This window comes from Magnolia sinica, chromosome 12 (genome assembly GCF_029962835.1).
Source record: "Magnolia sinica isolate HGM2019 chromosome 12, MsV1, whole genome shotgun sequence".
In the NCBI taxonomy this organism is placed as follows: Eukaryota; Viridiplantae; Streptophyta; class Magnoliopsida; order Magnoliales; family Magnoliaceae; genus Magnolia; species Magnolia sinica.
In genome coordinates, this window is record NC_080584.1 from 48,208,924 (window position 1) to 48,353,102 (window position 144,179).

Consider the following 144,179-nt stretch of genomic DNA (forward strand, 5'->3'; position numbering starts at 1 on the left):
TTTGCTGACGTAGTTTACCGTCTGCCGACCCTTTAATTGCTTAAAAAAGGGGAGGCAATTATTCGTGGCTCAGGACATAAAGCGATTGAGCGCAGCAACTCTTCTAGTCAACCTCTAAATGTCTTTGATTGTCTTCGACCAGTCCATGTCGAGCAAGGCGTGGATCTTTTCAAGGTTTACCGCGATCCCATGCTGGTTGACCAGGAAACTGAGAAACTTGCCCGAGTTCACGCCGAATACGCACTTGCTCGGGTTCAGTTTTATTTGATATTTTCGAAGGATGAGGAACATTTCCTCAAGGTTGGCCACGTGATCTGTAGCTTCGACGCTCTTAACGAGCATATCATCGATGTACAATTCCATTGTTCGCCCTATTTGGCGAGCGAACATTTTATTGACCAACTTTTGATAAGTCACCCTTGCATTCTTTAAACCAAATGGCATCACTCGGTAACAATAAAAACCTTTGTTGGTGACAAGTGTAGTTTTTGATTTATCAAACAGGTGCATTACAATCTGGTTATACCCTGAGTAAGCATCCATAAAACTAAGTAATTCATGCCCGGCGGTGCTGTCGACCAACTAGTCGATCTTAGGGAGAGAAAAACTATCCTTGGGGTAGGCTTTATTAAGGTCAGTATAGTCTACACAGACCCGTCACTTCCCATTAGCTTTTTTTACCAATACGATGTTGGTCACCCAATCAAGATAGTGTACTTCTTCGATGAACTTTGCCTTAAGGAGCTTGTTAACCTCTTCCTTAATTATGACGTACCTTTCCGAGCCGAGAGCCCGTTGCTTATAAGGCCCACATCCTAGTCCGTACCATTCCGTAGACTCTCGCGATCCTCCCCGTCGAATTCCGGTGACCCACGACGCATAAATAATATTTGCGCGCAACCCTGAGTTGCATCCCGTATATCTGAGTTGACTCGACCCAAGACTTGTATCCTAGCGATTGTGTCATCATCGCGGTTCCAACGCTATGTCTCTCGCGCCGATGTGATACCCAGGCCAGGAGTTGTGGGCCTGCGTATATTCCAAAAAAATACCGCATGTTGTGAATTTCGAGAGAATCTCTACCACCTTTCACATCAATCAATCAAGTACACATCCCATCACAAGTCAAGTATCAACCCATCCCTCTGTTACCAACAAGGTATGACAACCCATACCTCTTTCATCCAAAGTCAACCCTCTCTCTCCACCCATCCTTCCTTACACCCATCACCATCCCTCTCTCCCATCCATCACTCCTCTCTCTCTCATTTCTCATTCCATCCCAAGCAATCCAAGAGAGAGGAGCGTCCAAGCATTTCAAGGGAGAAGAAGAAGCTAGGTGTGGCCCACTTCCTAACCCCCTCAATCCTCACCATCCAACCCTTCAATTCTCATCATCCTCCATCAAAGAGGAAGCTTAGGAGCTCGGGAGATCAAGGAGCCTAGAAGATCCAACGGTGGGTGTTTATAGTACTAAATGGTGATTTTGATTTAGAGCCGACATGACTTGGGACCCGTATTGATGTATGTATTGATGCATGTGTTTGAGGGGCCCATAGTGGCGGGACCCCTCCATCGCTCGTCTCTCTCTCTCTTTTTGATGTGTGGCCCACCTAATGATACATGTATGATGATCCAGACCGTCTGATTGTATGACCCACCTTGCTGCCCATTCTGGTAGACCCCGTTTGAAGGAAAAACCATAAATATCAGTTGATCTTTTAGTGGGGTGGCCCACATGCATGGACCCCACCTATCCACGTTGTCCATCCCCGGATAGACTTAGATGGAGGGATATTATAAATACCAGCTTTCTACAGCTGGTGGGCCACATGCGTGGACCCACCAGACGTTAATCCAGACCATCCGCCAACAATCGTCCAGGGTCTGGACAATTCATGTGTGTGTGTAATATATATGCAATATAGCATATCTATATAGCTGGTGGGCCCCATGTGGAACCCACCAGATGTATTGTTTCATCCCTCCCACCCACCATGATGTATGTGTTTTTACATCCACACCGTCCACTGTTTGGATGGTGGAAACCCACTGCTAGCGTGTCTGATCCAGACCATCCAGATGAGGTGGGGACCACCCTAATGTATGTATTGTATACCAGTCATCCATCTGGACGTGCTGGAGGGGGGCAACCGTGATGTATCTGTTACCCCGATCGTCTGCCTGTGTGGCTGGATGTGGGGCCCACCCACACATGCTACACATGTGGGGTGGGACCACATCGTGATGTGTGAATTTTGTATCCACCCCGTCCACTGGTACAGATGGTGGGTCCCAGCAGCTATGCTGCTGTGTGGACGTCAGTAAGATCAGTGGATCTGATCCGTGGTATGTGTTATTTCCACACCATCCGTCCATTCAGCAACGTGTGGGGCCCACCCCACACATGCTACACGTGTGGGATGGGACCCACCTTGATGTCTATGTTTTGTATCCACACCATCCAGAGGTCTCTGGATGGTGCTATGGGGACCCATAATGATATATGTGGATTCCATCCATGCCTACCATCCACTGGATGGAGCCTACCGTAATATATGTATTTTACATCCATACCGTCCATCTCGTTGGGGACCAACCAGCCAGATGGCTGATGGATTGACGTCAGCAGTTCTCTAGGTTTGATCATGAGATGTATTAAATCCAAACCGTCCATCCGTGCACTCTACGAGCAGCATAACTACTGTATTGACGTCACTAGTTCTGTGGGCCCCACCGTTAGGTATGTGTTTCATCCCAACCGTCCATCTGGACGGTGGGGGTCAACCTAGCAGCGATGATACTGCATTAACACCAGCAAGTTCTGTGGGTTCGACCCTAGTGTATGGGTCTTACCACACCATCCAAATGGCTAGACGGTGGGACCCACCGCTGATGTATATGTTCTATGTCCACACTGTCTATCAGGTGGACCACACTACAAATTAGTGGAGGTTTGAACGCCTACCATTGAAACCCGTTTAGGGTTCCTGAAGCTTTGGATCAATATGAAATTTGTTTTCCTCTTAATCAAGGTCTTCATGACCTTATGATCAGATTGGATGGAAACTAAACATTATGGCAGGCCCGATGAATTGTTAACTGTTAAAATCATTATCTCCACTGCTATTTGTGGTATGGTCCGATGATCTTTCGATATGATTCATTTTTGGGCAATGCTCTATAAGAATCTATAAGAATAGATGTATGGTGTAGATATAATAAAATGAAAATATAGTGTGTGTGGGTCCTACCTTGATGTGATATATATTGAGCCCGAATGAGAGACCCTTTATGATATGTTGGAGGCCCATGGGTTATGGCCCATTGTGATGTATTCAAGGCTCATGGGCTGTGGCCCATTGTGATCTATTCGAGGCCCATGGGCTGTGGCCTACTTGATGTATATTAAGCCCGTGAGAGAGGCCCATTGTGATGTATTTATTGCCCATGGACGAGGCCTGATGCAACGTATTTGAGGTCCATGTGATGTGACCCACTTGATGTATGAGACCCTTGTGTAAGGCCCATTGAGATTGTATATGAGGCCCATGTGATGCGGCCCATTGTGATATATGAGGCCTATGTGATGAGGCCCATTGTGATTACATGAGACCCATTGTGATTGTATGTGGCCCATTGTGATTGTCCCATTATGACGTGTATTAGGCCCATGTGATGCGGCCCATTGTGATATGTATTAGGCACATGTGATGTGGCTCATTATGATATATTTAAGACCCAAGTATGAGGCCCAATGTGATCTATATGAGGCTCATGAGTGAGGCCCAATGCGATGTATATAAAGCCCTTGTGTAAGGCCCAAGGTGATGTATATAAGGCCCATTGTGATGTGTGATTCCAGCAGGATGTATGTAATGATGTTTATAATGCCCATCCATGTTCCTAGTTGATATTAAATGGGTCATGCTTTGGGAGCAATGATGGTTTAATGTCCACATTGTATGAGCAATGATGATTAGATGTCCACATTGTAACTTTCCTTAGGGCCCATTCTCATCTCCCCTTAATGGGCTAACCTAAACCGTTGGGCCCCCCATTGATGATTATATTACCCATCTTTTCCTTAATTAGGCTATCTAATCCGTTGGGCCCCCATTTGATAATGATGCTTTCCACCATACCCTATAGGACCACCCAAGCCTTGGAGCCCATCTTGTGTCGTACCGAGCCTTTCATAGGGAATGCGGCCCACCTTATTCTTATTAGGCCCTTAGGAAGCCCAGATTGCTACGTGATGGAACAGGCAAGGAAGCCCATCCTTGTTCTTAGGCCCATCCTTGATATGAGTAGATCATCTAGGCCCATCGTTGATATGAGGAGAGTACATCGTCACCGCAGGTGGAAATATCGGTGGTATCAGGTTTGGTATATCCACTGTTGAGGACCAATCCTCATGTTATAGATTAGATCTGCTGTTCTTCTATGAACCTCGTTATATATATATATATATATATATAGGCTGATTATCGATTACGACTATGATTGGTATATGCACTAAGTACGTATTAGCATAACATTGTGATTGTATGAGGCCCATTGCGATTATATGAGGCTCATAGTGATTATATGAGGCCCATTGTAATTGTACGAGGCCCATTGTGATTATATGAGGCCCATTGTGATTGTGTGGAACCGCTTGTATATGTGAGGCTCAATTATGATGTGTGACACCCACCATGTGTTTGTGATTGTGTGTACGCCACTCATTCATTGTTAAGGGCCTTGAGCCGCCTTATACAGGTCCACCATAATGTATGTGATTATAATCATGCTTAGTATACTTCATGATACATACTCATACGCATCATTCGCATGCTTGTTATGAGGAGTGATTGAGCATAGCCTATGTCGTTGAGCTGATTGTTTATGGGACTCCTTAAGAGACCGAGTTACCCCACATGAGTGCGCGGTACGCGCAGGTTTGGTGCATGACTGGATGGTATGGCTCATGCGTCTCGTATTTTGTAACATGATCATTTGGTGCCATAGCAACATTAAGGCTACGGCCTCCATAGGCATATCGTGGATGGCCAGATGGGACACCGAAAATGGTTGGTTTGAGCATATGGGCACTTTGGATGTCCGTGGGTGAAAGTCTCTAAACTCCCGTGGCCAAGGGATACTCCAACGTCTAGGCCGAGTGGAAGACATGAGCACCGAGTAGCAAATACTTGGAGGCCGCACTTCCCACTGTGTCATGGTTGGTTGGGAGGGGGTGTGGCCTGTAATGTTAGGCTAAGTCTGACCAGCTTGAGGAATGGGTCCGCTATCGACGAGTCGGGCCGATATTGGTAGGCAGATGATGAGGTCTCTTCCACTTACCCAATTGTGCGCTTGATGGGGCCGCAGGTGGCGTATAGTATATTAAACCCAGGTGATGATCCCAGAGAAGTACGATACCGATATGTGCACTTATTGAGTAAGAGTGACATACTTAGCATTTTACTCATTCATTCATTCATTTATTAACCACTCGGACTGGTGGTGCACAACTAATTTGATATGTGTACTTTCGCAATAGCCAGGATTTCGGTTGGGCGCACGACTAACCTGAGATCAAGAGTTTACCACATTGAGTTTAGTGATCCAAATTTATGTATGAGACTGGTTTGGATAGAAGTCCCTTATGATAGACCCTACAGCTTGCGATACTACATATTATCATCCAGACTTCACACTCCGGTTTGGTCATTTCTTTCGCACCACATATTACATTGCATCCTCAATACTTGGCATTTGGTTTACTATGCTTATGTATTGCATAGCTTGAATACGGCTGACGGTATTTGTGGACTCGTTAAGATTTGCATATTGCATTGCATCCTCGGCATCTGATACTTAGCTTGCTATGTCTCCACATTGCATACATGATCTATATTGCTTCCTTAGTATATGATATTGGCTTATTATGCTTTTGCATCACATAGCTTGGATAAGGCTGATGATATTTATGAACTTACCAGCATGTTTCTGTATTGTTCTGATATTTCATACTTAGCACTTAACTTGCGCAAACACTTACCCCACCCTCTAAGCTTTCTATAAGCTTATGCACGACAGATGCGTGCAAGTGACGTTGGGTCACAGCAACAATGAGCTTGAAGCGTGCAGCTATCTTATGAAGCTTTGATTATTGATATATGTATTTCCCTTTTAACATTGTACTTGCATGTTCATATTAGTGGATATGTAGTGTTGATGTTATCGCTTATGACTTGGTTATGCTCCATTACAAAACAAAAAAAAAATCACACTAAAAATCTTCATTCTAGGATCTGAGGATCGGAATCTGGCGTATGAGCACTAGAAGCTGAGAATGGGGTACAATGGGCGTCAGAATTGACGATCGAAAATTTTGTGAGCCTGGTTTCCGAGTTTGGGGCGTGACATCGCTTTTGTCGAATTGGCTTGTAGGTCGGGTCAATGTTGAGACGGTGGGTCATGACCGAAGGTTAATCCCTGGCATGTCTTCATAAGACCATGCAAAAATGTCAGCATATCGTCACAGGAGAGCTACTATCTTGTCTTTCAACGATTGCGTTAAGGATGAGCCGACCTGAATGGACTTAGAAACGTCGGATTCGTCTAGTGGTATCTGGACAAGGTCTTCTGCAGGCTGGCCTCTTTCAAGAGATTCGTCGCAAAGATCCATGGACTCGATCGTCGTTACTTCATATGGAACTTTTAGCACTTTAGCGTAGCATCGTCGAGCGTCGTGCTAATCTCCTTTGATGATTCCGACCATCGAGTCAGTCGGGAATTTCATGGACAGATGATATGTTGAAACTATAGCTCGGAGAAGGCACAACGGAGGCCGACCAAGAATAGCATTGTAGTGTGAAGATTGGTCGACTACTAAAAAGTTGACCATCACTGTCACTTGGTTCGGCGCGTCCCCGGTAGTAAGGGGGAGTTGAATGATTCCTTCAGGGAGGATCTGTCTGCCTAAAAATTCGTTCAGAGGAGTTCGTATGGGCTACAATGTTGATCGTCCGATGCTCATTTTGTTGAATGCCTGAGTGAACAGGACATCTGCGGACGATCCTGTGTCAACAAGGACTCTAAAAACCTTGCGATTTACTACGGTGACGGAGATGATTAAGGCATCATCATGTGGATGATGGATGCCTCGTGTATCTTCTTCTGTGAACGTCACATTGTACTTTTCTAATTTCGTTTGCTTTGAAGGTCGAGACAAGATCATAATCTCGGATTCGGGGCAACTAATGCTCCTTGCATGAGTTTTCTGAGCATTGTTCGAGTCGCCTCTGCCCTTGTGACCACCGACGATGGTTCGAATTTCTTCTGTCAGTCATTTATCAATCGGGTGCTCTTCCGTATTCATGGTTTTGTCAGTCCCTTGGTCCACATGCTCGCCGAGGTGACCTTCGCGAATGAGTCTTTCAATTTCCTGCTTCAAATTATAGTACTCACTTGTATTGTGCCCGTGATTTCGATGGAAGTGACAATACTTGTTTTTGTTCTGTTGGTCAGGATTGGTTTGTATTTTATTGGGCTATTGGACGAAGCGTTCACCTTTGATCTCCATCAGGACCTGTTCCTGAGGTTTATTGAGCGGGGTGTAAGTGGTGAACTTACTGTCTGGTCGCTTTCCACACCTACGTTCGTCCCTCGGTTGGTCGATATCCTTCCACTTCCTACTGGTGCTAGCCGAGTCGGCTTCCTTCTTCGCCGGTTCCTTTGCCGAGGCATTCTTGTTTTGGGCTGCTTCTCGCAAGATCCTGGATTCCACAGCATTAGCATACTTCTGCGATCAGTTCATGAACTCAGTCAATGTGGATGGAGGGTTTTTGTCCAGGGAAAAGAGAAATAGCTTATCTTTTAACTCGGACATAATAGCTTTCAGTGCTGTCTCGCCCGAGTGTTTCCGAACCTGTAGGGCTTCAAGGTTGAAGCGTTTGATGTAATCCTTGAGGAGTTCCTCGTCCTTCTGAATTATGTTGTTCATATGAGCCAATGCTTTAAGCCTCTTCTTTCCCCAAATGAAGTTTGTGACGAATGTCTCACTGAGTTCGGCAAACAAACTGATGGACCTCGGCTTCAGTTGCTTGAACCAAAGCCGGGTAGCGTCGGGTAGGGTAAGAGAGCAAGCTCGGCACATTACTGCGTCTGAGGCATTGTGTAATTCCATGTAGGTCCGAAAGGACTCCACATGTTCTATTGGGTCGGCCTTCCCAGTATAAAGCTTGATCTAAGGCAGGCAAAACATGTCCGGCAATCGAGCCTGCATTATATCAGTCACAAATGGAGACTCTATCTCCTCCATTCCAGAAGGGTTGACTGTATGATTTTATTTTATATCCGCAATCTATCTCTACAGGTTCTGGATTTTTGTCTTCCACGGCTCCTCGCTATCTACAGTTCCTTCGGCCTGAGGCCGGCTACATCTCCTTTGATCTATCTCATGTTGCAGGTCGAATACAGGCAATGAGATAGTCCCTGAAACATGAGTCGGAGCCGGCTCGACTGGGTCCTGATCCTGGCTCGGCTGATGAGCAGCTCATGGAGCAAGAGGCTGAGGGTTGGTGAACTGTCGAGCGTCATTTGACCATCCTTCCCTCTGGTCAGGCTCATGCACTTGCTGAGGCTGCATTTGCTCCAGCATATGCCTCATATAATTTAAGTCAGTCATAATGTCTCTAACCTCTCTTTCCAAAGTATTTCGTTGCCCATTTCCCCCATGGTTCAGTTGAGTACGCCTGGTCGAGCCAGAGGTTGCATGGCAGGCTGGGGAGCCCTGGCAGCTCTCCTGTCGCTCCAGTCGATCCATGGGTCGTGGGGCACGATCTGCCTCTGGTAGGGTTGTGTCCACGACCACCTCTGGAAGAGTTTGGGCTTTCTTTTTCCCCCTCGCCATGGCAGGTTATGTAACATTTGGGATAGAGCGAAAAACGACTTGCAATGTCGCATCTCACAGACAGCGTCAAACTGTTGATGCAGTTTTTGGCTCACCCCCTTCTACTACTCTCGAACCTGCACAGGAAGAGGACAAAGGAGACCCTGGCTAATGCAGGGGACCCTTCGATGCCAAAGTCAAGCCTAGAATTTGGGTCTAATAGTTTTGTAAAAGTTTTAGTGGTGAGAATGTGCATACCTTTCACCTTTAAGTGTCTCTTATTTATAAAAGAGATATGATCTCATGGTCTCGAGATCTTTCCCTGGTGTGTAGGAGATTCATTGTTATCCAAGATGATCCCGAGATCCTAGATCTCCTACCTCTTTGGGATTGGGCGTTATCTTCTGGAGATCTCGGAAGGCAGATCTTCGAGATTTAGCCGAGTCCTTGACTTGGCTCTGAGTCGGATATGGCGGTGAGTACTGGCATTGCTCAATTCGACATATCCAGATTCACCTCTCCCGATTGTCGACTGATTTTGAAAGGCTCATGCTAGCCAGTTCGTGCGCTGACCACATTATGGTCGACTGATGGTGGCCGACCGTCGATCAGCTATCGGATGAAGTACTGCCGTTCTGTAATCAACCTATCGCGGACTGATGGCTGACCTATAGCAGATCTAGAGAGTGGGTCAGACTCGGGTCGGGCCAAGGTATGATCGGTTTGTATCCGACCTATAACTAACGTATGGGTTAGGTCGGTATTATGTGACCATTGAAGGTGCATTGGCCTCATTAGAGGTCTCGTCTTTTGGCTATCTGGACACGTAAGGCTAGGTTAGGCTTAGTGTCTAAAAGATCCAGGACATGTAAGTAGAGTTAGCCCATTCCACAAGCGGAATCATGGACTTGTAAAATTTTTCCACAACATGGTTAACGTCGGAAAATGGGTCAGAAAAACAGATAGACTGCGTGTCATGGCGCGGTCCGTGTAACACCGACGAATAAGCGCCGTCCGTACTGGCAGGGTCGGTATGCAATCCGCGTCCTTTTCTCTCGTCTTCAAAGTGCAGCGGCCGGCTAAAGAAACAGTAAACATGCATCTCGATGGACGGCAAAGATATCGTACTTAAGTTGAATGCAGCCAACAGGCCAATTCGGCGTGACATTTGTTGACCCGTATGAGTGGAAACGGATTGGCCATTCCCCTGCCACCCGCCAATGGCCGGTGGTCGGTGCTATGTGGGCCCACCATGATGTATGTGTTTCATCCATGCCGTCCATCTATTTTTCTAGATCATTTTAGTGTATGGGGACAAAAATGAGGTGTATCTCACTCTCAAGTGGACCACATTACAGGAAACAATTTTGAATGAACATAGACCATTAAAATCTTTTTGCGGCCTATAAAAGTTTTAGATGAAGATGATCTTTGTTTTTCCCTTCATCTAAGGTGTGCATGACCTAATCAACAGATTGGATGTCAAATAAACAGTACAGTGGGGCTTAGGAGGATTTTAATGGTGGATATCCGGTCACTATTGTTTTCCTGTGGTGTGGTCCACCTGAGATTTATATCCTCTCATTTTTTGGATGAAGCCCTAAAATAATCTGTAAAAATGGATGAACGGAATGGATGAAACACATATATCATGATGAAGCCCACAGAGCACCGACCACCAGCCACTAGGCTAGTGGTTGGGGGGAGTAGCCAATCCGTTTCTCGTATCAGCGGTGGGAGCGGATTACGTGCCACCAAAGACGGAAAGGGCTTGCTACTCCCCTGCCGCCCCCAATGGCTGGTGTTCGGTGCTCTATGAGCCCCACCATGATTCATGTGCTTCATCCATGCCGTCCATCTATTTTTATAGATTATTTTATGGTATTACACAAAAAATGAGGTATATCCAAATCTCAATTGGATCACATCACAGGAAACAGTGTTGAATGAACGTCGACCATTAAAAACTTTTTGGGAGCCATAAAAGTATTGGATCAAGCTGATATTTGTTTTTTCTCTTCATCTGGGTATTTATAACCTAATCAACAGATTGGATATTTGATAAACGGGACTTAGGAGGATTTAAATGATGGATATCCAATTATTATTGTTTTCCTATGGTGCGGTCCACCTAAGATTTATATCCCTCTTATTTTCATGATAAAACCCTAAAATAATCTTTAAAAATAGATAAACGGGGGGCTGGTGTCAAGGGGAGTAGCCAATCCGTTTCCCCAAAGGGGGTCCGGTCCTTGGCCTGGGTCGCACCTTGATGAATGTATTCAAAATCCGCACTGTATTTAAAATCTACACCATCCATCTATTTTCTATATCATTTTTAAGGTATGAACAAAAAAAATGAAGAAGATTCATATCTCAGGTGGACCATATGATAGGAACAGTGGTGATTGACCGTTAAAAAGTTTATTATGGACCACAAAAGTTTTGTATCAAGTTGATATTTGTTTTCACTTTCATCGAGGTTTTGTCACCTTATCAAAGGGTTGGATGGCAATTAAATATCACTGAAACATTACGGTGGGCCTTAGGATTAAAGTGTTAGGCGTTCAATCACCACTGTATCAAATAGTGTGGTCCACCTGAGATTTAGATTTGTTTCATTTTTGGGTTCATACCCTAAAATGATATGGAAAAACGGAAGGACGGTGTGGATGAAGAATAAATAATCAAGGTGGACCCCACAGTAAAGGCTGCACGTAATCCACTCTCATTGGCCGCAAAAATCATGCTGATCCCATTAAGTGGGTCACCTGATGATTTTGATAAGTCGAATGATTGAAACTCAATGGACGGTCTTGGTTGTACATCTGTTTGCCTTACTAGATATTAAATGGCTCAAAATGCACGTTGCTGAGGTTATCCTAACCATCAATGACAAAAGGCAAATGCTTTTAAAGGCTGAGATTTATTGTGCTAGAGTGAAACTAAGGATTGTCTCTTATGGGTAATTTTGAAACAAGTGTCATCCATCTTAATGTGCCACAAGATGAACGGCCTTGATTGAAAAGTCACCCAATCAGGAGATGTGGCTCTACAGTATGGTTGTCTTGTTACTTGTGAGATGTAAATTCAACGCCAGGTTGGTAATTGGAAAAACGCTCACATGGTAAGAGGGAGTCGAGCTGTTGTGGGCCCCATGGAGCGTGAATGGCATCCAGCCTATACCAAAGGCACGACCCACCACAGGAACAATGCCATTAGCTGCGATCCCACCAGAACGAAATCGGATTGCGTACTAAGCTCAGTACGCTCTCATCGTACTGAGTAAACTCTGTTGGACCCACCGTAAATGTATCTGGTCCATCCACGCCGTCCATCCGTTTTTCCATCTTATTGTAGGGGTTGAGACCAAAATTTAAGCATACCCAAAGATCAAGTGGACCATACCAGACGAAACAGTTGGAATAATGATTTCCACCGTTGAAACCTTTTAGGGCCCATAGTGATGTTTATTTCTCATCCAACCTGTTCATAAGATCATACAGACATGGATGAAGGTAAAACACAAATAAAAGCTTGATCCAAAACTTCTGTGGCCTTCAACGGTAGATGTTCAATTTATACTCTTTCCTATGGTGTGGTCCAGTTGAGATTTTTATATACTTAATTTTTAGGATCAAGCCCTAAAATTATCTGATAAAATGAATGGACGGAGTGGATAAAATACATAAATCATGGTGGACCCCACCGAGTTTACTCGGTACGCAATCGGAATCCCACCGGAACAGTTATGTCCGTGGGACCTGACCGTGGGCCTAACTTCAATGTATGTATTGATATCCACACCGTCCATCTGTTTTTTCAGCTTATTTTAGACTATGGTCCTGAAAAAATGAAGAAAATGAAATAAGTACAAATCTCAGCTGGACTTCACCACAAGAAATAGTGGCCATTGAACATTAAAACTTTTTGTGAGCGACAAAATTTTCGGATAAGATGATATTTGTATTTTTCCTTCATTAAGGTCCGTGTAACATTATCGACAAGTGGGATGGCAAACAAATGTTAAATTGGGCATCCGAAATTTTTAATGGTGGGTATTTAATTACCATTATTTCGAGTATTGCGGTCATCCTAAGATTTAGATCTGCCTCATTTTTATGCTCATGCCTAAAATGAGCTGGCGAAATGGATGGACTAGGCGGATGTACAATGCATATATAGAGGTGGGCCCCACGGTGCAGATCCCACCCACATAGGATGGATGGTGTGGAAATACAATGCATGCATTGAGGTGATCCCAACGGTACCCAGAAAGGGGGTTGGGTGCTATGGGTCCCACCTTGATGTTTGTGTTATCCACACCGTCCATCCATTTTGTCCGATCATTTTGAGGCATGAGCCCAAAAATGAAGCAGATTTAAGCTCAATGTACACACAATATTTATTTGCCATCCACCCTGTTGGTAAGATCACAATGACCTGAATTAAGAGAAAACACAAATATTAGTTTGATCTAAAACTTTTATGGCCCTCGAGAATATTTTATTGGTGGGCATTCAATCACCACTTTTTCCTTTGGTGTAGTCTAGTAAAGCTTTTGATCTCCCTCATTTTTGGGCTCCTGTCTTAAAATGAGCTGCCAAAACAGATGAAAGGTGCGGATATATCACATACATCATGGTGAGCCCCACAGGGTCCAAAACCACCTAGATGAGTGGTGTTGGGGTCACCACCCAATCCGCTTCCTCACATATAGCATGCACCCAATAAAAAACCATGCCAGTCAAATCATGAGGTGGCCACACCATTTAAAAAACAATGCAGATCCGCCAAAAAATTCAATTTCAAGTAGAGGGGCAATGTCACATGTTTATTACATCCAACCCATCTAAAAAGTATCTTGCCCTACCGGTGGGCCCACTACTTAGGATTTAGAGATTTTGGAGAGTATTGGATGAGGCCAGGTCTCACCCAACATGGTGAAGCCCTGACATGAACGTCCACATGTCATAACACGTGTAAATATGAAGCACGTGTGAGCTATGAGCTTTCCATAAGGTTGATTTAAGGCTCAAAGTATCTTCTTCTTAAAAATTAGACAATTTCACTATGTAGGTGGGCCCTACAAGGTGATTTTTTATTATTTTTTTTCTTTCTAGCAATTCATTTGTTCTAACATGTTATGAAATAACTTGATTTTTATGCCAGAATATCTAAACAGTGTACCTCATTTGATGGAAACCTCATATCTCACACATGTGTCACATTATAACATGTGCCTCGGCGAGGATGTGTATGGTCCCCACCTCCTGGATTACCACCATAATTTTAATTCAAATTTATAAAATGTCTTAGTAAAATGTAGAAAAATTGACCTGCAATGCTGAAATTTGCCACTAGGGTGGCCCACCTGAAGAAAAAACAATCCGAAATTTTTTATTTTATTATTATTATTATTATTATTTTATTTTAGTAGGTTTACCCAATGACATTAGGGGTGCCAATGGGTCCGTTCGGCCCATGGGTCAAATGGCCTCACCGACTTTTGAGGCTAGTTTAGGTCAAGCTAAATGGGTGGTGGATAGAGCTTGGATTATCAATGTGGCCCCTTATAAGTAAAGTGGTCAAGATCAGGTTGAAACCTTTGTAACCCATCTGGCTATATATATCTTCTAAGTGGGTTGAGCCGGATGACTTAACCTAACCTGGCTGGAAACATGAAATGAATTAATACATGTTGGATGTATGTATGTATGTTTGTATTTATTTACTAATCACAAAGGGCTAAACATAGCTTTAGCCCTAATTCAATGGATTGGTTGGGTTGGCCCACAGGGTAACTGATTGTGGGTCAGGTTTGGGCTATAATTCTTGAACTGATTCTTAAATAGACTGATCCTCCTCCTGCCCAAAATTCTCTTTTTTATTTAAAAGAGAAAGAAAGAAAGGAGGTAGTGGGTATCATGCAAAGATGAAGTCTTTTGGTCAAACGAGTAATCTCTCTTTAACATGGACTATTCGATGGGTCCTAGTTATGCTTTGGAAATGGATGCCTACGTTTCAATTAATAGAACACCTCTTAGATTTTAAAAATAATAATAATAATAAAATAAAATAAAATAAAATAAAAAATTCCACCCAAGTCCTAAAATTATATGTAAGTTGCGTAAACCTTTGAAAATGGAGATATTAGCATGAACCTCAGCTGTTGATATTATTTTATTTTATCCATCCATTGGATGTCCATTTATTTACACCTGATTTAAACATGATAGATCTGATGGCTAGTAAATCAACATGTAAAGCCATGAGAGGAGAGTTGTGATATGCATGATTAGATAAAGCGATGATCAATAGAGACACATGATGTGATGTAATTAGCCAAGCTTATCCGTGATTATCGCAAATTTTGGAAAATTTTCTAACGGATGGGAACAAGATTTGCTATGTTTACTTGACTACCTAATTTGAAGAAAATTTTACAAATTTATTATAAATTAAAAGTGTAATCAACCACATATATGAAGTAGCTAATTAATCAAGAGAAAATCTCACTGCCTGAGATTTGGATCTGCCTCACTTTTGAATTCATACCCTAAAATAAGCTTAAAAAATTAATGGATGGACCGTGTGGTTAAAACACACATCCGGTGGGGTCCACAGAACACCGACCAGTTGCTAGGTCGGTCCTTTTCTCTCCTCTTCAGAGTCCAGCGGCCGTCGATGGATGAAAAAGATATCCTTGAGTTGAATACATCCAACGTGACGTTTGAGATGTATAAAACGTGGGCCCCACCTTGACCATATTGGCCACAAAAATCATGTAATAAAATTTTATTTTAGAAAACAAACGCTGGTCAGTGGATTGACTCATTTACACGTGGCCCACTTGATGATTTTGATAAGTTTGACATGTCAGCCCATATCAAACTCAATGGACGGTTACTCTACGTCCATGGATCTTGGCCGTTCATCTGGTTACCTTACTAGATGTCAAATGGTTCAAATACATGTTGCTGGTGTTATCCTAACCATCAACTACAGAAGTCAAATGTGTTTAAAGGCTGAGATTTTTGCCTATAGTATAGTGAAATTCATGTCGAGAATTGTCTCATATGAGTGATTTTTTAAACGAGTGCCTTCCATCAAGGTCCCACTAGATGGACTGCCGTGATTGAAAGTTACCCAATCACCAGATATGGCTCTGCAGTGTCGTTTGTCTAGTCATTTCTTACTAGCTAATGGCTAGTGGTCGGTGCTCTGTGGACCCCACCATGATGTATTTGTTTCATCCATGCCGTCCACCCATTCTTTCAGATCATTTTATGGTATGAGACCAAAAATGAGGTTGATCCAAATCTCAAGTGGACCGCACAGTGTTGATTGAATTCGCACCATTAAAAACTTGTTGAGGGCTACAAAAGTTTTGGATCAAGCTGATATATATTTTTTCTCTTCATCCAAGTCTGTATGATCTAATCAACAGGTTAGATGTCAAATAACCATTACAACGGGCCTTAGGAGGTTTTTAATGGTGGACATTCAACCACTACTATTTTCCCATGGTGTGGTCGACCTGAGATTTAGATCTACCTCATTTTTAGAATCAAGTTATAAAATTATCTTTCAAAATGTATGGACGGCATGGATATAGCACATGCATCATGATGGGGTCCACAGAGCACCGACTACTAGTGTCGCTAGCCAAACCGCGTCCCTCGTGGGGAGCACTAGACGACATCTGCTCAACGTAGGCCCAACCCTTGCTGGGTTCGAGCGGGCCAAAATGGTCCAGCCCGTGTTTAACCAGGTTTGTTGGGCCCGGCCCGAGTTAAGCCCAAGCCCGTGGCTGAATGGAAGAGAGGGTTTATTGCAAGGAGAGAGATAGAGGCATGGGTTGTATATTACAAAATTAGCCTCTAAACCCTAATAGGCAGTTCTGAGCCAGGCTGATGGGTTGTTACACTCTACTCGATTTAAAAACGAGCTTGAAATTTAAGCCCGAGCCCGGCCCTCGGCTTAATACTCTAGGCCTAATTCAGCAAAAGGCAGGTCAGTCCCAAAAGCCCAACGGGCCAGCCAAGCCCATTGACAGCTGTATTTGTGAGAAATAAATTCAACATGAGGCTGTAGGTGCCGGGCTGTTGAAGGGCCCAATGGAGCGTGCATGACATGCACCTTATCTTACCGGTACGACTCACCATGGGAAGCGGATTGGGTGGTCACCCCAGAACCACCTAGCTAGGGGGTGTTGAGCTCTGTGGGGCCCATCTTGATGTATGTGTTTTATATCCATGCCGTTCATCTATTTTTTCAGCTTATTTTCGGGCACGAGCCTGAAAATGAAGTAGATCCAAAGATCAAGTGGACCACACCATAGGAAACAGTAGAGATAATAACACCCACCATTGAAACCTTCTTAGGGCCTACAGTAATATTTATTTGCCATCCAACCTGTTGATGAGATCACAGAAACCGATGAAGGGAAAACACAAATATCAGCTTAAGCCAGATTTAAAAAATAATAATAAATAAATAAAATAAAATTGGCCTTGGGAAGTTTGGTGGGCGTCCAATCACCACTTTTCATGTGTATGGTTCAGCTTTTGATCTGCTTCATTTTTTGTATCATGACCTAAAATGAGCTGCAAAATGGATGGACAGCATGGATAAATACATCACGGTGAGCCCCACAAGGCCCAACACCCCATAGTTGGATGATGTTGGGGTCCCCACCCCCCCATGGTGTGCCGGCCACTCTGATCATTAGTTATCCACACTATTTAAAAAACAATGCACTACTATCCAAATTTTTGATTTCAATTTGAGGGTCAAGATGGTACTTTATTGCATCCAACCCATTCAAAAGGTGTGCCACACTCTAATGATATGACACCCTAAAAACAAAATAAATCTAGTCAGCAATTGGGCTCACCATTTAAATTTGAAGACTTTATGGGTATTTTCTTTTCTTTTCTTTTTTTTTTTAAATTTATATTAATGTTTACACATGACCTGTCGCAACTAGCACTTACAAGCAGGATATGACCACATATTAGTACATTCAGTACAAAAATAATAAAAGTATTTCACGCAGAGGGCGAAAGGGAGATCGTGAGGATTTTGAACCTTTCATTTGGAGAAGCATATGTCGCAGCAGGAAGACTAAAATGCTAGAGACATATGCATGATCGAAAACCTAGAGACAGTTATTCTCATAGTGACATATGGTAACTAAGCACAAGACAACCGTACTCACCATATTTTGGAGGCATATTTAATGTTGCGATTACATCCAGTAATACATGGCCAGATATGATTAACCATACATACCAGAAGATCATGGAGTGTTAAGTGAAGAAAATTATCTAGAATTAGAAATATATCTATGTACAGAAAAATGTTATGTAGTTGAACACATCTTATAAAATAAACATATCAAACCAAGGCTGTTTAACTTATCGAACACCGATTTCAAAAAGCCCATGAAACATATACAAGGCCACCTACCTTCTCAAGTCTATAAAAATAGCATAAAATGAAGAGTTCAAGGCCCTCGCCAATGTAAATCAAAAAACTCTTTTCAACTTAACATTGCCTATTTTTCATTTTTTATAAACACTGTCTTATCATAACTTAGTTTGGTGGACGTCCAATCACCACTTTTCCTGTGTATGGTTCAGCTTTTGATTTGCTTCATTTTTTGGCTGGTGACCTAAAATGAGCTGCAAAATGGATGGACGGCATGGATAAATACATCACGATGTGTGCCGGCCAATCTGATCATTAGTTGTCCATACTATATAAAAAACAATGCATTACTACCCAAATTTTCAATTTCAATTTTAGGGTCAATATAGTACTTTATTGCATCCAACCCATTTAAAAGGTGTGCCAAACCCTGATGATGTGACACCCTAAAAACAAAATAAATCTAGTAAGCATTTAGGCCCACCACTTAAATTTGAAGACTTTACGGGTATTTTCTTTTCTTTTTTTTTTTTATATATTAATATTTACACATGAGCTGTCGCAACTAGCACTTACAAGCAGGATATGACCACGTATTAGTACACTCAATACAAAAATAATAAAAGTACTCACATGGAGGGCAAAAGGGAGATCGTGAGGATTTTGAACCTTTCATTTGGAGAAGCATATGTTGCAGCAAGAATACTAAAATGCGAGAGACATATGCATGATCGAAAACCTAGAGGCAGTTATTCTCATAGTGACATATGGCAACTAAGCACAAGACGACCATACTCACCGTATTTTGGGGGCATATTTGATGTTGCGGTTATATCCAGTAATACATGGCCAGATATGATTAGCCATACATACTAGAAGATCATGGAGTGTTAAGTGAAGAAAATTATCTAGAATTAGAGATATATCTATGTATGGAGAAATGTTATGTAGTTGAATACATCTTAGAAAATAAACATATCAAGCCAAGGCTGTTTAACTTATCGAACATTGATTTCAAAAAGCCCATGAACCATATACAAGGTCACCTACCTTCTCAAGTCTATAAAAATAGCACAAAATGAAGAGTTCAAGGTCCTCGCCAATGTAAATCAAATAACTCTTTTCAACTCAACATTGTCTATCTTTCATTTTCTATAGACACTGTCTTATCATAACTTAGTTTGGTGGGCGTCCAATCACCACTTTTCCTGTGTATGGTTCAGCTTTTGATCTGCTTCATTTTTTGGATCATGACCTAAAATGAGCTGCAAAATGGATGGACGGCATGGATAAATACATCACGGTGAGCCCCACAAGGCCCAACACCCCATAGTTGAGTGATGTTGGGGTCCCCACCCCCCCATGGGGTGCCGGCCAGTCTGATCATTAGTTGTCCACACTATTTAAAAAATAATACACTACTACCCAAATTTCTAATTTCAATTTGAGAGTCAATATGGTACTTTATTGCATCCAACCCATTCAAAAGGTGTGCCACACCCTGATGATGTGACACCCTAAAAACAAAATAAATCTAGTAAGCATTTGGGCCCACCACTTAAATTTGAAGACTTTACGGGTATTTTCTTTTCTTTTTATTTTTATTTTTATATTAATGTTTACACATGACCTGTCGCAACTAGCACTTACAAGCAAGATATGACCACGTATTAGTACACTCAGTACAAAAATAATAAAAGTACTCACATGGAGGGCAAAAGGGAGATTGTGAGGATTTTGAACCTTTCATTTGGAGAAGCATATGTTGCAGCAGGAAGACTAAAATGCGAGAGACATATGCATGATCGAAAACCTAGAGGTAGTTATTCTCCTAGCGACATATGGCAACTAAGCACAAGACGACCGTACTCACCATATTTTGGAGGCATATTTGATGTTGCGGTTACATCCAGTAATACATGGCCAGATATGATTAGCCATACATACTAGAAAATCACGGAGTGTTAAGTGAAGAAAATTATCTAGAATTAGAGATATATCTATATATGGAGAAATGTTATGTAGTTGAACACATCTTAGAAAATAAACATATCAAGCCAATGTTGTTTAACTTATCGAACACCGATTTCAAAATGCCCATGAACCATATACAAGGCCACCTACCTTCTCAAAAAATAACACAAAATGAAGAGTTCAAGGCTTTCGCCAATGTAAATCAAATAACTCTTTTCAACTCAACATTGTCTATCTTTCATTTTTTATAGACACTGTCTTATCATAACTTAGTTTGGTGGACGTCCAATCACCACTTTTCCTGTGTATGGTTCAGCTTTTGATCTGCTTCATTTTTTGGCTCATGACCTAAAATGAGCTGCAAAATGGATGGACGGCATGGATAAATACATCACGATGAGCCCCACAAGCCCCCCCCCCTCCCATGGTGTGCCGGCCAATCTGATCATTAGTTGTCCACACTATTTAAAAACAATGCACTACTACCCAAATTTCCATTTTCAAGTAGAGGGTCAATATGGTATTTTATCGCATCCAACCCATTCAAAAGGTGTGCCACGCCCTGATGATGTGACACCCCAAAAACAAAATAAATCTAGTCAACATTTGGGCCCACCACTTAAATTTGAAGACTTTAGGGGTATTTTCATTTTTTTTCTATATTAATGTTTACACATGACTTGCCACAACTAGCACTTATAAGCAGGATGTGACCACATATTAGTAGACTCGTAAAAAAATAAGAAAGTAGTCATAGAGGATGAAAGGGAGATCGTGAGGATTTTGAACCTTTCATTGAGAGAAGCATGTCGCACGAGGAAGACTGAAATGTGAGAGACATATGCATGATCGAAAACCTAGATGCAGTTATTCTCTTGGTAACATATGGCAACTAAGCACAAGACAACTGTACTCACCATATTTTGGAGGCATATTTGATATTGCAGTTACATCTAGTAATACATGGCCAGATATGATTGGCCATACATACCAGAAGATCACGAAGTAGAGTGTTAAGTAAAGAAAATTATCTAGAATTAGAAATATATCCATGCATGAAGAAATGTTATGTAGTTGAACACATGTTAGAAAATAAACATATCAAGCCAAGACTGTTTAACTTATCAAACACCGATTTCAAAAAGCCCATGAACTATACACAAGGCCACCTGCCTTCTCAAGTGTATAAAAATAGCACAAAATGAAGAGTTCAAGGCCCTCGCCAATGTAAATCAAATAACTCTTTTCAACTCAACATTACCTATCTTTCATCTTTTATGGACATTGTCTTATCATAGCCTAGTTTTACCATTTTCACTTTTGTCCAACACCATGTTACAACAAGTTCGGATCGATTAACTTAATTTAATTTAGTTCCCACTTCTGTCCAATGCATCATTGCTGCAAGTCAATTTAGTGTTGGTAAATATCTACGACCCCATTATCGAATACTCTCCAAATTCCAAAGTCTTAAGTGATTTCTCAATCATATCCTCCTTACCAAAACCACAACCGTAGTAAGACTGTCTAGGTTCAAAAGATTGTTTAGTCCACAGCCGTCTCACCCGCTTGAACCGTCGTCAGTAACATTTTTTGCTTTATTTATTTTAATATGCCAATTGTATTGAATCTTCATCCGTATTAATAAAATCAGCATTCTGCCTTTAAATTCCATCTTACTTTCTTATGTTACTTTTTGTGGACAAACCTAGCTAAACAATCACCATTGTGATAAAAAGTCATTGTCTTCAAGGGAAAAGTATTTATCAGAAGGACTATCCCTCCCCCTCATAAATCACCCAATCTCCTTGTCAATCAACGGTTAAGTAATCACGCCAATCTTCACAAATTAGGTTCTTATCCAACTATTTCGGTGCTTGAGTCGGAAGGCATTTTGTTCGGTTCGAGTGAATATGACTTTGGCATGCCCAACATATATAGACTAGCACACACATAAGCAAAATAGGGCCATTTGTTGCACCATGTGGCCATGTGCCCGAATTGAATTGTAATAGTTGTCCCACCAAATGTTTGGATTGGATTAGATGTCAAACACCACCACCAATAATGGAGGTACCAATACTATGCGAACGCACTTACAGTGATAGGCCTTGTAGGCAAAGAGGGACCACCAGACAACATGTCGCTCCTTTATACCACAAGCTTGTGGACAATTAGTAAACCTCTAGGGTCCTTACTCATGCCTCAATGATAGACTCACTATAGTTTCAACACGAGGTCATGGGTTCAATCACCATTGTGGTGTGAGTGTGTGGGTCTATGCAGGGTGTGAGTGCATGTGTAAAAAAATCAGCAAATCTTTGTAGGACAAAATGTAACAAATAATAATAATAATAATAATAATAATAATAATAATAATAATAATAATAAATAAAATTGACAAACACAAACATATCTATCCTAATTCTCATATTCATGCGAAAGGAGGCCTATAAGCACCTTTACATCAACCATTGCGCATCTTTTTTTTCTTTTTTTTAAGCTTCTTAGTACACCCACTGTCAGTTCACACTATAAGTGGGAACCAACCAACAAAAAAAAAAAAAAAAAAAACCTACAATTATTGGGCCACACATCTCTACTAAAAGGATGCTAACGTGCTCTTGGACATCTCTAAGGTATGGCACTTTTGGTTGCTTCCATTCACTTGTATAGTTCATTCGATCCATCAACACTATCTATCAATATCAGAATACATTTTGAGTACTATCATACATAAATTAAATTAATTAGATAATTCGATTCATCCTTGATTTAGCCTTATTTTCTCTAATCATCCCTTTTCCAAGCCATGGATGGATGGGAGGTATGATTACTAAGTAAATAGATTTTTCAAAATTATAAGTAAGCCATGATAAGTCCTAACAAATAGATGGATTAAATTGTCAATTGGCCATTTGTGAAAGAAAAAAAAAATGAAAAAGTTAGTACTCATCACATTGACAAGATTTTTGTATTAGTCTATGGAAATGTGTGTTAGATCTCTAGAATAATGTATTTTAAGAGCATTATAACTTATAAGTGCGCATACTCCTAAAGCACCAGTGCATTTCTGTTATAGAGAGAGATGCTGACATCTAATTAGTTGGACGCAAAGTTACATCCAATTAGTGGACAACTTTCAACATATCATGTATGTAATGTTACCATATACAATTTTAGGAGTTTATACAATTTAGGACTCTATTAATATTTGTTATACAGATTATCTTACCATGTATAGATGCTAAATATTAAGAATCAGTTAGACTCCGTATATAGCATATACTTTCGTGTATAGATGGAATTTGAATATATAATGAAAGTGGCTGAACTGACAGAGGTAGGTTTTTTTCCAAAATTTCTCTATATATTCTCTATTTTGACATGGTATCAGAGATGGAGGTCTCGTGTTCGAGACTCTTCACCGAGGGTGATTAATGCAGGGGCACACTTGGGATGGGTGATCCATGTGATTTGGGGCCCATGAGAGAGGTCACGTGTTCGAGACTCCTCACCAGGGGTAATTAATGCGCATTTCACACCGGGCTCAAGTAGGGTAGCCCGTGGGATGCGGGGACACACTCGGGGTGGGCGGCCCATGTGATTTGGGGCCCACGAAGGGAGTTTAGCCAAGGTCTTAAACCCATGAGATGTGGAGCCTGGGCTATGAGATAAAAGGATTAATTCGCCATACTCTAACAGTTTAAGCTTTTAGAGCAAGTGGTTAATTGTCCAGTGTGGTATCAAGAGTAAGATTTGAAATTCTTGCCTGTTTTTGATTTTTTTTTTTCTTTCTCGGGGTGGTTCCGATGTTGATTTCGGAGCTACTATTGATATTTTTTATTTCTTGGGTTTCTGTCGACATCAAAAGTGGGTGTTTTTGGTTCGATTTTTGCTGTTGGCACCATCGGTTGCATTTTCCAGTTCTGGGCTCTTGTTTTCAGTTGGTTGTGGCTTTCGGAGATCTCTAGTACCATGTGTTTCTTTTCGGTGCAATATATTTTCTGGTGTGTGTTTGTTTGTATATTTTTTTTCACGATGCAAGTTACAATTTTCTGGTGGGATATTCTCTCTGTCTCTTGGTTGCATCATGTCATTGGATAAATTGGAATCGTTCCATATTAAGTTTACTGGCAAAAATTATTCTGCTTGGGAGTTTCAATTTAAATTATTTGTTAAAGGAAAAGAATTGTGGGGTCAAATTGATGGGAGTGCTCCCGCAACTCAAGGTATCGAGGCTTTGTCTAAGTGGAAAATTAAGGATGCTCGGGTTATAACTTGGATCCTTAGCTTGATTGAGCCTTATCTTGTTCTCAATTTGAAGCCTTATAAAACTGCTGCTGTTACGTGGAATTATCTCAACACAATTTACAATCAAGACAACTCCGCTAGGCGATTTCAATTGAAGTATGAGATAGCTAATTTCACACAAGGCAATCTCTCAACTGAGGAATATTTTTTGGATTTTCAAACCTTTTGAGCTGATTATTCTGACATAGTTTATGCTAATGTTCCCGCTGCAGCTCTCTCTGCTATCCAAGAAATGCATGCAACCAGCAAGCGTGATCAATTCTTGATGAAGCTATAACCTAACTTTGAAATTGCACTGTCTAATCTGATGAATCGTCATCCTGTTCCATCTCTGGATGCTTGTTTGAGTGAACTTCTTCGTGAGGAGCAGCATATCGTAACTCAGGCTGTTATGGATCATCGGGCTAATGTTAATGCACCTGTTTCTTAGCTTATGCAGTACAGAGGAGGAATAAGGGTAGAGATATGCGTGTTGTCCAGTGCTTTAGTTGTAAAGCTTTTGGTCATATTGCTCGGGATTGTCTCACAAAGTTCTGTAACTACTGCAAGAAATATGGTCCCACGAAGTTCTGTAACTATTGCAAGAAATATGGTCATATTATCTCTGCTTGTCCCATTCGACCTGAAAGGAAATAGGGTATTGCTTATCATGCCTCCACTGGTGCCTCCAGTTCTACTGCATTGCCTGCTGCCTCACTGGTTATTCCTATTCCTGATCCTACAGCCTTAGCAAACCCGAACACACTCACTCCTAAAATGGTACAACAGATGATCGTTTCTGCTTTTTCTGCCTTTGGGCTCTCAGGTAATCATAAAGTTTCTTCTAAGCCTTGGTATTTTGACTCCGACGCCTCTAACCATATGACCAATACTATTGTTCCTATTTCCAATGTCAGAAATTATGATGAAAATCTGAAAATTAACACCGATGATGGCAGTTCTCTGCCTATAGTGTTGTTGGTGATCTTTTCTCTTCCTTAACTGATGTTTTTGTGTCTCCTGACCTCTCCACAAATCTTATTTTTGTTAGTCAATTAGTTGATAATAATTGTAATGTTCATTTTTTCCATTCTGGTTGTGTTGTGCAGGATCTAGTGTCAGGAAAGATGATCGTGAAGGGGCCTAAAGTGGGACGCCTCTTTCCTCTTCACGTTTCTCCTTTTGCTATTATTCCTAGTTTTTCTTTCATTTCCTTTGCATGTAATGTTGTTGGTTCTGAAAATAAGATGTGGCATAGACGTCTAGGCCACCCAAACTCTGATATACTTCCTACTTTGTTTAATTCTGGATTATTGGGAAATAAAACATGTTCTTCTCTTGATCTTTCTTTTGATTATACATCATGCAAACTTGGCAAAAGTAAAGTTCTACCTTTTCCTCATCTTGCATCTTGTGCCTCACAATGTTTCGATATTATTCATAGTGATGTTTGGGGGATTGCACCTGTTGTTTCTCATGCGCATTACAAGTACTTTGTTACTTTCATTGATGACTTTAGTTGCTTTACTTGGGTTTACTTCCTACGAGCTAAGGCCGAAGTTTTTTTAGTCTTTTAGCGCTTTTTTGCACTTCTTGAGACTTAATTCTCTGCTGGCATCAAGTCTTGCGCTTTGATTCTGGCGGCGAATACATGTCTAATGAGTTTTAGGACTTTCTTCAAAGCAAAGGGATCATCTCTTAGCATTCTTGTCCTTCAACACCACAGCAAAATGGTGTTGCTGAGAGGAAAAATAGATACCTTCTTGATGTGGTAGGAACTTTTTTACTTGAATCATCTGTTCCTCCTCGCTTTTGGTGTGAAGCCCTTTCTACTGTAGTTCATTTGATTAATCGCTCACCCTCTCCTATGTTAAATCTTATTTCTCCTTTCTTTAAGTTGTTTGGTCATTCTCCTTTATATTCTGATCTTCGTACATTTGGTTGTGTTTGTTTTGTGCATCTCCCTACTCATGAACGACATAAACTTACTGTTCAGTCTGTTAAGTATACTTTTCTTGGTTATGTTATCCCTCAAAAAGGTTATGTTTGTTATGATCCACATGCTCATCGTATACGGGTTTCGAGGAATGTGATTTTCTTTGAAAATCAATATTTCTTTTCATCTCATGTTGATCTTTATCTCTTCTGCTTAGTTTTTCTGATTTTCCAACAATTGTGGAAAGGTTCAAACCTGGTTTTGTGTCTGAAAGACATAGTCGACATGAGTCTGGTTCCACTTCCTCTGTGCCCCTTCCGATCTTGACCCAGCACCTGATCCTGCTCCTGCTTCCACCACTCTTCGTCGATCTTTTCGTCCTTCTCGACCCACTAATTGTATGGTTTCTTCTCTCCTGTCTCTCTTGTCGCTACTTTATCTACTATTTTCATTTCCTCTTGCTACAAACAGGCCATGGAACATGAGTGTTGGCAAAATGCAATGCAAGCAGAACTTCAAGCACTTGAGGAGAATCACACTTGGGATATTGTTCCTTGTCCTCCTACAATTAAACCTATTGGGAGTAAATGGGTTTTCTCTGTAAAACTTCGTTCTGATGGCTCTTTGGACCGATATAAAGTTCGCCTCGTAACTCTGGGTAACAAGCAGGAATATGGGATTGATTATAATGAGACATTTGCTCCTGTTGCCAAAATGACCATGATTCGAACCATCTTAGTTATTGCTGCTTCACAGTCGTGACACCTACATCAGATGGATGTGAAGAATGCCTTTCTTCACACTGATCTCCATGAAGATATTTACATGAAGCTTCCCTCTGGTATGACTACTTCTTCTCCTCATGATGTCTGTAAGTTAAGGCGTTCTCTATATGGGCTCAAGCAGGCGTCCCGGGCTTAGTTTGAGAAGTTTCGCAATACACTTATTTCCTTCAGTTTTACATAAAGTTAGTATGATTCTTTTCTCTTCTTCTACACGTCTGCGTCGGGTATAGTTCTTCTCTTGGTTTATGTGGATGATATTATCCTTACTTGCACTGACTGTGGTTTGATTACTAAGCTTCAGCAGCTGTTACATGTAACTTTTCATATGAAAGATCTTGGTCAGCTCACATACTTCTTAGGATTGGAAGTTCATCATCGAGCCCATGGTATTTTCGTGAACCAACATAAGTATATTCAAAATCTTATCACTTTGATTGGTTTAGAAGACACTTCTTTTGTTGATACTCCTATGGACGTAAATGTCAAATATAGGAAAGATGAAGGGGACCTTCTGGATGATCCTACTCTCTATCGACGCCTGGTTGGGAGTCTTATCTACTTGACCACTACTCGACCCGATATCTCCGATGTTGTTCATCAGGTCAGTCAGTTTATGTCTTCTCCTCAGCATCTCCATCTTACTACAGTTCGCTGCATCATCCGCTATCTTCGAGGTTCACCTACTCGTGGGTTGTTCTTTCCTACTGACTCCTCTCTTCAACTTGTTGCTTATAGTGATGCTAATTGGGCTGGGTGTCCGGATACACGTCGATCTACTACAGGTTGGTGTATATTTTTAGGTGATACCTTAATTTCTTGGAAATGTAAGAAACAAAATCATGTTTCTAAATCCTCTACTGAGGTCGAGTGTCGGGCCATGTCTACTACTTGTTCTGAAATTGTATGGCTACGCGGTCTTCTTGAGGAGCTTGGGTTTCCTCAGAGTACTTCTACTCCTCTTCATACTGATAACACTAGTGCTATTCAAATTGCCACCAATCCCGTTTTTCATAAACGCACCAAGCACATTGAGATTGATTGTCATTCTATTCGAGACACCTTGGAAAGTCGAGTGATATCTCTTCCTCACATCTCTTCTGATCTCTAAGTGGCTGATGTCTTCACCAAAGCTATGACTCAACAGCAGCATCAATTTCTTACTGGAAAATTGTTTCTAGTTAACTTCCTAGCATCAATTTGGAGGGGGATGTTATCGTATACAATTTTAGGATGTTACCGTATACAATTTTAGGAGTTTATACAATTTAGGACTCTATTAATATTTACTGTACAGATTATCTTACCATGTATAGATGCTGAATATTAGGAATCAGTTAGAATCCGTCTATAGCATATACTTCCGTGTATAGATGGAATTTGAATATATAATGAAAGTGGATGAACTGAGAAAGGCAGTTTTTTTCCAAAATTTCTCTATGTATTCTCTATTTTGACATGTAAAACGTCTAACCCATTCCATAGGTTAGTCAAAATAGTTGCCAAAGGATTTTAATGAGCAGAGGCATTGGTCTTAAGAAAACCTCCCCTTCGGTATCAAGTATTGTGCTTTTTACAAACAGACAATAGGCTTCACTTGCACATATTAGATATTTTATCATTTGAAATTGATTAGATATATAGACACAAATCTTGTGGACTGCCTTAATAGTAAAATGTTCATCTCTGTTTATGTTTTTATAATGGAATTATATTATAAAAAGCGTGAAATGGTATGCTTTATCTATAATGAAAGTGAAATGCGTTGCCTCTTTTAAATCTACGCATAAAGTGATATAGCTTCAAGTTTTACTCAAAATAAAATTGTTTAGTATCCATAGAACTCATTTATGCAAAGTAGATGATATTAGATTTACTCCCTAAAGGTCGTTTTGTCACACTACTTATGAGGTATATTTCTTCTATAAGAGTTTAACAGAAAGAAGTATTGGATTAGCGAGAGCTTTAGTTTAATTCGATTTATGTACAAACATTTGGATATCTCATTTATTTTAAAATTTCTAGTATACAATTTATTACTCTACTTCTCTTTCAATGTTCACATTTGGTTTTAAGTAAGTAGAATTTTGGTTTGTGTCTCATTGAAGACATGTACCTTATGACCACTTGAAGATAGGCATGTATGATCACTTTATACCTATAATCTTCATATTACACACCATATCCTTGATCCATGTCGTTAAGATTATTGACATTTGTGATCATGATTTATCTCATTTATAAAAAAATTAAATTAAATTAAATGTTGTGATGATTATTATAATCCAATATCAATGGTTGTGATGGATCAAATCTAAGAAATTTTACTCATATTATCTAACAGTGATGTTTTTAAAATCTAATGGGATCCCATAAATAACTTCCGAATAAATATGTTTTACAAAAGGTTTTTGTAGACAAAATAAAATAAGATATATATATATATATATATATATAGCTTAAGTGGGAGAATATAAATTTTCTATTAGGTGAACCATACGTAATCAACTATTTTTATTTGACCGTTGAATTATTTAGATTAAGCGATCCAAGGAACCTCACTCTAGTTCTGATTAATATAGACAATTTTAGGATAGAGCGCTTGGAACATTGTCCCTATACACAATTATTTAAACAGATACCGAAACCTACTTTATGGAGACTTCATAGGGAATAAGTATAATGGGTAAGCTACACCCTGATCCATAGCTCAAGGGGTAGACTGACTGAAAGATACCTCATTTCAACACTGAGGTCTTGGTATCGATCCGTAGTGGGGGTGACTAACAGTGAAGTGTGAACTGACAGTAGAAAAAAGTCTAATGGGTAAGCTTTTTCGACCATCTTATTTCATAGAAAACAGGTTCTGCTTGTCTCACCTACCAAAAAAAAAAAAAAAAATCTTTAATTTTATCAAAAGATTTTCCTAAGAAGTATAAAATGGAGAAGATCAAGTTCATCTCGGCAGCAACAAAGGCAAGTCGACATCAACAAGATTGCTCACGTCCAAGTTTGATCTCATCCATCTATATATATTTACATGCTTTAAAAATCTTATGTTATTGCCTATGGATATTCCTGTAATTGGATCCTTCATTATTTTGTATTGTACGCAACTCCGCTGTATGTGGAGCCAAACAATCCTATAAACAAATGAAAATCACAATTATTTTCAAAATGATAGTGACTCTTCAAGTAAGCATATGCCTTTGGATGTACCATTATTTTTAAAATGATGGTGACTCTTCAAGTACACAAATGGCGTGGTTGTACCATTATTTTTTAAATGACGGCAGACTCTTCAATCATACAGATGGCGTGGTTGGACGGCAATGCACAGTCCATCCAAATCATTGACTAAATTGTATATGTTTCATGAACGAAAATAGCTAAGAAGAAGATTGTAATTGTCTAATTTTTTACTTACATATTTGAAACACTCATTACTTATAATAATACAATTGATAGCCATCAATCAGATTTTTAATATTTCTTGATCAGTGCAATTTTCAATCCATGCAAATGTGACCCACCATTTGGATGGTCCTAATAGACATACAAGAGTGTCAGAGGTGGGGTGAATTTTCATTGCAGTCTAGCCTCGTTACAATCAGGGAAACGGATTGGCTACTCCCCTACCACTAGCCCGTGGCTGGTGGTTGGTGCTCTGTAGGCCCCACCGTGATGTATGAGTTTCATCCATGCTGTTCATCCATTTTTACAGATCATTTTAGGGCTTGATTCTAAAAATGAGAAGGATATAAATCTCAGTGGACGACACCACAGGATAATAATAATGATTGGATATCCACCATTAAAATCCTAATAAGGCCCAGTGTACTGTTTATTTGACATCCAATCTATTGATTAGGTCATAAAGACCTAGATGAAGGGAAAAAACAAATATCGGCTTGATCCAAAACTTTTATGGGCCCCAAAATGTTTTTAATGGTTGATGTTCATTCAACACTTTTTCCTGTAATGTGGTCCACTTGAGATTGGGATATAACTCATTTTTGGTCTCATATCCTAAAATGATATAGAAAAATAGATGTACGGCATGGATGAAACACACACATCATGGTGGGGCCCACAGAGCACCGACCACCAGCCATTGGCTGTTGGCAGGGGGAGTAGCCAATCCGTTTCCATCAATCAGGGCCTTATAGAATGCTCCACATGATTACATTAACCTAATTACCGAAATCTATGCTACAACTAAAAATTTTGTTTCCAACTGTCACGATTAGGTGAGACACGGGATTCACCCAAGACGGTGTGGTCCTCACCGTAGGGCCCACCTTGATGAATGTAATCTGTATCCACTCCGTTCATCCGTTTTTTAAGATCATTTTAGGGTATTATTCCAAAAATGAAGCAGATCCAATTATCAGGTGGACCATACCATAGGAAACAGTGGTGATTGAAGGCTCTACGGTTAAAAACTTCTTAGGGCGCACCTTAATGTTTTTTAGTGTTTATTTTTCATCCAGTCTGTTGATAAGGTCACATAAGCCTCCATGAAGGGAAAAAAATCAGCTTGATCCAAAATTTTTGTTTGCCCATTAATTGTCAATCACCACTCTTTCGAATGGTATGGTCCACCTGATAATTAGATCTACTTCATTTTTGAGATAATGCCCTAAAATGATCTGGAAAAACGGATGGACTACATGGATGCAGAATAAATACATCAAGGTGGGCCCCACAGTAAGGGCCGCACCGTGTTGGGTGAGTCCGGGGTCTCATCTAATCCGCCCCCGTTTCTAGTCATCTATAGTTTGGACTCGGATTGGGTAGTGACCCCTCCAACACCAATCTCAGTACTGATCAGTGCTCTGTGGGCTCCGCCATAATGTATCTATTTCATCCACACTATCCATCCATTTTTCCAGAGCATTTTAGGGCATGAACCAAAAAATGAGGCAGATTCAAATTCAGGTGGACCACACCACAAGAAACAATGGTGAATGAATGCCGACAATTAAAAACTTCATGGGGCCACAAAAGTTCTGGATTAAGCTGATATCTGTGTTTTCCCTTCATCCAGGTTTGTCTGTCCTAATCAACAGATTGGATGGAAAATAAACATTACAGCAAACCTAGGAAGTTTTTAACTGTAGGCGTTAAATCACCACTGTTTCCTGTGGTGTGGTCCGCCTGACATTTGGATCTACCTCATTTTTGGGCTCCTGCCATAAAATTAGCTGGAAATGTGGATGGACGGTATAGATAAAAACAAATACAACGTGGTGGGGCCCACATCTTTTCCAGCACCGAACTAGTACTGGAGGGGTCACGACGGAAACCCAGCCCTAAATACTACCTCCAGGAGAAATGCTACTAGAAAGCTTGCTATACTGCCAGTACAGAAAACACCAGCACCCAAAGCATTGCAACTTGGAACCCGGACAAGATCCAGCCCGTTCATCAAGCAGGAGCAATAGTAAGTGCGGCCTGGCCCAAAAATCAGATCAACCCTCTTCACGCGGATCACACGTAGACTGGAATATATAAATTTGAAGGGATAACCATCAGTCTACATTCAATGAGCGTGTAGCCTAAATTACGAGTGGAGTAGCCTGCTATAGCTCAACTTATGAAGGGCTCTGATCTCGCACAAATGTCATTCCTATTCATGCACAGATCACTTGTTTGAGACTCAAGGAAAAACCATAAAAGAAAAGAGAGAGAGAGAGAGAGAGAGAGAGAGAGAGAGAGAGATTGCTTAGCGTTTGGCTGAATCAAATATCATGAAATATCTTGATCTTTTGCACAAAATTAGATTAATCAATCATGAAATTTCATGATATTTAACAAAACTTTAGCCACCCTGATTGAAATAAAAAGCTCAGGCAAAAGTGAGAATTCATGGTTTCTCACCTTAAAGAATGGGATACAAAGCCAACCTACCCTTCAAAAGCTTTTGAAGAAAAAATAAATAAATAAATAAATCATCCATAAACATAACACCGGCCATCACAAACTGATCTAGTTGAAAATCTCTCTTCTGCGAACATGCCAAGATCGCCCGTATATACTACAACATTCGATAAAAGCAGCAAGACAAGAAGCGTAGATAAATAATCAGACGTCACACAACCTTTCATGCTGCTGCTCTTGCCAGATTTGACTATGAAAATTCCAGCAAACCACAAACTGTTGTTGTGTTTGAAATAAAAGGGGTCGCCGAGGATTCGGCTGCTTCTAATGGATCGGGTGGTACTGGGCTGATACTCTTTTAGGTGGGAGCTTTCGCAGGATGTAAAGGACAAATGCCGAAGGCATGATCTCAGCTAGCTGATTTTTTAATAAATTTTGTAAAAAAGAAGAAGAAGAAGAAGAAAAAAGTATTTTAGCGCACAAATAAAATGAGCTTGGAAAAGATACTAGTAATGGATAAGTTACCATGTAATAGATGAGATTGAGAATGGGATGGTCCATAACGTCAAGAGATGCATCAGTGTCGAATGCAGATACTCCAACCTGCAATGAGAGAACTTGGTTAAGCAATGCACCCTTTAATGCAGTGAACATTTAGATTAGAGGGTTTTGACAGAACATGGACCCCAGACGACAGCTCCCACGCGCTGCCTGGTTCATACATTAGATGGCACATGTCAGAGATCTGGCACATTCATTAGGTATTGCTCATTGTGAATATTCCATGTACCAAAAATCAAGGTAGGACATCACTTAATGTTGTTAGACAGGCCACATGCCTTGTATACCCGATTCTATAGATAGACGATGTATAAGTAGAGGATTTTGTATTTATCATTTTACCTTGTATAGTCGTTGTAAAGCTCTATATATTCAACCCTTTAGGGTTATCTCAAATACACAGAAAACCAAAAGGAGAATCATTTTCCTAAAAGCCTTCATCATTTTCTCCTTTTTTACATGGTATCAGAGCGATACCGATCCTAATCCGGCATCTCCTTCATCACCGGCCCTGCCCTGTTAGATCCGGCTCCTCTGTCAGATCTAGCCCAGCCCTGTCAGATCCGGATCCTCCCCTATCAGATCCGGCCCTACCCTGCTATCCTGCTCTGTCAACAACCCTCGTCCAGCCATGCCCAGGCCTGTCCACACACCCCTGCGAGCCACACGTGTATGTTGAATTTGAACTGCTGGACATTTCTGTAACTACCCTTTTCTCAGACAAGATTGAACTGAATTATCAGCGAACCAACATTATTTTTGGTTGAATGGCCAGGATATATCTGATAGTGGGAACCAGGCCTCTCCCTCCCTCCCTCCCTCCCTCATGTGTGGGGGTGGAATAAACAAATTCACAACCTATGGTGTGCTGGTTATAGGGGTTTGCCTCAGTGAAGATCATCATTTTCAAACTTAACTGGCTCCTTTCTATTATTATTCAGAAAAGAGCAGTTGACCAAGATACTCAGTTCAGGTCACCAAAAGTCCAATTCAGTACTAGTCAATGAGCCGATGAAATGAGTATTGCCAATACGATACAAGGTCACGCTAATGAACAATTCCTAGTGACTCAACTTAAAATGTTGTCAAATTGAACTAACTCGATTGAGTTTCAAGTCAGTTAACCGAGTTTAAGAACTATGACACCCGCATCCATGTCTGACATCGACAAACATAAGATATTTCTATATTACATTTAAGCATTTATGAACAAAATCCTTCTTTTTTCCAGAAAGCTAAGGGAAGAGTTTTGTGTTAGGCAGCACGTTTGAAGGTCTTAACTTGGTTTAATAGGGTGGTCCAGATCATGGATTCTTGGGATTGAAGCATTCCATGTAACAGACACAATGACCTCTCATCACCAATTCCTTGTGCCTTTATGACATGTATCCCTTTTTGGCTTTTAACAAAACTACAGTTACTTTCAGGGAAGGAAAATATATATATATATACTCTAATACTTATGGTAATACAATATCACAAAGTTGTACTATTGTCTTACCTAAGTAGAAAGGAAGGTGTACAATGTACTAAAAAAATGTCTATATCAATTACCTCATACAAAGACTCGTTTGCAAATATAATCATCTACACTTGGAGAAATTCAGCACGGCAGATTTTCCAAGGTCCACCAGGCCTACACCTATGTCCAAAATCGGCATGCGCATCCATGTTGAGCTTACATCAGATGCATCAATAGGAATGTCTCATAATCAAAGGTACGTACCCATCACAGAGAACTGTAACGAATGATTAGGTCAAATGTAATTTTGAGGGCAACACTATTGTTTCATACAGGGGATGGTGAACCAGGTTTCTTTTTTCACCCAGAATCATCAAAGATAGTGGTTAAAAAACTGGTAGCAAGATAAACGGATCTGAAATTTCTTTGATTTCAATGTTTTTTTACCAATCTCGTATGTCATACATGTTCTCCTATGCTACTAAGTCATTCAATACTACACTCATTATATGGTTAGGCAAATTCATCATCATCATCTAAGCCTTATCCCAGCTAATTGAGGTCGACCACACCAATCTTATTCTGCCATTGCACTCTATCGAGGCCATATCCTCAGTTAAACCATCTAAATCTACTTTCCCTCACCTTATTACCTATTGGTGTTACTCCTAAGCTTTCCCTCACCTTATTACCTATTGGTGTTACTCCTAAGTTTCTTGTACGTATTCATTTCTAATTCCACTTTCCTCATTGTGCCACTCATTCAGTTCAACATCCTCATACAAGCTACACTCATCCTATGAACATGTTGTTCCTCAATTGCACAACATTCAGTCCCATAAAGCATGGCTAATCCATGATCAGGCAAATTGGAGCAGGTGGTTCATAGAATTGATTAGAACGTGGTTAGTTGGGTCTGAGCAGATCTGAAGGTTGGGGTCAATGTTGTCAAATGGTATCGGAAATTCCAGGTATTAGCAACGTATAGCTAAGTATCACTAACGTATCAATATCACTAATGTAATCGCCAATATTTTCAACTATGTAAATTCTAGGTGTCACTTGTATTGCCAATGCATCAATATCGCCAATATTTTCGACTATGTAAATTCTAGATAATGCTTGTATCATTAGTGTATCGACGATAATATCCTCAGCGGATTGATATCATCAAAATTTTGTTTATTAGAAAATAATTTATTTTAATTTTTTTCATGGGCACATGGTTGCATGTAGTGTTCAATTTGTCATTGATAATATCTTGATATTATCGATATCACAACATACGCAATATTAAGACCACAATCTTTCATTTCCTTTCCAATTGTTGATGATTTCTTGGTGAAATATCATGTGTTGTTGATATTTTGCAATACCGATGGATGTTTGGATGGAAGGTTGGATGGTTAAATAGACCGGATGGGATGGTTGGACTGATTTCTTACAACAGTACATGCTTTTTAAGGCCCCATTAAATGGAAACTTGTTATGTAGGCATTCTTTTTGCAATTTTTTTTTCATAAATATGCAAATATGTACATTTTAACATCTTCTGAAGTTTCGCTGAAAATTCCACCGTTTTTCCCATGTTTCCCCGTATTTCCGATTATCAGCGGTATTATCGGCGATATCGATATTGTTTCCGTATCCCTGGCCAACGAAACTTGTAGCAATACCGATACTTAACACTGATTGGGAGTAGTCAAGGCCAATTTCGACAAATGCTCTTTCAATAATCTTGGGCCTTTGGGAATTGGTGGCTTGGTGCAGGAATCATGGGGGGAGGATTCTGCTCTCTTTTCCTGTGCCTATGGACCTGTCCGACTCCAATCGCTGCCCTGCTCGAGTCGGCTAAGCAGGCAATCCATTTCAACAGGTCCCTTGTTGCCATCGAGTGTGATTCTTGTTATGAGACATCCCGAGCCAGAGGTGGCTTTTACCCTCGGAGGCTTTTTGATCTCGTTGAAGAAGCCTTGAATCTACCTAGGGTATTCCCAGTCTCTTTTACCCCCTTTCTCAGATCGACAAAAGAGAATGCAGACTCTTTAGCTAAGCAAGGTGCCTCCAGAACGGCTCTTTATATTTCCAGGGATTAGTAGTAGTACTGTGACTTGTGGGCAAGCTTGTTTTCAAGGCTGGTTTTCCCCTATGGTTCTGATGCTTTGGGGTTGTGGTGGCCTTGCATATGCCAGCCTTCTATTGTATTATCTGTTTTGTGGTTTTCTCCTTGATAAAATTTTGATTGCCCATAAACAAATACAGAATATATACAAATCATGGTATATATAAAATCAGCTACGTAACGGCCATTACGTAACCATAACGGCCATAACCGTTAGCCGTTATAGAAAGAACTGGCTCTAACAGCCCCATAATGGTCTCAAAACAGGTTTTTCCTATATATATATATATATATATATATATAGAGAGAGAGAGAGAGAGAGAGAGAGAGAGAGAGAGAGAGAGAGAGAGAGAGAGAGAGAGAGAGAGAGAGAGAGAGAGAGAGAGAGAGAGAGAGAGAGAGAGAGAGAGAGAGAGAGAGAGAGAGAGAGAGAGAGAGAGAGAGAGAGAGAGAGAGAGAAGAGAGAGAGAGAGAGAGAGAGAGAGAGAGAGAGAGAGAAAAGAGAGAGAGAGAGAGAGAGAGAGAGAGAGAGAGAGAGAGAGAGAGAGAGAGAGAGAGAGAGAGAGAGAGAGAGAGAGAGAGAGAGAGAGAGAGAGAGAGAGAGAGAGAGAGACACCGTAACGGCCCATATCGTAACAGTACTGGTGGTGGCCGTTACAGCTGCTGTTACTGTTATGGAACACCTTGATACAAATGGTAGAGCCCACTCTCACTTTCATATGAACATACTTGTGTATAATGATAATAGCATATGAAGATTGTAATCTAATGCTTGTAACAGTATTACATGATCAGAATGACTAGAGACAATTAGGCTAAAAGTGCCATTTGGACCTCTCAATTTGAACGATGGACCTCAAAGACAAGCTTCTTGTGCCTCAAAAACAGTTATCCCATGGAAACCAAATCATGTAGTAGCATTGTCACAAGAAGCTCATGTATAAAAGGATATTGAGTATCGCCGTGAACAAATATGGATACACTGGCCTCCAATGTGAAACAATAATTTTCATACGAATGCAAAAGGTCAAGTGATGACCAAAACAAGCTAATAGCAATATCTATGAAAATTTTCTCCAATTTAAAACATTATGCCCTTAATTCAAAAGAAAAGAGGTCATAATGCTAAAAACAAGTATCAACGTTAAAATCAAGGCCTTGGAAAAATAAGGTCTCCATATATAAATCTTAAAGCCATTCCTTTTGCCTGAAGAATCTAAAATGCCTAGAGAATAAAAATAAATGTCACTCTTTTTGCCCTTTTTTTAAATTGCATTTTCTGCAATTTTTAATTTCCAATGCATCCACCAAGACGATAGACAATCACAGACATTGAGTGTGCTTTATGAAACTTTTAAGCTCCAATATTTCTTCTCTGGCTAGATAATTATAGGAGAATAGTAACCGCCACAAACTGATCTATTGGAAATGTTGGGTAATTATGTTATTGGATAATTACAAGAGAATAGTAACCACCACAAATTGATCAATTGAAAAAGCTGGGTAATGATGCCTATATTGAAGGAACCAGCAATACCATGCATTAACAAAAAGTTCATATAAGAATTACACTAACATCAATTTCAAATATCATAACAAGTTAACAACATTTCTTGAGACCTGAGGTATTTTATCGTTATCTAATTTTTTTTATTTTTTATTTTTTTTTGAATGTTTGGGTCTTTCCTGTTCACTTGCCAAAGAAAGCTGATGAGGGTATCACATCACGTACACCTTAGCGTACGTATCAGAGGAGGAGGGGCCCGGTTTCTCCGTGGCTAGGCGAGTATCCATGTTGAAGACCCCATAGTACATGTACGAGCATCTGGAAGGCCCCATACTAGGAAGATGCATGCGGGTTGCTTTAAAAAGTGATTTGCACCGTTGGATCGCATGGATTACATGATCGGACCATTGATCGTGGACCATTCTTGTCATCATAGGATATATATGTTTTAGGATCTAGTATTATGTGTGATTTATGCTTTGGACACTTTATGAGTGTTTTTATATGTTTTTTCTTATAATAGGATTATTTTAGTTAAAAAGACAAAACAGGGACTAGTTTGTAATTTTCTAAAGTTCATGAGAAATAAAGAGGGGGCTTTCCTCTCTAATGGTATTTTTGCTCATTTAAAAAAAAAATAATAATAATAATAAGAAAAATTCTTTCTTTTCTCTAGTTTTCATGAGATGTGAAGAAGTCTTCCATGTGATTTGGAAGAGAGATTGGTGCGAGGCCAATCTTCCATCAACAAGAGCGCGAGGTTCTCATCTATCCGTTTTGAGTTTCTCCTTTACAAGGTATTTGTTACAAGTTTCGATTTCTCCCATTTATAGTCCTCATAACTCCTTCCAAACTCTTCCAATCTTTCTCCTTCATCGTTCCCATATCAAACCCAACCTTAGGACCCAAAACCATACCCTACCAAACCCACACGTGTGAGCCCATAGGGCTGGACGTATGGTCACCCTTCATCCTTTTTGTTTCCTTCTCTTTTTCCATCAAAACTCTCTCCATTCTCCCATCCAAACCCAAACCCTAATACCCGATTCAAAAACCCCCCCAATTTCAACAATTTTTCCAAACCCTAATTCCCAAATTCTAGGGTTGAAAGTCGGGCGGGTACAACCCAACAAACTCATGACCAACCTGACATTGGATTGGGCTCAGCCAGGATGTATTAGGTTCGGTCTCGGGCTTTGGCTATATAAACACCAACCCGATAAAACTTGGGTCGAACTCGGGTTGAGGTTTCGGGTTGCCCGGCCCAACCCAACCCGAACCCGATCAATATGTTAGTTACTTATAAATTATAATTGAGTGTGGATTGTCTGTGTTGAAGGCACAGGAAATTCCAGTGTTGTTGGGTCTCATTGGTTCATGTCATTTTTGATGATTCCAGCTAACAAGATACGCCAGATTTCTCTCTCACAAATCGATTGCGTGCTACACAACACGACTTTTAAAGTAGTTGTCCTATATTTTAGCTTGTTTGTTTAGAAAAAATGAAGTTCTTTACAATAAATAACTACATATATAATTAATAAAATCATAGATACAAAAAACTAACACGTGTATTGAAATATAATAACTAATGTAATAATGAAAATATTAGCATGTATCCACCCGACCAAGCCCGCTTGGGTTGGGCTTGGGTTGAGAATTCCCAACTCGAGGTTGGGTTGGGTTGGATCAAGGTTGAGGTATAGGAACCTTGGGTTGGGCTAGGGTTGAGCACCAACCCGCCCAACTTTCAGCCCTACCAAATTCCCTTCATTCATCTCAAATCCCTAGCCACCAACCATCCAAAACTCTAACTCCCCTCTAGTTAAAACCTAAATAACCAATCCATTTACCTAATTAAATCCTAGATTCAAGTTTTCCCCAATTTTCCTAAACCCTAGCCTCACCCACACGCAAATCTAGATAGCCCTAGGTAGTTTTAGATTTTCCCTTTTAAGTTAGGATAATCCCTATGCTATTTGGATGTTCCTACATCCATTAGATCCTAGTTTCATGAATTTAATGTCATGCAAGACGTATGCTTGTTAATTTAAGTTTGAACTTTTCATAACTTTTTCTTGGAATCATGGAATGTGAGATGGTAGTTAGCAGGCTTGTGATTTTTAATTATTTAAATTAATATGCTGATTGATTTCTCACATTTTTGAGTTCATGCATTGGTCCTGCATCAAAAGGCCCTCACATAGGAATTATTGGTGAAGCAGGACTCAAAAAGCCAACTATAAATAGCGGGACAAGGGTAAGAAGAAGATAATTATGATGACTTTATACATCCTGATTCTTCTGGGGTTTAGCTTTTCTTTATCCAATAAATGAGATTTTACAAATTCTTGAGGCTCACTAAACAAATCTAACATCTAAGGTTTTCCTATTTCTCATTCTTGTATTTATCTTAGATATTTTACAGACCTTCAGCTCTGACAATTATTATGTTCATTTGATAAATGAGTTTGTGCAAACTCTTAACATTCATTTCATATCAAATGAGTTTGTGCAAGCTGTTAACATTCATTTCACCAAATTATCGTTTAAGATTTCCCATTTTCTCATTCTTGTGATTGGTAGATGTGTTACAACAATTTAGCGCTCCATGCTCTTCTTGCCAGTAATTCAATACTTTGTATACTTCAACAGATTCATGATCGTTAAAAGTAATAGCATTTCTCCAACATACATAGATGACTGTATGTCCTAAGTCAGGATACTCACCACAATGCATCTTATGAGAAAGCATGTGAAACATATCGCCGTCACAGACCCAACCTGCAACAGACTCATAAGCATTAGAAATTACATCAGGTCTGAAACAAATTGAAACATTCATGAGTTCTAGAGAGAAGAAGATAATATTAGTTTATTACATATGAAGACACCATCTGGAGCAGTCTGCAGTTTCAAACATATGATATAAGATCCATTTCAACTGATTAAGTAGGTCCTAGACTCCTAATTCAAAGTAGTATGTTTCAATCATTAAGAAGTCTAATTTTAGTAGTTCATTAAACAATACGAAAAAGTTTATAGCAGCAGTGGAAACACAAGGAAAAATGTTCTGCCTCCCTCCCTCGTATACTGCATGATGTATCAATGAGTAAGAGGTCATTACAAGAGTGTTGTTAGACTGATTTGTTCCTAATAGCTATGTATAGATGAATTAACCGCTAGTGTACAGGAACAGGTCCCTGGTGCATGTTGTTTAGGGGGCATTTGGATCGTAAGCTACTTAAGCTACTAATGCCTCAGGTAGCTTATCTTGGTTTCTACTAATTAAGCTGAAGTGATTAAGTAAAAAAGTTACTTATAATTGATCTTAAACCAAACTTATCTCAAATAAGTTACTTATCTACTGCTGTAAGTAGAAAAGGTAACTTATTTGGTGGTATCCAAACAGGCCCTTAGAGATAACATGTTGTGGGTCAACAACACTAGAGAGGGATCAAATGATAAATTGGACTGAAGTGCAAGACTGGAGGAAGTCTGTAGAATCTACAGATTTAAATGATAAGCAAAACCAAGACATCATATCTGGAAAGCAACTTTAGTATGAATAGTTATAAAGGGGAGGTTTTAATTAAAATGATATCATCTTTCAAAAAAAAAAAAATTTAATCAATGTGCAGTTGATTCATCAAAGCAATTCATTTTGTTACCTTGGCTCTAGATGGGGGAGATTGGTAAAGATGTTTCCACTAGAATTATAGCTAGATGATGACCAGGAGAAGTGCCTCAGGGGTGTTGTGCAATCGCCGCATGCACATGAAGCTTACAGAATTTTTTTACACGAGAGCTATTTGACACCTATGCTATATAAAGGCAGCGTTACGTGGTTAGAGGCAGTGTGAGCAGAAATTAAGTGTTGCAGAGATGCGGACATTGAGATGGATGTGTGGGGGAGAATAGGAGGGATAGAATTAAGAATGTGGTCATCTAATGCAACCCAGCAGTAGTACCAACAAGGAAAATGATGGAGAGCAGATTGAGATGGTCTAGAAATGTGCAGAAAGACCAGCAACCACTCCGATGGGAGGTTAGATATTTCTAGACTGTGGGCTTTCTTTTTGCCCTGTGGGCCTTCTCTCTCTAGACCATGATCTGTCTCTTACTCTCTTATTCTCTCTTATTTCTCTTACTATTTTGCATTCTTCTGTTTTTCCTCATTTGCCCATGGGCCTTCTCTCTCTAGACCATGAACCGTCTATTGTTTTTAAATATAAAAGAAACACATGATTATAATCATCTGCATGGCACATCAGATTGAAGCATTGAAATAGTAAATCAAAAAGAAAAATGGGAATAAATACCTATTTTCGATTTTTTCCGAAAAGTGGCCCACGGAGCTTCTCGCCCAAATCGCTTCGATTTAATGTTTTGATCCTAAAAATTATGCTAAGAGTGGTTGAAATCAACAGTTGAGTGATTTTAGGAATTATTTTAATAGCTGAAAAGTGGGAAATGTGGAGAAATTGCATCTTAAATTGGGGAAAATAGCCTCTCTTTTTACCGTTACACCTCTCAAATGTTACGGGGGGTAACAGCCATTGCGGTCCACCATTTCCAAACCAACCCATTTCAGACCCAAATCGAGTAACAGCTACAACCATTACTATTACATATTGGGCATAACGGCCAATACATAACCATTTTGATACACCTTGGCCAAAAGAGAGAATAATCATGATGCAACAAAATTTGGAAGAGTCGAAAGGGTAACGAGTTGCCGTGCAAAAGAGAAGGCGTGAAGTTCTCAAAGCGACTTGACAGGAGGTGTTTGGTCCTGGTTATATGGTTGTTGGTGATGTGGAGAATGTTGAATATGGTGAAGATTCGGATAGGAATGTGACTATGACTAGGAGAGAGCATTCACACCGCTCGTGAAGATGAAGAATGTCGGCACATTTTTGAGAGGGGGGGCGTACATGAAGCAGGGAGGCAATGGAGTGGGTCGGGCTATGACTGGGAGTATGAATTTAAGCAGGGGTAGGTTTAGTGGATTACGGTGTGTATTTGGTAGCCGACGGTAGACATCTCCACGTGATGCCCCCATGGATATGGATGTGAATGTGGAGCCTAAGAGACACCCATGTGATCCGATTTTGTTTAGAAAGGATTTAACTAAACAAAAGAAGATTAAAAAAAAAAAAAAATTAAAATTAAAATAAATAAATAAATAAAAGTGGAGTAGAACTACCGTTGAAAAGCTAGGTAAGGTAGCAGCTAAGTGATTCATACACGCCAACAGACCCCCAAATGTGGCCAATTCCCTATACCAACAAGTGGTAATCAACGCAGCAATGGAAGTAGACAAACCAATTAAAGGAACCATAACTGCGAGGATTAGGGTAAAATGGATAGATAGAGAGTGTGGATCAATGGATGTGAAGGCATACATACATGGCTATCTTTAGACCCATATGGCAAGGCAATCCAGAGGATGCACAATTATGTGTGATGGCTGGACTGGCCCAACCAAACATAGCATGATCAACTTCATGGAATACTGCCACTTGTGAAATGGTTGATCGATGCATTGGATAAAACAAAAAACGTTGATTATATTCTCCCTAATGAATCAAATGGTGGATGAGATTGGAGAGGGGAATGTGGTGCAGGTTGTGACCGATAATGAAAAAATATATAAGGTGGCAGAAAAGATGTTGATGCCGAAGAGACCATATATATTCTAGGCACCATGCGCTACACATTGTATCGATCTCATATTGGAAGGTATTGGAAAAAAGAAGAGTATTGTGACATTGGCAGAAAGTGCAAGAGAAGTGACAACATTCATTTACAACTATAATCAAGTAGTCACCATAATGAGGAGTTTCACGAGCTAGAGAGAGCTACTTATGCCTGAGGCGAATAGATTTGCAATGAACTTTATAGCCCTTAAGAGTTTGTAGCAGCACTGGGGAGAATTAAGCAAGATGTTTGCTTCCCTAGAGTAGCTCAACACAAAATATGGGAAGAAGACATTAAGGACACTGATTGATGTTGTCAAGACCATAAAGGACAAAAAATATTGGAAGAAGCTCGCAAATATCCTTAAGGTGATAGAGCCAATAATGAGAGTACTCCGTCTTGTTGAAACCCACGAAGCACCTACCATAAGCTTCCTCTATGATGCCATGGATAAAGCCAAGTTGACCATTCGTCATGGTTGTAAAAATCACATTGAATACTGGAAGATGATCGACAACAGTTGAACGAAACATCTCCACAACGATCTTCATGCAACAGGTTAATATCTAAACATGAGGTACAAATATGCCCCATCATATGCTGAGGATGATGAGTATTAAGCTAAAGAATGTGATAAATAGATTAGAGCCTGACTTAGATGTGCAAATAAGGACATTAAATGAATTGGATATATTTGAAAATCACCAGGGTAGCTTCAGAGATGCTCTTGCATAACATGTAGTACTTAGGCCTCATTTGACACCCTGGATTCAAAATACATAAATTGGCAATCCCCTAGATTTGAAATACTCTGGTTGTTTACCATTCAGAAAAAAAAATAAAAATAAAAAAAAAATACTCTAGTTGTGTTACACACTTTGGATTTGGATTCCCCTATAATCCAAAAAGAGTTATGCATTTAAATTATGCAGTATATTTACAAGAATTTGAATTTAATTACTAAATCAACTTTAATATCCCTAATTGACACAATGATTGTAACACAACTTGGCCAATGTTTGGACTATACTTCAGTCAAAAATGATAAATTTCAAGCCTCAGATGGGTCACAAGCATAGGATCACAACCAAGCAACTAACCAATTTTTTTTAACCATTGATTTACATGGCTAATGTTTCCATATCATTCTATTGATGTAATTTTATTGTAGTTGATAATCTAATTGTTTTGGGATGTCATCAACGGGCCACATGTACAATGGATTAGTAGCCTAGTAACACATGTTACACATGCGACTCTCCTGACTTTAAAAATGAGAAAAAAATTGAGAGGATTGGTAATCCAAGCACAGGGAAGGGATTGTAAAACTCACAAAAAGTGAGGTTCTGAAATCCCCTAGATTTGGAATACCCTCCAATCGATGCTGCCAAACGACTGATGGATTTGGAATACCCTCTGAATCCGCCAAATCCACAGTGCCAAACGACCCCTTAGGTTACAACCGGCCCAATGTGGATGAATTTTGGAGAGAGTATGAAGGGCCTCCAAAATATTACAGTCAAAGTTTTGAGCCCGACTTCTTCCTCTAGTTGCAAGATGAACTAAAGTTGTTTTGCACTCATCCATTTGAAGAATGGGAATAGATTACAAAGTAGAACGTTGGACCGACTTGTCTACATGCACCATAACACGAAGCTAAGAGTGCAACAACAAAAGAAGGTGGCCAATATAACCGACTAAGTCACCGACTACTATCTAATAAACTTGGACAACATTTATGATGAAGAAACCCGCTTCTACCTTAATTGGAGGAAAGGAAAAAACAAATAGAATATTGAAGAACTGGAGGTGGATGACCCAATGTTACACAAGGCATAGCAACAAAGTCGTGCAATTGTCTTAGACCCAGAGAGGGGGGCATATTCCATCTAGAGCCCAGTCCAGCAGAGAGTACAAGCAACAGTGATACTAAGACGGATGATCATGGCGGTGATGATGATGATGCACTTGATGCCGGTCCCACTTCTAGTGTTGCTTAGCACACCATATAGCCATTTACAAATCGTGAGGTCGACTGGGTATATGGAATCAGACTTATGAATCTACTGAGTCACGATATATCCAACCAAGGGGGATGAGCATCATAGCGAAGCTGCCACTAGTGGCACCCATGGAGCACTAGGACATCAACAGGCTTATGAACAATATGGATATCATTACTGATACAACCAATGGCAATATATGGAGCCTATTGCGACACATTCGGCATGAAATAGTCCTCCTAATCAACAAGTTCCATATGGATACAGATATCCTAATCCAAATCCGAGTTATTTATCATCACAGTCTCAAGCTCAGCGGTATAAGAACGAGCAACGGTATGGCTATTCATCTAGCGTTGGTGGATATCCTTACTTGGAATCTTGGTCGATGCTGTCAGATTTGCTCAATGACCCTCGATCGAGTGGTCCTTTTCTCATATAGAAACAATTTTCCCTAATTACAATATATCCCTTAATTACAATATCCTCTAATTACAGCAAAATATCTCCTAATTACAATATATCCCTTAATTACAATATCCCCTAATTACAGCATAATATCTCCTAATTACAGCATCTCCTAACATTAAGCATTGACCCTTAATTCAGGAAAGATATTTACAGATCTATTTCCTAAATAACTATACAACAATATACGGTAGGTTTGACAGATTTGTTTCCTAAATAAATGTAGAACAATTTATGATAAGTTTGTTGTCTATCCTACTAACATTCCCCCCTCAAATTGATGTTGGTCGATCAAGAAGCATCAATTTGCCAACAAGAAACTGATGACGTAGTCATGTCATAGCTTTAGTGAAGATGTCCGCTATCTGAAGGTCGCCTGAGAAATGTGGAAGAGAGATAACCCGAGTATCAGCAGCTTCCCGAATAGAATGACAGTCCACCTCGATATGTTTGGTACGCTCGTGATAGACGGGATTGGTAGCGATCTGAATAACACTCGTATTATCAGCATGAAGAGGAGTGGGAGTAGACTGAGGAAAACCTATTTCAGCAAGTAAGCCACGGAGCCACATAATCTTTGAGCAGGCTGTCGACATGGCACAGTACTCGGACTCGGTCGAAGATTTGGAAACACGGTCCTGTTTCTTACTCTTCCAAGAGATAAGTGAATCACCAAGAAATATACACCACCCGGTGACAGACCGGCGAGTATCAAGACATCCTGCCCAGTCTGCATCACTAAAAGCCACAAGGCGAAGAGGAGTACTGGTAGAGGAGAAAAAGCCACGGTGAGAGGAACCCCGGAGATATCAAATAATTCGGCGGACTGCGGCAAGATAAAGGTGGCGAGGAGACTGCATAAATTGACTGACTTGCTGAACAGCAAAGGAGATGTCAGGCCGTGTAATAGTGAGATAATTGAGATTACCAAGTAACTGTCGAAACACCATGGGATCAGGAAGGAGATCCACCTCCTCACGTCGATACTTGACATTCACTTCCAAAGGGATATCCACTGAAGAGGAGTCTTGCAAACCAGACAAGGAAATCAAGTCCTCCATGTATTCATGCTGATGCAAGAAAACCCCAGAGGAATCAGACTGAACTTCCAAACCGAGGAAATACCGGAGAGGACAAAGATCCTTCATATGGAATGAATCATGAAGATGCTGCTTGAGTTGATCAATGAGGGCAGAATCAGTCCTAGTGATGATAATGTCGTCGACATAAACCAGAAGAAGAACAATACCAACGGAAGTCGTACGAAGAAACAACAAAGAATCATACTGGCTTTGGATGAAAGAAAATCGACGTAAGGTAGCCCGGAACTTATCAAACCAGGCACGGGGAGCTTGTTTCAAACCATACAAAGAGCGCTTTAGCTTACACACATTCGACGTCGACAACGTGCAGAGGCCAGGAGGAGGTGTCATGTAAACATCTTCCTGTAAATCATCATGAAGAAATGCGTTATTCACATCCATCTGGCAAAGGGACTATCCCTGAGAGGCTACAATGGCAATAATAGTACGCACAATGGTCATTTTAGCGACAGGAGCAAAGGTCTCCTCATAGTCAACCCCATACTCCTGGCAGTTACCAAGGGCAACCAAACGAGCCTTATAACGGTCCACAGACCCATCAGGCCGAAGTTTCATAGAAAAAACCCACTTACACCCAATTAGCTTGACATGAGAAGGACAAGAGACCATGTCCCAAGTTTGATTTTCTTGAAGAGCTTGAAGTTCTTCCTGCATAGCCTTTCTCCAACACTCATGTTTATCAGCTTGTGAGTAGGAATTAGGAATCGACACAATTGATAAGGTAGCTGTAAAGGAGGTATGAGGGAAACCATACCTATCCGATTAATAAGAAGTACGGCCAGATTGTCGAGGAGGATGCAAAACGGGATCAGGTGGCAGATCAGACTCAGGAAGGGGTAGAGTTGGTCGACGGCGTTCATACACAAAACCAGGCTTGAAGCGTTCAAGAGGGCACAGCAAATCATCAAAGTGAGGAAGAACAGAAACTGCAGGAGATGATGTAATAGAACCAGGAAACTAATATTGATGCTCAAAGAAAACGACATTACGAGATATATGAAATTTATTGGAAGAAGCATCATAACAGACAAATCCTTTTTGAGATAAGTTATATCCCATAAAGACACATTTCATATATTGCGCAAAGAGTTTGTGACGTTGATGCGGATGTAGATGCACAAAACAAACACAGCTAAAAGTGTGTCAGTCAAGAAAGCTAGGGTGATGTTTATGCAGATGATAGTATGGAGAGTCGAAATTTATCACTTTAGAAGGCAACCTATTAATCAAATATACTGTTGTAGCTAAAGCTTCAACCCAAATTTTAGGAGAAACAAAAAATGCAAGTAACAAGGTCCTAGCAACATCTAACAAATGTCGATTTTTGCGCTCAGCCACGCCATTCTGTTGAGGCTTATAAGGACACGAGCGGTGAGAAACAATTCCTTTGTGACGAAGAAACTCAAGAAATTCATGAGACATATTCTCCACCAGAATCAGATCGTAAAGTCTTAATGCTAGTGGTAAATTGATACTCAACATATGCTAAAAACAATTTGAAAACAGCAAAGACTTCGGACTTATAGCGCAGAAAATATACCCAAGTATGCCGACTATGGTCATCTATGAATGTCACAAACTATTTATAATGTGCATGAGAAATGATAGGAGTAATGCCCCATACATCACTATGATCAAGGTCAAAGCAATTTTTTGCCCTACTCCCGGAAGAAGGGAAGGGAAGAATCTTACTTTTTCCGATTTTACATGTAGAACAATCAAAAGATAAAGCATGAGGCAAAGAAGAATCTTTTTTTCCCAACGAACCAGAATTCAACAAATGAGATAAAACAACATTGTTTGGATGGCCTAAACGTTTGTGCCATACTTCATAATTATTGGAGACAGTAGTACAAGCCAAAGAAATGATGCTAGGAATGGAAAAGTATAATGGAAACAATCTCCCAACTTTAGGCCCCTTCGCTATCGTCCTCCCTGACACCGGATCCTATACATGACAACCATCACAAGAAAACTGAACATTATAATTATCATCCACTAATTATCCAACCGAGATAAAACTCATAGAAAGCCTAGGTGATACAAAAATATTAGTAAGTGATGGTGCGATATCACCAACCCCAGTAATCAGTAAACGATGGCCATTAGCAACTTGAATATTAGAAGAGCCAATGTACTTGAGAACATTGCTAAGCATATCAGGAGAACTGGTCATGTGATTGGATGCAGCGAAGTCAACAAGCCAAGATTGAGAGGGTATAGTACCCTTACCTTGATGAAGACATCGTGCACACGCACACCCGCACACCACCACCCCTACGCACGTACGTACGCAGAAGGAGGACCCCACCATCGATCTGGCTCGATGACGACGTCCAGGGAGGGCCTCCTAGCTAGAAGACAAGTTTTGGTTCAGAAAAGTGGCCCGATAGTCAAGAAAAGCCCACCATGAGATCTCATGATCGTGGCCCACTCGTCGGATTGGTTTTATATTTTAAGTTTTGCTTATTGTTATTATTTAGAACATCGTGAACGCTTTAGATTTTCTTGTTTGGTTTTTATTTTAGTTTACTTCATCGCCAAGTAATAGGTGTCGCACATGGTGCGAGTTCTTGGGTATAGGGTTCTCCCTATAAATAGGCACCCTTTATAGTTCTTTTCATTCATTGAAGTTAATAAAAAAATTCCTGCTTTATTTTTTTGCTCTCTTCGTGAGTTGCGGAAGAATTCAAAAGTGGGTGTGAAGCCCTCCCTTTTCGAAGGGCTAACTACCGTGGTGCGAAGCCACATCGATCCCAATTCACCCCCATCTTCCATCATCTTTTTTTTCCATCTTCCCCCACCATCCATATGTCAAATTTGTCCTTTTATTACATTAGATTTCTTCATTGAAGCAGGTTTTCAGATTTCAGCCCGCAGGCGAGCTGAAACTTCGGCGGAGCACTACGCACAAACCGTACATCGGATCGAGCTGAAATTTGGAGGTTTTGGAGTCAATCCCTGGCCGACCAGGGCCAAAGTGGCCTTTTTCTGAATAGTGGGCCCCACACACGTGCGGCCGGGATCACACACACGTCCATTTGGACCATTGTTGCTGTCCACACGCGGGATCATCTTTTGGTTCAGGTTTTTATCTTCTTTTATCCTCTCATAGCCGTTTTTTTCATGAATCCTAACCCTATATTACATGATCCCTAATTGATTTGCCCCTTTTTATCACCTTAGGGTTCCTTGAATTGAAATTAGGGAATCCCTTGGATTAGGGACTGATTTTTATGCATGAGTAGTTGATTTTATTTCCCTTTGACATTGTTTGGTTTATAATTTTATTGGTCCAGTCCTAGCCTGTGTCGGCTTGGACCCGCATAGATTCCCCTTTAATTGAATGTTTGGATTTTCATGTGGGATAAGGAATTTGTGTGATTGTTTCTGAATTGGTGTGATCTAAGCCTGCAATCTTGCATATCATATTTAATTTTCCATGTCCTGCATCAAATTTGGTATCAAAGCCTAGGGTTCTTATAGGGGAATTCACAACATATTTAGGGTTTAGTTTGAGTCCTTCATGCATTCAGTCCATCATATATAGCTGAATTTTAGTAACAGTGTGTAGTCCCTTTCATATAGAGTCTCGTAGGGTCATTTAGTTTTTAGACGCATATAGTTGTCATAGCAGGTCCTTAGGTTGAGCAAGTCAGTGTATGCCCACACGTACGGGTCGCGGCTTCGGTTTGCACCCCACACTAAACATGGAGCAACTACAAGAAACAGTGGCCAAGTTAGCCCAGCAAGTTGAGTCCTTGAATAAGCATTTGGAACAACACATAGATAAACGTCTCGAAGAAATAGAGGCCTCCTTCAGGGCAAACCCCACCACTGGGGAGGATGCCCAATCTCAGGCAATTGGTCGGGAGGTTAGACCAAGGAATGAAGGCGGCCAAGGAGCTGGTCATGGGCGCGTACCTGTGCACCCACCCCGTGAGGGACATCATGATCAATATGACCCAGATGCACAACTCCTCAAGGAAGTTAGGGTAGATGCTCCTACTTTTGATGGTCACTTGGACCCTAAAGCTTTTTTAGATTGGTTGGCGGATATGGACCACTATTTTGAGTGGTATGATATGTCGGATGCTCGACGAGTCCGATTCGCCAAGATGAAGCTTGTGGGTCAAGCAAAGAGGTTTTGGGCGACGGTTGAGCGAAAAAAAGAAAGAGCGAGGGAACTTCCAATAGTCCATTGGGGAGAAATGAAAGAAACGGTGAAAGAGAAGTACCTCCCTTTCTCTTATCGCATGCGGTTGATTGAGGAGTGGCAGTCTCTTCGATAGGGTTCCATGAGTGTTGCTGACTATATTGAGAAATTCAAAGAGTACTCGACCCGCTGTGAGGTTGATGAGGACCCCGTACTCACCCTTGCTCGTTTTAAAATGGGCCTCCGTCCTGACATTAGGAGAGAATTGCTCGCCAAAGACATAGACACTATCGAACAGTTGTACCAACTAGTGTTAGATGTCGAGCAATACCTTAAAGCATCTGTGGGAAGGCGGTTTGACTTTCGCGAATCTAGTACTAAGGCCAACCCCTCTGGGGCTAGACCTAACACGGGATTCCAAAACAAACCTTCCCCTAATGTTCAGCCCAACCTAAGGATGATAAGGGTAAAGAGATTGTCGGGTCTAGTTCACGTGGAAGTGGGGCCACTAGGTGTTTTAGGTGTCAGGGGTTTGGTCACTTTGCTCACCAGTGCGGCACGAGAGAGGGCACCAAAGTACTCCTTATTGATGGGCAAGTAGAAGTAGTGCCCCCAGAGAGTGATAGTGAGGAGGAGGAATATGAGCCAGTCGGAACCCCTAGTGATGAGGAAGAGAGAGCACAAGAGTCTTTGACCCTCGCAATTGTGCGTTGCGCCCTAGCTCAAGCCAAGAACACTGATGACTGGCGCCGCAACACGATCTTCTACACTTATGCAAAATGTGGGGAAAAGAGCTGTAAGATGATCGTGGATAGTGGTAGTTGTGCCAACGTGGCATCCACTAGCACTGTGAGTCGTTTGGGCTTGAAGCTGGAAGCCCATCCTCAGCCCTATAGAGTCTCATGGGTTGATGAAACATCCATTCCAGTCTCGCACCGCTGTCTTGTCCCTATTCAGTTCGGATCTTATAAAGACACAATTTGGTGTGATGTTGTTCCTATGGATGTGGGTCATGTCATTCTGGGTAGGCCGTGGCTCTATGACAGGGATGTTACCATATTTGGTCGTTCAAATGTGTGTACATTCTGGTTTGAGGGCAAGAAGGTCAAGCTAAATCCTCTACCACCCAAGAATACAACTGGAAAAGAGTTCACCACACAGAGTGGTGTGAGCGGCCCAAAAGAAGTGAAGGAGTTGAAGTCCAAGTCCAAACCACTCCATATTTTGAATGCCAAAGACTTTGAGCGAGAGACGGAGGTGGACTCGATGATATACGCCCTCGTGGCTAGGGAGAGTGTACCAGATACTAGCGTAGAGTTACCCACTGAGGCCATTCAGGTAGTACATGAGTTTCGTGATGTTTTTCCTGATGATTTACTGAATGAGCTTCCCCCTATGAGGGATATACAGCATGCCATTGATTTAATCCCTGGGGCAACTCTACCAAACCTCCCACATTACAGAATGAACCCGAAGGAGCACGCTGAGTTGAAGAGGCAGATTGATGAACTCCTAGAGAAGGGTTTCATTCGAGAGAGCATGAGTCCGTGTGCCGTGCCTGCCCTTCTTACACCTAAGAAGGATGGCACATGGAGGATGTGTGTTGATAGTAGGGCCATCAACAAAATTACAATCAAGTATCGATTTCCCATACCGCGTCTTGATGACATGCTAGATATGATGGCTAATGCTACTATCTTCTCAAAAATCGACCTCAAAAGTGGGTATCACCAAATCCGTATACGCCCTGGTGATGAGTGGAAGACGGCCTTCAAGACGAAGGATGGGCTATATGAGTGGCTAGTTATGCCTTTTGGGTTAACTAATGCCCCAAGCACTTTCATGCGTGTGATGACCCAAGTGTTGAGACCCTTCATGGGGAAGTTCCTGGTCGTATACTTTGATGATATCTTGATTTATAGCATGACTAAGGAGCAACACCTCAACCATTTGAGGCAGGTTTGTGGGATCCTTAGGGCCGAGAAGTTGTACGCCAACCTAAAGAAGTGCGCGTTCTTGTCTAGTAGTGTGATCTTCTTAGGTTTTATTGTGTCAGCTGAGGGCGTATCGGCGGATCCCGAGAAGGTCAAGGCCATCGTTAATTGGCCTGAACCTCGCAATATTCATGAGGTGCGCAGCTTTCATGGCTTAGCCACTTTTTATAGGCGGTTCATTCGAGGCTTCAGTTCCATTGTGGCTCTCATCACGGACTGCATAAAAAAAGGAGAGTTTCAATGGACAAAGGCCGCCTCGAAGGCCTTCAAGGAGATAAAGGTCAAGATGACCGAAGCTCCAGTTACGCGACTTCCGGATTTTTCAAAAGCTTTTGAAGTCGCATGTGACGCGTCATGAGTCGGCATAGGGGGAGTACTTAGCCAGGAAGGGCACCCTGTCGCCTTTTTTAGTGAGAAACTGAATGAGGCGAAGCAAAGATATTCCACCTATGACAAGGAATTCTACGCGGTAGTGCAATCACTACGCCATTGGCGACATTACCTATTACCGCAAGAATTCGTCTTGTTCTCAGATCACGAGGCCTTAAAATACTTAAACTCTCAAAAGAAATTAAGCCCCAGGCACGCTAAGTGGGTTCAATTCCTTCAAGAGTACACTTTTGTGCTTAAGCACAAGGCCAGTGTAGAGAATAAACCTGCCGACGCGTTGAGTCGTCGAGTCGCATTACTCAACTCCATGAACGTTGAAGTTACGGGCCTTGAATGCATCAAAGAAGAATATTCTGAGTGTCCAGATTTTGGAGTTGTGTATACGTCTTTATTAGAGAGTCCATCAGGAGCTAACAGTGAGTATTTGATTTTGGACGGATATTTGTTTAGGAGTGACCGCTTGTGCATACCACGCACCTCCCTTCGCGATTTTCTTGTCTGGGAGTTATATGGGGGTTACAGGTCATTTTGGTCGTGACAAGACCATTGCCCTAGTGGAGGATAGATTTCATTGGCCAAGCCTCAAGCGGGACGTGGCCAAAATTATAGGGCAATGCCGTACTTGTCAACTGGCAAAGCAAAGGAAACAGAATACAGGATTATATACACCTTTGCCAGTCCCATTCATCCCTTGGCAGGACATCAGTATGGACTTCATGCTTGGACTTCCAAAGACTATTCGAAAGCATGACTCCATATTCGTTGTCGTGGACCGTTTCTCTAAAATGGCCCACTTCATTCCTTGTTCTAAGACCTCCGACGCCTCTCATGTTGCCAAGCTATTCTTTAGTGAGGTTGTCAAACTGCATGGGTTACCAAAAACCATAGTGTCTGACCGTGACGTGAGATTTATGAGTTACTTTTGGAAGACACTATGGCACATGATGAATACTAGGCTCCAGTTTTCTTCTGCTTACCACCCTCAGACCGATAGCCAGACCGAGGTGGTTAATAGGAGCCTAGGGAGTTTACTTCGATGTTTAGTGGGAGAGCATATCAGGAAATAGGACACCGTACTACCCATAGCCGAGTTTGCATTCAATAGTTCTGTCAATAGGTCCACAGGTCTAAGTCCTTTTGAAGTCGTTACTGGTTATAAGCCTAGGAAACCTATTGATCTTATCCCCATGTCATTGTCTCATAGGCCATCAGAGTCTGCAGAGTCTTTTGCGCATCACATACATTCATTGCATCAAGAAATCAAGCGAAAGATCACTACTAGTAATGAGCATTACAAACTTTCTGCAGACCTACATAGACGTTTCAAAGAGTTCAATATTGGGGACTCTATGATGGTCCGTATCAGGCCCAAGCGGTACCCTCCAGGGGCCATTCGTAAGTTACACGCGCGTAGCGCTGGGCCCTTCAAAATTATAAAGCGAAACGGTCTCAATGCGTATGAGGTAGATCTTCCACCTTCCATGGGAATTAGTTCCACATTCAACGTGGAGGATCTAGTTGCTTTTCAGGGACCCACTGATACTTTGTCCAGCTCTTCGCCCACCCATCCTGATGTCCCAACCTTACCCTTTGATCCATGGCCTCTTCCCGACCTTTCATCTCAGCCTCTGCCTTCCATACCTAGCCTTCACACATCCAGAGAGGAAATAAAGGATATCTTGGACCATGAGATAATTTCCACGTCGGATGGCGGGTTTCAGAAATACCTAGTTAAATGGAAGTCACGCCCAACTTTGGACAGCACGTGGCTCACTGAGGAGGAGCTTCAAAGACTTGATCCAAACATCCTAGAGCGGTTCAAGAGTTTTATTTCGCCAGTGGCGAAATCTTCGCAGCCGGGGAGAGTTGATGAGGACATCGTGCACACGCACGCCGGCACACCACCACCCCTACGCACGTACGTACGCAGAAGGAGGACCCCACCATCGATCTGGCTCGATGACGACGTCCAGGGAGGGCCTCCTAGCTAGAAGACAAGTTTTGGTTCAGAAAAGTGGCCCGATAGTCAAGAAAAGCCCACCATGAGATCTCATGATCGTGGCCCACTCGTCGGATTGGTTTTATATTTTAAGTTTTGCTTATTGTTATTATTTAGAACATCGTGAACGCTTTAGATTTTCTTGTTTGGTTTTTATTTTAGTTTACTTCATCGCCAAGTAATAGGTGTCGCACATGGTGCGAGTTCTTGGGTATAGGGTTCTCCCTATAAATAGGCACCCTTTGTAGTTCTTTTCATTCATCGAAGTTTATAAAAAAATTCCTGCTTTATTTTTCTGCTCTCTTCGTGAGTTGTGGAAGAATTCAAAAGTGGGTATGAAGCCTTCCCTTTTCGAAGGGCTAACTACCGTGGTGCGAAGCCACATCGATCCCAATTCACCCCCATCTTCCATCATCTTTTTTTTCCATCTTCCCCCACCATCCATATGTCAAATTTGTCCTTTTGTTGCATCAGATTTCTTCATTGAAGCAGGTTTTCAGATTTCAGCCCGCAGGCGAGCTGAAACTTTGGCGGAACACTACGTACAAACCGTACATCAGATCGAGCTGAAATTTGGAGGTTTTGGAGTCCATCCCTGGCCGACCAGGGCCAAAGTAGCCTTTTTCTGAATAGTGGGCCCCACACACGTGCGGCCGGGATCACACATACGTCCATCTGGACCATTGTTGCTGTCCACACGCGGGATCATCTTTTGGTTCAGGTTTTTATCTTCTTTTATCCTCTCATAGCCGTTTTTTTCATGAATCCTAACCCTATATTACATGATCCCTAATTGATTTGCCCCTTTTTATCACCTTAGGGTTCCTTGAATTGAAATTAGGGAATCCCTTGGATTAGGGACTGATTTTTATACATGAGTAGTTGATTTTATTTCCCTTTGACATTGTTTGGTTTATAATTTTATTGGTCCAGTCCTAGCCTGTGTCGGCTTGGACCCGCATAGATTCCCCTTTAATTGAATGTTTGGATTTTCATTTGGGATGTGGAATTTGTGTGATTGTTTCTGAATTGGTGTGATCTAAGCCTGCAATCTTGCATATCATATTTAATTTTCCATGTCCTGCATCATACCTTGCAACCCTAAAGCGGAAAATGCCGATACAATCATTTGTTGCACCATTTCTGGTGTAAGGGCAGGTATAGCAGTAGTGGAAGATGACACTGGAGCGAGATTTTGAGTGCTGGTTACCCCATCCGAAGTGTGGCCAGTAGCAGTAGCATGATAAGCATTCACAGGTCGGTTTTGAGGACGTGTTGGGCATTCTTTGATGATGTGCCCCTTCTGTTTACAGTAGCTGCAGAACTTTTTAGCACAATGGGCAGTAATGTGCCCATAATCTTTGCAACTGTAACACTGAACTATACGCATGTCTCGAACCCTCCCTTTGCCTTGAGCAGCATATGCGACAGCATTCTCTTGCGGAAGCAAAGATTGAGTAAGAAGACGTTGTTCCTCTCGAAGAAGTGCTCCAAAACACATGTCAAGAGACGGTGAAGGATCTCTGTGCATTAGGTTGGAGCGAATAGACTCAAATTCTGGCCTTAATTTTATTAAAAACTGGTCTCTTTTGCTAGCTTCATGGATTGCTTGAATAGCAGAGAGGGACTCGGCCGACACGTCGACATACACAATGTCAGAAAACTCAGCCCAAAGATTCTAAAAACCACAGAAATATTCCTGAACAGAGAGTGTACCTTAGGAATAGGCAGCAAGATCAGTTTCCAACTGAAATCGCTGAGCGGAATGATCGTGATGATAGACCTTTTTCAAGTACTCCCACATCGATTTAGCCGTCTTGTGCAGCCTTAAATTGAGTATAAGCAGTGGATCAGCAGACCCAAGAATCCAAGTCATCACGCGAGCATCTTTCACCTTCCATTGAACCAACGTCGTAGGATCGGTAGGTGCTGGATCACTCCCATCAACATGACCCCACAACTCCTTTCCCATGACAAAAAGTTGAAACCGAAACTCCCAAGCAGCATAATTCTTCCCTGTAAACCGAGTTTGAAAGACTTCTGAGTTGGAGTTGTTAGCCATAACTAGAATCTCTCGAAATGCACCAAAAACCGGAGCTTAGAACCACGAAAATTGGACCAAAGACAAGGTTGATTCAGAGAGTGGCTCTGATACCATGTCAGATTTGCTCAATGACCCTCAATCGAGTGGTCCTTTTCTTATATAGAAATCATTTCCCTAATTACAATATCCCCTAATTACAGCATAATATCTCCTAATTACAATATCCCCTAATTACAGCATAATATCTCCTAATTACAACATCTCTTAACATTAAGCATTGACCCCTAATTCAGGAAAGATATTTACAGATCTGTTTCCTAAATAACTATACAACAATATATGGCAGGTTTGACAGATTTGTTTCCTAAATAAATGTAGAACAATTTATGGTAAGTTTGTTGTCTATCCTACTAACAGATGCCTAGTCAAGATCAGTCATTCTCGGATTTCATTGACCCGGTCTTTTCCTCCGACTTTGAATATTATAAATATGTAACACATATTCCACAGCTGCAACCAAATGATGATGAAAACGTAAAGGTCAAGAAACCACAACAAAGCAATTCTTCATTTTAATGGTGACTTGTGATTTTTTATTAAGGTAAGTATTTATGCATCCATAAATTCACCAAGCACAAACTTAACACTGTTGAACTTGTAATTAAAATAACTCTCTTGAATAACCATCAAGATATCCATGATCAAATTGCAGGGAAGTTAATCAAACATTACTATTTTTTTTCTTAAGGATGACAGGACAATAAACACATTCACAGGATAGGACACAAAACTCGCAGGTATCTTGAAAACTTGAAATAGAATGTACATTGTACACGAGACCTCAGGTATGTAACACTACTACTGCAAATAATAGCAATCACCTACAAATGTGAAATATTTTGGTATTACATTCATTCTAGTATATTTATCATTGATATTAGAAAATTAAACATAGGAGTTTTTGCAATCAATTTCGGATTATTACGTTCATAAATTCATTAGACAGCCCAATACAGCACTCTCAGTAAAGAGTGGACCATTACGCTACCATAAACATGTGAAAAACAAAAAAAAAAAAAAAAAATGAATACATATTTGGATTATTTATATTTTTCTGAATTTTTTGGATACTTTTTTTTCAGAATTTTCTAGGGGGGAAAAAATCAAATGACACGAGGGCATAACAACTGTCACAACCCCGCATTGGTAACAATGGTGACCATTATGGCCACCGTCACCGTCATTGTTACCGATGCAGAATACCTTGATTTTGTCTTCATAGATTTGTAAGTTAGAAGAAGAAATAAAAGAATAAAGAAGAGAGAATTTTGAAAGCAAAGGAAAAGAGGATTGTCGAGATAGACATACACTATCCTCCTATTTATATTAATAATAAGCAAGTGAAAAAGACAGAAACACCCTTGAGTAACAAAAGGTTCCCCTTAAGTCCTAACCAAGAGTCATGATCAAATTTAAGTAAATAATAGACAAGAGAAGGTACTAAGTGGGCCATACATATATTCAACACGCATCCATATCCATTAGTTGGGCCATGTCTCATGCATTAACACTCCCTCTCAAGTTGGAGTATACATGTTGGCGATGCTAAGCTTGAAGCATATGCATGTACACTGACTACAAGTCAATCCTAACATCAGACATAATAAGTAGAGATTTCACTACTGGAGGACTTCTCACATATAAAGTGACGGCTCACTTCAATATGTTTGGTACTTTCATAATAGGCTGGATTGTTTGCAATATGGGATGCGGCCTAATTATCACAAAACAACTACATAGGTAGATTCACCATAAATCCCATTTCCTACAAAAATTTCTTGATCCACATTAGCTCACAAGTAGTGTGAGCCATTGCTCTATATTCTGCTTTAGCTCTTGACCATGCCGTGCGGGCATGCATAGTCGATGCAAAGCACCTTCCTTGTGGAGATCTGAACCCAAGTTTGCCAAGGCAAAAACCCTTCTTACCACTTTCCCATTTGAATACCTTTTACAAAGGTTTCCATAAATTATATTATTTTTGAATTTATATTTCTTAAAAATACAAACTCCTCACATTGCCAGCATTGCTTTTCCAAATCCATAGTGGGAGGTTGGTACACATTCCTTTAAGTTTTGAATAATATTCACCCAAGGATTAATCTTAGCGTTGAAATCCAAATCTCTTCAAATAATTGGTACATATGAGAGATGTTTTGGTTAGATGAATACATCTCTCGTAATGCATCCCACACTTCCTTTGCACTTTTGCAGTATCCAAAAAATTGTTATGTTAGCACTGATGGATGATTCCATAATATTCCACAGCCATGTCATAATTTGAGCATTATCCTGTATCTATTGTTTATATGTAATAGATCACTCATTAGGTTTCTCCACGGTCAAGTACTTCAGTTTTCCCTTTCACATTAAAATACTTGAATGAACTTAAGACTATTGGAGATAGTTTGTTCCATTTAATTTAATCAGATGGATATCCAGTTCTCAAACCACTTCTTACTTCCATCTAGGACAAGGGACTAGAATAATATACCGCATGTTTATACGAACAGAGGCCGACCATTCACAACCAACGAACACTCAACTTGTACCCTTCCCACGGTATGATACCATACCTGAAGAGAATAACCAGTGCACACATCCACATGTTCCAACCAATCCCGAGGTTTGATGAACATAAACACAACATCTTACGAAGGCAATTAGCCCACACGTTCACACATTCGATGATCACAAAGACTTCATACCCTTCTCATGCATGGACCATTACAAAGGCCCGACACAATAAAAAGAAAATAAGGTTTCTTAAAATATTTTCAACATAAAAGGGATGGAAGAGCCCAAAAGTAAATGAAGGAAACAAAGATAGGGTACATGGGAGAAAGATGAATAGATCAAAAATAAGATTGCTCTGATACATGCAGATTTGTAAACTAGAAGTGGAAGAAAGAAGAAGAAATAAGTTGTGTAGAGAAAGGAAAACAGGATTGTCGAGTTGGACATCCCCTCGCCCCCAATTTATTTTAATAATAAGCAAGTGAAAAATACAGAAACACCCTTGGGTAACAAAAGTAAAAATTCCTCTTAAGTCCTAACCAAGTGTCCTAATCTAATTTAACTAAAGAATAGACAAGAGGACCTAGGTGAGCAGTACAGATATACGGCCCACATGCATATCCATTAGGTGGTCATACTGCTATACAGCCCTTGTTTCGCATGCGTTAACAGTCTCTTTTATTGATAATACCTCTCGTATTACATGAATCTATTTGATGAAAAATAGAAATGAGGTTAGCTCCATTTTCAAAGTGTTTCATAGTTGGGTTAAAAATCAATTTAATATGAATATTAGTACTCTTCATATGGACAATACAAAGAATTGTCAACATGAAGGAACACGCTGACTATGGTATAAGGGTAGGCCAGGAAATGGATGGCCCTAGTGTTGGTTCATGCTCAGATTTTAACTGATTGCACAGGGCCTATTGGGCCAGTCCTGTTTAAAATTTTCATTTGGTCTGGCCGTTCACAGACTTATTTGGTTGGCTTAAAAGGAACTGGATTGAGATGAGGGGCATATGGAGGCTTTTCACTTACCAAGGATAGGACATAGGAATGATTAGAAAAACATAATTCGTAAAGCCAACTACTAATAGTTCCAAGTTCCAACAAGGTTATGATGATATGATGACATGATGATAAGTTTCCCGTCAAACCAGCAGATACGTCCAACCAATCATGTTTGTGTGGCATCCAACCCCATTCAATTGGTTGGCCCCACCATGAGGATCACCTTGTGCAATAATCAGCCCATCCAATCATCAGTTGGCCACTGTAGAAAACAGGGGAAGAAATAACACCAAAATCGCACAATAGTCCACCTAACAATGACAAATCCTTCTGGCTTTTGTAGCATCCCATTGTCATGAGGGCAGGTCATGGACAGGCCACCATGACCTGCCTCATTTTTAGGTGACCCACCATCAAGGCAGGTCATGGACACACCACCACATGACAGGGTGGCTGACATGTGCAGTATCCAAGCAATCCATTAGGTAGGTCTGATCTTGCAGATGCTCCTGCCCAAATATAAATCTGCTCCATTCAGTAGGAGGGCCATAACATCAACTGCCTCACGAGACTTAGATGACGGAGATTATCACAGAAGAGGATGACGGAGAGATGTGGAAGGTCGTCTTGCAACATTGTTCGTCAGGAACGTCCCCGAAGGGTGGGCTCCAATAAATTTTGCTAGGGCTTTTGGGAGAGCGGGGTCGGTAATGGATGTGGTATTGCTGAGGAACAAATCCTCAAGCACGTCTAGGGGGCTTTGTGTCTATAAGGATGAAATCGGAAGCAAAGCTTCTCAGGGCGATCAAGCTACTGGTGGAGGTTTCGGAGGTATCAAGCTACAGGTCCAAAAAGCTAAATACAACCCTGAGTTTATACATTCCAATAGAGTTGGTTTCCCACAGAAACAGAAGCGGTCGACCTTCATCCTTTCAGATGGCCGAGGGCAACAAAGTTCATCTTTTAACACCAGCCGTTCTACCTTCAAGGAAGCCCTGCTAAGCTCAATAGAACCCAATTCGGTATTTCCATCCCGAGAAGATAGAGAAGTTTCAAGCCCTTCCTCTAGAGGGAGGCCAGCAAAGGAAGGAGCAAAAAGGGGGAAAGACAAGTGCGTCAACATATCGAAAGAGCTTCTGGACTGCTCCAAACAAGCCTTACAGGAATCGGTGGTGGCAACCACCATTCCAGGAGCGTCGATTCCTCGAGTCAGGTCCTGGCTTGACGACTGCTATAGATTTCCTCCGGAAACTTACAATATCAACCCAATAGGCTACAATGACTTATGGATAGAACTGTCTCCAGGGACAAACCTAGATGCTCTGATAATGGAGGCAGCTCTCCACCGAGGTGGTCTGATATCAACAATCAAGAGATGGGAGGAGTTCCCACTGTTCGGGATGGAAGATGTGTGGATTTTGATTTGGTCGGTTCCGTTAGAACTGTGGAACGACGACTTCTTTCAAGTCGTAGCCTCTCGAGTGGGTCAGTTGATCGAAGTAGATCGTAAAACAAAAACAGGGGAGGAGGTGGGAGTTATCAGAGCCATGGTCAGAAGGCATAAGGGCGACGCTCTGCCTCCTTATATTTAGGTCTGGGTTGAAGATAGAAAGATTTTCTTATCAGTCCAAAGAGAATCAAAAAACGATCCTGCTCCTCGATGGGGAGACCTTTGGAGGGCAAAGATTCTCCCTTCTCCTCCTCCTCTGGCACCGGTTCAGTCAGTCAGGGAGCAGATTGCGGGAGCACCGATTGCGTTCTCCTCTGGAGCACTTTCCCTTTCTTCAGAGACGTGTCAAACGCCAATGGGAGAGGGAAGTGCGGGCGTCAGCAGATTTTCAGATCGTGGGACATGTGTCAACATCCCTCCACACACTGTCGTGATCACTGCGCCGAACGATCACTTCTCTTTGAAGCATCATCTAGTCACTTCAAGTCAGGCTCAGGGCGAGGGAGTCGGGGAGGTCTTCACAACTGGCAGCATGGGAGGGTTCGGCAGGTCTGTTAGGGAAGGTCGGGAGTTTTTTCGTGGCTCGAACACTCCTATTAGTAGGATAGACAACAAACCTACCATATATTGTTGTACCATATATTGCTGTAATTAAGGGCTGTAATTAGGGGATATAGAAGCTGCCGTTATGTTGTAATTAAGGGCCGTAATTAGGGGATATAGATGCGGTAATTAGGGGATATAGATGCTACTGTAATTAGGAGATATTATGTTGTAATTAGGGGATATAGATGCTGCTGTTATGCTGTAATTAAGGGTTGTAATTAGGGGATATAGATGCTGCTGTTATGCTGTAATTAAGGGCTGTAATTAGGGGATATAGATGCTGTTGTTATGCTGTAATTAAGGGTTGTAATTAGGGGATATAGATGTTGTTGTTATGCTGTAATTAAGGGATATATTGTAAGTAGGGAAAACGATTTCTATATAAGAAAATGACCACTCAATTGAGGGTTATTGAGCAAATTTGATATGGTATCAGAGCCACTCTTTACAACCTTGTCTTTGGTCTAATTTTCGTGGTTCTAGGCTTTGGTTTTCTGGGTTCTTGGGTGTGGGTTCTGGTTTGCAGTTTTTTTTTTTTTTTTTTTTTTTTTTTTTTTTGTGCATTTCGAGAGATTCTAGTTATGGCTAACAACTCCAACTCAGAAATCTTTCAAACTCGGTTTACTGGGAAGAATTATGCTGCCTAGGAGTTTCAGTTTCAACTTTTTGTCATGGGAAAGGAGTTGTGGGGACATGTTGATGGGAGTGATCCAACACCTACCGATCCTACGACGTTGGTTCAATGGAAGGTGAAAGACACTCGCGTGATGACTTGGATTCTTAGGTCTATTGATCCACTGCTTATACTCAATTTAAGGCCGCACAAGACGACTAAATCGATGTGGGAGTACTTGAAAAAGGTCTATCATCACGATCATTCCGCCCGACGATTTCAATTGGAAACTGATCTTGTTGCCTATTCCCAAGGTACACTCTGTTTGGGAATATTTCTGTGGTTTTCAGAATCTTTGGGCTGAGTTTTCTGACATTGTGTATGCCAACGTGTTGGCCAAGTCCCTCTCTGCTATTCAAGCAGTCCATGAAGTTAGCAAAAGAGACTATTTTTTAATGAAACTAAGGCCAGAATTCAAGACTATTCGCTCCAACCTGATGCACAGGGATCCTTCACCATCTCTTGACGTGTGTTTTGGAGCACTTCTTCGAGAGGAACAACGCCTTCTTACTCAATCTTCGCTTCCGCAAGAAAATGTTGTCGCATACACTGCTCAAGGCAAAGGGAGGGTTCGAGACATGCGTACAGTTCAGTGCTACAGTTGCAAAGATTATAGGCATATTGCTGCCCATTGTGCTAAAAAGTTCTACAGCTACTGTAAACAGAAGGGGCACATCATCAAAGAATGCCCAACACGTCCTCAAAACCGACCCGTGAATGCTTATCATGCTATTGCTACAGGCCACAGTTCGGATGGGGTAACCAGCACTCAAAATCTCGCTCTAGTGTCATCTTCCACTGCTGCTACACCTGCCCTTACACAAGAAATGGTGCAGCAAATGATTGTATCGGCATTTTCCGCTTTGGGGCTGCAAGGTAAGGGTACTATACGTACTATACCCTCTCGATCTTAGCTTGTTGACTCTGCTGCATCCAATCACATGACCAGTTCTCCTAATATGCTTAGCAATGTTCGTAAGTACATAGGTTCTTCTAATATTCAAGTTGCTAATGGCCATCGTTTACTGATTACTGGGGTTGGTGATATCACACCATCACTTACTAATATTTTTGTATCACCTGGGCTTTCTACGAGTCTTATCTCGGTTGGACAATTAGTGGATGATAATTATAATGTTCAATTTTCTCGTGATGGTTGTCATGTGCAGGATCCAGTGTCGGAGAGGACAATAGCAAAGGGGCCTAAAGTTGGGAGACTGTTTCCCTTATACTTTTCCATTCCTAGTATCATTTCTTTGGCTTGTACTACTGTCTCCAATAATTGTGAAGTATGGCACAAACATTTAGGTCATCCAAACAATGTTATTTTATCTCATTTGTTGAATTCTGGTTCGTTGGGAAAAAAAGATTCTTCTTTGCCTCATGCTTTATCTTTTGATTGTTCTACGTGTAAAATCGGAAAAAGTAAGATTCTTCCCTTCCCTTCTTCCGGGAGTAGGGCAAAGAATTGCTTTGACCTTGTTCATAGTGATGTATGGGGCATTACTCCTGTCATTTTTCATGCTCATTATAAATATTTTGTGACATTCATAGATGACCATAGTCGGCATACTTGGGTATATTTTCTGCGCTATAAGTCTGAAGTCTTTGCTGTTTTCAAATCGTTTCTAGCATATGTTGAGAATCAATTTACCACTAGCATTAAGACTTTACGAACAAATTCTAGTGGAGAATATATGTCTCATGAATTTTTTGAGTTTCTTCATCACAAAGGAATTGTTTCTCACCGCTCGTGTCCTTATACGCCTCAACAGGATGGCGTGGCTGAGCGCAAAAATCGACATTTGTTAGATGTTGCTAGGACCTTGTTACTTGCATCTTCTGTTCCTCCTAAATTTTGAGTTGAAGCTTTAGCTACAGCAGTATATTTGATTAATAGGTTGCCTTCTAAAGTGCTAAATTTCGACTCTCCATACTATCATCTGCATAAACAGCACCCTAGCTTTCTTGACTTACACACTTTTGGCTGTGTCTGTTTTGTGCATCTACCTCCGCATCAACGTTACAAACTCTCTGTGCAATCTGTACAATGTATCTTTTTGGGATATAACTTATCTCAAAAAGGATTTGTGCTATGATGCTTCTTCCAATAAATTTCATGTCTCGTAATGTCGTTTGCTTTGAGCATCAATATTTCTTTCCTAGTTCTATTACATCATCTCCTGCAGTTTCTGTTCTTCCTCACTTTGATGATTTGATGTGCCCTCCTAATCTCTTCAAGCCTGGTTTTGTGTATGAACGCCGTCGACCAACTCTACCCCTTCCTGAGTCTGATCTGCCACCTGATCCCGTTTTGCATTCTCCTCGACGATCTGGCCGTACTTCTTATCAACCAGAGAGGTATGGTTTCCCTCATACCTCCTTCACGGCTACCTTATCAACTGTGTCGATTCCTAATTCCTACTCACAAGCTGATAAACATGAGTGTTGGAGAAAGGCTATGTAGGAAGAACTTCAAGCTCTTCAAGAAAATCAGACTTGGGACATGGTCCCTTGTCCTTCTCATGTCAAGCTAATTGGGTGTAAGTGGGTTTTTTCTGTGAAATTTCGGCCTGATGGGTCTGTGGACCGTTATAAGGCTCATTTGGTTGCCCTTGGTAACCGCCAGGAGTATGGGGTTGACTATGAGGAGACCTTTGCTCCTGTCGCTAAAATGACCACTGTGCGTAGTATTATTGCCATCGCAGCCTCTCAGGGATGGTCCCTTTGCCAGATGGATGTGAAGAACGCATTTCTTCACGGTGATTTACAGGAATTACATGACACCTCCTGGCCTCTGCTCGTCATCAACGTTGAATGTGTGTAAGCTGAAGCGCTCTCTGTATGGTTTGAAACAGGCTCCCCAGGCTTGGTTTGATAAGTTCCAGGTTACCTTACTTTGATTTTCTTTCATCCAAAGCCAGTATGATTCTTCATTGTTTCTTTGTACGACTTCTATATTTATTGTTCTTCTTCTAGTTTATGTCGACGACATTGATATCACTGGGACTGATTCTGCCCTCATTGATCAACTCAAGCAACATTTTCATGATTCATTCCATATGAAGGATCTTAGTCCTGTCCAGTATTTCCTCGGTTTGGAGGTTCAGTCCGATTCATCTAGGGTTTTCCTGCATCAGCATAAATACTCGAAGGACTTGATTTCCTTGTCTGGTTGGCAGGACTCATCTTCAGTGGATACCCTTTTGGAAGTGAATGTCAAGTATCGACGTGAGGAGGGGGATCTCCTTCCTGATCCCATGGTGTTTCGACAGTTAGTTGGTAGTCTCAATTATCTCACTATTACACGGCCTGACATCTCCTTTGCTATCCAGCAAGTCAGTTAATTTCTGCAGTCTCCGCGCCACCTTCATCTTGCCGCAATCCACCAAATTATTCGATATCTCCGAGGTTCCTCTCACCGTGGCTTGTTCTTCTCTACTGGTACTCCTCTTCGCGTTGTGGCTTTAAGTGATGTTGATTGGGCAGGATGTCCTGATACTCGCCGGTCTGTCACCGGGTGGTGTATGTTTCTTAGTGATTCACTTATCTCTTGGAAGAGTAAGAAACAGGATCGTGTTTCCAAATCTTCGACCAAGTCCCGTGCCATGTCGGCAGCCTGCTCAGAGATTATGTGGCTCCGTGACTTACTTGCTAAAATAGGTTTTCCTCAGTCTACTCCCACTCCTCTTCATGTTGATAATACGAGTGCTATTCAGATCGTTACCAATCCCGTCTATCACGAGCATACCAAACATATCGAGGTGGACTGCCATTCTATTCGGGAAGCTGTTGATACTCGGGTTATCTCTCTTCCACATGTCTCAAGCGACCTTCAGATAGCGACGTCTTCACCAAAGCTATGACATGACTACGTCATCAATTTCTTGTTGGCAAATTGATGCTTCTTGATCGACCAACATCAATTTGAGGGAGAATGTTAGTAGGATAGACAACAAGCCTACCATATATTGTTGTACCATATATTGTTGTAATTAAGGGCTGTAATTAGGGGATATAGATGTTGCTGTTATGCTGTAATTAAGGGCCGTAATTAGGGGATATAGATGCTGTAATTAGGGGATATAGATGCTGCTGTAATTAGGAGATTATGCTATAATTAGGGGATATATATGCTGCTGTTATGCTGTAATTAAGGGTTGTAATTAGGGGATATAGATGCTACTGTTATGCTGCAATTAAGGGTTGTAATTAGGGGATATAGATGTTGTTGTTATGCTGTAATTAAGGGATATATTGTAAGTAGGGAAAATGATTTCTATATAAGAAAAGGACCACTCAATTGAGGGTTATTGAGCAAATCTGACAGCTCCTACCCTAGCTGGGTCGGTGGGTGCGAAGCTACCAATCCTGCCAGATCAATCGACACGTGTCAAGTCGACTCCCGATCCTATTTTCATCGCTCTAACCATATTAGGTCGGGATTTCGATGCAGCCCTCACTACTAGCACGTCAAAATCATCGAATCCTCACCGTTCTTTCGACCCGGGGCTGGTTTCAGGATTTTCCACACGTTTGCCAGGTATGTCCTCACATGCAAATGCTATTCAAAAGTCTACCAACTGGATATCTCCTTTCCTGTGTTCGCTCCCAACTCTCTATCGCTATTACTTGAGGACAAATATGGTAGCGAGGACGCTATCGACTCTCGTTCCTAGTTATCAGACGTGGCCGTCTCGCCTAATCCCTAACATCTCCCTCAGCGTCACATGCAGACTCGATGTCCGATCATATGTTAGCAGTCCTCTTCCAGGAAGGCATGGACAAAGAAATCATTGAAGCGGAACCTCTTCAGATCAAGGCGGGGTCGTCATCAATAGAGGAGGGAGGCGACTCCGGAGGGCAATTGGAGGGACCAAATCACAGGGCCAAGCTGATTGAAACGATACAGAAGAAGAAATGGATCAGAGATGCAATGGGCCATGTTGGCAGAGTGATTGGAGTCTCTTTCAGCGACCACCTAGAAGATTTCATGACTCTGTTTCATTGCATAGAAGATCGCGGAAGACCGATATCGAAGATCAATACACCCAGGAAACGGCCCTATAAATCCAACAGTAATAGGGAACTCCAAAGTCTCACTCTAAGTCCCTCTTCCAGTGCTCGATTTGATTTCATAGGCAAGACTAAAGTCCTACAGGGAGGCTCAGTTCAATGACAGAAGCAAAGCAGATGTGATCTGCTTGTAGGAAACGAAGGTGCAAAACTGTAATGACAAGCTTATGGGAACTCTCTGGGGGGCTAAAGATGTGAAGTGGGTGGCCCTAGATGCAATAGGCAAATCTGAAGGCATTCTAGGGGCTTGGAAATCGTCCAGATGAGTCCTCATGGATAGTTGGACAGATGCTTTCTCAGTTTCGGTGATTCTAAAAGACTCTTCCAATGATTTTTCCTGCCTCATCACGTCAGTCTATGGTCCCAATCAGGATGTTTTCAGATCTGAGTTCTGGAAGAATTTGAATGTGTCTAGGCAGAGATTCAGTGGCCCATGGTGTGTAGGAGGAGACTTTAATATTACGCGTAATGTGGAAGAAAGATCCCAAGGAGGTAGGGATTCTGCTGCAATGCGTCGTTTTTCAAAGTGGATTGAAGACCAAGCTCTGGTTGATCTTCCTTTGTCCGGTGACAGATTCACCTGGTCTAATGATAGGGATAATCCTATTATGTCAAGACTAAACAGATTCCTCGTCTCTCCTGATTGGTTGGACAGTTTCCCGCGAGTCGCGCAATCCGTTCTTCCCAACCCTGCATTGGATCATTAGCCCTATTCTCCTTGCTGTGGATGAACGGAATTGGGGCCCTAAACCTTTCAGGTTTGAAATATCATGGCTGCAAATTGATGGCTTTCGTAAGAAGATTACAAATTGGTGGGCAGAGTTCAGTGTGGAAGGCTTTGCAGGATTCAAACTCAGTTCCAAACTCAGAAAGCTAAAACAAAAGTTAAAGACTTGGAAAAATCAAGAACTTTGGAAAAAAGACGAGAAAACGAACTCCATCTTGGGAGAACTTCAATCATTAGATCGAGAGATGCAGGATGGTTCGAAAACTGCTGTCTCCACATCCAGGAGAATTGACCTAATCCAAACTTATTCCGCTATAATTATGGAAGACGAAGTTCAGTGGAGATAGAGATCTCGTACAAAATGGATCCAAGAAGGAGATAAAAATACCAAATTCTTCCATTCTATAGCAAGTGCTAGAGCAAGAGTCAATAAAATCAGCAGCATTTTGGTAGATGGAGTTCGCCTAGAAGAGCAAGACGCAATTTCAGAAGAGAGAGTTCATCATTTCAGTAACTAGTTTCGGGGTGAAAATTGGGAGACGCCAAAACTGGATCAGCTTCCCATAGCATCTCTTTCCGAAGAAGACGCAGGTGTATTAGAATCCCCTTTCATGATGGACGTGGTGAAAAGGGCATTGATGGATATGGGAGGGGATAAGGTGATGGGGACATCATGTGCAACCCCCCCCCCCCCCCCCCCCCACACATATTCAAGGAGGAGGAGGGCCCCACTATCGATTTGGATCGATGACGAAATCTTTCAAGGGCCTCACAATTAGGGGTTGTGCTATAGAGCATTGGAGTGGATCCGATCATCATATGGATTCTACTATCGGATCTCATGATCATGGCCCACTATCCTCTATGATCTAGGATTTTGAGTTTTGACTATTCTCGTTATTAGAAACATCATGAACGGCTTTGATTGCGTAGATTAGTTATTATTTTATTTACTTTAGCTTTAAGTATTAGTGTGCGCACATGGCGCAAGGGTAAAATTGTCTTTTGGGGTTTAAGGTTTTCTTATAAATAAGCAACCCCATGTAGGTATTTTTCAATGAAGTTTATGAATAAAAATTCTGCGTTTTTTTTCTTCTCCATCTCTTTAGGTTGAAGAATCGAATTGGGTGTGAAACCCTCCCTTCCTCGAAGGGCTAACTGCCGTGGTGCAAAGCCACAACCATCCCATATCATCCCCACTTCTTTACACCCCACATTCATCATCTTCTACATCCCTCCCATCTTCAGATTCACCCTTTCTTGTACCTAAGTTCTCTTCTACAACAGATTTTCAGATTTTGGCCCATAAGAGGGGCTAAAACTTCGACGGAGCACCACGCACAAAGCGTGCATCAGATCAACACAAAATTTGGTATGGAAGCAGTCCTACCCTGGCCGATCCTAGCCTAGGAGTCGCTTTCCGACTTTATGGGCCCCACACACGTGCGGACGAGTGGTCACGGACGTGCGCCCAGGGCCAGTTGTTGTCCACACACGTGGCTCATCTCAGGTTCCATCTTTCCTCTATTTCCCTCCTCTTTAGCCTTAAATCCAAGCCCTTAACCCTAGAGAATCCCAAATCCCAATTATTCCCAAATTTGCAAACCCTAGATTTTCCCCCGAATTGAAACATGGTGAATCTCTTGAATTGGGGAACAATCCTTTACAAGAATGGATGAATCTTACACTCCTTTGGGCTTGTTTGGTTTATAATTTTATTTGATTCAGCCCTAAACTTGTGTAGGCTTGGACCCCCATAGATTCCCCATTTTGAATATTTGATCGTATGTAAGATGTGGAATTTTGTGATTGTTTAAAATTGGTATGATCTAAAGCTTGAACTTTTGCATGTCATATTTAATTTCATGTCCTACATCAAATTTGGTATCAGAGCTTAGGTTTATTTTTATAGGGGAATGCATTGCATGCTTAGGGTTCAGTTTATTTGTCCATTATGCATCAAGTCTCCTCATATAGGGCTGTTTAGGACTCATAATTCACAATATGGGTTGCTGAATTTTCTGTTGTCAGAAAATCCACAAATTTCATAGCTAAATTTTCTATTAACAAATTATTTGGGCAGTTATATTGCTAGAATTTTAGTAGCGTTGTGTAGTTTCCTTCATATAGAGTCCTATATGATCATTTAGTCCCATTTAGATGCATATAGTTGCATTAGAGGGTCTTTGAGTTGAGTTAGTGGTTGTATGCTCACACATACTGGTCGTCGTTTTGGTTTGCACCCTACGCTAAACATGGAGCAACTGCAAGAGTCCATGAACAACATAACCCGGCAGTTTGAGTCTTTGGATAGGCGCTTGAAACAACGAATTGACCAACGTTTGGATCAGCTTAATGTGCACGTTACCCAACTAGAGACCTCCACCCAGGCAAACCCCGCCATTAGGAAAGATGTCCAACCTCAAGCAGGTGGTCAGGAGGATAGACAAGGGAATGGGGGAGGCCAAAGAAATAGTCATGGGCGCGCACCCGTGCATCCACCCAGCGAGGGGCATCATGATCATTATGACTAAGATGCGCAACTCCTCAAGGAAGAGGCCCCTACATTTAATGGCCACTTGGACCCTAAAACTTTTCTAGATTGGTTTGCAAACATGGACCAACATTTTAAGTGGTACGACATATCGGATGCTCGTCGAGTCCGATTTACCAAGATGAAGCTTGTGGGCCAAGAAAAGAGGTTTTGGGCTACTGTGGAGCGAAAAAAAGGTTGAGAGATCCCCCAATAGTCCATTGGGGAGAAATGAAAGAAATTCTAAAGGAGAAGTACTTCCTTTTCTCTTATCACTTAAGGTTGGTTGAAGATTAACAGTCTCTTCGACAAGGCACCATGGGTGTGACTGAATACATTGAGAAGTTCGAAAAGTACTTGACCCGGTGTGAAGTTAAAGAGGATCCCATACTCACTCTTGCTCGATTTAAGACGGGCTTCCGTTCTGACATTAGGAGAGAGTTGCTCGCCAAGGACATAAACACTCTTGAACAAATATATCAAGTAGTGTTAGAGGTCAAGCAATACCTCAAAGCATCTGTGGGAAAGCAGTTTGTCTCGTGATTCTGGCGCGAAGGCTAACCCTTCTGGGGCTAAGCCTGACACTGGATATCAATACAAGCCTTCTAGAAGTTCTCAGTCTAGGCCCAAGGATGATAAGGGTAAAGGAATTGTCAAGTCTAGCTCGCGCAAAAGCAATGCGACTAGGTGTTTTATATGTCAGGGATTTGGTCACTTTGCCAACTAGTATGGCACGAAAGAGGGCACCAAGGTGTTCCTTATTGATAGGCAAGTAGAAGTAGTGCCCCCAGAAAGTGACGGTGAGGAGGAAGAATATGAGCCAACAGAGATCCTTAGTGATGAGGAAGAGGGAGCGCAAGAGTCTGCGACCCTTGCAGTTGTGCATTGCGCCTTTGCCCAAGCAAAGAATACCGATGATTGGCGCCACAACACGATCTTCTATACCTACGCAAAATGTGGTGATAAGAGTTGCAAGATGATCGTGGATAGTGGTAGTTGTGTCAATGTAGCATCAACTGGTACTGTGAGCCGTTTGGGCTTGAAACTTAAAGCCCATCCTCAACCCTATAGAGTGTCTTGGGTTGATGAGACTTCCATTCCAGTCTCGCACCGTTGCCTTGTTCCTATTCAGTTTGGATCATATAAAGACACTCTAGTGTGATGTTGTTCCCATGGATGTTGGCCATATCATTTTGGGTAGGCCCTGGCTCTATAAAAGGGATGCCACCATATTTAGTCGTTCGAATGTGTATACATTCTGCTTTGAGGGCAAGAAAGTCAAGGTAAATCCTCTCCCACCTAAGAACACAACTGGAAAGGAGTCCACCACAAAGAGTGGTATGAGCGGCTCAAAGGAATTGAAGGAATAGAAGTCCAAGTCTAAGCCTCTCCATATTCTAAATGCAAAGATTTTGAGCGAGAGACTGAGTCGGACTCGGTGTACGCCCTTGTGGCTAGGGAGAGTGCACCAGAGGCTAGTGTAGAGTTATCCACTGAGGTCATTCTAGTAGTGGATGAGTTTCGTGATGTCTTTCCTGATGATCTACCAGATGAGCTTCCCCCTATGAGGGATATACAACACGCCATTGATTTAGTCCCTGTGGTAACTCTACCAAACCTCCCTCATTACAAAATGAACCCAAAGGAGCATGCAGAGTTGAAGAGGCAGGTTGATAAGCTCCTAGAAAAGGGTTTCATTCAAGAGAGCATGAGCCCATGTGTCGTGCCCGCCCTTCTTACACCTAAGAAGGATGGGACATGGAGGATGTGTATTGATAGTAGGGCCATCAACAAAATCACAATCAAGTATTAGTTTCCCATACCGCATCTTAATGACATGTTGGATATGATGGCCAATGCTACTATCTTCTCGAAAATTGACCTCAAAAGTAGTTATCACCAAATCCGTGTACCCCCTGGCGACAAGTGGAAGACGGCCTTCAACATGAAGGATGGGTTATACGAGTGGCTAGTCATGCCTTTTGGGATGACTAAGGCCCCAAGTACCTTCATGCGTATACTGACCCAAGTGTTGAGGCCCTTCATGGGGAAGTTCCCGGTCGTCTATTATGATGATATCCCGATTTATGGCATGACTAAGGAATAACACCTCAATCATTTAAGGCAGGTTTATGGGATCCTTAGAGTCGAAAAAATGTATGCCAACCTAAAGAAGTATGCGTTTATGTCTAGCAGTGTTGTCTTCTTAGGTTTTGTTATGTCAGTTGAGGGTGTGTCGGCGAATCCCGAGAAGGTCAAGGCCATCATCAATTGGCCTGAACCGCGCAGTATTCACGAGGTGTGCAGCTTTCACGGCTTGGCCACCTTCTACAGATGGTTGGTTCATTCGAGGCTTCAGTTTCATTATGACTCCCATCACGGATTGCATAAAAAAATAAGAGTTTCAATGGACGAATGCAGCCTCGAAGGCCTTCAAGGAGATAAAGGTCAAGATGACCGAAGCTCCAGTTACACAACTTCCGGATTTTTTGAAAGTTTTTGAAGTCGCATGCGACACGTTAGGAGTCGGCATAGGAGTACTTAGTCAGAAAGGGCACCTTGTCGCCTTCTTTAGTGAGAAACTGAATTAGGCGCAGCAAAAATACTCCACCTGTGACAAAGAATTCTATGCGGTAGTGTAATCGTTGCGCACTGGCATCATTATCTATTGCCGTAAGAATTCGTCTTGTTCTCAGATCACGAAGTCTTGAGATATCTGAACTCTCAGAAGAAATTAAACCCTAGGCATGCCAAGTGGGTCCAGTTCCTTCAAGAGTATACTTTGTGCTTAAGCACAAGGCCAGTGTAGAGAATAAACCTGCCGACCCGTTGAGTTGTTGAGTCACGTTACTCAATTTCATGAGTGTCAAAATCACAGGGCAAGAGTGTGTCAGAGAAGATTATTCTGAGTGCCTAGATTTTGAAGTTGTGTACGCATCGTTGTTAAAGAGTCCGTTAGGAGCTGGCAATGAATATTTGATATTGGACGGATATTTGTTTAGGAGTGACCGTTTATGCATACCTCGCACCTCCCTCTGCAATTTTCTTATCTAGGAGTTACATTCAGGACGGGTCGCGGGTCATTTTGGTTGAAACAAGACCATTGCCCTAGTGGAGGATAGATTCTATTGGCCAAGTCTCAAGCGAGACGTGACCAAAATTATAGGACAGTGTCGTACTTGTCAACTAGCAAAGCAAAAAAGGCAGAATATGGGGCTATACACACCTTTGCTAGTTCCATTCGCCCCTTGGTAGGACATCAGTATGGACTTTGTGCTTGGGCTCCCCAAGACTATTCGGAAACACGATTCCATATTTGTTGTCGTGGACCGTTTTTCTAAAATGGCCCACTTCATCCCTTGTTCGAAGACCTCTGACGCATCTCATGTTGCCAAGTTGTTCTTTAGTGAGGTGGTCAAGCTTCATGTGTTACGCAAAACCATAATGTCTGACTGTGACATGCAATTCATGAGTTATTTTTGGAAGACACTGGCATATGATGAGTACTAGGCTCCAATTTTCTTCTGCCTACCACCCGCAAACCGATGATCAGACTAAGGTAGTCAATAGGAGCCAAAGAAATTTGCTCAAATGTTTAATGGGGGAGCACATTAGGACGTAGGACACTGCACTACCTATCACCGAGTTTGCATTTAATAGTTCTGTCAATAGATCCACAAGTTTAAGTCCTTTTGAAGTCATCACTGGTTATAAACCGAAACCTATTGATCTTGTCCCTATGTCCCTGTCCCATAGGCCATCAGAGTCTGCAGAATCCTTTGCACATTATATTCATTCATTGCACCAAGAAATCAGGCGAAAGTTCAATATTAGTAATGAACATTACAAAATTTCTACAGACCAACATAAACGATTCAAGGAATTCAATGTAGGGGACTATGATGGTTCGTATCAGGCTAGAGCAGTACCCTCAGGGAACCGTTCATAAATTACACACGCGTAGCACTGGACCATTCAAAATTATAAAACGAAATGGTCTCAATGCGTATGCGGTAGATCTTCCACCTTCCATGGAAATTATTTTCACATTCAATGTGGATGATCTAGTTGCATTTCAGAGGACCACTGATACATTGTCCAGCCTTTCGCCTAACCATCCTGATTCCCCAGACCTTTCCCTTGATCCATGACCCCTTCCCGACCCATCTTCCCAGCCTCTACCACTCATACCTACCCTTCCCACACCCAGAGAGGAGATAGAGAATATTCTAAACATCAGATAGTATCGACGTTGGATGGTGGCTTTCAAAAGTTCTTTGTCAAGTGGAAGTCACGCCCAGCTTTAGACAGTATATGGCTCACTGAGGAGGAACTTCAGAGACTTAATCATGACATCTTGGAGCGGTTCAGGAGTTTTGTTTTGCCAATGGAGAAACCTTCACAGCCGGGGAGAGTTGATGGGGACATCATGCGCACGCCCCCCCACCCTACGCACATATTCAAGGAGGGTCCCACTATCGATTTGGATCGACGACAACATCTTTGGAAGGCCTCATAGTTAGGAGTTGTGCTATGGAGCATTGGAGTGGACCCGATCATCATATGGATTTTACCATCGAATCTCATGATCGTGGCCCACTACCCTATATGATCTAGGATTTTAAGTTTTGACTATTCTCGTTATCAGAAACATCATGAACAGCTTTGATTGCGTAGATTAGTTATTATTTTATTTACTTCAGCTTTAAGTATTAGTGTGCGCACATGGCGCAAGGGTAAAATTGTCTTTTGGGGTTTAGGGTTTTCTTATAAATAAGCAACCCCATGTAGGTGTTTTTCAATGAAGTTTATGAATAAAAATTCTGCGTTTTTCTTCTTCTTTATCTCTTTAGGTTGAAGAATCGAATTGGGTGCGAAACCCTCCCTTCCTCGAAGGGCTAACTACCGTGGTGTGAAGCCATAACCATCCCAAATCATCCCAACTTCTTTACACCCGACATCCATCATCTTTTACATCCCTCCCATCTTCAGATTCACCCTTTCTTGTACCCAAGTTCTCTTCTACAACAGATTATCAGATTTTAGCCCATCAGAGGGGCTGAAACTTTGGCGGAGCACCACGCACAAACCGTGTATCGGATCGACACAAAATTTGGTATGGAAGCAGTTCTACCCTAGTCGATCCTAGCCTAGGAGTCGCTTTCCGACTTTATGGACCCCACACAAGTGTGGACGAATGGTCACACACGTGGCTCATCTCAGGTTTCATCTTTCCTCTTTAGCCTTAAATCCAAGCCCTTAACCCTAAAGAATCCCAAATCCTAATTATTCCCAAATTTACAAACCCTAGATTTTCCCCCGAATTGAAACATGGTGAATCTCTTGAATTGGGGAACAATCCTTTGCAAGAATGGATGAATCTTACACTCCTTTGGGCTAGTTTGGTTTATAATTTTATTTGATCCAGCCTTAAACTTGTGTAGGCTTGGACCCCCATAAATTCCCCATTTTGAATATTTGATCGTATGTAGGATGTGGAATTTTGTGATTGTTTAAAATTAGTATGATCTAAAGCTTGAACTCTTGCATGTCATATTTAATTTCATGTCTTGCATCATAAGGCCCCTAGCCCAGATGGTTTCCCCATCCTCTTCTTTCAAAGCTTTTGGGAAATGTTAGAAGGGGATTTGATAGACTTTGTTAATGAATTCCATGATAGAGGCCGTATCTCTAAAGACATAGGGTCTTCCTTCATTGCGCTAATTCCCAAGATCCCAGGGGCAACTCCTCGCTAAGGTCCTGTCTTCCCAGTTAAAAGGAGTCATTGGAGCTCCAATATCGGATAATCAAAATGCCTTTATCCTGGGACGTCAGATTGTGGACAGTGCTCTCATAGCTCTCGAATGTCTGGACTCCACTCGTAGATCCAAATCCAAAGGTATTATTTGCAAGTTGGATATTGAGAAGGCATATGACCATGTCGATTGGGGATTCCTTTAATATATGCTCAAGCGGATGGGGTTTGGTGATAGATGGAGAAGTTGGATAGGTGAATGTGTGAGATCGGCCTTTTTCTCGGTTCTTATCAATGGTTCCCCAAAAGGCTTCTTCAATAGTTCTAGGGGGCTTCGTCAAGGAGATCCCATCCCCTTTTTTATTCCTAATAGTTGGAGAAGCTCTCTCTAGAATGTTCAGGGTCAAACTGAAGGTGTGTTCAATGGCTTGAGAGTGGAAGGTATGTTGGCCTCAGATTTCTCATGTTCAGTTTGCAGATGAGACACTCTTATTTTGTGAAGCTGACCAGTCCAAAGTAAGCAACTTGCGGACGATCATTAGATGTTTCGAGGCAGTGTCAGGCTTGAAAGTAAACATGGCCAAATCCAAGTTGTTTGGAGTTAATATAAAGGAAGAAGAAACAAAGCACTTTGCTGAATTTTTCCGTTGCTCGGCAGGTTCTCTCCCATCCACCTTTGTCGGCCTCCCTGTATGCATTGGAAAGCCCCCAAAGTTCTTATGGGACAAGGTCATAAACAGATTTGAGTCATATCTTTCGAGATGGAAATGCAGATCTCTCTCTTTGGGCGGGCAGATAACACTCATAAAGGCAGCTTTGTCGAATCTTCCCCTCTACTTTATGTCCCTGTTCAAATGTCCGACATCGGTTTTGGGTACTCTTGAAAGGCTCAAAAGGGACTTCTTGTGGTATGGAAAGGAAGACAAGAAAAAATTTCACTTGGTCAAGTGGAAGGAGGTTTGTAGTCATATTAATCAAGGAGGGGCAGGTATAAAAGATCTTAAAACCATGAATAGGGCACTTTTAGGCAAATGGACATGGCGTCTTGGTTCTGAAAGCGATTCTCTTTGGAATAAAATTGTTAAAAGTATGGTCATTCGGAAGGGGGATGGTGGACAAAGGATTCCTCTTCTTACAAAGCATCAGCCCTTTGGAAAGGAATTCTTTCTATGAAAAAGGAGATTCTAAAATAATCCCGCATCGCTATCAGCAGCGGAAAACGTACTAGGTTTTGGAATGATATTTGGGTTGGGGACGTCGCTCTTAGAGATGCTTTTCCTAGAATTTACAGCCTTGCCTCTAACAAGGATATCATGGTGGAGGGTTGTTACTCAGTTATAGGGGGAGAAGTGGTGTGGAATCCGGAGTGTAGATGAAACCTTTATGATTGGGAGATCGAAGAGTTCATAGCTCTCATAAACAGCATTCAAAACAGCAACCTGGATTGTAGTTCCTCTGACAGTCTCTTTTGGCGCACCGACAAAGCTGGTCAGTTTTCAGTAAAATCCTTATACAATATCATTTCCAGTCAGCCCTTGTCAGTGCAAGAAGACATTTTCCCTAAAGTTTGGAAACTTCACACTCCTCCAAAGATTGCAGCCTTTGGATGGTTGGTGGGTAACAAAAAGGTCCTCACGGTGGACAACTTGAGGAAAAGGGTTATGTGTATCACAAATATTTGTGTGTTGTATGGCTGATGCTGAATCGGTAGACCATCTCTTCATTCACTGTCCTTTCTTCCAACTGATTTGGATTTACATTCTATCTCGCTGGTTTTTCCGGCTGATGTCCGTAGCCTCTTTCTAGCTTGGTGTGGTGCTTGGTGTGGCAAGAGGCAATCCAAAATCTGGAGAATCTCCCTTCTGGCAGTTTGGTGGTCTATGTGGGAAGAAAGGAATGATAGATGCTTCAATGGGAACTCTTAAGTCCATAGAATGTGTAGTTCAAAGGGTGATTTATTTCATAGCAGAATGGTCTGCTTCTGTTGAAAAGTTTCAATCTTGTAATCTTTCTTTTTTGGCCTCCTAGTTGTTCCGCCTTCTCAGCGGATCAGCGGCCTTTTCTTTGTTTCAGTTCCTTTTTCTTTCCATGGAATTTATGTTACCTTTCAAATAAAAAAAGAAAAGTAGGAGGGCCATGATATTAGATATGGAAAGACAGTTATGAGAACTTCAGCCAGGTTTTTTTAGCAGTACATTTGTTTTGTAAACTGTGGCCCACCTGAAAAGTGGACTGACCTGATTCTTGGGCAAGATCATCTACATAGTGGTATCCCTCTGATGGATTGGATCTTGTGCCAATGCACAATGCTGCCATGTGTGGCATGTACATGACCAGCCTTGTACATGCATGTAGGCTTAGTAAAGTTCCACATATAAATACAAACATATAGGCAAATATATAATTGCATTGGTGTGTACACGCACACTACATATTTGAATTTTGTGGTGGCTTTTTTGCACTAGAAGTTGAGAATTTTCAATGTTAGTCAACCCTACCAACTAGAAGTTTTAACCATGTTAGATGCTAGCAGTTGCTTCTCAAATGGGGTGAAATAATTGACAAAAGAGAAGAACACACCTCCTGAAGTTTCTTCGTTCGCCCTCTTGATTCTATTGGGAAACGTTTCAGCATGAAGAACAATCTGTTACAGGTCATTGACATAATTGCATATGAAGCAAAAGCATAAATAGAGCTATGATGCCATAAACGGCATAAGTAGAATCATAACAGATTCTTGCATTAAAAATTACATCAGAAGCTTCTGTGTGAATCCTTCCAAAGGAAGATAGACACAAAATCTCACCTTCCACCATATAGCAGGAAACCCAGTGCTGCAATAAATGATACAACTGGGAAAAAAAAAAAGAGGTGCACTTCAGAAAAAAATTTTAAAAAAAAAAAAAAAAAAGAAAAAAGAAAAAAAAAGAAGCATGCCAGCATGGTGCATGCATACATTCTAACAGACTTTACAAAACACAGTTGACAAAAATGAGCAATCTCAAAATAAAAAAATAAATAAAAACCAAAAAGAAACTAACCTGCAATAAATATATTTCCAATGGTCTCCACAACATTGTTGTCATTTATCCACAGAACAATCCAAATACAGACCTGATGCCAAGAGCTGTCTGCATAAGCATTCACAGAAGAAATAGAAAATAGTTGCATTGCCATCATATTGAAAGGGTCCATTTGGATGACCCCAGATCAAAGCGGAATGGTTATTGAAACTGGAAAGGTTATTGACCAATTTCAAAAGGTGGTTTGGGGCAGCAAGCGAAACTGAAACTGCAGTGCATGGTATTGGTTTTTCCACCTTTCCCCTCCAAAGTGATATATTCCCCTTTCAGGTGGCACTTGAAAGGAAATGGATGAGGATTTCCTCGGAGAAGAAACCTACCTTCCCAGCTACACAAGGTAAATCCAAACGTACCCTAAATTGGTAGAATGAAGAGTGCACGGGTGCTAGGGTCACTACTACTCTGTTGACTTTTACAAATTTGTTTAAATTTACCTTCTAGCTACTTGAAACTCTCTGTAACCCCAAATATAACAGGAAAAAAAAATGATGTCAAGGGATGGAAATGAAATGGAAGTCAAAGGCTCACATGAAAAGGAGAACTCTCCACATTAACCCTGATAAAAATGGAAAAATGAAGTATAAGAGAACGTGGATACTCTGTAGTTTTTGTATCCATAGAGGGATAATCTGACAAAAACATGCACTTCCATTAGTTTGGTCATTTACAAACATGGTTCTAAGAATTGTACGACACGTCGCAGTTTCGTCTTTTGTTGTAACAGTTCAAGTCCCAAACAGGGACACACCACATACCTAAAACCGAAGCACCCACCCGAAACTTCAGACGAGTCATATCCGGTTTCTTGGATAGGAAACCAGGTAATGCAAGGGCATTTTCACACTGGGCTCGAGTGGGGTGACCTGTGGGATGCGGGGGCACACTCGGGGTGGGCAGCCCATGTGAGGCAGGTGGCTCGTGTGAGGCAGAACCCATGTGACGTGGGGCTCAAAAGGGGGTTTGGTAGAGGACTTAACCCATGGTACATGGGGCCTGGGCTATGAGATAAATGGATTGATTCGCCACGCTCTATCAATCAAAGCTTTTAGAGCAAGTGATTAGTTGTCCTGCATTAAAGCAGTACCAGAGCAGGAGGCCTCGTGTTTGAGACTCCTCACCGAAGGTGATTAATGCAAGAGCATTTTCACACCGGGCTCGAATGGGGTGGCCTATGGGATGAAGGCCCCCACTTGGGGTGGGCAGCCCGTGTGAGGCGGGTGGCTCATGTGAACAGCTCATAAATGAAATAATGCATTTCTATTGAAAATTCCAGAGTAGCATGGAAGCATTTGGCAACCAGCTCCAGTTTCACAATAGTGAATAAAATCTAGTGCACATGTTCAAGCAGATTCATGCAGATTCCTTTGTTCAAGCAACTGAATTGACGAAAGCTCACCTGTACAAAATATATTCCACCATTAACCGAAAAATATACCATTCTGAGCTTATCTGTTGGAAGACTTCTTGCCTAACACCAATAAGGAAACAAAAAATAAGCAATACCCAATTGTTGCAAGCTGGTTGCACATCATCATAAAAGCACCACTAGGCAAAAGAGAACCAAGAACCAAATTTCATACTTGCCTGATTATAAATCTCTACCCAAAATAGGATAAGCAGCGTGTATGTAGAGAAGAACAAAATGCCAGGAAGATTCAACAAAACCAACATAAATACCTGATTCAGGTGAACATCAGTTTCCATACTAAGGGAAGAGATTCCAGCATTGGAAATTGAGACAGATTATGAAACAACATGATCAACAGGAGCCAACTAAAAAAAAAAAAAAAAAGGAGACCTTTTCACAGTGAAATTCACAGCATTTGGAAATCAGTGAATACAACTAATGGATTTATATGTATTTTAGCTGCAAAGGTTGAGAAAAGTATTGTCACAACCACTAGAATGGTAGACCATCAAGAATCACCAAGGAGCTTTGAAGCTGGGGAAAAGCCAACTGAACGGTTTGGCCTTGGGCTGCTCCAGCTGTGCCGGGAACTAGAGGTAATCAGTACAACTACCACCCTTGTAAGTTGACATAGAGTAACTTTTTACAACTACAGGTGGATATTTATCAACCCGCCTAACAACATTTTTTCCCTTCTACATATCAAGATTGTGTCAATTCTAGTTCTACTAATTTAGTTGTTGTAAGATTCTATTATATTCGAGTAGTCTTTCCGTTATATTAGACAAAACAGGTTTTGTTTTAATCCAATCCATGTTTGGATTCCTCAGGAAGATTGAAATACTCACGAACTTGAAAATATACAACTATACATTATGTACTGTTGGCGAACCATGATAGACGGTGATGATCTCATGTGTGGGCCCACTTCAAATGGAGATCATGGTTTCTATTGTTTCATAATAGTCCTTAAAGGTGATGTGTGAGAATAGAGTTAAAGTTTTGTACTTCCATGTGAATTATGAAAGCCTTAATGATAAGGGCGAGGCTAGGGGTGGAACTACATCTTGAGCCTTCTCTCTCTTCCTTGTTTCTCCTCATCAAGGCGTCCCGTTGCAGTAACGGTAGGCGTAACGGTGCCCACCCTTACCTATACGGTGTAACGGTGTAACGGCCGATACGAGAGAGAGTAACGGCTGTTACGCCCCCTGTATCGGTCAGAAATTTATTTTTTTTATCAAAAAAATCTTTAAAAATATCTATTAGAAAAATCTAAATATTCCAAAAAAGCATTCATTTATGATTTTGAACATGTTTATGGTAGTATAATGGTCCACTCTTTGGCAAGGTGTTCCGTAACGAAAATGTTGGCCGTAGCGGCTACCACCGTTACCTTTAGGATACGGGGCATAATGGTCGTTACGGTCTCTCTTATTTTTTTATTAAAAAAAACCCCTGAAAAACCTATATCTGCCCAGTAATGTTGATTAAAAAGTATGAAAAACCTATATATGTCCCGTAATAGACCATTACAGGGCTATTATGGCCTTTATAGGGGACGTAACGTGCCATTAACGGCAATTACAGGTCATTTTTTTCCATAATGATTGTTACGGCCGTTACAACCCCGTAACGTGTAACGGTTGCCACCATTACCTTTACGTAACGGCCTTTACGGCCTTTACGGCACACCATGCTCTTTGCTGAGAAAATTGTGTCAAAAAGAGCATATGTAACTAACATCTCAATACAATCTCAGATAGACGAATAGTGGGTGAGGCCCTGAACATGGAGCCCACCTTGATGTATGTGTTGTATATCCATGCCGTCGATCTATTTTGCTAACTCATTTTAAGGCATGGTCTAAAAAATGAGGCAAATTCAAATCTTAGGTGTACCACACAATAAGAAATAGTTGTGATTGAATGTCCACTATTAAAAACTTCCTATAGTCCACTATAATATTTATCGGCCATCCAACCTGTTGATTACGTTATAGACCTGGATGAAGGGAAAACACAAATCTCAACTTGATCCAAAACTTTTGTGGACCCCAAGAAGTTTTTAATGGTTAGCGTTCAATCACCATTGTTTCCTGTGATGTGGTCCACCAGCCTCCTTTTTTAGCTCATGCCAAAGTGATTTGGCAAAATGGATGGACGGCGTGGATAAAACCCATACATCATGATGGGGCCCAGATAGCACCGTAGAGTAGCGATTGTGTCTAGGCAATTTGTGTGGGTGAGGTTGTGAGCATAGGGCCCACCTCAATGAATGTGTTGTATATCCATGTTGTACATCCGTTTTTCCATCTCATTTTATGGAATGGTCCCAAAAATGAAGCAGGTGCACATCTCAGGTGGACTGCACCACATGAAAAGGTGGTCGTAGAACACCCACCATTAAAACTTGCCAAGGTCCAATGTAATGCTTATTTGCCATCCAACATGTTGATAAAGTCCAATGGACCTGGATGAAAGGGAAAACACAAATAGCAGCTTGATGCAAACCTGTGGCCCCCAAGAAGTTTTTAACGGTGGAAATTCAATCCATGTGGTCACTTGAGATTAGGATCTGCTTCATTTTAGGGATTATGCCCTAAAACTAGCTGGAAAAACTGATGAACAAAATGGATATACAACACATACATCAAGGCGGGTCCCACAAAACAATGCGTGCATTTAGCATGAAATACCACCGGAGTATTTTTGTTTTTAATTTTTTTTTTTTAAAAAAAACATGGCTATGAAACAGCCACATAGCCTCCTCTCGTTTAAAGAGGAAGCGGATTGGTTGGTGTACCACACACCATCGATGTGGCTGGTGTGTTGACGTCACCAAGTTATGTGGGTCCCATCATGAGGTATGAGTTATATCCAAACCGCCCGTCCACTTGGTGAGCTCGTCGTAAGGCATGTGCCTAAAAATAAGACAAATCCAATAATCAAGTGAATCACACTGTAAAAAGTAGGGGAGGATTAAATGCCTGCCATGGAAACCCTTTTTGGGGTCATAGAAATTTTGGATCAATATGATGTTTTTTTTTTCTCTTCATCCAGGTCTGTGTGACCTTATGAATAGATTGGATGGAAAGTAAACGTTACAGTGGGCCCTACGAATGTTTTAACAGGGAAAATCATTGTCCCTACTGCTATTTGTGGTGTGGTCCACTTGAGCCTTGGAAATTGCTCATTTTTTGGATCAAGATCTAAAATGATCTCGCCAAATGGATAAATGGTGTAGATATGATAAAATATATCATTGTGGGGCCAATATAACTTTGATCTCCTTTGAACCACACATCAGCGCATCTTCGCATGACACGTACCCACACCAACCAATCCACTTCTGTTTGAAGAGGAGAGAGAGTGTGAGGGAAATTGAAAAAAAGAGGGGGGAAAAGAGGAGAGAGAGAGAGGGAAAATTGAGAAAAAGAGGGGGGGAAAAGAGGAGAGCAAGAGAGGGAGAGAGTGAGGGCATCGCAGCCAGAAGAAGAAGAAGCGGAAGCAGATGAGGATCCATAGCCATGGTCGTAGCAGTAGCATGGGCAGCCACAGCAACTACAGCCATAGAAGCAGCATCCGCAGCCGCAGTAAAAGAAGAAGAAGAAGTAACGAAGTAGGTAAGTTGTTTTTTTCTTTTTGGAATTTTTTTCATTTACTTTTCAGTTTTGTTTTCTTTTTCTGAAAACACTGATACGGGGTAATGGCCATTATGGTCTGTATCAGCTGCTATGGTCTGTATCGGCCGTTACGGCTCCATAACGGCCGTTACGGTTTGCTTTTTCAAGGCCAACTCGTTTCAACCCCGTAATACGTAACAGTATATGCTATTATCGTTACATATTGGCCGTTACGGCCGATACGTAACCGATTTGGCACACCTTGCTCCTCATATTCTCTCTCCTTCTCAATCTCACTCAAGGAACATGGTATCAGAGGCCGTAAAAGATATGGTAACTTGTTCCTTCCCCTTTCTTTCAATTTCTTCCTCTTTTCTTTTTTTTTTTTTTAAACTATTGAAAATAAGCTTTTTAGTAATATTGTGTTTGTTATTTTGTTGTAAATATAGATATTTGTATTTATAAAAATTATCTAGAGAAAAATATTGAAAAAAGAAATACTACAATGTGTGCGTGCATGTGTGTGTGTGTGTGATGATTCCTATCGATCTGAATAAGAAAAGATAACAAAAAAGGAATCATTCAACGCATATCTAAAGAAATTCGCTGTGAAACGAGTACTACTACAATGTGTGTGTGTGTGTGTGTGTGTGTGTGAGAGAGAGAGAGAGAGATGGTTCCTGTTGATCTGAAAAAGAAAAAAAAAAGGAAAAGAGCGAGAGAGATTATTTCGTGCAGTATACATCAATCGCATTGATTCAATGCATATCCTAGTTGTCCATTATTTTATTATTTTTTTAAGGTAACTAATTTGATTAGAATGTGCACAAAATGTGAAAAAGAATACAAAAAAGGAAAAAAAAAGAAAAGAAAATTACAATCCCATGAGTGCTATTAGGACACAAGCATCCAAGTCCTTAAACCCAAAAGCCCACTGTACTACCCAATGCATTGCCTTGCGAAAAATCCGATCTTTTGGTTCCACTCTATTCTCAAAACAACACCTATTTCTCTCTCCCCAAATGGCCCAAAGGGTGGCCCTCCCCACCAATCTCCAAAGGACGCAGATTTCCTGGGAAAGGCTTTCGCAAGAAGTTCGTGCGCTAGAAACTTAGTGGGGCCCACCGTGATGTTTGTGAGAAATCCACCCCGTCCATCCGTTTTTTGAGCTCATTTTAGGACATGGGGCCAAAAATGAACCGGATCCAAGACTCAAGTGGGCCAAAAATGTGAGGATTGAACGTCCACAGTTGAAATATTTGTGGGGCCACGGAAGTTTTGAATCATTCTAATATTTGTGTTTTCAATTCATCCCAGTAGTAATGAAGTTATGAACAGTATGGATGGAATGTAAACATCACTGTCGACCCCAAGGAGGTTTCAACAGTAGGAATTTCGCCACCCACCTTTTCCTTTAGTGCAGCCCACTTGAGTCGTAGATCCTGCTCAATTTTGGTCTCAAGTCTTAAAATAAGCTCACAAAACAGATGGACGGGGTAGATTTCTCACAAACATCACAGTGTGCCCCACCTAGGTTTCCAACGCAGGAAATTCCTGCGAAAGGCATTCGCAGGAAATCTGAGTCCTCTCCAAACTACCTTGCTGTCTTTACCGATACTGCCATCATGCCACAATGCTAGAAAAGAAGGGAGAGAACATGGCATCACCCCAGTGACATTAACGGTGAGAAGAAAGCTATAACAAATCTTCTTCGCAAAAGGACAATGCAAAAACAGATGGTCCACCGACTCGACATCTCTCAAGCACATAATGCATATGTTCAGAAGTGCCAAGCCTCTCTTGCAAAGATTATTCACATTTAGCACCCTATTCCTGCCTGCCAACCAAATGAAAGACATGACCTTTGGGGGAACTCCGTACTTCCAAAACTGATAATTGTGGCCTGATGTGGATGAAGAGGAAGTGAGGAGCCTGTAACTGTGCCCAATCCAAGTCACTGAATCATCCTCAGACTCTCCTACTGAAGCAGATTTTAACCTATCCAATACACTTAAAAGCGCCCCCACTTCCTCATCTGAGAAGCCTCTTCGGCAAGGAGACGCCCAAATAGCCTCTTCTACCACCTTACCAAAACAGGCGGTGACTGGAATATTAATATCCGAGCAAGGACTAGGGTGCAGACCTATCCCAGTCTATATCACCAATAATAATACATTATTTCTGGACGACTGTAGCACCCTAAAATATCATCCAGATAGGGTAGAAAGATGATATGCATCATCTGCTGCTTATATTTCGGACGATACAGAACCATAAAACTGAAACTACTTGCATTAAAAATGTACACATAACGTTTTTCCTTGATTCTGGCATTGGGCTCCATCCCAGAGTGTGGTCATAGGTACTAACAGAGCATCTGACCATGTTTGTTGCAGAATTGGAGAGCAGCACCCATAATAATTATGAAACGTAAATCTAACAAACATGCATAATTTTGACCGTATGAAGTTGAAACTTCTTTAGATACCAGTATCTTAATGATCCAAGAACACATTATAAATTACAGGAAGCTCGTCCCAGCTTGTAGGAACTCGCAAAGTTCCACAAAATGAGAAGGAATCAATTGATCAGGTAGTGCCACCAGCAGAAAGAAGCACAAATCATTAGTACAAGATGTGAGAAATAGCAATCAATTATAATAGATATCATGCATAACATTTTATGTACAGTAGGCAGACATATGATGAAGCCTTTTCAATTTTTCACACTATGCTTCCGGTGAAGTACTCAGGTAATAGAGAAAGAGATTGAATAAGCCTCTGACAGTCTGGAAAAATAACCCCCTCACCATGGACAAGTCCATGGTTATTTGCAGCTGTCTTTTGACTCCAAACAAATTGCCGATCATGAAAATATGTGCTAATGGATTGTACCTACTAGAGGAGGCAGGAACAGCGACCATAACTATACCTATAACAGATCACATGCTGTTAAGAACTGTTTCTGCCTTTTCAACCCAAGTGAGATGAAATTGACATCTAGATTTTAAATCCAAGTGGAAACTTGATATTATTTTCTCTGACAAGGCATCTACTGCTACCTTACACAATTTCTTTACAAATGCTTGAACAGACCAAATCCACAAGCTGCAGTTTTCAAACAATGCAACGATCATAAGTTAGCCTTTTACTTCAACATTTAATTGCTATGGCCATATGAGTATTTGCATGCTATTTATGTTTTCCTTTTCGTTTCTAATTCTCCTGGAAAAATGACCTGAAAATCTTTTTTCACCCAGAACATGATCCAAAATCTCCTACATTGTATCTTGAAGGCATAACCCATTAATATATAGGAAAGTTGATAGCTTTAACTTTCGTTGGGTCAGTTTGCTCCCTTGTTTGCATTTGTACTTGCTTTTACATTTGAAGGACCTGATTATTATCTATCAACTAGGTTGGAGCACAAGCCAAAAAATAATGCATTTTTCCTGTTGCTCTAGTTTCAGGATTAAAATGTAGAGCATGTGAGGACGAGCCAACTATTTTCACATTCAGTGCATATTTCGAAAGACATCAAGGGTAATAAATATTGCAAATACTAACAACTGCAACAAGATCATATCAAGCTACAATAACTGAATAGATGGGTATCTGCAGCCTGCTTGGATGGTAGAGAAGCCCGATTTTTTTTTGAATTTTCATTGAATCCCTAAACGTCAAACATTTGATTTCTCAGGAATGTACTGGGCTGAAGCAGACACATGTCAGAAAAGGACCTGTTTCCTACTCTTTTCTTTTACCCTCCCAAGTCCCAACTGAAATGAAATGGATACGGCTATCTTGTCAAATTGACAGAAGCTACCCTGAGTGCAAACAGCCCTAAAACAGCATTTGCATTTACACTGCAGAAATTTTTTTTAACTGTGAAGAACTTACCCTTGGCTTCAAAAAGAAGACTTGTTTGTGAAATCCAAATACAATGGCACGTACTGCAATACAGGTTCACAATTAGAAAAAAGATAAACAGAGACAGCCAATGAAACACCAATAAAAATATCCAAAAACTCACCTCCGTTTACAATGAAGTTCATAAGATGGAAAATCTTTTGTGTTGTCCAACCAAAATCAGGCACTCGCAATTGAATTCGTATTAGTTGAATCTGCACATCATGAATGAAATGCATGACTAAGGAATTGTCTCAAAAACTTTCACATGAGAAATCCATTTTCTTCGCTGACTATGGATGCGCTTCATGGCACACAAGCATAAAAGAGACAAGGGCTTACAAAAATATTTGATTCAAAATTATACATAAGTAAAACAAAATGATTAAATTTCGACTTCATGTTATGCCAGGCAGGTATCCAAAATTCCAAATTAATCAGTTGATGATGCAGTAACCACTCAGCTAGCCGTAAACCCTAAAAGTTTTCAAGTTTGAATGAGGAAAGATACTACATTACTAATCTATTAGAAAACTGAGAAATTTTCACTGGAACTTTCACCTGATAGTACACACCATGGATTAGCAATAATTCGAAAGTTCCTAGGGAATGATCATACCCATTCAATTTGAAAGCTTTTTTGTGATGAATGGGGACCATTTCTCTTTCTTTTCTCCTTAAACGTGCATTTCAGGCAACTCTTTGGATGATTAGATCATGCAACCAGTGTGATTTTGGACTGTATGTAATCCAGGGGAGGGCCCACTATTTGAAGGGTCTAAATTATCAGCCAGCATGTGCCAATCAGTCACAATCTCATTTTCTGTAGCCAACTCTCAATCAAAGTGTGAAACAGATTCACAGCTCTGGGTGTACCTGCAGACTACTGCACCACATTTTTGAAATGTACACTTGCACTGTTTTCCTCTTATGGATTTAACAGTTTTATACATTTACTTATCCCATCTCCAAAAGGAATCTTGAAGGCCAACTCTGTAACTTTCCACATTCCTGGGAGTTAACAAAAAAAAAAAAAAAAAAAACATGTGCTCTTGCAACGGAACACATGCTCCTTGCAATCTGCATCTTCAATTTTCTTCTTATTAACCGAGGTTCCCTCTGCAACCCTAGAGGTAATATAGTATCAAAGCAGAGCTTGATAATCAACTCAAAAGTTCCACCATCATCCAAATATTTACGTGTGTTTTTTGAAGGCAAATATCATATTCTTCAATACTGTGTTTGTAGTAATTTCTGCAGTTGTGTTTCTCCAGATTCAGTTTATTAACAGAACCCTGCACATTTACTTATCCCATCTCCTAAGGGAATCTTGAGGACCAATCTGTAATTTTCCACATTCCTGGAATTTACAAAAAACATGTGCTCTCACAATGGAAAACATGCTCCTTGCAATCTGCATTTTCAGTTTTCTTCTTCTTATTAACCAAGGTTCCCTCTGCAACCCTAGAGGTAATATTTATGGTGTTTTCTGAAGACAAATATCATATTCTTCAATGCTCTGTGTTTGGAGTCATTTCTGCAGTTGTCTTTCTCTGGATTCAGTTTACTAACAGAACCCTTGTAGCCTTTGTTCTTAAGCATGGCTGATCCTAGGATTCAGATTCAAATTCAGCAGCTGTTCATAGCATCTAATTGCTTCTATCATAGTCTCAGGACTATCTTCTATAAGTCATCGCTTTTTTTTTTTTGAAAGATCATGATAATTGTATTAAACCAAAAAGAAAAACAAGGAAGAGAATAGTTTAGTTTGCTGATAATGCAGACAACACTAAAGAAGGTCATGTTGCGCAGCACACCAACAACGCAGTGAGCCTAGATCCAATCTCAGGCCTCACCCACAAACGATAAACAGGAAGAAATATAAACTAGAAACAGATCAAAGCAATCCAAACAAACCACAAGACAAGATATACATGGAAAAATCCCAAACTAGGGTAAAAAACCACGGATGCAAACTTCCACTATGAAGAACAAAGATTACAAGGTAATATACTAACCTCTCCCTTGGAAGAACATAGAAAATCCCTTGCCCACACCTTAGAAATATTTCTCAATATTCACCTTAACGCTAGAATAGCCCTAGGAACACCTATTTATAGTTTAGGCAACTTCCCTTTCGCACCCTTGCGAAAGGCGATACCAAAATCCGCAGTCCGCATCGGATTCGGAAACGAATCTGCGTAACTACGGCAGCTTCGAGCGAACCCTACGACCGGTCGTGAATGGGCCATGACCGGTCGAGCACCTCGGACCAAAAACTAATGCTCGCTGGACTTTGAGTCGAGCCAGTCCACGACTGGTCGAGCAAGGGGCCACGACCGGTCGAGCAGGTCCCACAACCGGTCGTGCGCGGCCCTAGATGTGGCTCCAATTCTCAACAATCTCCCGAGACACATCGCCATAAACCTCGTCTTCTTCATCCGGAGTGCACCACCTCCCTATCTTCAAGCCTGAAGACCAATCAAAGCTAAACAGAGCTTCAGCTTCTCCCGTGTGACCACCTTGGTTAGCATATCCGCAGGATTCTCACTTGTATGAATCTTCTCCAGAGCAATCGATCCATCTTCCAGTAACGAACGTATGAAGTGATATCTGATGGCAATATGCTTGGTCCTTGAATGAAAGGCTGAATTCTTAGCCAAGTGTATTGCACTCTGACTGTCACTGTACAGCTTGCAATCTGCTTGCTTCTTACCCAACTCTTCCATGAAACCTTGCATACACACCATCTCCTTGCATGCTTCTGTAGCCGCAATATATTCTGCTTCCGTCGTACTAATAGATACTATCTTCTGTAACTGAGAGACCCAACTGACTGCAGCACTACCCAGAGTAAAGGCATAACCTGTAGTACTTCTTCTGCTGTCGATATCTCCTGCCAAATCTGAATCCACGTATCCTTGTAGCTTGACTTTCGATCCACCATAGCACAGCCCTAAATCCTTAGTACCTAAAAGGTATCTAAGAATCCACTTCACAGCTTCCCAATGTTCCTTCTCGGGGTTATTCATGAACCTGCTAACAACTCCCACTGCTTGAGCAATGTCTGGCCTCGTGCTCATCATAGCATACATGAGACTCCCAATAGCTAACGCATATGGGATTTTAGCCATGTAGTCCCGTTCCTCATGCGTCTTTGCCCCTTGCTCCTTAGATAGCTTGAAGTGGTTGGCTAATGGAGTGCTAACCGGCTTAGCACCTCCCATATTGAATCGATCAAGTACCTTGGTTATGTACTCTGCCTGTGACAGAACTAATTTCTTGTTTTCTCTGTCACGCTTTATCCTCATGCCTAGGATTTGTTTTGCAGCTCCTAAATCCTTCATGGCAAATTCTCTAGACAGTTGTCTTTTGAGATCTGAGATGTCCTTCATGCTTGAACCGGCCACAAGCATATCATCAATGTACAGAAGAAGGATGATGTACGACGTATCAAACTTCTTCAAGTAACAACAGTGGTCTACATGACATCTCTTGAAACCGTTTCCCGACATGAAACTGTCGAACTTCTTGTACCACTGCCTCGGGGCCTGCTTCAGGCCATATAAACTCTTCTTCAGTCTGCATACCTTGTTCTCCTTTCCTAGTGCCACGTATCCTGTCGGCTGATGCATATATCTCTTCTTCAAGGTTCCCATGAAGAAAGGCTGTCTTAACATCTAGCTGCTCTAGATGTAAGTCCTCTGTAGCCACTATACTCAAGACCATACGAATCGTAGACATTTTCACCACAGGTGAAAATATTTCAGTGAAATCAATACCTGTCTTTTGTTGAAAACCTTTTACAACCAATCTAGCCTTGTACCGTTTCGAACCATCGTGCTCCTCCTTCAGTCTGTAAACCCACTTGTTATGAAGAGCTTTCTTACCCTTGGGTAGAGTAACTAGCTCCCATGTAAGATTAGACTCAAGAGAGTCCATCTCATCATCCATGGCCTGCTCCCACTTAACCCGTGTATCCGACTGTAATGCCTCTTTAAAACACTCTGGGTCACCATTATCTATCAGCAGTAGATAATGTAGGGAATGTGAGTATCGGACCATCGGTCTCCTCTCTCGAGTAGACCTCTTCACAACCGGTGTATGCGGCTCTGCCTCATAATTCTCCTGTGCATGATCATCCTGTGGCGCTGTAACACCCATGTCCAGTAACTCTTTCGTCCCTACGAATTCCTTTTTCTCGGCCTTATTTTTCTACACACTGTCCTTATGCATCACTTTTTCATTGAAGACTACATCCTTGCTTCTGATGATTTTCCTGTTTTCTGCATCCCAAAACCTGTAGCCAAAATCATGCTGCCCGTAGCCTATAAACGTGCACCTCTTGAATTTCACATCCAGCTTGTTTTTGTGCTCTACATCAATGTGAACATATGAAGTGCAACCGAACACTCTGAGATGTGAAAGGTACACTTCTTTTCCAGTCCACGTTTCTTCTGGTAGCCCACCATCCAATGGTGCTGAGGGATTTCTATTGATGAGATATGCGGCGGTATTCACAGCATCTGCCCACAAGGTCTTAGGCAACCCTGCATGTAACCTCATGCTCCTGGTGCGCTCAAGGATAGTCCTATTAATGCGCTCAGCCACACCATTCTGTTACGGTGTCCCTGGAATCGTTTTCTGATGTTTGATTTCATTTGTTGTACAATACTCATCAAACCTCTTATCACAGTACTCTCTTCTATTATCAGATTTGAGACATTTTACTGTTTTACCTGTCTCGTTTTCTACCATAACTTTCCACTTCTTAAATACATCAAATACATCAGATTTATGCTTTAAGAAATAAACCCACAGTTTTCTACTAGCATCATCAATAAAAGAAACAAAATAACGTGAGCCACAAGAGATAATACTTGTGCCAGTCCCCACACATCAGTGTGTACAAGCTCCAACAGATGCATCTTTGGAGCACGTCCCGTCTTCTTGAAACTTACCCTTTTCTGATTGCCATACACGCAGTCCTCGCAGTATTCCAAGCCAATAGACTTCAGCCCTGGTAGCTTCCCTTTTGACAATAGCACTTTCATCCCTTTCTCACTCATATGTCCCAACCTTTGATGCCATAACTGCCCATTCACTCCAGTTGATGCGACTGCGAGTGAACTATACGATCCTAAAGTCACGTACAAAGTACCTTCCTTTTTGCCTCGAGATATCACCAAGGCACCTTTTGTGATCTTTCAGGAATCACTGGTGAATGTCGTCACATAACCGGTATCGGTCAACTACCCCCATTGAGATCAAATTCCTTCTCAAACTCGGTACATGTCTGACATCCTTTAATTTCAACGTCGTTCCGTCTTTCTGATTCATATGAACGTCTCCCTTTCCAACAATATTGCATGGCTCATCATTACCCAGGTACACTCTCCCAAAGTCACCTGACACATAATCACGCAGAATTTCCTTACATGAGGTGGCATGAAACGAAGCACCCGAGTCTATAACCCAAGACTCATTCCTCGCATCAAGAGACAAGATCAACGCCTCTGTGTCACTCTCCTCAAATAGATTCACTGAATCCTTCCCGCCTTGAGAGCTTCCTTCTTATTTCTTGAGCGCCCTGCAATCACGTTTCATATACCCCTTCTTGCCGCAATGCCAACATCCGTCTTTGTCTTTCGGTCCCTTGGACTTCTTCCTTGACTTAGAACGCCCGTGTTTATTGTCTTCTTTGTTCAGCGATCTTTCTCTTCCTTCAACGTTTAGAGCATTCCCTGAATCCCCTGAAACTCCTGATGCCTTTTTTCTAGATTCTTCGCTGAGAATTAGACCGGCCACATCATCAAATTTCAGCTTTGCCGACCCTGAAGAATTGCTCATAGCAATTACCAAACCATCCCAACTATCTGGCAAACTGGATAAGATCAATAACGCCCTGACCTCATCCTCAAAAACAATGCCAACGAATTCCAACTGGCTCGTGACTGTATTGAACTTGTTTAGATGTTCAGCCACGCTCCGACCATCTGACATCTTCATGTTGAATAGCTGTTTCATAAGATGAACCTTGTTGGATGCAAAGGGTTTTTCATACATGGTGGCTAGGGCTTCCATTAATTCTTTTGTAGTTTTCACCTTTGATATATTAAAGGTAACGCTCTTAGACAAAGAGAGTCAGATCGTTCCTAAAGCCTTTCTATCCAGTAAAAACCATTAATCATCTGTTATCTTTTCCGATTTCTTCTCTTTTCCTCCTAGAGGAATATAGAGGTCCTTCTGATACAGATAATCCTCCATCTGCATCTTCTAGAGGGCAAAGTTTGAACCATTAAACTTCTCAATTCTAGTTTTCCCTTCTTCTGTCATCGCTCCTAATAGAACTAAAACCAATAGCTTTGATACCAGTTGTTGCGCAGCACACCAACAACACAGTGAGCCTAGATCCAATCTCAGGCCTCACCCACAAACAATAAACAAGAAGAAATATAAACTAGAAACAGATCAAAGCAATCCAAACAAACCACAAGACAAGATATACGTGGAAAAATCCCAAACTAGGGTAAAAAACCACGGATGCAAACTTCCACTATAAAGACCAAAGATTACAAGGTAATATACTAACCTCTCCCTTGGAAGAACATAGAAAATCCTTTGCCTACACCTTAAAAATATTTCCCAATATTCACCTTAACGCTAGAATAGCCCTAGGAACACCTATTTATAGTTTAGGCAACTTCCCTTTCGCACCCTTGCGAAAGGCGACACCAAAATCCGCAGTCCGCATTAGATTCGGAAACGAATCTGCGTAACTACGACTGGTCGTGCAGCCTGCATGACCGGTAGAGCGAAGCCTACGACCAGTTGTGAATGGGCCACGACCGGTTGAGCACCTCGGAACCAAAAACTAATGCTCACTGGACTTTGAGTCGAGCCAATCCACGACTGGTCGAGCAGGGGGCCACGACCGGTCGGGCAGGTCCCACGACCGGTCGGGCGCGGCCCTAGATGTGGCTCCACTTCTCAACAGGTCATAACCCCTCAGAAAATCTACATGAACAGCCCACTCTAAAATTAAACGCTTAGCCTTAAGAGGCAACAGCGTGAACAGAATTAGAGATATCCCTGAAGCATCTCCTGTTTCTTTCTTCCCAAACTGACCACCAAACTGCGAGATTGCCATTCTCCACAAACGGAACATATGCTTGCCTATGCTGACCCCATGCCAAGCCTTGAAAAGATTACCCGCTGAATCAGGAAGGCACCAACTGATGTTGAAACGAGTGCAAAATTCAAACCAAATCGATGCAATGAAAGGACAATGAACCAGAAGATGATCGACCGATTCTTCATTCTTCATGCAGCAAAGACATATGTTAATTAAGAACATCCTCCTTTTCCTCAAGTTGTCCACCGTCAGAATCTTCTTCTTACCAATCAACCAACCAAAAGCAACTATCTTGGGACGGGCCGAATACTTCTAGATATGTTTTAACATGAAATCTTCACAAGGGACCAAACTATCTAACTGATTGTAGAATGATTTAATCGAAAATTTGCTGGATTTGTCCATCATCCAAATCAAACTGTCTTCAGATAAGTGGTTTGGCGAAGATTTATAGATGTAATCAAGACGATCAACATACTCCTAAATCTCCCAGTCTTGAAGATTTCTCCTACACTCCACATTCCATTCTATTTTCTCCACTGAAACAGTATAACAATCAGCAACAAAACGGTTTGATTTGGGGCGAGAAGAAATATGTTCGGAAATTTATCTTTCAAAGGCACATCACCCACTGATCTATCTTCCCCAAAAACGGATATTGTCGCCCTTACCTAACTCAAAGCCGATACCTTTGAGAACCTCCTTTTTCATTTTAAGAATTCCCTTCCAGAGGGCCGAGGCCCTATAGCGGGATGAGTCTTTTATCCACCAACCACCCTCTGATCTTCCATATTTGCTTTTGATGATCTAATTCCAAAGACTCCTGTCTTTTGTGCCTAGCCTCCAGATCCACTTGCCTAGAAGAGCCCGATTCATAAGCTTTAGATCTTTTACTCCTACTCCGCCTTGATGGAATTGCTTGCAAACCATTTTCCAATCAACAAGATGAATTTTCTTTTTCTCCTCCTTACCGTGCCATAGAAAGTCCCGTTTCATCTTTTCGAGAGTAGCCAAAACTGAAGACGGACATTTGAATAAGGACATGAAGTACAAAGTAAGATTAGAGAGAGCCACCTTGATGAGAGTGAGGCGACCTCCTAGCGATAAAAAACGACATTTCCATTTAATCAGATACTTCTCAAACCTATTTATCCCATGAAGCCTTTAGAGGCAAGTCGATACACAGCGGGAGGCCAACAAAGGAAGAAGGAAGAGACATCGCCGAACAATCAAGAGAATTCGCCCAACTGCTAATCTCCCCTTTGTCCATATTCACCCCAAACAACTTAGACTTCGCCAGATTTACTATCAGCCCTGAAACTGCCTCAAAACACCGGATCGCAATACGCAAATTGTCAACCTTCTCCTAGCTTGCTTCGCTAAAGACCAAAGTATCATCTGCGAACTGAGTATGCGATATTGGGGAAGACATACCTTTAATTCTGATTCCGCTTCAGATACCTGATTCTTGCCCTTTATGCAACATTCTGGATAGGGCCTCCCCAACAATGAGAAAAAGGAACGGGAATAATGGGTCCCCTTGGCGCAAACCTCTCGAGCTTATGAAGAAGCATTTCGGGGATCCGTTAAGGAGACTAGAGAAGTGAGCCGATCTGATACACTCAACTATCCATCCTCTCCATTTATCACCAAAGCCCATTCGCTTCAACATGTATTGCAAAAACCCCCAATCCACATGATCGTAGGCTTTCTCAATATCTACCTTACATAAGATATATTTCGAACCGAGCCTATGGCTGGAATCCAGGCATTCATTAGCTATGAGAGCACAGTCGGTAATCTGCCTACCCAGGATGAATGTGATTGGTTGCCTGAAATTATCTTCCCTATAACCTTTGTCAATCGAGAAGTCAATATTTTAGCCAATATTTTGTAGGGACCCCCAAGTAAGCTAATTGGTCTGTAGTCCTTGAAAGTTGCCACACCCGGAAATTTAGAAATTAGAGCTATAAAGGAGGCCCCAAGCCCTTTGGAGAGTCTACCTCTCTTGTGAAATTCATTAAGAAGGCCATAAGATCGTCTTGGATCACATCCCAGAAGAATTGAAAAAACGGAATAGGAAAACCGTCAGGCCCGGGGGCTTCGTCTCCCCCTAAAGAGTCGACCGCCATTCTCACTTCTTCCACACTAAAAGGAGATTCAAGAGCAAAGGCATCTTCACCCGTAGCTGTATCCATCTGAAGGTTGTCCAACCGAGGCCTGTCCCAAATGTCACTCTTGAGAAGGGTGCTGAAGTGCGCTATTGCCACTTCCACTATAAGATCTTTATCTTCAATACGGACCTCGTTTACAACTATGTTGCTAATTTTGTTATTTCTAGCGTGCATAGTGGCAATACTGTGAAAGAATTTTGTGTTTTTGTCACCCTTCTTGATCCATTTCGCATGGGATTTTTGTTCCCAGGAAATTTCGTTTTCAAGGGGCCCTAGCTGACAAAGATTGAATCAACTGAATTCTATTGGATAAAATTTTCGAAGACATCAAACCATCTTAAATACCAACATCTATCTTTTACAGCTCAAACAGGATCAAGTCCGTTTCCATTTGTCTTTTAAATAGTTCCTCTTGTTTCCACTGTTTGATTTTATCCTTCAAAAGTCTGAGTTTTGAGCATAACCTGTATCCAACAAAACCTTCCACTTTAAAGCCACCCCACCAATCAGCTATCAACTAACGAAAACCATGACAGATCAATTTTGTTAAAATATCATGATTCTCTTCTGTAGAAATCTTCATTTTTGGAATCAGAGTTTTTCAGATCTGGCATCAGCGTTTTTTTCTCTCCTTTTTCTACTCTTGGGCAAGACTGTGCATTGGGTGGGGCAACTAAGACACTATATGTTTGGCATTTTTGAAAATTTACTCAAAAGAAGTCTTGTTTTATTAGATGATTCCTGATCATCTTTATGCATTTGTTCAACAAAAAATAGTTCAGAAAAATTGAATCCTTGTTGTTTCATTTCAAAAAATCATTTTATGTAGAAGATGATTTCAACCATTTGTAATAACACAAGACAACTAACCACTTGCTCTAAAAGCTCAAAATGATAGAGCGTGGCGAATCAATCCCTATATCTCATAGCCTAGGCCCCATATCCCATGGGTTAGGTCCTCGGCTGAACCCCTGTCGTAGGCCCCAACATCACATGGGTGAGTGTGCCCCTGCATCCCGCAGGCCACCCCACTCGAGACCGGTGTGAAAATGCCCCTGCATTAATCACCACCGATGAGGAGTCTCAAACACGAGACCTCCTGCTCTAATACCACTTTGATGCATGACAACTAACCACTTGCTGTAAAAGCTCAAACTGATAGGGCATATCAAATCAATCCCTTTATCTCATAGCCCAAGCCCCACATCCCATGGGTTTGGTCCTTGGCCGACCCCCCCTGGCCCCACATCACTGGGTTCCACCTCACACGGGTGAGGCCCGAGCCGCCCACCCCGAGTGTGCTACCACATCCCACAAGCCACCCCATTCGAGCCTAGTGTAAAAATGCCCCTGCTTAGGTAAAAGATTATTCTCTATTTTCAACAATAAGGATATGTTAAGATTCTCCCCAATTAGTTGGGATAGGGCTTAGATAATGATGAAAATGATGATGGTGATCTGTTAAGATTCTAATACTGAAACCCCATAAACTCTGCCTTTTGGTCCTTCATATGTCAACAAGGTCGGATCTAACATGCTCTCCCTTGAGGATTGTTTCTTCTGTGTTTTTTATGCCTGGGTCTATTCTGTTTAACCTATTTTGTTGAATCAGATGATAATCTGAGTCCTTTTTTGGGATGTTTATAGTCTAAAGGTCCACTTTTCTTTGGAGTGATTCTGAGGCGTCTACATTATCCAATGTCTACACCAATCCTAGTCTAATTTCTTATAATAATAAATATGTATCGGTATTAGACCTAGTATCGAACGCTTCAGATACATAAACATTAGGTAAACATCAAGAAATATCACATGTATCACGGTCTGAAGAAAACACTAGGGAAACTTTAGGATTTGGGAAAATTGTGGAATTTTTCAATGAAACTTTAGGAGATGCTAAAAGACACATTATACACATTAGAACTCAAAACACTTACAAATAAAATGAAATAATAACCATTATTCATTGTCATATAGAAGTGATGCAATTATACCCAAAATGGTTTCAAATCATTCAAAACTCATACAAATACAAGAATTGCACTGATGGTTTTGTTTTAAGAACATGTTACCTTACCCTTCTATTGAGCCATGTCTGGGTGGAATTAACAAGATTGAACCAGGGCCCAACCGGCCATTGCTAGGGGGACAACCAGACCAACCCAACCTATAGGATTTCTTTCTGAAGTTTCCTCCCAGGACCCTTGATCATTGAATCAATAGGGGCATCCCAGGAAGTGGTCCAATGAAAGAAAGGAGGGCGGGCGGATTATTCATCGTGGTCGAGCAAATTCATTCTATAAAACTCAAGCAATACAACCACGAACTAAGACCTAACCCGCATCAAGTTACGAGGCAGCTCAAGGTTATCATCCCCATCCCTATTAGCTTTACAATAATATAGTTCCTCCACAACTTCAGTATTATGCCCAACTCGTGCACTGATGATACTAGATCGTGTATTGCTTAACATCTCCCTGGTGCTCATCATCACCAAACTGCACTAGTATGCCCATCAATGGATATTGAGAAAACAATGTAACTCCACACTTAAATTGCAAAAGGTTGAAAATGGAAGAAATTTGAATTTCTCTAATTTCCATCATTTTCCACAATCAAAATCAAAATTTGTTGCTTCAAATCCATGTCAATGTGTGAAAATCATGCTTAGATTTGGATTTATACTTGTTTTCTTCCTAATCTATTGAAAAAGACGACATTAGACCAGCAAAATCAAAATTTTCTCCCCTTTGGGTTGCGGCTCAAATCCACTCTTGAAACATAATTTCTCCACCAAAATCTAGTTTTGATGCAAAACAACTCAAAGTTGTGCTCCCGAAAACATAGGTACAAACAATTTCTCCCGGAAAATCTTGTCCAAAAAAAGGCTGATTCGATTTCTCCTCCAAAATCTTGTTTTGATGCAAAACAACTCAAATTGTGTTCCCAAAAACATAGGTACAAACAATTTCTCCCAAAAATCTTGCCCAAAAAAGGCCTTTTTTTTTCCCTCAAATTCTAGCAATATACTTTGTTGTCACTCGATACTTGCAAAATACTGCAAGTATCCATCGATACAATGCGACTTTATAAAGATCACAAGTATCAATCCATACACGTGATATTGATACATCACGTTATCAATAATATCGTGATAATATCATTGATGTGAGGGAATAGTTAGTATACATCCCATGTTTCATATCGATACCATGCGATATCAATGATATTGGCCATAATCGTCAATACATTGAACAATGGTAATAATAGCTTCACTCAATAGTTATAAGTCTCCATATCAGATTGGATGGAAGAACCTACTTCCTTTGGGAATTCCACTTTGGAATTTTTGTACAAGGAAAAACCATATGGGGAAATTGTTGATGGCTCTAAGAAGGAATGTAATTCGAAGGGCATGAAAACCCTAAAAAACTTAAAACCCTGATGATGCCCACATTATTAGTTGGATCCTCAGTTCAGTGGCTTCTCACATTCCCTTAATCCTTTGTCCTCATCAAACTGCACATGCAATGTGGGAATACGTGCTCCGACTCTATATCAGAATGACGATGCATGATGTTTCCAACTTGAATAGAAGATAAGGGAGGAATGTAGTCAGAGTGATTCTTCGAATCAGGATTGCTACTCAAGATTTATTACCCTTTAGTTAGAATAAGGCTCCTTGGATATACCACTATACAAACACCTATGTGTAGAAACATTGGAATCCCAGTTGGCTTCATCTCTCTGCTTCTTACTCCACATATGCAATGCCGGTCAACATTTTTAAGGCAGAGTGAAAAATAAATAAATAAATGTTCCCCACTATAGGGTTGAGTGGGATACATAGGAACAGGTGGAAAACCCAAGAGGGGGTCGCCCACCCCTACACGTGTGGAGAACGGAAGGAGTAGAGGGAAAGAGGCAGTGGCCTCTCCCTTTATATATACCCCCTTTGTCGCTCATCCATATGTCTCTCCTTCACTCTCACCCTCTCCACTCTCCTTAGCGCTTACTGCTCACCAGACCTTACTAAGGGTTCTCCACTTCGGGCTGCAAACCCACCCCCCCCCCCCCCCCTGCGGCAGCATCTGCACTTCCTATATCACTAGAAGGAAAAGGAGGTGAGAGAAAGAAGAGATGAGACAAATAGAGTGGGGTCCATCCACTTGTATAGGACCGGACTGTCAACAGCTCCACTTGTATTTGACCGGACTGTGAAGTCAGCCGACCATCTCTGCCATCGGATTAGGGAGGTGAATTGCCTTGTCTTCCTGAATGTAATTGATTTAAGTGTGGACCATCAAGTTCCATATTTCTCACCCCGATTCGCTCGTGTAATTGTGTCACTCAATCCGTAACGATAACAATCAAAATGTAATATGCCACATATCAGCACCCATAAGTGTAACAATAAATTATTACTCAAGTCCAAAATAGAAACTTCCTGATTAGACCTTAACTTGAAAATCAATTTTGGTTTGGATGACTGTAAAAGTTCTGTAATTGGGAAGTGACTTTCAGGTAGTGTTTGGGGAGGAAATTCAAATGTAAGTCACTTGACAGAGGAGTGACTTCTCACCTCCAGCCCCGTGAAGCTTCCTGGTAGTTTTGCATGTAAGTGACTTACAGCCGAAAGTCACAGAAACAGCAAAAAGAAAAAGAAAGGAAATTCAAGCCGGAGAACAAACATCAAAACCCTAAATTCAATCAAACCAATTACAAGAAGCAGGAAAGAAAATCCAAATACAAAATTAGATTGAGAGAGAGAGAGAGAGGAGACGAACCAGAGCGACGGACGAGACGAGGGCGTAGGCGGCGCAGAGGAAGAAGAAGATCCCGTCCTGCCACTTAGTCGATTCGTTGATCTCGTGCCACCAGTCGAAGGTGGCAGTCGGCTCTACTGCTGAGACGTTGAAGGGTAGTGTCGTCATTTCCTCCAAGCTTCTCTCTTTAACTGAAAGCGAAGGAGAGAGAGATTCTACCAGACTCTCTTTCTCTCTACCTAAGCTTCCAAGCTTTTTCTAGAGCAGCTGGCGCTGAGAGAGAGAGAGAGAGGGGGAGAGAGCTGATTCCGCTGTTGCATCAATTCCTATCGGGAGTCGGCTTGAGAGATGCAGGTTTAGTTCACGCCATCCGCTCTCTATGAAGCTACTGGATTGCCACTGAGGGCGGCGTACTGCGCGTGACCCGAGCACGGAGATATCTCCGTGCCAGCGGCAGTGTGGGGCCCATATAGATGTCCGTGACAAATCCACTCCGTCCATCTGTTTTGAAAGACCAAAATAGGACAAAATTATAATAATCAGTTATTTTCCAAACTTACATCGGCCATACCATCCGAAACAGTGGGTATTGAACACCTGGAAGTGATGGAAGTTTTATATCAGGATTATATTTGTTGCTATAGTTTATCTGAATGTTAATAATTCTATGAAAGGTTTGGATGGTATATAAAAATCATGGTTAGATCCATGAGGTTTCAACGGTGGACATTGCTTTCCCACTGTTTTGTTGGTGCGGCCCACTTGAGTTTTGGATATTCCTAATTTTTATACTCATGTCCTATTGTGTCCTTTAAATACAGATGGACAGAATGGATTTTCTACATCACGGACATCCGTGTGGAACTCTCTGTGCCCAGGGTCACAGGCAATCCGCTCCTGAGGGAGATTGGATCAGAGACAAGACGTTTCTAGGATAGGCTGAAAGTACAAATCCTCGTGTGCAGGACACAATGATGTTTTAATTAAATCCAATCTGTCCATCATGGGTGGAACCTTGTATTCTCCTTATCACCAAAAAAAAAAAATTTATTAATCCAAAATACAGATGAACTACATCTTGTAAAATCGTCGCTACACACACTAAATCACACATGTGGCCAACCTGAGTTCTTGAATAACCTAAATATCTTTTATTCCATATATTATACTCGGATTCATCTTATGAATGCATGAGATATAATATAAAGAACAAATTAGGCCCTCTCACAATCTGGAAGTCTTTTAATGGTGGACATCATAATCGTAAATTTTCCCTCTGTTGTGTCCCATCTAAGTTTTTTAATTAAATTATTTTTCGTATATAATTAGAAATTTATGTTTAAAAAACGATTAACGGATTAGATTTTATTTAAAAATCATTTTTATCCTAAAACATTGACTTGTACGTTAAGGTTAGAGTAGAGACGCTTGTAGGATTGTAAGAAGCATGGAACATGCGATACTCGACATTCGTGTTTCGACAGTATACGCGGGTTCTTTAATTCGGGGACATTGTTAGGTAATCCAGACCATTGATCTGTATCTTACGGCCATACCTAGACTGTGGCCCAAAAATTTATACCATGTTCGAATACCCTATCGACCAATATCGGGTCCTTTTCGGTTGGATGTAGACTGTTGTTGTATCTTGCTTCTTGGCCGTCTATTTATAGGCCAAATCAAGATGTGCAAGATTGTTTTTTCACGGAGATTTTTGGGTTATAATTCATCTAAGGTTGGAGACAACAGATCAATGGTCTGGATTGCTCGTGGGCCCAAAGGCCCGTGAATAACTCCTCGAACTTGAACCTGTTTGTCCTTATGTCTGAGATCATTTCCGGCCTGCTGATCGTTTTGTTGAGAGTCATTAGGGCGCGGATTAGGCGGGGAAGGGGTAACAGTACGGTCCACCTCTACGTATGTGTTGCATATCCACGCCGTCTATCCTAGGGCCACAAAATTTTTAGATCAAGCTGATATTTGTTTTTACCTTTAACCAGGCCTTTGTGACCTTATCAACAGATGGGATGGAAAATAAAAATTACAGTGGGCCCTAGGAAGTCTTCAATGGTGGGCTTTCAATCACCACTATTTTCTTGTGGTGTGGTCACTTAAGATTCGGATCTTCCTATATTTTAGGACTATGCTCTAAAATGACTTGAAAAAAACGGATGGACAGCGTGGATATTCATCTCATACATCCATATGGGCCACACGGTTAAGGTCTCACCCACTGAAATGTTACCCCTGCCTCACCTAATCGCAGGCGGATTGCCTACTGACGATTGTCGCCTTGTCGCTAGTTTAGCTACTGGACAGTGCTATGTAAGCCGCATCATGGTGTATTTGTTTCCGTCCATCTATTTTATTCTTAGGGCATGAGGCAAAAAAAATAAGACAAAAACCGAGATATATCCAAACCTCGTGTAAACCAACACCTAAGAAAACAACAGTTATTGAACACCCACCGTTAAAAATTTCTTGAGCCCACCAAAGTTTTGACCAATATCCGTGTGAGAGTTGGATGGGAAATAAATATTACAATGGACTTTAGGAAGCTTTTAATCGTGTACGTTTAATCACCACTGTTTTCTCATGATATAGTCCAATTAAAATTTGAACATACTTTATTTTGGTTTCATGTCTTAAAATAATCTCTAAAAATAGGTGAACAAAATGAATAAAACACATAAATTACGGAGAACCTCATATATCATTGTTTTATACCGCACGATAGAACAGGTATGGCAGAGGAAGAGGATTACTGTCCGTGTATTCAAAAATGATGGGGACTCTTGGAATTTATACATGACGTGGTATCGTGGAAATCAGACCATCTAAATCATTGACCCGGCTGTTGACGAAGTATAACTGGACCAAGAAAATTCAGACGGTTAAGATAATGGTTTGTTTTTTTTTTAAACCTTTTAAATTTGGACCACTTGCTATTTTACTTTTAATAATACATTTGATATCCATTAATTCCATTTGACATTTATTAATTGGATGACTAGGATTGCTTGAGACATGCGTACTTAATGTGTGGATGATGAATTAGGGTGAAATATCATTGAGATTGGAAGAAATGATTCTGTATTCTCTCATATCATTTAATCCCACAAGTTACAACGGCCATAGACCGCTACCAGCTTCATAACTGTGAGTATGATATAATCGCTTGGTCATTCAAGATTTGTAAACAAAGCCATTCGTGCAACAAGATCATTTATCTACAAGCGACAAATTACTTAAAATCTCATTATTCTTTTATATAACTTAAATGTCCTTATAACTCCAGGCTGTGTGACAATGACAAGAACACTATGAGGTGGCTTTGACTCGTGTGTCTTGTCAAGGTCAGTTTTATGGATTTATTTAGAAAAATTAACTATGTCACGTCACAAGGATTAATTATAGAAGAGTCCGGATCCTCTGTTACCTGGTAAACAGAGAATTCCTATTACCTGGATCCTCATTGGTCCACGTCACCACTTACTTAAAAAATAAAAAAATATAAAAGAAAGCTCCGGACGCCAAACCGTTATTAAAAAAACAAAGGAAAAAAAAAACGGGAAGGGAGGGAAAAGAAAGAGAGGGTGTGTTTCGTGACCTCCAACTCGCCCTTCTCGTCAACGAGTTCGCCGACTCGAACGTCGACTCGCTCCTCCACGACTCCACCCACCTCAACGCTGCTTTCAATCTCTCCACAGTCTCCCTCACCCACGGTCAGTAAATCCCCAAAATACCCTTCTCCTGCTTCCAAATTCCTCACCACCTCCCTTTCTCACTACCAAATTGCCCTTATGTTTCCTTCTATTTTCCATTAGGCTGCAGTTGTTGCGATGTGGGCGAGCCTTTTAGAGAATCTCTGCAGCGGATTGTCGATAACAAGCACAATTTCAACTGCCTCCTTGTAGAGGTATTGTTCCTCCGTTGGTTCCGTTGCCTACCTCACTTGCATACATTCAAAGTCCAATTTTTTGAATTTTTAGTCCGATGCTTTTCGGATTTCCAAAATTTTCATACAAAAAGTTAAAGGAGGGTGTGTTTCGTAGACATCCAGGCTTGAGAAGCCAGATAAGTTTGTAGCGGAGTTAGAGGAAGTCGGCATAAATCTGGATTGGATTATTGTTGTGGTGGATGTTGAATCACTTCCCAAGATCTTAAGCATGGATGTTGTGAAGCAGCAGTTGCAGCATGTGGATCTTGTGCTGCTGAACAAGTACATTTTTTACCTGGTAGGAATGATCACATGCATTATCCAGCCCTGTGTTCCCTGCCAACATGTCATGTGTGTAGGATATCTGGGCCATGCAAAAGAAAGAATGTGGATGGTTCATTTAAAAAGGAAGCAACAATTTGAATGGTCTGGATTGTTGTACCTGTACCACCATGTGACGGACAGGGAACCAGATTGTTTTTTCCAACCAACTTAATTGCCCTGATTGTTTTGTTAAATTACCAAAAAAGCCAAGCACTTATCATGGTATGGATAATAAGTATAGGGAATGATCACATATTCAGACGTATTTCAATTCAATTTGTGGGGCTTACTTTAATGTGTGAAGAATCCAAACCATGCATCAGGTGATCCACGTCCTGCTCATTATATAACTCAAAAACTAGGCTGGTCAAAAAAAACTCGAGTCCAGATCTTCTATTATTTGGTAAACAAGGATTCCCTGATTGCCTAATCCTCTTGCTTTTGGATGGCCTTTTTTACCAGTAAATAATTTGACAGACTGTAAATGATTTGCAGTATTTATAGGAAAAAAGTTTGGATTTCATTTACAGGCTCGAATGGTTCTCCATTCACAGGACTTAAAATGCTTTACGGGCTATCCAAACGCACACAATCATTTACCTGTAAATCATTTATTGCCCAAACAGAATAGGCACCTGTAAATCATTTGCAACTTAAACCATGTCGCAAAGGAAGGATGTCTCCTCTTAAAATGTTCACAAGACCACTTTGATTGATCATTATAGGTCATTCATTAGGCCATTCAAAACTCTAGTAGCCCACAGATTATATAGGATTTGGGGATAATTTTCTTCGATTGCTCTTAATGATGACCCTGTAGATTTATTTAAAAAAAATTTAGATTTATTTGAAGTGTTTTATGTTAGATGACGGGTTATATATATTATACAACTTTTTTTTTTTTTAATCAGTTCTCATGTTAAATTTCTCTTGACATTATAGGTCAATTGAAAATAGAGCTCTTATGGCTTTTTTGCATGCCATGCCTGGTGGATTCTATGCCTCATTCATGACGTGATATAGGCATCGACTTAGCAGTGAAAGTTGGTATGGATGATCCAGACATGGATGAGAAGGTACCGAATCCAGAAATTGGTATGGAGTTTAAAACAGAGAAAGATGCATATGATTTCTACAATAGTTTCGGAAGGAAAGTCGGTTTCAGTATTTAAAAGCATAGTGTAAAAAAAAGACAAAAAGACAGGTGTATTGAAAATGAGAGATTTTGTTTGTTCCAAAGAAGGTAAACGTTCATTTGATAAACGTGATGCTAATGTGAAGCATCATCGGGATGAAACAAGAACAGGTTGCGAGGCACATATGAAAATTAGATTGGGAGTTGACGAAAAATATCGTGTTACTGATATTAAGATTGATCATAATCATATTCTTACATCTCCTGAAGAAGCTCATTTGTTGAGATCATAACGGAAATTTACTCAAGAAGTAGTTGCCGATAATTGTGATAATGCAGGTATAAAGCCAAAAGCGACATATAATTTCATGACTAAACAAGCCGGTGGTCGACAAAATGTTGGATATAATTTGGTAGATTACAAGAATTATTTACGGACGAAAAGGGTGAAAGCAATGAAGAAATTTGATGACGAAGGTCTTTTGATATTTTTTAAAAGAAAGCAAGCTGAAGATCCAATGTTCTTTTATTGTATTCAATTTGATATTCAAGATTGTATCACCAACATTTTTTGGGCAGATGGAAGAATGATTTTAGATTATGAACGTTTTGGAGATGTGATTTGCTTTGACACAACGTATAAAACAAATGAGTATGGACGGTCATTTGCACCATTTATTGGTGTTAATCATCATAAACAGACAGTTATATTTGGGGCTGCACTCCTCTACGATGAAACAATCGATTCTTTCAGATGGTTGTTTAGAACATTCTGTGATGCAATGTGTAGAAAAGAACCCCAAACCATTCTCACAGATTAGGATAAGGCTATGTCAAATGCCATCAAGATAGAGTTACCTGGAACGGTTCATCGTATTTGTGTATGGCATATGTTTCAGAATGCTTGCAAACATCTAAGTCATCTATTTTGTTCTTCCAAGTCGTTTGGCAATGATTTTAGTAGATGTGTATATGATTTTGATGAGGAGCATGAATTTCTTAAAGCATGGAAAAGAATTATCATGAAATATAATCTCACAGATAATATATGGTTACAACAGTTATTCAATGAAAAGGAGAAGTGGGCATTAGTATATGGAAAGAATAGTTTTTGTGCAGATATGAAGAGCACACAGCGTTGTGAAAGTTTAAATAAGGATTTGAAGAAATACTTGCATCCTGGTCAAAATATAATCAGATTTTTTGAACATTTCGAACGCTTGGTGGATGATAGACGAAATGCAGAATTAGAAGCCAATTTCAAAATGACTCAAAGTTCACCAATTGTAACTTTTCCTGTTAGCATCCTAAAGCACGCAGCTAGTGTATACACACCAACTATTTTCAAATTATTTCAAGCAGAATTTGGTGATAGCCTTAATCAAATAGTGGAACAAGTAGATGAGTCTGGTACAGTCAGAAAATATCAAGTTTTGAATAGAAGAAATCAAAGTCTTCACATTGTTACCGTTGACTCAATGGACGAGTCCATCACTTGCAGCTGTAGAAAGTTTGAATTCATGGGTATTTTGTGTTCCCATGCATTAAAAGCTACGAATCATACCCTCACAAATATCCCGGCTAAGTACATCTTGAGAAGGTGGACTCGAGAAGCTACTTCAATTTCATTCTCCTCATTAAGTAGTAGAAGTAACTCCATTGATAAAAGCAAGAAATCACAATCCCAGCATTACAATAGTTTACTTTGCAATTTTATGAAATTAGCAACAATGGGTTATGAAAGTGAAGAAGCATTTGAATGTGCTTCCAAGCATTTAGAATGGATGTTGCAAGATTTGAAAAAGATTTTGAAAGCAAAAGAAAATGAAAAAGAAACCTCATCATATGTTGAAAGCCTGAGTAATGAAAAAGGCGTTCAAGCTTATCGGGTAAAATTCGAAGATGGTGATGTGCAACAAAGAAGTGAAATCATTAAAATTAAAAAAGAAGCTCATGAGAAAGCAATGGAAAGTTATTATATTAAAAGAAAAGGCGCTGAAATCATTGAAGTAAGAGAAAAAGCTCATGAAATTAAAAGAAAAGAGAATTGTCGTGGTAGACATAGAATTAAGAATAGCTTGGAGAGAGGAAAATCGAAGAGATGTCGACAGAAAGAGCAGAGAGATACACCAAATCCAGTCCATCCCAGTCAACAGCCCACATTAGTACGCTCTAATGTTCAATCTCCATTTGTTCAGGTAGCATTTTGATTACCCTTAGAGTAATGAAAATTTATTTTATAGTGAAATTGAAATTTTTCAATGAACTTAATATTTACTTATACATTATGTTAGGGATACAATAATGTCGGGCCTCTCCCCATGACCACATACTATATACCAGAAGCACAGATTCAACCGCAACTCTCTCCTTCTTGGTGTCAACCACAGCTGTTTCCTTCCATGGATCAACCACATCCATATATCCAGCATGAAGTTGATTCAAATTTTCATATGCTTGATAATTTCAACTTTACACAATTACTCTAGGTAATAAATAACATTTAAGGAAAGCTGATATAGTTTAGTTTTGTAAAATGAAAATGTATGCATATGTAAACTTAGGTATTTTAGTAATTAAAAAAGTAGTTGTTATTCAATTTGAACTTTAATTTGAATTATATCTTAATGAAATTAACTCGAAATTTATGGAATGTTGACTATATAGTATCCTGTTACATTTGGTGCATTCCAACAGTTCATGGTAAGAGACAGTAATTCAAAATTTGGAACAGAGGAACAACGACCTTTATCGAAATAGAATATGGTAAGGTTCATCGTATCTAATATTTTCTTAAATCATTTTCAGATTTTTCCTAAAATATCTTAGCCCCTAAGTATAATCACATACTCCATTCTCATCACACTCTTATGTGTAATCACATCACACTTCCTTATAATGCACAACAGATCGTCTAGTGTATGCCAATCAAACTCCACTATCCATATCACATCCTTAAGTTGAACCTCAACACACACTTCATCACCAATATGATACTGTCAAGTGTAATGGGACCACTCTAATTGAAAATCCCTTCGCATCCTAAAGTGGAACCAAGTTATTATCTCAATCAACCACATCACACTCTCAATGGTAATCCCATCACATATTCTAACTCAGATATATACTACAACCACATTACATTCTTAAGTGTAACCAACTCACACACACCTTCATTTTCATTACACTCCTAAATGTAAATGCATCACATGTACATAAATGCATATCATATGATCAAGTGCAACCTAATCACACTATCGTTAAAACCCTATCATCTCTGTCTTCAAATCTCTTTGCATTCTCATGTATAATATAAATATATACTTCTCCAAGTGTATAACCCAAATATACAAAATGTGGATTAAATGTGTAATTATATGTTACTTTCATTCATTTTTTTTCAGGCATTGCTTTGAATTAGGAATGGTGTGTTGTTATTAATGGGATCTTCATGAAGGTGAACTTCATTTTGAATTATATGCTACGGGAGGGCAATTCAGTTTTGGATGGGCTTTGGCAGATAAGAAGTTCAAGTAACAACTCCTTCGTTATATGCTGCAGGAGGGTAATTCAGTTGTGCTAAGGATAATTGTTCAAGTCGAAGGATGCCCAGATTTTGGCATGTTTTAAGAATTCAGAATGGCTATATTTTTTAAAATCTCTTTTGATTTATAACAAATGTACATTTTGTATGATATACATGCCTTATACGATAGGTGGGGTCTTTTTTTGTGGGGCCTATCCTAGTTCATGTACATTTTGTGCAGCTATAGGTCCATTATACGATACACGAGGAAGGTGAACTCCATTTCTATTTTTTCTTTTTCTTTTTTTTATGGGGCCCACTTGAATTAATGTACATTTTGTATTGTTTAAATGCATTATACGATATGTGGGGCATGTTTCTTTTTTGTGGGTCTTCAAGAATTCATGTACAGTAATTTTGAAAAATGATGAAATTACATATTAAAATTCTACTTATGGATGTAATGAAATGCTGTTTACATATTGAATTTTTTCTTTTGAGATGCGATAACGATCAAGGAAGTTGAAGTCATGCAAGTGACAAGTTTAGAGATTGTTGGAGGCTCTTGAGGCTCTTCAATTGAGTCGGTGCTTACTTTTGATGATTTACAAACACAACATACTTGTATAATGAATATCACATCTCCAAGCTTAGGTGTTGAATTACAATTTTTGTCATCTTAATTGTTGGGTTTGATTTTGATGCTTCTTACCTTAATTAGTATTCGACAGGTCGGGGCTGGTGCTGTTTTGGGATGTACAGTATCCTATATAACTCTATTCAACATCCAAACATGACATTTTATTTACCAATTGACATGACCTCTTCTGTAACTAAATTTTGTGACTTGAATTTATCTAGGTAACTATTACTTTTGCTTTATCACCTACGATTATTATTATTATTATTATTTTTACTTTTTTGCTATTTTTTTAATGTAATTTCTTTTATGGGTTTTAAATGAATGAAGAAACAACAAGGGTTATGGAACATAATCACGAGAGATAAACAATCACGATCTCTTTAGCTTGTAATATCTTCCCTAGATGAATCCACACAAAGACCCCACTCGAAAAGAGAAGAAAATTATATTCTAGTAATTAGTATCATCCTTAGCCATACTAGCCATCTCCAACTCATGTGCACCTGCAATATCACATTGAGCAGGCCACAAAAGTATAGGAATGTCATACTCATACTTTCGAAGTCTTGCTTCACATCAAAAAAGTATATGAATGTTTCATATATGGAAATGGCACAATAAACCCAATCAGTTCATAATGTCTACTAGAAATAAAAGAAATGTAAGAAGTAAGCAGTGTTTGTGATTCTGAACTTAGGAGGAAATTAAAATCGAAACTAATACCTTATTTCTATGGACTTATCTTGCCAAGCAAAAGTTGTGCAGCTATCTTTTTTCGTTCAAATTGTATATCTCCCTGACCATGACATTCAACTGTAAATATATCTCATAAATGATACATAAATGAAAAATCCTAAAGAAGAAGTGAAAATACCGAATTAAAATAAAATCAATCTCCTTAGGACAAGCAATCCATAAATTTTATCACGAAAAGACAACAATCATACCTATTTACATTAAAATGATAAAAGTGAGTACCTATTAAAATAAAATCAACACACATATGTACAAAGAAGTGATTCAAAGATAAACATACGAATTTTTTTGTTGAGGGCATTCATTATCCATAATGAGTTGAAAAGTACCGCAATCGGGTATACCATGTATTGAAAAATATTTCTTTACACTTGTAACCTACAATAACGAAAAAAAAGTAAATATTCTCATAATCATATTATTCGAGTTTAAACAATTTACTTCGAAAAAATAATTTAAATTGAAACATATAAACAACTACATACCATTGTGTTGATGTAGCTAGATGCATGATGACCTTTGATAGAGTGGTAAACTAAAAATATTTTTTTCTTCAGATCAATAGTGAGCAAATACCAGTGTGATACTTCATTCATAGGAATAAAAATTTTATCTCTACTCCCCAAATCATAAGGTATCGTCTCGAAGACACGTTGAAGTTGGCGACTAAAACTATTATCCGTGTCTTCACTTTTCTTTTCTTTTTGCCTTATCATTTCTCCTTGAACATATAAATTGCTGAAATAGTTCAATCATGAACAAATTAAAATGCTTACTTAATACATCAATATTTGTATGAACATTGCGTATTTAGATAAAAAAAACTTACATGAAACCAGGTATTAAAAAATGACATTTTAATAAATCCGGTCTATCTCTATTTTGTCGACTCTTCAACAATTCACTATACTTGTCTATAACCTAAAACACAATTTAAATATATATATATAATATGTCAAATGATTATACTCTTTGTATCCATTAATAGTAGATTAATATATGCTGTTACATGAGGTAGTACGAGAATGAAAACAGTATATGTGGATATACCTCATCATCAAGCCATCCTCTAGGATCAATCAATAAGTTTAACGAACTTCGAAGGACATAAAGTGATCTACAAGAATCCTCCCTAAAGACATGTATTGGGTATTAGTATGAAGAACTACCACAATGAAAGCAAGTGAATAATGATAAACTGGTTAATTTATGTGTCATACTTGCAATTAGTCATGTGAACGAAACTTTTAATTGCAACATCCTCTTCTTGAGACAACATAAGCCCAGCCGCCCTCTCTTCCATTGTTGAATCATTATCAAGTGGTTTTACTTTACTTTTAGTATTACGTTTATAATATGTTATCGTGTACGGTGATTGTAAGACTTTTGAAGCATTTCTAATCCTACCACCCTCTTTCACACGATTCACTATGGAACTCGGACTTCCAAGTACAAAATCATGATTGGTGGCCATTGCATTCATAGGAGAGAAAATATGTGGCTCATTTGCAGCTAATGGTGTATCCGATATTACATTTATACAAGGGGAAAGTTGTGGACTACATGCTGACATCCAATTATCCTCTATTGTCTCACACATTGGACTAGTATAATGACATTTCTTCTCTGACTTTGTCAATTTATCAAATATCTCTGTGATGAGTGTTGCCTGTGTATCTAGCTTATCTTGCATTCCCTTTAACACCTCCAATAATTGTTTATGTTCCTTCAACATTTCTTAGTAATGTAAGCTTTCTTCGTGATTCCTATTCTGAATCATAGACTGGTCCTATTTCAATAGCATAAAATTCAATACAAGTTGAAATAAACTGCAATAAAAACAAAGTATTTCAAAATAATTTTTTAATTAGAAATATGTGCATGTATATAAATGAAATAACCATTATGTAAAACGTACTTACGATTTTCTCTTCCATCCTCACAAGTATAGGTTCCAACCACTGACGAATTTCTTTATTTGTATTTGAAGTCACCTTATATAAAGTAATGTGAAATTAGTTATATAATCTAAAAATATGTATAGAAAATATATAAAATTTTACTTATAATTTTCTCATCAATCTTCAGAAGTATGGGTTCCAACTACTGACGTATTTCTCTATTCGAGCTTGAGGCGTCCTATATAAATATCACAACCATTACTTATATGATCAAGTGTGAGATCATTTATATTACCAAGAATCTATGTTATAAACAAAATAATCATTATATGAGGAATATTTACTATTTTCTCTTCAATCTTCACAAGGCATGGTTCTAACCACTGACGTATCTCTTTGATTGAATTTGATGTCTCTTGTATATCAATCACAATAAAGACTTACATATCTCAAGTGTGCAACCATGGGGTAATTACGTAATGGGCAAAAATATAAATATAAAGTGCTTACAGTGAGAGGTAAAAGGTGACTCTCCTCATTTGTAGGGGTTATATCTTCAATAATCTGATGGAGATAAATATATCAATATATATGTACACTTAGACATAATAGTGATGAATGTTTAAATAAATAATTCTTTAACAAATGTATATACCTGTGTGCAGATAAGATTGTCTAAAATTTTTTTATGCATGCCCGTCTGTCGATAACTGCTATCGACCCATCTTAAAATACGTGGATACACCATCTTCGTTGATAACCATGACGGAAGAATAATATGCTCGTGTAACCATGGCTGTTGAAAACAATATCATTGATGAGAAAGACATGCAAAGCAAATATAAATATATATATATATATATATATATATATATATATATATATATATATATATATATATGTTGATTGAAAACAACCTCATTTATATAAGAAGTAATACTTACTTTCAAAACCATGACACATCCATTCACGTACTTTTTCTTCTTCCTCACACTTTCAGAAATACTCCTAACCAAAAATATCCAAATGGCAGTGGCTCATGCATAACTATGCAAATTTTCCAACTCATTCACATAGTGTAACAAAAATATAGGAGTTGTCTCGCTGGCGATTGGAAAAAGAATTGTATTGAATAAATACAGGATGAACAACTTCGCAAAATCAGATATAGATTCTTCCGAACTTTCTTCCAACAAATTCTTAATATTCTCCTCTATTAACTCTCTCTTGAGAAGAACATTTGCAAAATATTTTTTCTTTAGTTCTTTCTCACTTGCACTCAATTCCCTTCTCAAATCTATATGTTCTCCATTCATACTCAATCCCAATATAATGACAATGTCTTGGGGTTTAAAAAAGATCTTCTTTCCTCCGAGGAGGAAACAATTATGTTCGTCATCCCATTTAGTAAGAATAGTATTTAGAAATGTGCGTTGAATTAGAAACTTGAAAAAATACATAAATCCTTTAAATGGAGTATCTTCTAGCACTTTAATATGTTCATCCTTCAAATTCACCTTCTTGATAAAATTATAAAACTTTGATGGCGCACATCTAGTAGTATAATTGACTTTTTATGAGTGAATATTCTCCTACATTCAATGAGAAACAATCATGAGTTCATCACATACCTTTTTAATATTGTATATTAAATCATCCTAAATTTGATTAACATTATCTGAAAGAGGGTAAAATAACTCACCATGGCATACCAAAAACCACTTCAATATGATGTCATAGTAGGAGAATATAATAATCCTGTTTATAAGACAAATAAATGATGAGAGAAAACTAGATGATAACATAAGGAAAAAAATTACTCCGATCCATATATAAACAGATTTTTGGTGACATCGACATATTTGCAATATTATTGAAATATTGTCGATACACTAGTGATACAAGCAACACCTGGAATTTACATAGTCGAAAATATTGGCAATACAAGAGACTTGGAATTTACACCGTCGAAAATATTGGCGATACATTGGTGATATGTAGTGATATATCGTTGATACATAGAATTTTTGATACTATCATTGTTATCCGTATCGCCAAGCTAGAGATATGGATAATATCGGGGATACTCTGATTAGGACAATTGTTATGCCCCATGTGCATTGATGTTGTCAGATGGTGGGCCCATCATGCAACCAATTCTCATACGTTGGGCCATATTAACAAGTCACGGTTTGCCATTCACATTTGTTTCTGGGGGGGAACCAACTTGGGAAAGTGACTTGAATATGTAAATTGGATCAAAATCACAAATGTGGTAAATTGCTTACATATGTAAATGGATTGCTATGTATATAATTTACTATGTGAAGCATTTAAGCATTTAAATGGTTTGTAGACAAACATGCTAGTAAGTAATAGAAATTATCCAATAAGTGTAAGAACTTGTACAAGTACACCAGATCCCAGCTATTGGGATGTTCCATAGTTTCTAACATCTTGAAGGTTACAACTTACAAAATGTGGCTAATGAAGAGAAGATTACAATGAATTGATATAACCACTTTCTAAGTGGGTTTACTTCAATTTCTAACAATATTGGAAGTATTTGCATGTCTTTGTTTCCTTCTCATTAAATTTACAACGTCGCTGCTATGCAACTACAAAGAATTACAAATATGAAAGGAGTGGTCTGCGTTGTTGAGCTTGTGTTGTGCAGAACTTGAGGATGAAATGAGACAGACTATCAGCATAGATGGTGATTTTTATTTTTATTTTTACTTTTCTCATCAAAGTGGGTATTTGTGGATGAGATCGAGTGGGAGAAGATTTGAATTGTTAAATGACGTCAGCAGTTGCTACCACTGGAGGAAATGGCATTCGAAAAGTGGGCTGGCTGCATGGTGGTGCTGGTCACACGGCCAGAGCTGGTTTGGAGTCCGAAGTTTTCTTTTAGTTTTTTTTTCAAAGTGAGTGGTGACATGGACCAATGAGGATTAGGCAATCAGGGAATCCCTATTTACCAAATAACAAAGGATCCGGGCTCAGGACAGATTGGATAGTGACTTCAGCACCACCTAACCAGTGTATTGGGCAATGTGGGACTCACCCTAATATATCTGTTTTATATTCTAGCCCTCCATTCATTTTACTAGCTTTATAGGGCATGAGCCAAAAAAATAAATAAATAAACCCAAGCTCGAGTGGACCACACCCACTGTTTATTTACTATCCAACCTATTGTTAATGTCACATGACTTGGAGAAGGGAAAATGACCTTATGAAGTTTTTAATAAGGGCCCTCAATCATCATTGTTTCCTATGGGCTACCTGAGCTTTTGATCTATTTCATCTGGCTGTGGATAAACAAATACATCACAGTGGGCCACACAGCACCCAAGAACACATGGTGTTGGGTCACCCCAATATACTTCCGTTCGCAGCACCTGTTTGACATAAGTGCGTAAGATTCCCTTGCTCTGTGGGGCCAACGTATTATATATGCAACATCCACTCCATCCACCAGGTTCTATGATATATTCTAGGCCGTTGGAGAAAATATCATATGGATACGTAATTCAAATGGGCCACACAAGAGGAGACAATTGGGGATGGTATACGAAGTATGGGTTTGTTTGTGGGACTGCACTGGTGTGAATCTTTCATCAAATCCATTAATCAAGTGTAATTCACTGGGATGAAGTTAAATACAAAAACACCATGATAAAAAAAAAATTTATCAAGTGGCCCACACCATCTCAGCCTAGATTTTTGGGAGCAATTTCACATTGTTCCCATTGGAATGGCCCGTCAGAGCTTTTTATCAGGAGGATCTTGTGTAATTTAATTAAAATAAGATTTCTCACTTGATTTACAGCGTGGATTTACATTAAAAAAACACAGTGGCCCCCTACAGAGCGTGGGTGTTGTGTAAAAAAAATAGAAAATCAATGCATTCGAAAAATCCATCACAATTTGGGAATCCAGATGCACGATTAAATGCGGGTTCACTTCATCTTTTAGCCAACCAGTTGCAGCTGGCCTGTTGCTACTCTATGGAATCCCTACAATAGGTGAATCTGGACCCTCCTATTAGTGGGCCCAGCTACGGATGATCGGTGAATCTTGAAAAATACCAGCATCTAATGAACAGAATATTCCCTTTTTTGAATTAAGAGCATTGACTTTCGAGGTTTTCTCTACCACTGAGTCATCCCCTCAGAGGGACCACTTCATGGATGGTCCAGTATCACCAAACGTACAACCACGTGTACGGTGGAGCGGCAACGAACCATGTCTGGCCCACATTAGCGCGACAGTCAAGAGTCTGCCTCAACTTCAAAGAGCATGATGAATACATGTAGTGCATAGATGAAAGAATAAAATACAGGCATATACATGCATGCATGCATGGTATAGATGCATGAATACATTGCATGCTTGTATACCTTCGGATGTTTCTTTCTTCCTTTTGCAAGCTCAATCCCTCTGCCGCGCCCTTTGTCTCACTTGGCGTCGCTCCTCTTTGAAACTATATCAACCTCAAACCGAGGATACGTGTAGTGTCCTCGACTGTGGCCGTTTGGATGCTTCTAATGGCTTGTTTGGAAAATGCTGGTTAACTCAGCAGTGATGACTGGAAGTGGGTCCTTGGAAAGAGCCCTCCCTTCCCGTTTTCTTTTTCTGTTTTTTTTTTCCTTTGTTTTTTTTTTAATAACGGTTTGGCGTCCGGAGCTTTCTTTTATATTTTTTATTTTTAAGTAAGTGGTGACGTGGACCAATGAGGATCAGGGTAACAGGAATTCTCTGTTTACCTGGTAACAGAGGATCCGGACTCATTATAGAAATATTTGACCGCATAGTAATGATGGCATGCTGCATGCATATCTAAGGCATGGAATCAAATGGATGATTGAAATTATAGTTTTGCAAAATTACTTATATATTATATATATTATATGTTTTCAATGGATTTTGATTGATTAAGTTTGTAGAGTAAATTATTTAATATTACAAGTGTGTGTGTCTATATATATATATATATATATATATATATATATTATCATGATCAGAGCAATGAGATTTGTATGAATGCACAAATGAGATTCGATGTTTCCAATTGAGAGTGATAAGTATGATTTAAGTCAATCAATTGTGAGATTGGGGTAAGTGTTTGTTGGTTCATTTAAGGATGGTTCTAATTTTGGAGGTATCACATTGGAAAATCAAATTGAAGGGTGTAGATTGGAATTTTTTTCATTTGGGAGGAATAGTGGTAATTTGATAAATTTTATTACTCTGAAACGTAAAAGAAGCATTTATTGTTCTCTGATTGAAATTTTCTAAGGCCTATAAATATAGATCATAAGACTTGGTTTAAGATGGTTATTCATGTAGTACCTTTATTTGGTGGACCCCACATGATCATCAGGCTAGAGGATATGATTGGATTATTGTGATAGTTCTTCATGTAGGACCTCTATTTAGTGGACCCCACATGATCATCAGGTTAGATCATATGATTGGATTATTGTGATGATCATCACGCCAGTAGGCCCCAATATAAATGTGATTTTTAAAGTTAGGTCCGGGGTGGTTATGCTCGTGTTATGTTTCTATCCATAGCAATTTGGATAAGCATGGAAATCTTAACCGTGTAGAGACTCAAGAAAGGAAGAAGTTGTTATGGGTTCAACTACTTCCCCCTCTCATCTATATGTTTACAGCCTTGGTCCCTACACCCACATATAAAAAACCATAGTCTCATTTGAAATAGTTTCCATAGGTGTTTACGGTGTGGAAGATCGAGTTAGTTCCTTGCACAAACATTAATGGCTTCCCAATGCACGATGATTTGATTTTTTTAGCCGATCTCCATAATTGATGCATAGACAGCCCGTTTATCCTCAAAATAAGTCTCACGACTGGTATCAGAGCCAACTATGCATGGATAATGGATAATGGAGGATCAAGTTAGTGGAATTCCTTGGAGGATTCTATGTTGGATCTACACTATTTATTCTGAATAATGATAGTCATATCTAGACTACTATTCATGAATTCCTTTTGGCCAAATCTAGCTCATCCATTGGTAAATTAGACCTAATCATAGGTAATCAAATATGGACACTTCATTATGGGCATTATACTCATATCTTGATTAGATATGGACCACCAAGCAGGGACCCATTAGAGATGGATCTGGATCCTTTGATTAGATATGGATAGTCCATCCTTTATGAAAACCTAGCTTCAAAAAGAAAAGAAAATAAAAAATATATTCTCTTACCTTTAAGAAATTTATTCCACCAAATTGAAAGGCCCCATCAAATTAGTGTTTTCTTGCTATCCATTGTTGAGAATCTGTCTCCATTCAAAAAAAAGAGCATTGTGGTCACCCCTTCGAAGTAACATCGTTCCTTTTTTACATTGTTCTATTTATTTTCACCTTTAGGCTAGTATGAAAATGAATTTAGATGCAAACCTAATTGAGCAAATTTACAACCCTAAATGGTCAAATTAGCAAGATCTAGCTCAAATTTGATCAAGATTTCCTATAACAAAAAAAAAAAAGACGTTTCCTTTTAAATGTCTGTTAGTGCACTGATTTTTGTACCCTATTTATCAATCACGTGTATCGTTGTGTCATGTAGCCGGTTGAGCCTTTAGAAAGTGAAGACCAAATGCACAAGTGAAGCTGAAGCATCAAGGAAGCAAAAACGGGTAAATGAGGTGCATTGATGACTCTAATCCTTGACCCGAAACAACCCATAGACCTCTAGATGATCTTGATCTAATAATAATACCTAATTGATCATCTCTTAGACTTAAGAGACCAAGAAAAATATGATAAATAAGGCCAAAAGAGGTGTGAATCTATTATGTAAAAGATAACCCAAAACAGTAGAGTTATCTTCACACTCTCATGTGCCCCATTAGTGACATAATATTATGTGATTTGACCAATCATCTTGACCATCCAATCCACATAGAGTGTCAAGTCCATTAAGACGGGCACTTTTTTATAGTTTCATGGTTGATAGTCCATTAAGGAATAGTTTAGATGTAAGGCCCGTATCCTAACCTGTACCATTCCATAGACCCCCGCGATCCTCCCTATCGAATTCCAGTGACCTGTGACGCGTAGATAACATTTGCGCACGACCTTAAGTCGCACCCTATCAACCCGAGTAGACTCAACCCGAGACTTGTACCCTAGCGACCGCACCATCGCTACGATTCCAACGCCGCAACTTGCGCACCGATGCGATACCCAGGCCAGAAGTTGTGGGCCTGCGTATATTTCGAAGAAACACCGTGGGTTGCGAATAACGAGAGAATCTCTACCCAAACGTCACATCAATCATTCAATCACATGTCAAGTCACATCCTATCTCAACCCATCACTCTATCCTATCCCCAAGTACACAACCTATCCCCAAAGTCAACCCTCTCTCTCTCTCTCTCCACCCATCCCTTCCTCACACCCATCACCCATCACCTCTCTCTTACAATACCCTTTCTCTCTTTCTCTCTCTCATTCTCTAACCATTTTTCTCAAGCAACCAAGGGAGGTGACCATCCAAGCTCTAAGAGAACCTAGGAGTGGCCCACTTCCTACCCCCCAATCTCATCATCCAACCCTCTAAAATCAATCCCAACCATTAAATCCCATCCCTTGGAGCTCTAGAACACATTGGTGGAAGAAGAAGTCCAAGATCTAAGTGGGTGTTCATAGTGCTAGATTTTGATTTTTGATTTTGGATAGGGCCCATCTTGATGTATGCATTGTAATTGTTAGAGGAGCTCATAGTGGCGGAGCTCCTCTGCTACACGCTCTCTCTCTCTCTCTATGTGTGGCCCACCTGATGATGCATGTATTTTATCCATGCCGTCCACCATGTGGACCACATCGCTGTCCAAGTGGGCCCGCCTTGCCGACATCCAGCAGGTGGCCGAACGGTCCAGCGCTGCTGGTACCATCCAGTAGACCTAGACAAAGAGGAAAACACAAGTATCAGCTTCATCCAAAGCTGGTGGGTCCCACATGTGTGGACCCACCTTAATGTATGTGTTTTCTATCTGGGTCGTCCATCTACTGGACGGCTAGCAGCTAATAGCTGCTGCTTCGATGCTAGCAAGCTCTTTGGGCCTGTACAAGAGATATGTGTTATACTGTTCATCCATTTGGCAGGTGTGGGGCCCACCCCACACGTGCTGCACGTGTGGGATGGGACCCACCTTGATGTATGTCCTATATATCCACACCGTCCATCTGGACGGTGCAGGTGTGGGGCCTACCATTGATTTATGTGTTTTATATCCATCCGTCCATCCATTTTGACATGGCCCACCATGTTGAAAAACCCTAGAAACCGCCTCAAATATATGTATTTTTCCAAAATAGACTTCTCGCTGCATAGTTCATTTAAAACAGACTTCCTGCTATGCAATTTTCCAAAATAAACTTCACAGCTTTAGAATACACTTTTTCAGGACGATTTCAGGATTCTTCACTTCAAATCTTCGATTCTTTTCATTCCTTACTTGGTTTTCTTGGATCTTTGGTATGTGAATTCTTCAATCTTGGTCTCCTAAGATCCATCCCTTGCCTTGGTGATTCTTAAGCATCAAATACATGCTTTTAGCACCATTTTTCAATCCAAGCTCTTAAATTAACCTTGCAACACATACATGAGTAAAATAGAATATTAAGATGATTTATGTTCATAAAACTAAGATACAAATGGAAAAAATTATGCAATATTTGATTCTCAACACACCCCCCAACCAGCATTTTGCTAGTCCCGAACAAAATAAGCGAAGAAAAATAAAAATAAAAATAAAAATTAATTTTAGAAATAAAATTAAAATGAAAATAAAATTCTAATTATACCACTTTTGCAGGTAATTTCGATTGCATTTAGCATATGCAATAAGCCTTTAAACCCCTAGGTTTCCCCTAGTGGACGAGTTATAGTCTCGTGAGGGTTTCCATAAATGTTACCCACAAACATTGAAAACATGAAAAATATTTCAACACTAAAAAAATTTATACAATTCTGCCTCCATTCATTATATGAATTCCGAAATAAAACAATACTTAACCTAAGTCTGAAGTTAGTTAGAATCTCAATTTTCTAATCAATTACATCCTTGAGTTCAAAAACCTAATCAAAATTTATAATAGTTATGATCCAATATACTTAGGTGCTCCGTGACACTAGTCTAACTTTGAGAAATATGCATGTTCCCTATCCTAACTCCTTTCAATCATCCCAAGAATATGAAATCTCTAGTTAACTCATTTTCTTATGACATTTATTCTTTCATTATCATATCCTCATTATTATAGACCACCCTTAGATGAAGGTTCCCACCGGGTTTGCTTCATAACATAAGGCATTGTACTTGTAATGGTAATAGTAATGGATACTTAGGTATCCTTACTCCGGATTACCGACACGATTGTTATGGTCATTGCATTCATGCTGTATAATAAAATTTTATTTTTTCATCACTTTTTTTCTTCAATATTTTCTCTTTTAAGCATATATCAATGGTACTAGTTCATTCAACCTTGTTTGAATCAAAATTTGTTATTCTACTTCACATATCATATTCCTCACTTAGTTAGCTAGGGTGTATTGTGAATTTAGTACATCAAATTACAACTCACTTTAAACTAGTGATTAGATAATTGAACTCAAGTCTATAATTTTCAGTTATCAGCATTCTGACTACTATCAACCTAGACTAAGTATTAACTTTGCTTTTGGAATTCACATAATATCATGTTTACATTCTTGTATATAAACATATTATTTAGAAAATGTTGAAAAAAAATTCCTACAAACCTTTAAAAAACACTGAAACCTAAAAAAAATAAAATAATAAAATAATAAAATAATAATAATAATAAAATAAACTGAAACCCAAAAAAAAAACATTCACATGGATGACTATCCATACCCCCCAACCTAAAATCTACATTGTCCCCAATGTAATGATAATGTAATGCAGAGAACAATAAAAATAAAAGAAAGGGTGGATAGTACCTGCCATGAAAAACTCACCTTCTATGTGATACTAAAAAAATTGAATATGATACAAATCCTACACAAATGCTCCGTCAGACTAGGAGCATCAATCTAAATATTCTAGCTTATGAAGAGGGACAGACTCTTCTCCCAAATGAAAGTTTTCCACATAAGGCTTCAATCTCTGACCATTAACCTTGTACACATTGCCATTACGTGGATTCTCAATTTCAACAGCCCCATGAGTATAAACATTCTTCACAATGAAGGGTTCTGTCCATCTTGATCTTAACTTTTCCGAAAAGAATTGAAGACGAGAATTGTACAATAGGACATTTTGTTAAGGTTCAAAATTCTTCCTCTGGATATTTTTGTCATGAAAAGCTTTGGTCCTCTCTTTGTAGATTTTAGAATTTTCATAGGAGTCTCTCCTCAGCTCCTCTAATTCATTCAACTCTAATTTCCTTTGTCCACTTGCTTGATCCATATCAAAGTTTAATTTCTTTATTGCCCAGTAGGCTCTATGTTCCAATTCCATTGGCAAGTGGCAAGCCTTCCCATTCACCAATCTGTATGGAGACATTCCAATCGGGGTCTTATAAGCAGTCCTATAAGCCCATAAAGCATCGGATAGTCTGAGGGACCAATCCTTCCTATCTGGCCTTATAGTTTTCTCTAAAATGTGTTTGATTTCCCGATTAGAAATCTCAGCTTGCCCACTCGTTTGTGGGTGGTATGTGGTGCTCACTTTATGCTTGATGTCATATTTCTTCATCAAAGCCTCAAATGTCCTGTTGCAAAAGTGAGACCCACCATCACTTAAGTATACATACTTAAGCTCATTTGATAGTAGTTTTAAATCAAGCTTTGGAACATTGGTTGGTGATGACAGAGGTCGCAAGTCCTTGATAGATAGGATTTGAGTGTGCGGTCTCCATTGATACATACCAATGTCCTGGGTGGTAGTGCTCTCATTATCATCAGAAATTTCAGCAAGCACTTTTTCTAAATCAAAATTTTTCAAGTCCCCAAAGACTTGAATCAATTCCTCAGTCAGACTAGGTTCCAATTCCTCCTCTTCTATCAAGCAGTCCATGAAATTCAGCTCATAGATCTCATTATTATCAATGGGCTGCTTACATAGATTGAAAACATTTAGCTTTAGAGTCATGTTACCAAAAGACAACTTCATCGTTCCATTCTTGCAATTTATGATTGCATTTGATGTAAGACCCGTATCCTAGCCCGTACCATTCCGTAGGCTTCCGCGGTCTTCCCGATCGAATTTTGGCGACCCACGGTCTATTATCGATGTTTGTGCGCAATCTTGAGTCACGTCCTGTCGATCTGAGTCGGCTCAACCGGAGACCTATACCATTGCGACCGCACCGACGCCGCGATTCCAATGCCGCGTCTCGTGCGTTAATGCGACGCTTAGATCATAAGATGTAGCTCACGCATTATAATAGCTGTGGACCGCACATTTGCGTGGCCCATGTATCACAATGGCACCATTTCCTAGGTTATCATGGGGTGATGTCATCACCCCATGCCAAGTAATAAATGCTTACAAGCAATTATGTCATTTATTTTCCCCATGAGTCAACCCTAGCATTTATGGCCTTATATGAATTAATTACACACACACACACACACACACTCTCTCTCTCTCTCTCTCTCTCTCTCTCTCTCTCTTCTTCGTTTTCTCCCCAGCAAGAGAGAAGCTGAAAACGTCCACGGCAGCCCTCCCATTTCTAGCCACATTCACCTTAGATCCTTTTCAATCCTGCCATTAGAAGCTCATCTCCACCGTTGAAAAGATCCTACAAGGCTTGAGGACCCGAGGAATTGAGGAAGGAGTCGATTTAGAGGTGGGTGATTCTCTCTCTCTCTCCTTCCTTTGTTTTGTGGCCCATTTAGTGAGTGTGTGGTGTCCAAACCGTCCATCAAATGGACCCCATGACTATCCAAACATGGGGACCAACCTGCCTTGCTACCCATTGGAGGGTCTGAATGATGGGAAAACACAAGTGGGCCACGTCAACGAGGGACCCAACATGTTGCCTGTGTTATATCCAAGCGGTCCAGCGTCCCTGGACGCTGGACGTGGCTCTACCATGATGTATGAATTGACGTTGGGGTGTACTATTAGCTAAGTTTGGGGTAGGCTGCTAATGGAGGCCCCACCTTGATGTATGGAACTAATCCACACCGTCCATCCCATTCCTTAGCTCATTTTAGGCGCTGAGCCGAAATTTGAGACCAATATGATTCTCGAGCGGGCCATACCATAGGAAATAGTAGTATTACCGATAAAACTCACCTTGATTCTTCCATTCGTTAAAAACATATCGCATATTGGTCTCATTTGGTTGATCAGGGGCCGTAGAATCCAATGGTCGGGTGGGATTTTTTAGATGCAGGCCCTATATATGAAAAACGACAGAATTTCTGAAAAACAAAGAAAAAAATTAACAGAACATGCAGCAGCGCCTGCTGCTGCAGCATTAGCAGCACAGGACGCTGCTGCTTGCCAGTGCCGTGGATGGAAGAGGCGGGACGTGGTCCCACTTGTAGGCCCCACTGTGCTATATGTGAACATCAACACCGTGTATTTGGGGGCCCCACTTCTAATTGTGGGCCACCACAAAAATCAGTCATTGGTGGAACTCAGGTGGCCCACGTCACAGCAAACAGTGTGGGTTGAACGGCTACTATTGAAACCATTTTTGGGTAACAAAAGTTTTGGATTATTATGAAATTTGTTTTCCTCTCCATTCAGGGTTCGTGGGACCCATCCACGCCGTCCCTCCATACTGATGGGCCACACCTTCATGTATGTGTTGTGTCCACCGTCCCTGGACGGTGGGACCCACCCCCACGTGTGGGGTCTCCCTCGATGTATGTGCATGTCCAGGCCGTCTAGGGCCTGTACGTTGCATGTCTATTTAACATGATATTAATATATTATATTATATTAATATATGATATAATATATTATATATTATATTAAAATATTATATAATAACATATATTAACTGAGAAGGGTGGGCCTACGTGGGACCCACCTCTGCTCTCCTTTAATGCAGCAATGGCTGCATGTACGACAGCTATATAGCTGCCTATTGACGTCTGCAACTTGTGGGTCCCACCAAGTATGTGTTATATCGAATCATCCATCCATTCATCTGGCGAGCTGCCTTAGGTGGGCCATGTAGACCCCACCCCTGATGTATTTTCCATCCATGCCATATATCCATGGGACCCACCATGATGCACGTATTGTATTCAAACCATCCAACCACTTGAGATATCATTTTACGGCGTGAGCAAAAGAATGGGTCAGATCTAAAGTTCAAGCGGACCCCCACCATCAAAATTTAATGTGGACAGTTGCATCCACCGCTCAAACTTCTAAGGGCCATAGCAGTTTCCACTCAAGCTTATATTTTTGGTTTTCACTTCATCTGTCACTATGTTCACTTATGAATAGGTTGGATTTCAAATCCATCACGGCGGGCCACACCGTGGTGTGACCAGCCCTTTGGTCAGGTGGACCACACCGTAAGGAAATAGCGGGATTCAAACATCTACCATTGAAACCCTTTGGGGCCATGGAAGTTTTGGATCAATATGGGATTTGTTTTCCCTCTTGATCCAAGTCTTTAAAACCTTACAACTGGATTGGGTGGAAAATAAACTTTATGGTGGGCCTAGTGAATTGTTTTAATAGTGAAAATTTATCTCCACTATCACTTGGGGCATGATCCAAATGATCCTTCAATAAGACTCATTTTTGAGAATTTATAAGGTCCATTATTGAGGCCCATTGGTGCGGCCCAATTTGATATACATGAAGCCCATGGGTGTGACCCATCATGATGTATTTTGGCCAATAGGCGGGGCCTGCCCATTTGTATTGTTAAGCCTATGTAATGAGGTCCATGTACAGGGCCCACTCATGATGTATATTAGGCCCATGTGTAGAGCCCACCCATTTTGTATTAGGACCCATGGGTTATGGCCCATTGTGATATATTTCTAGCCCAGATGGCAAGGCCCGATATTATGTATGAGAGGCCCATGGGATGTGGCCCATTATGGGGTGTTCGGGGTCCATGGGATATGGTCCATTATAATGTACATGCGGCCCGTATATGGGGATCATTATAATGTTACATATGGCCTTGTGTGGGGACTAATGTGAGGCATGTGATGCTTATGTGATGAGGTCCACTTTGATATACTTGTGGCCCATTGATGCAACCCACTTGATGTGTATGAGGCCCATGTGATGCGGCCCATAGTGATGTGCTTGTAACCTCTGTATGAGGCTCATGATATCGTATATTAGACCCATGCGTGAGGCCACGGGCCCACTATATGTTTAGCTCTATGTGGGCCACTCCTTGGGAGCAATGCTGGTTAGATGTCCACATTGATGGGCAAGGATCATAGGGTGTCCATATTGTGACCTTCCATTAGGCCTTGTTAGGCTCATTCTTATCGATTCCGATTAATGTGACAGATTTGTCGATTCTGATTATCGATCGATTCCGATTGTCGTGACCGGTTGCCGATTCTAATTGTTGTGATCGATTTGCCGATTCTGATTATCGATCGATTCTGACTGGCGTGACCGATTGTCGATTTTGATTTATGTGACCAATTTGTCGATTCTGATTATCGATCGATTCCGATTGTCGTGACCGATTGCCGATTTCGATTGACGTGTCGATTTGTCGATTTTGATTATTGATCGATTCCGATTGTCGTGATCGATTACCGATTCTGATTGTCGTGACCGATTGTCGATTCCGATTCCGATTTCGATTGTCGAGGCCGAGTATTGAGGCCGATTCTGATTGTCGAGGCCGATCGTATAGGCCAGATTCCAATTGACGAGGCCGAGTATCGAGGCCGATTCCGATTGTTGAGGCCAATTTCGATTGCCGAGGTCGATTGTCGAGACCTTTATGATATATATGTGACCCATAGTTGAGGCCCGTTTTGATGTGTATTTAGCCCGTGTTTAAGGCCCAATGTAATATATATGAGGCCTATGTGATGAGGCTCATTGTGATGCATTTGAGGGTCAGGCGGTGGAGCCTATTGTGATGTATGTTAGGCCCATGTGAAAGGCTCATCGTGATGTGTATTAAGCTCTTGAGTGAGGCTCATGGTGTTATATATTTAGCCCTTGTGTGAGGCCATGGGTCCACTATATCTTAGGCTTTATGTGAGTCATTCCTTGGGGACAATGTTGGTTAAATGTTCACATTGTCAAGGTAGATTATTGGTGCCGGTTATCGATACCGATTACGCATATATCATCTGATACCAATTATGAGTATGTGACAGTATAACGCCATGATACATGCCCATACGCATCATCTGCATGTTTGTTATGAGATGTGATTGACCATTGCATATGTCATTGGGCAGGTTGATATGAGACTCCCTGATAGGCGAAGGCTATCTCGCATGAGCGCACGACATGCGCAAGATTGATGTATGACTGGATTGTATGACTCATGCATCATGCATTTTGTGATATGACTACTGTACGCCCTAGTGATATCAGGGTCGTAGCCTTCACAGGCATATCGTGGATGGCCAAATGGGACACCGAAAATGTTTAGTTCTAGCATACGGGCGCCATAAATGTCCCTAGGTGAAAATCCCTAAACGTCCGTGGCCAGGAGACGCCCCAACGTCGAGACCGAGTGGATGTATATGAGCGTATGAGGGCCATATACCAGTAGGCAGTGTCTCCCACTGTGTCGTGGTCGGTTGGGAGGGGGTGTGACCTTACCCGCCTGAGTGAGGGGGCAATATCTAGGTTGAGTCTGACCAGCTTGAGGAATGAGTCCGCTATCGACGAGTCAGGCCTGATATTAGTAGGCGGATAGTGAGGTCTCTTTCACTTACCCAGTTGTGTGATCAGATAGGGGCGACAAGCTGGCGTAGAGTGTAATAGACCCCGGTGATGATCCCAGAGATGAACTATACTGATATGTGGACTTATTGAGCAGGAGTTGCATACTCATTCATTTATTCATCATTCACTATCCACTCGGGCTGGTGGTGCGCAACTATTTTTACGTGTACCTCCGCAATGACCAGGATTTCGATTAGGATGCGTGACTAACCTGAGATCAGGAGTTTACCACATTGAGTCTGCCTATCCAAATTAGGTATGAGACTAGTTTGGATAGAAGTCCATTGTGACGGATCCCATAGCCTGCGATACTACGTACTACCATCCCGACTTCACACTACAGCATGGTCATTCCATTTGCACTATATGTTGCATTACATCCGCGGCATATGGTACGACTGACGTTATTTATTTTACTTATCAGGAATGTATATTGCATTGCATCCTCTGCATCTGATATTTGGCTCTCTACGACTCTTCATTTGCATAGCTAATTTGTATTGCGTATTCTAATATTGTTGACTTATGCACTTGTCAGTGTTTTCGCTTACTCTGTTATCGTGTGATTTATGACTTTGTCAGTACTTCTGTTTATTTTGATAATTCCTGATCTTGTCAGTATTTCTATTTACTCTGATAATTCATGATCTTGTCAGTATTTCTACTTATTACGACATTGTACGATTTATGGATTACCAGTACTTCCAGTATTATATGATTATGGCATTGCATTGAATACTTAGCACTTACCTTGTGCACACACTTACACCACCCTCTAAGCTTTTTATAAGCTTATGCACGATAGATGCATGTAGGTGATGTTAGGTTGCAACAGTGTTGAGAGTGGAGCGTTCAGTGGTCTTTTGGAGCTTAACCTTTAATTTATGTATTTCCCTTTCAGCATTGTACTCAAATGATTATATTAGTGGATATGTGATGATGATGTTGCCTTTGTGAATTAGGTAATCTTGTGGTTATGCTTATTACGAGTTAAATGTATATTGAAAAAAAAAATCCTCCTTGTAGGATCCTAGGATCAGAATCTGGCATATGGATGCTAGGAGCCAGGAATGGGGTACTACGGAGGCTGTCGGCACCGAATTCAGCGATCGGGATTCCTGTGAATCCGATTTTCGGGTTTGGGGCGTGACATTTGAAGTTACTAGGAATGGGCGGCCTAAAATGATGGGAACTTGAGCGCTAGCATTTATATATGGTTCAGTGTCTAGTATAATAAAATCCACGGGGAAGTAAAATTTCTCCACTTGGACTAGCATGTCCTCTAAAATTCCCATTGGTACCTTAATAGAGCGGTCAGCGAGTTGGAGTGTAATCGTGGTTGGTTTAAGCTCGCCTAACCCCATTTGTTTGTAAACTGAATAAGGTACTAAGTTGACACTTGCACCTAAATCTAGCAAAGCATGCTTAATTTGGAAATTCTCAATAATACAAGGAATTGTGGGACTTCCCGGGTCTTTGTATTTGGGTATAGCTCTTTGTTGAATGATAGCGCTCACTTTCTCAGTAAGGAAGGCCTTTTTGTGCACATTTAATTTCCTCTTTACAGTGCACAAGTCCTTGAGATATTTAACATATGATGGAATTTGTCTAATGGCATCAAGCAGAGGAATATTAACTGTAACCTTTTGGAGTACATCCAACACCTCTTGATATTTCATGGGGACAGTCGGATTCCGAAGTCTAGATGGGAATGGAACTGGAGGCTCATATGACTTAGTCTCTTTATCCTTTTGTTGTTGCGGCTCTTGAACCATAACCGGTTCATCATTTTCTTGAGACAATGGCTCATCCTCCAGTATTTCTACCGGTTGCATTATCTTTTTATCGATCTCTTTTCCACTTCTCAAAGTAATGATGGCCTTAACTTATTCATGATGTGGCTCACTTGGATTTGAGTCTCCAATAAAATGTGTGTTTCTAGGGTTTGGCATAGGTTGAGAAGGAAGAGTGCTTTTTTCCCTAGCATTTAGTTGAGTCTCAATCCTAGCCACAACTGTCTTTAATTCCTGATTTGATTGGATTAGAGACTGATTCATTTGAGCTTGAGAGTTCATGAATGTGGTTAATGCATCCTCCACAGATGATCGCTTTAGTGGGGACACATATAATGCATTGTTAGGTGCCCCAAAGAAGTTATTTTGTGGAGGCATTTGAGGTGCATTGGGTGCATTAATTTGTGGTCCATTCCTCCAACTAAGATTAGGATGGTTATGCCAATTTGGATTGTATGTATTTCCCATTAGTTGCATAACTGACCTTTGGTAATTATTTTTAGCATTTGCTTGATCATGCTCATGCGTGATATTTTGTACAACTGAGATTATTGGACAATCCTTTATGTCATGGTCTGTACCACCACAAATGCTACAAAAATTACCTAAGGAAGTGTTTTCTTTAACCATGTCAACCTTCCTAATTTCCAAGGCTTCGACCTTTCTAGCTAATGCAGCAAATTTTGCATTAAGGTCGTCTTCCTCTCTTAGGACATACATTCCTGCTTTCTCTCTAGAAATGGGTTTAATTTGGTCTGATTTAGCAGAGACATCCCTTGTCTGCGTATTCTCTGCTAACATATCTAGAAAATCCCAAGCCTCATTATGATCTTTGTCAAGAAAGGTTCCACCACACATCATCTCTATGAACTGATGGGTATCCCTGGTGAGCCCCTTTCGGAAAGCATCAATCACGTGCCATGGTTCATAACCATGATGTAGACAATTAATTAGAATGTCTTTGAAGCACTCCCAAGCTTGAAAAAATAGTTCATTCCCCTTTTGGGAGAATGACATGATTTCTTGTTTTAGTGCATTTGTTTTGTGCTCAGGAAAGAACTTTTTTAAAAACTCTCTACTTAAGGCTTGCCATGAAGTGATAGTATTAGGTCTTAGAGAGTTGAGACATGCTTTGGCCCGATCCTTTAGAAAAAATGAGAATAACCGAAGCTTAAGTACATCCCTATTGCCATTGTTTACTTGTAATGTTGCAATTACTTCCTCAAAGTCCTTAAGGTGCAAGTAGGGGCTTTCAGAATCTAAGCCATGAAATTTAGGAATTAATTGAATCACACCTGGTTTAAAATCAATGTTCCCTGTGTGAGCAGGGAACACTATGCAAGATAGTAAATTTGATCTCTCAGGGTGTAAATGTTCACGTAAAGTCTATGGTTGGTTTAACACATTCCTATAAACTTCATTTTCATCCTCAAGAGGAGGATTATGTTGATTTTCTCTATTTTGATTTATAGTTGGATTTGGTAGATTTGGATTTGGATTATCAACTGGGTCTGTCATGGAATCCAAGTGATGTTGAGTGCCTCTTCAAGGCCTGGAACTAGTCCCCTTTCAGAGGAGAGTCGATTGTTTTAATCCCTACTCCAACGGGACATAAACCATCCACACCATACAATGAATACCACTAATTCAAATAGCAAGTGTGATACTTAAAATAAAAATAAAAACTTAAATCAACAACCAAGGTAGCAGGGCCAACCATGAGGGTTTAGTCTACAAAGCAAAATAAATCAACAACCTAGGTGGCAGGGCTGACCATGAGGGTTCAATCCACAAAGCAAGATAAATCAACAACCCAGGTGGCAGGGCCGACCATAAGGGTTCAGTCCACAAAAAAGTAAAATAAAATAATAAATAAATAAAAGTAAAACTAATGTAGAAATCAAACTATCATAATCTGGAAAATAGATTCAGCGAATGATCTTTGTGATCAAACAACAACTATACGACAACCATAACACTTGGGTGATAAAATCCCAAGCAGGGCAACCTTATGTCATAGTTAGTGCTTGAAAGACCCAACTGAATTTATTTTCAAAGAAAAAAAAAAAGAGAACAAAAAATCTGGAGGGTTTAGAAGAGAACTTACCTTAGAAGAAAACTTACCTTAGCTATCTTGTACAGATCTGATCTATCTCAGTTTCTCCCCGGCAACGGCGCTAAAAACTTGATTGCTTACCTCCAAGTGCAGAGGTTTGTAAGTAGTATCCCATGAATACAGAGTCAATCCCACAGGGAGATGAATTGTTAGAAAGAAAAAAAGCAAATGCAAAACAAACTAAGTAATAAAAACTAAACTGATGATTTGATTTTGGGATTTTTGAATGGATGTAATTCAACTGAATAAAAGAACACCCAAGCTTCAAAGTTCCACACATAGGTTAATGTTCTAAAATCATGATGACTTGGATAACACAACTAGGATCTGAACACTATGGTAGCCTAATCGAAAAATAAAACAGTTTAAATATTGTAATAAATGATATAAAAGATTAGAAAATAATGGATTTGCACCATTGACATAGATTCTCAAGCGCCAGTGATTTTAAGTATTCAATATCTATAGAATAATGAATATCAAAGAAATATAACAGGTTGAGAATATATCCTATCTAGAAAATCTGATTGATCTAGGGTAAGCCTATCCATCAATGTGGATCTCATATGATGGAAACATATGGATCTCACAAGAGGATAAAAAAACAAAACCTAAATAATAGATAATATGCATACACCATTCTTCTCATCATTAAAACAATCAATCATCATAATCTTAAAGAATTATTAAACCCATGTACTTCCCTTCTAGCTTGGGTTAGAAGGAACTTAGAAAAACATAATTAAATTGCAGAAATAAAAAGTAATAAGAAAGACAAAAAAAATGCAAATAGAAAATATCTAAAACAAAAAAAATAACTTATAAAGCTTTAATAAAACTAAGAACTCTTTAAAAACCCTAAATTTTGCTTTGAGTGCTTTGAATGCTTCTAATGGAATGCCCTAGTAAGCCCTATTTATAAGTAGGGAACTCCAATTTTCGTACAAAGTTGAAAAACCCTAGAAACCGCCTCAAATATATGTATTTTTTCAAAATAGATTTCTCGCTGCATAGTTCATTTAAAACAGACTTCCTGCTGCGAGTTTTTCAAAATAAACTTCACAGCTTCAAAATACACTTTTTCAGAATGATTTTAAAATTCTTCACTTCAAATCTTCGATTCTTTTCATTCTTCACTTTATTTTTTTGAATCTTTGGCATATGAATTCTTTAATCTTAGTCTCCTAAGATCCATCACTTGCCTTGGTGATTCTTAAGCATCAAATCCATGCTTTTAGTAACAATTTTCAATCCAAGCTCTTAAATTCACTTTGCAACACATACATGAGTAAAATAGAATATTAAGATGATTTATGTTCATAAAACCAAGATATAAATGAGGAAAATTATGCAATATTTGAGTCTTAACATCCATCTGTGTGGGAGATGGAAACGGATTGGCTAGAACACCTCACACCGTCCATAGCAATAGCTGTTGTAATGACGTCAGTCAACTCCGTGGGTCCGACCATAGGTCTCACCATGATGCATGTCCACCATTTACACCGTGCATTTGATGGGTCCCCTCTTAAAAATGGGGTACGCCAAAAATCAGCCGTACACGGAACTTAAGTGGTCCACACTAGAAGAAGCAGCGGGGGAATTGAACGCTACCATTAAAACACTTTTTTTTTGGGTCATGGAAGTTTTGGATAAATATGAAATTTGTTTTTCCTCTTAATTCAGGTCTTTGTAACCTTATAAACAGATGGAAAATAAACGTTATGGTAGGCCCTACGTGGGACCCACCTATGTGGAAACTGATTGGCTGGTGTACCACACACCAACTATATAGCTGCTGTAATGATGTTAGTAGGTTCTGTGGGACCCACTATTAATGTATGGGTCTTATCCACACCGTTCAGATGGTTGGACGATGGGACCCACCGTTGATGTATATGTCTATATCCACACCGTCCAGCACCCTGGACGATGGGACCCACCTTAGTGTATGCATTGTATATTCACGTTGTTCGTCCCTTGGACGTGAGGCCCACCATGATGTATATCTTATGTACACACTGTTCATCCGTTTTCTAGATCATAGGCTCCTTCTTAGGCCCATGTGATGCAGCCCACTTGATGTACATGAGGCCCATGTTTGAGGTCTAATATGATGTATACCCTGCCCATGTATGAGGCTCATTATAATGAGCATGCAGCCCATCTTTAAGGCCCATTGTGATGTACATGAGACCCATGTTTGAGGCCCAATGTGATGTATACCCAGTCCATGTGTTGGGGCGCATTGTGATGTACATGTGGCCCATGAGTGAGGCTGTCACGCCCCAAACCCGAAAATCGGTTTCACAGGAATCCCGATCGTCGAATCTGGTACCGACAGCCTCCATAGTACCCCATTCTTGGCTCCTAGCGTTCATACGCCAGATTTCCGATCCTGGGATCCTATAAGGAGGATTTTTTTTTTTTAATTTAATGTACGTTTAACTTGTAATAAGCATAACCACAAGATTACCTAATTCACAAAGGCAACATCATCATCATATATCCACTAATATAATCATTTGAGTACAATGCTGAAAGAAAAATACATCAATCGAAAATCAAACTCCAGAAGACTGCTGCACGCTCCAAGCTCAACACTGTTGTAACCTAATATCACCTGCACGCATCTATCGTGCATAAGCTTATAGAAAGCTTAGAGGGTAATGTAAGTGTGTGCACAAGGTAAGTGCCAAGTATTCAACGAAATGTCATAATCATACAATGTCCAATTAGGCGCAAGGTCATGAATCATACATTATCAGAGTAAGCAAAAATACTGACAGGTCCATGAGTCAAACAATATCAGAATACGTAGTACAGATCAACTTTACAAATGAGGAACAATATCAGAATATGCGATACAGATCAACTATACGAATGAGGAACAATATCAGAATATGCGATACAGATCAACTATACGAATGAGGAACAATATCAGAATATGCGATACAGATCAACTATACAAATGAGGAGTCATAAAGAGTTGAATATCAGATGCCGTATCTAAACCATATAAATGAAGAAACACAGGTAACCCAAAATGCCATATACTACAATGTAATGCAATATGCGGTGCGAATGAAATGACCACGATGGAGTGTGAAGTCGGGATGATAATATGTAGTATCGCAGGCTATGGGGTCCATCACAAGGAACTTCTATCCAAACTAGTCCCATACCTAATTTGGATAGTCAGACTCAATGTGGTAAACTCCTGATCTCAGGTTAGTCGCGCGCCCCAACCGAAATCCTGGCCATTGCGAAGGCATACGTAACAAATAGTTGTGCACCACCAACCCGAGTGGATAGTGAATGAATGAATGCATGAATGAGTATGCAACTCCTGCTCACTAAATCCACATATCAGTACAGTTCATCTCTGGGATCATCACCGGGGTTTAGTACACTCCAAATGGCACTGTCTCTCTCCCAGCAGCACAATCCAAGTGAGCGTAAGAAACCTCACTATCCGCCTGGCCAATAGTCTGCCAATACCTATCCGGCACGTCGATAGCGGACCCATTCACGAGCTGGTCAAACTCAGCCTAGTAATGCCCCCTACCCTCGGACGGGTAAGGCCACACCCCCTCCCAACCGACCACGATACAGTGGGAGACGCGGCCTCCTGGTATTCGGCACTCAGGCGCTCATGTATCCACTCGGTCTCGACGTTGGGGCGTCTCCTGGCCTCGGAGGTTTAGGGATTTTCACCCAAGGACATCTATGGCGCCCGTATGCTAGAACCAAATATTTCCGGTGTCCCATCTGACCATCCACGATATGCCTGTGGAGGCTACGGCCCTAGGGCACACAATGCAAGATGCATGAGTCATACAATCCAGTCATGCATCAATCCTGCGCATACTGTGCACTCATATGAGATAACCTCCACCTATCAGGGAGTCTCATAACAACATGCTCAATGACATATGCAATGATAAACCACATCTCACAACAAACATGCAGATGATGCGTATGGGCATGTATCATGATGCTATGCTGTCACATACTCATAATCGGTATCAATAATCGGCACCAACAATTGGCATCGACAATCGGCCTCGACAATGTGGACATTTAACCAACATTGCCCCCAAGGAGTGTCCCACATAGAGCCTATCATATGGTGGACCCATGGCTTCACACAAGGGCCAAATACACATCACAATGGGCCTCATATAGGCCTCGACAATCGGCCTCGGCAATCAAAATCGGCCTCAACAATCGGAATCGACCTATACAATCAGCCTCGACAATCGGAATCGGCCTATACAATCGGCCTCGACAAATCGGAATCGATACTCAGCCTCGACAATTGGAATCGGCCGATACAATCGGCCTCGACAGAGAGCCACGACAATCGGGATCGATCGATAATCAGAATCGGCAAATCGGTCATAACAATCGGGATCGATCGATAATCAGAGTCGGTAAATCAGTCACGACAATCGGAATTGGCAAGAATGGGCTTAACAAAGCCTAAGGGAATGTCACAATGGGGACATCTAACCAACATTGCTCCCAATGAGTGGCCCACATACGGGATTTATACGCAACGTAACGGCCACACATACATCACATCGAGCCTCGCCCATGTGCCTCAAATACATCGCAATGGGCCACAACCCATGGGCCTCGAATACACATTAGGTGGGCCTTACATATGGGTCTCGTAACATCAAATGGGCCACGTATCTGAGTCTCGAATACATCAAATGGGCAACGTGTCATGGGCCTAATACACATCATAATGGGCAGTACGACAAGGGCCTAATACACATCATAATGGGCCTGGTGTACATCAAGTCGGGCCTCATCATATGAGCCTCATATATGACAAGTGGGCCACATCAATGGGCCACACTAATGGGCCTCATACATATCAAGTGGGCCACACACATTCCCAAAAAAAATAAATCGTATCGAAAGATCATCTAGACCATACTACAAGTAGCAATGGAGATAATGATTTCCACCGTTAGAATCCCATAGGGCCACCATAACATTTATTTCTACCCAATCTGTTCATATAGTCACAAGGACGTTTTAAGGGTAGCCGTTCAATCCCCTCACTGTTCTTGCAGGATGGTCCACTTGATAGCTGGTTTGGATATAACACATACATCATATGGTGGGGTCCACGTCCAGGGATAGACGGCCTAGATAAAATACTTACAGTATGGTAGGCCCACGTCCAGCCCGGTGAACGGTGTGAAAACATCACATACCTCAAGGTGGGCCCTACTTGCCCAGAATTCAGATGAACGGCGAGGTTGAAAATACATACATCAAATGGTGGGTAGCCATTGTCTAGATGGTGCAGGTAAGGCCCATACATCATGGTTGACCCCACAAAGCTTGCTGTCATCAAGGGACAACAGCACAGTTGGTGGAGGAACTCCAACCAATCCATCTTCCATCGTCCATTTGGACGGTGCGGATCAATAGACATTAAGGTGGGCCATCGATAGAAAGAGAGAAAGAGAGAAAGGGAGAGACGTGCGATGAGGGACCCCGCCACGATGGGTCCCTCTGGTTTACAACACATACATCAACATGGGTCCCATCACAAGTGGGCCCTTAGATAATCAAAATCAAATCATAAATCACCCACATCATAAAAGTGGAGAAATTTACCCTAAAGATGCACCCACCTCAAGATCCTCTTAGACTTCTTCCGCCAACACGATCTAAAGCTCCAAGGAAATGATTCCGACGGTTGAGATGGACTTTGGATGGTGGAGATGGAAAGTAAGAAGGTGGGCCACACATGGCATTCTCTCATGGAGGTGGACGTTGGCTCTCATGGGTTGCTTGGAATGGAGTGAAGTGAGAGAGAGAAATGATGTAAGGGAGTGATGGGAGAGAGGGATGGTGAGGTGATGGGAGTTAATGAGTTTGACTTATGGGAAAAAGGGAAGGTGGTAGTGTAGGGTGATGTCACCCCTAGGGTGACATCATAGTAATTATGTTTGTAGGGAAGTACAACAACAGGGATAGGTGGGTCCCGCGATCAAGCAATCAATGGCCGCGATAGTACACGGGCCGAATCTCATAATCTGAGCGTCGCATTGACGCACGAGACGCGTCGTTGGAACCGCGACGATGGTGCGGTTGCAATGATATAGGTCTCGGCTTGAGTCGGCTCGGGTTTATAGGATATGACCCAAGAGCGTGCGCAAATGCTATCTACGCGTCGCGAGTCGTTGAAATTCAACTGGAAGGACTGCGAAAATTTACGGAACAGTACGGGCTAGGATACGGGTCTTACAGAGGCCCATGTGATACGGCCCATTGTGATGTATATTAGGGCCATGTGATGCGGCTCATTGTGATGAGTGAGGCACATGTGATACGGCCCATTGTGATGTATATTAGGTCCATGTGATGTGGCCCATTGTGATGTATATTAGGGCCATGTGATGCAACCCATTGTGATGTGTATTAGGCACATGTGATGCAGCCCATTGTAATGTATTTGAAGCCCAAGTAAGAGGCCCAATGTGATCTATATGAAGCCCATGAGTGAGGCTCAATGCAATATATATAAAGCCCTTGTGTGAGGCCCAAGGTGATGTATATGAGGCTCATTGCGATTGCGATTCCTCCAGGATGTATGTAATGATGTTTATGATGCCCATCCATGTTCCTAGTTGATATTAAATGGGTCATGCCTTGGGAGAAATGATAGTTTAATGTCCACATTATAAGAGCAATGATGGTTTAATATCCACATTGTAACTCTTCCTAGGGCCCATTGTTAAGTCCATCCTCATCTCCCCTTAATGGGCTAACCAAACCGTTGGGCCCCCCATTGATGATTATATTATCCATCTTCCCCTTGATTAGGCTATCCCAAACCGTTAGACACCCATTTGATGATAATGCGTTCCACCA

At 40.6% G+C, this 144,179-nt stretch overlaps 2 protein-coding genes, 1 long non-coding RNA gene and 1 other non-coding gene across 7 annotated transcripts; 2 read left to right on the top strand and 2 right to left on the bottom strand.

Moving 5' to 3' along the window:
• The first annotated feature begins 27,293 nt into the window (after window positions 1-27,293).
• Window positions 27,294-28,412, top strand: LOC131220039 (uncharacterized mitochondrial protein AtMg00810-like). Its single transcript, XM_058215016.1, has 2 exons — window positions 27,294-27,390; window positions 27,535-28,412. The coding sequence occupies exons 1-2, from the start codon at window positions 27,294-27,296 to the stop codon at window positions 28,410-28,412; spliced, it is 975 nt and encodes a 324-aa protein (XP_058070999.1).
• Window positions 28,413-33,234: 4,822 nt separating this feature from the next.
• LOC131221331 (tobamovirus multiplication protein 1-like) lies at window positions 33,235-105,518 on the bottom strand. Of its 3 annotated transcripts, XM_058216547.1 has the most exons (12): window positions 105,225-105,514; window positions 91,253-91,343; window positions 91,120-91,172; window positions 90,960-90,998; window positions 83,775-83,867; window positions 83,587-83,658; window positions 82,149-82,221; window positions 81,914-81,959; window positions 81,688-81,751; window positions 41,567-41,620; window positions 33,710-33,787; window positions 33,235-33,601 (listed from the first exon to the last, which is right to left on the bottom strand). In XM_058216547.1, the coding sequence occupies exons 1-12, from the start codon at window positions 105,369-105,371 to the stop codon at window positions 33,509-33,511; spliced, it is 903 nt and encodes a 300-aa protein (XP_058072530.1). In that variant the 5' UTR covers window positions 105,372-105,514; the 3' UTR covers window positions 33,235-33,508. The 3 variants fall into 3 exon arrangements, with proteins under 3 accessions (XP_058072530.1, XP_058072532.1, XP_058072531.1); XM_058216549.1 differs by lacking the exon at window positions 41,567-41,620 and having other exon boundaries at window positions 105,225-105,518; XM_058216548.1 differs by lacking the exon at window positions 90,960-90,998 and having other exon boundaries at window positions 105,225-105,510.
• An 11,970-nt stretch (window positions 105,519-117,488) lies between these two features.
• On the bottom strand, window positions 117,489-118,262 carry LOC131220485 (uncharacterized). Of its 2 annotated transcripts, XR_009158619.1 has the most exons (4): window positions 118,084-118,262; window positions 117,939-117,992; window positions 117,773-117,843; window positions 117,489-117,666 (listed from the first exon to the last, which is right to left on the bottom strand). It is a non-coding gene; the product is annotated as an uncharacterized LOC131220485 (long non-coding RNA). The 2 variants fall into 2 exon arrangements; XR_009158618.1 differs by lacking the exon at window positions 117,773-117,843.
• A 17,826-nt stretch (window positions 118,263-136,088) lies between these two features.
• Window positions 136,089-136,195, top strand: LOC131222157 (small nucleolar RNA R71). The gene has a single exon (XR_009159864.1). It is a non-coding gene; the product is annotated as a small nucleolar RNA R71 (small nucleolar RNA).
• Window positions 136,196-144,179: the final 7,984 nt, after the last annotated feature.

What these genes read in the sequence shown, in the direction of transcription:
- LOC131221331 (XM_058216547.1), bottom strand. Translation starts at nt 105,371, where the DNA reads ATGACGACACTACCCTTCAACGTCTCAGCAGTAGAGCCGACTGCCACC. An exon ending in GAACTTCATTGTAAACGGAG is followed by an intron (nt 91,173 to 91,252) that starts GTGAGTTTTTGG and finishes CCTGTATTGCAG; the next exon opens with TACGTGCCATTGTATTTGGA. An exon ending in TCAATCTCATCTATTACATG is followed by an intron (nt 33,602 to 33,709) that starts GTAACTTATCCA and finishes TTAAAAAATCAG; the next exon opens with CTAGCTGAGATCATGCCTTC.
- LOC131220039 (XM_058215016.1), top strand. Translation starts at nt 27,294, where the DNA reads ATGGATGTGAAGAATGCCTTTCTTCACACTGATCTCCATGAAGATATT. An exon ending in TTCTTCTCCTCATGATGTCT is followed by an intron (nt 27,391 to 27,534) that starts GTAAGTTAAGGC and finishes CGTCGGGTATAG; the next exon opens with TTCTTCTCTTGGTTTATGTG.